The sequence below is a fragment of the Sander lucioperca genome, chromosome 2, assembly GCF_008315115.2.
Source record: "Sander lucioperca isolate FBNREF2018 chromosome 2, SLUC_FBN_1.2, whole genome shotgun sequence".
Lineage (NCBI taxonomy): Eukaryota > Metazoa > Chordata > Actinopteri > Perciformes > Percidae > Sander > Sander lucioperca.
In genome coordinates, this window is record NC_050174.1 from 36,967,397 (window position 1) to 37,081,946 (window position 114,550).

The window sequence follows — 114,550 nt, forward strand, 5'->3', positions numbered from 1 at the left end:
CTCCACAATATAGAAATCACACAATCAGAAATACATAAACTGTCAGGTTAGTGGAAACACAAATATTGAGCAATTGCATTGCATATTGGCCTCTCAAAAACCATCCCTACGCCTCCGTCGTGAGAGGTGGAAGCAGGTAAAGCTGACCAACAGGGCTAGAGATAGAGCACATTTAAGTCCCGCCCCCAACGGAGGAGAAAACAACTCGCCGCTCTCCATTGACTTGTATTGCGTGAAGGTGCCTCCTTGTCAATTCCATCTGCTAACAAACAACAGAAAAATGCCTAAAAGCTGTTGTGTGGTGATATGCACTACCAACATGGTAGGTAACACATTACTCAAGTTTTAATAAGCTGCCAAACCGGAAAAAAAACAAGCTTTTATGAAGACAAAAGTGGATACAGATGTGAGGAATCAGCAGGAAGAATGGGAAGACTGTGGGTTCCTAGTCTTGCTTTGCCAGACCCTCCTCCAAAGAGCGCTGAAGGAGAATCTGGCTACTCCACACCATAGACTGTATATAAGAATGGACCAACAGATCCCGTTGCTCTGGACGGAGACCAGTGAAGGATATTAGAAGCACTTTTCCGGTGATGGCTGAGCGTTACTGCGCAGCTGCAAACTGAGAGAGACGACGTAAATGTGCCGTGAGCAACGTGTCTGAAAGTTGTAAGTCTTCTGGTAGCTGTGCCAAGAGAAATCTCAATCATTCCCATTCTTGCAGAGACAGAGAGCGTAGGTATATGTAAGGAGATAACATGGGCACAGGCTAATTATTGATCACTAAAATGATAGTTAACATTAGGAATTACACTTAAACAGCTAATGTGAGACGAAACTGCCTGCGCGCTTCTCCTGTACTATACGGTAATTCCTCTACTATGCGACAGTAAGTCGCGTGGTTATGACACAAACGTTAGCCTATTTTTACAAAAACGTCTGCTACGGAGCCATAACGTGAGGTACAAGGTAATGGAGTCTTTTATACATTGTCGTGTTTCTTTAGAAATAAACAATGGACAAATAAAGTCTTTAAACGCTTCAGATGTAAAGTTATTCGCTGTCAAAGTGGAATGGTCAATGGAATGCTAACGGGAGGTGATGGCTTATTAGCATCAAAATGGCGCCATAGGAGGTTTGCGGTCCGAGGAGAAGCTTACCCCCTTGCTCCACACAGCATTTGGGGATTGGAGGAAAACGTGCTCTGATTTAATGGCATTTCTTTAAACCAATCAGAATCGTCATGGGCGGTGCTAAACTCCACACAGAGCCGCTGCAAAATAGTCGTGCGAGAGAAAACTCAGATTGGACAGATAGTCTAGCTAGCTGTTTCAATTTACCATGAAGAGATCTGAGGAGCAGCTAACCATAGTCCTCAGAAATCCACCGAATTTAAAATTCCAACACAAAGAAAACAGAAGGTGGTGAAAAACAGCTCTGCGCTGGCTGTTCCATTGCTTTCCTATGGGGAAGCAGTGGAGACAACTTGGAGAAAGCGCTACCGTTGGTGGGGCGCACCGCCTGAAATTGCCACTTAGTGCAGCGCTCAAAGTTCAAATTATTTAAACTTTAACCTCGTGGCCGCTGACCTTTCAAGGCAAAACCAAACCTCGAAGCAATGATGACGTTACGTTACCTTCCCCCTACCTCACGGTTTTACCGCAGATCATATGTAGGCAGCTTAAGCTAACGTTATGCCCAACGTTACATGTGCAGCAAGTTTCCAACATCCAATTGCAGTTTTAGGCCATATCTGTAAGTTAAGCTAGCAATAGTATTTTGTTCACAGTATGCAACTTGTGTTATAACGTTAGGGGAATTATGGATAAATCAGAAAGCTATATGTTTGCATGTGCCTTAGCTTGCTAACACATAGCTAACATTAGCTTACTAACAGCTAACTTGCCCTCTCTGGTAGACATGGGTTGCTAAAATAATCCTTTGACATGCTTAAATTTAATGTAAATCAAATGTTAGCTAGCTACAGGCACTTTGTCAGCCTTTCAGCCCTTGGTTGTATATTGATTTCCCCTCTGGTGGGTGTGGCTTTCAGAGTTTGACGCTATGGATTCTGTCTCTAGGTGACCTGTGAAGTGGATGCAAATGATTAGAGAAACATTAAATATTGAGCTGTTCAGTTGAAAAATGGCTAAATACTGAGCGAATGTCTCAGAAGATTTAAATCCTGGGCTCTTGGCTTCCGACAAATGTTGCTTTTAGCTCGTTTTGCAGGATCAGATGTATCCACGACAGCCTGGAGCAGTGGCTCCCAGCAGAGCAGCAGGCCCTGACGTTTGGTCAGTCACAAGCAGCACAAATCTGGCATAGTTTTTCCGGGGAGCAATGATTATCTTGGCTCGGTAACCACATGTCATGTCTGAACTTGATTTGTCTCGACAGCCAAGTGTTTTCACAGCAAGAATTAGTTTAGTTGAAGATGTAGGGTGGCAGCATCACGCATGATTGTTGCCATCATTATCATTTTCATAATCATCAGCATCATCATCATGATTGCCAAACACTAATGGCCTCATACTTCCATGAATATTTTAGTGGCATCATAATAGCAGATTTTGTTCAAGCCAATGAACATCAACAACAAAAGCCTTCAGTTAAGTCCTCACACAAAACTGTGATTCTGTTCAAAGCAACACATTTAGCCTTAAGAGCCTCCACAATGTCCCTTTACAGCTAAACACATTGAAAATGACTAAATTAATGGATCTTTTAATGTTCGTTATGGAGCAATTACATTTGCAGTTCTCTGAATTATCTGCAGGGTCATGCTGAAACACAGCGCATAAAGCAGTTGAGACACATGCTGGGTTTAAGCCTTTAAACATCTCACAGCCCCTTTCGAGTCCCCAAACAAACACGTAGCCACATATTAACGGAGTGAATGATTAAAAAAACTGAATAAGCACTTTTGACAATAAATAACTGCATCATAATCCTTTTTTTATTGCATTTCTCGGGGCCTGATTAGCCAGTACCATGCTGTGTGGAAAGTACATGGCATGTTCTCTAGGAATAGCTCTGACTGGGGCAAGCCTATAACCGTCACACCCATACCTCTTCATCTACAGGTAGATAAGGTTAATTCACCGTCTAATGGGCTGGGGAGCTGATGAACCATTTGATGTTAAAGGGTAATTGACTATGTCTGAGTAGTGCTGTGTGTGAGGGGAGATCAGGAGACTTTAGATGTGTGTGTCAACATACTGTCAGAAAAGATTACGGACATCATTAAACTATTCCCCCTGTGACCTTAGAGCGATCCCACCAACCTCTGCACCGACTCATCGGGACCGGAAAAAGCCATTTGTGGTCAAATTGCCTGCGTTCCTATACGCAGTCATGTTGGAGGAAGCCAAACACAAAGGTATTTTGCTTCCTCTAACTCTAACTGTATTATGAACACAGCATAAAGCTGCGTCATAGACTGTAAAATAGTGGACGTAGCAGCAGTGACGTCACCCGTTGGTTTGTGGATTGCCGTTTTGAAGCCTCGAGTTTGGCAATTTGGACGTCGCCATCTTGATTTTTTGTCAGTGTTGTTTATGGTTGCAATTGCGCTAAGCTAAATGCTAAAGAGGGAAAGTTGCCGATTTTCAACCCTTCTGAAGCGAGTCATCCAGCGGAGATTTACCGGCAGGTAAACGCGGACCTCCAGGTACTGTTGGGTACGGTTCATTCAGAAAATCTGCAAACTTTCCCATAAGTTACCAGCTAACGCTAGCAGTAGCTAGCTAGCTAGGTTGGCAACACGCTAAACAAGACATTTTTAGGCGACCAAAATGTTACAATTAACTTGGATTAAGTGAAAACACACAGCGAGAGGGTCAAAGTTGAAAAAGAAAACACAGACAACACCTCAAATAAAGTTCACAGCTGTTTTAAATGTACACAGTGCCATGGTTAGCATTGCTAAGCCTCTGTCCTGATTGACACGTTATTATGGATCCTACGCAACTTCTAGGCAAGTCCCGCCCTACAAAGCAGCCCGATTGGTTGAGGTTAGGCATATACCTCGAGTAGTTAAGGTTAAGATAGCCTAAAGTTACTTCATAACCTGAATAAATTGGGTTCCGTTACCTTGCGTAAGCATGGACGCCTGGCCAACAGTAGCGTGTGAATGCTATTGAAGGGCAGGTCTTGCCTAGAAGTTGCGTGGGTTCCATAATAACGCCTGATTGACAGGTTGGTATGTAGCCTCGCCTCCGAAAGCATCCCCTGCTTTATCGTCTATTTTAAAATAAATGGGACCATGATTTACAAAATGAACATCATGCTGTATTGAAGAAGACTTGAAATCAGCGACTGAGACCATAAACTCATTATGAAAATGTTTACCGAGGTAATAAATCAAGTGAGAAGTAGGGTCATTTTCTAATAGACTTCTTTTGGCAACAAGTGGAGTCGTCCCCTGCTGGAAATGAGATAGAATACAGGTTTAAGGCACTTCTGTATTGGCTTTACTTTTCAGGCATGGAAGCTTCATCCATTATTTTTACAGTCTATGAGCTGTGTACTGTATGATTGTGTTACATCTTGTCCCACCTGTCACCTGAAAACCGCTCTTAGAGTCATAAGACAGGGTCCTCTTCCTTGTGTGGTCACAGGTGGTCCGCCACACCTGTCCTTTGTGACGACACTGACCCCAACCTGTGTGTCTTTGTGTGCCACTTTGCTGCTGGCACTGTGACATTAAGCAGACAGCAGATTTACATTACTCCTCAGGGCAGCGAGGACACCAGGAGAGGGGTTGTTATGGAAACGGACCCCTGCATGGCTGTCAGAATTGTTTAATTATTCAGGACCACCATCACCAAGCATCAGCGGGAAATCAAATGGAACTTCTGAACCGATCGAGTGATGATATTAAAAAATTATACAATGCTGCAAGTAAAGGGAATCCAGATACATTTACCTTGAATATACTAAACCGTTGGGCTTCAAAGCTCCTGGGTGGACCCGGTTAATAAGTATTTGCTGCTCTGCACACACAGTTAATTTCTATGCAAATATGCACATGCTCACACCAGTAATTCACTAATCTAAGGCAGACAGGACGCTATTCCTTCTAATTTCCGTGGTCTTGTCAGTTTTTCTTTGCTTCAGGTGTATGTTGCTTTGAATGTAAATTTAGTTAAGACCAGAACCTGGCTTGTTGACATTTGTTTTAATTTTTTTTCAAGCTCTAGAAATGTATAATTTCAAAGAAAACATGTTTTTAAAATGCAGTTACTACAAACCAAAGAAGTCAAAGAAAGCAGGCCAAACCTGGTTAAAGCTAGCTGGTGAGATAGCCACGGCTAGCCTCGGCTAAAGCTAAATTTTCTTACTACCCCCCCGCCCCCCCAAGGGGTTTCTTGCAATTGAAATACAGTATATCAATGAAGATGGACTAACATGTTGGTAATTTAACTTGTTATCCCCAATAAATAAATAGCCAGCCATACCGAATTTAAAAAAAAAAGCCAAAATAACGTTAGTCCTGCTAAAAGTAGCCTAGCTTAGCAGAGTAGCATTAGTTGCCACAGATTCTCAGCCTTTAACTCTAGTTAAGCTACTTTTATATCACATAAGCCTATTTAAATGTAATAATAATAGTTATTAAGTCATAATTCATTGTAAATTAAGTTATTGTAATGGTTTTTAGGTAATTACTTTAAAAAGTTCATGAGAAGCTAAAGTGATGGTGTTTTCCCATCATATTGAAGGCAGTTTTTAGGACTTATATGGTCTATGTTATCTTGTTAGTCCAAGTGATTCTTAGCTGTAAAATAATAAATCAGTCTAAATCATAAAGGCATTGCACCTAATCCACGTGTTAGCAAGTTTACACAGTAAACCATAAAACCCTTATTATTCTTAACTGCTGCCTTTTCCACATTTAACCTTTAGCAGAAGGGTTAGAAAGGGCAGAAAAAATCCAAGAAATACACAAAATCCAGCAACTATGTGTCACAGTGTAGAGTGCGTGTTGCTAACAATATAGCCTACAGTATATCACTAAAGGCTACCGCCCACACGAGTCTCTACAGTATCATATTTTTAGCCTTGGCATTTCTCTAATTGTATTTACACAGTTCAACAGCCTGAGTATTACATAATTAAAACTCAGCTGTAAAGAACACTCAGCCCATCCATGCGACATAAACACATAATCACCAAAGGATTTATTTTTCAAAAAGACACAAATATCACCCCACATGGAGCTTTTGAACTATGCTGTCACAATGGCAGATCTGATGGAAATATTCAGTACCAATCTCACTGATTGTTCCTGTATCAGTGAGAAACAATGACATCGATGGCAGCGTGTTTTTTTGTCCTTACGGCAGATGCCTGGGTATCAAGAAAGAGCGGCTGTTCTCATGTGCATCATTTTGCCTGCAAACTGTGTCACACCAATCAGTCCTCCCTCATTTTTAGAATGGTGTGAAGTGTGTGGGAGCACTCGGTCTTCATGGTCAGGGACCATTTTATGGACAAGTAAATTCACTCATCTGAGCCATATGGTGGGCTGCGGTCTGTTAGGACTGCACCATATTTCTTTAGACAGTGACAGCTTTCATGTATTTTTTCTTGTCAAGGATCGTCACACACCAGCAGACACAGAACCGATCCATCTCACTAGGATATCTACAGCAGTAGTTGCCATGTGTTTGTCTGGTTTTATGAGGCCGGTACCTGAATCTATAAACTTTTATCCACCCATTTACCTTGCATATTAACTGACTGCTGACAAGTTGCCTCTTGTGAATGGTGAATTCTTACAATTCTTACTTGTTCCTCATCCATAATTTAGTAAAAGCAACTGCTGCATTCCATCGTGCCATGCATTTTTACTGTACTGTCTAATAGTTCTACATGTTTGACAGAAGTTTACTGTTATCTCCAGAAGCCCGATTAAACCCCCTCTGTGTTGGCAGCTGGTGTGGTAAAATAAACAGTAATGGTTGTTTTCAGGTTACAGTTTGATGGTTATTTTGTTAAGTGTCCTAAAAGCTACCCTCGCTAAAAAAGAAGACAATTTTGATATTATTCCATAAGTTACATACTACACTTATTTATTAAGTCTTACAGTTTTTACTTTGATACAATTTACTGTACTGACTACCAGAGGTGTCAAGTAACGAAGTACAAATACTTTGTTACCTTACTTAAGTAGAAATTTTGGGTATCTATACTTTACTGGAGTAATTATTTTACAGCAGATTTTTTACTTCTACTCCTTATATTTTCACGCAATTATCTGTACTTTCTACACCTTACATTTTAAAAATAGCCTCGTTACTCCTATTTCAGTTCGGCTTGTTTTCATTCCGGCTTGTCAACGTTAAAAAAAAACAACTATCCACATAAATCGCGCCATCCAGATAGAGTGAATTTGATCGTGGTTGGATGAGTATGAGTATAAACATATACCATTCCGACACCCTATTGGTTTGTACGCGATCCATCGCACCTGCACCTGACACAAATCACGTCACACTCCAGCAAGGAAATAGCAGACGTATGTAGCCTAGTACTAGTACGAAGATGTCCGTGGCAGAGACTCAAGAGAACTTGAGCGAAACGTCCCGACCAAGCACGAGCGAGGAGGTTGGCAGCCAGGAAGACCAGCCAACCCTTCTACATCCCTGGCCGTACCTGGAAGAATTTTTAGAAATGGTTGGATGCAAAAACAACTCCTTTTGAATGGGCTGCAAGCTCTGCGCACCCAAGTACACAAGCTAATTGTTTCCAAAACTCGCCGTCTAATATGAAAAAGCATATTGATATTATTTTTTTCCCCTTACATTACTTTTACTTTTATACTTTAAGTAGATTTGAAACCAGTACTTTTATACTTTTACTTGAGTAAAAAGCTTGAGTTGATACTTCAACTTCTACAGAAGTCTTTTTAAACCCTAGTATCTATACTTCTACCTGAGTAATGAATGTGAATACTTTTGACACCTCTGCTGACTAGTACATTTCAGCATCTCAGATATGAAAATGTGGATTTGTGCTCAACTGAATTTTAGAAGAATTCCTTAAGAATGCTAGGCTGCCTCCAAGTGGTAAAGTTGTGTAACTGATGCAAAAAAAAGCAATCACTTCGAATATAAAGAATATAATTTCTCAGACCTAAACTCAGGAGAGGCCATTCTCTTCTCACTACGGCTATAAGCAAAAGATAAAATATGTTTTTATTAAAAAGCATAAATGTTTATTTAATTGGCAATTTTGTAACAAATGCTGAGTTTCCACATTAAAAGAATCGGCATTAAATCTTTTCAGATGACTTATCAATTGACAAAAAAACAAAAACACAGTAAATACACACACTATTGACAACCTGTTTGACATTTCCATTACATATACAATTTGAGTTATAACATTAAACACCATATTTACAAAGCTCGCTACTATCAGTTGCAGTAGCATCAGTTGAACAAAAGGCAAAGGGGGTGAAATGTTTTACCTCTCGTTCTTTTTAACAGGAAAGTGGTTAAAAGGCAACAAGGTAATAAAAATAAACAAGGACGCACACACACACACACACATTTGTTTCACTATCTTTGTGGGGACCCGTCATTGACATAATGCATTCCCTAGCCCCTTACCCTAACCTTAACCATCACAACTAAATGCCTAACCCTAACCCTCACCCTAATCATAACCTAATTCTAACCCTAAAACCAAGTCTTAACCCTCAAACAGACCTTTAACCTTGTGGGGTCCAGCATTTTGGGCCCCACAAGGCTGTGCAGACCCCACAAGTATACTGTATTCCCCGGTTTTTGGACCCCACGAATATAGTAAAAGCACACACACACACACACACACACACACACACACACACACACACACACACACACACACACACACACACACACAGAGTTATTGCTCAGTGGGGGTGCCCTGCTCACATCCAAACACCACTTCAAACTCTCAACACAAAGCCTTTTACCTTACAGCTGGTATATGATCTGTATGCATTTTGCGGCTCACTACTGTTCAACCAGGATACCAACTCTAAAAAGAAGGCACCCTGTGCTCTATCTGAATACGGTTTTGGCAATAATGTGAAAAGATCCTGAATGAGGCAGATGAAAGGTAAAACATTCAATTCTGTTTGAGGAAACAACAAAAAAAAGAAAAGTGATACATACTGTAGGTATATTTGTGCTGCACATGTGGCCAGCACTTGATATGCCATCACCGTGAAGAGATAAATACGAATACGAGATAAAAAAAAGATCCAGTAATCCACGTAGGAATCCGTAAAAAAAGGTGCTTAAAGTTGTACAGCTGCACGATGATCAGAGGAGGTTTTCCAGTTAAAGATTCAGTTGTTACAGACATCAACTAAAAAAGCTAAACGATGTGTGAAGATTGGTAGAAAGAGTTATGGCCTACAAAGTAATACTTTATCTATTAAACAGATTTTTTTTTTTTTTTATGTACAAAGGCAAGATTAACGTCACTGCAAACTACCCTTTGTCTATACAACCATTTAAATATGAATATGGCTTGTTATGACTTTGTTTTACAATATAGGTGTTTTGCATCTTAATGGCACACTGGCTCTGTTTACTACATGTTCATTTTTGGCTTAATAGTGCTTTTTCATTCTCAGATTTATTTTCATTATTTCCCTTTGACCTGAGCTCATCTAATCCATCTTGTTTCATTCTCTGTTCTAATCGAACATGGTCTCATTTCAGGGACAATGCAATGTATTTTCATAATTTCCTTCCAGCTTGTGTGTATCTAATGCATTGAGACTCAATTCATTTGATTTTAATGAACTACATAATAAATAATAAGATGGGTAGGTAGATGTTAAAAGTTGCTTTGGGTTGGTTTGTCTTCTGTTCCAAGATAAACAAAAAGATAAACTGAGTTATTGTAAAGCTCCATTTGATCACTTTGGCTGATAAGGCAAGTTGTGTCTTTAAAAGGAAAGTGCATTGACTCAATGGCCCCAAGGCATACTTCCACTTACACGCGCGCACACACATGCACAACAATCACAAAAATCCTCACCCCCTTCATAATAAAATACCTTCTCTCTACTTGAAATTGGTAAACATCTTTGCCATTGTTAATAAATTAAAGGTTCAGCAGTTCACATTCATCAGCTGGTTGCGTGTGTTTGTGTATCTGTGTGCAAGAGTGTTCTGGGTAGTTAAGTTGTTACGTTCACATTGGTCATTGTAGTCCCGTGGCTATTTTGAGTAGCTCCAGGTCTTTGCGCGTGTGAGGTGCAGGTGGCGTACAGCCGTAGGCCTCCAAACCCAGAGGCAAGTACCGCTCCTGCAGCCCCAGGAACTCATCCCCCTGTCCGGCTTGTAGCGAGACCCATGGAGGGGGTGAAGAACCACCCTGGAACCCCCAAAGTGCCAGACTCTCTGCGGTGAGAGGTAGCAATAAGAGTGTATGAGAAAGACAGACTTTGCCCCAAAATACAGCAACTAGACAGACGAAGTAAAGGGAGAAAAAAAAAATGTTAAGCACATCACTGACCTTTACTGTGCAGAGCAGCAGGTTTGGCCAAACCAAAAGAGACCAGATGTGATGCTACACCCACCAAGCCTTCTGGTTGACCTCGTGTTGCCATGAGCACTATAGAACTGTTGGAGAAACAAAACACGTCTGTAAATTAAGCAAGAATGTGCACAACTCTCCTAAACTGGGCTGCTGTATATTTTTACTAAATAGGACATATTTGTCTCAGATTTTGATACCACTGTATGTCCTTGTCAGAATCTGTTTTATTGGCTTATATACTTACATACACAAGGAATTTGACTTTGGTAGGTGTTAACTCTCTATACATTCAACAAATAGACATGTAGTAGTAAACATTCAGTAGACAAATAGTACATACTGTACAATAGAGACAACAATATACATATAGGCACATATCAACATAACATACAAAAATACAAATAAGACATAATATCAAGACAAGTGCACATGGAGTGGGATGTAAAGTGCAAAAAGTAATAGTGCAAAGTAGTGTGCAAGAAAAGCAAACGTGCTGTGAGCACTGTTAGCGTATTTTCCCTAGCTTCACCTCTTTGGTATTCCAGTTTTTAGGTACTGCTCCATCTTGGCGTCCATCTTGGTAAAAGAGGTTTTCTTTGTGACCTTCCCGGAGCAGGCGTCTACTGACACCAGGAAATACCCAGGCTGAGAGAAAACCATGGTCACCTCATTCACCTGGCAGGTGACGGGGAAGAGAAAAAAAATAAGTTAAATAAACCCTGATTCACACATTCGAGACATAGTACAGGTAATGTGTTTGGATTTGTTTTTGTACTTGAAGCCTGGCATGCTCACAGTGATAAAGGAGCTGTTATCTCCTCGCTGCTGCTCTTTGCTGCTGAGAGACTTGACTTGTGTCTGGAGGTAGGAGGTCCATGGCTCACTGGAAAACACAAGCTGACACAGAGACACATTGGTCAGCAATGGTGGCTTGTGTTTTTAAGCGGATGAGCGGACGTCATCTTAAAACGTAGCTCACATACTTGTTTGGCGCCACAGTCTTTGCAGGGTTGTGTATTGAGGGCCGGCATAGGCACCACCGCTGAGGGTGTCTTGGAGTACTTGGGGTAGGCCTTGACCGTACAGTTACAGGTCTGTTTGGAGGACGTGGTGGCTATGACTTTCACTCTTTCGCAGCCTTTTGCTGAACAGTAGCTGTGGCCGTCACGCCGCTGCCGGGCCCGAAGGTAGAACCACAACAAGCTGGGTGTGATCGGAGGAGAAGAGGAGAAATAGCCAGAGTTTAATAAACTGCAGGAAATCAGGGAGCCTCAGAGAGACAAAAAAAGGGATGAAAGAAGTGAGAAGTTTCCGACTGCTCAGTGTGAGAAGGTTAATGCAATTCAGGATTAAAAACCAAGTCAATCTCTTAAAGTTTAACCCACTTCTTTTTTTAACATACTGCTAGAGAGTAGGGGTGGGAATCACCAGAGGCCTCACAATACGATATTATCGCGATGCCATATTATTGCGATTTTAAACATTTTGCGATATTCTGCAATTTATTACCTTTTTTTTTCCTACTTGAAATAATGTCCCCAAAGGACAACTTCCTCAACATCTGTTGTACCTAAAAAGATACATTTCTGGGGCGCCTGGAGCACCCCATGTACCAAGGCTCAGTCCTTACCGCAGCAGCCCGGGGTTCGGTTCCGACCTGCGGCCCTTTGCTGCATGTCTTACCCCTCTCTCTCCCCCATTTCCTGTCTACAGCTGTCCTATCAATTAAAGGCCAAAACACATAGAAAATAATCTTAAAAAAAAAACAAAAAAACTTTCATTTAATTATTTCTTTGATTATTCTAGTAACAAAAAGTTAATGTGCAATGTATATAATAAAAGATCTTGGCGTCCATGTATCATTACATTGTTGCTACGGAAAATATCGCGTTGCTATGCTGTATCGAGCACCAATCCCCCCCCCAGAGAGAGGATTGGGTTTTGTTTGTTCTCACCCAACAGGTCGGTCAAAGAAGTACTTCCGCTCCATCGGCCTCTTCTCCAGCTCTGCGATGGATGGCACAGTACCGTAGTCTGTGAGGTCATCAAAGGTGTTGCTTTGCCTATCATTGATGTCGGCCATAATCTGAAATGTGGTGTCTGATGGGTAACAGAGTCCCACCAGCACCCAGTCATCTCTGAGTGGAAGAAAGAGAAAGAGAGAGACGTCGCATCACAGGGCTTCCCCCAAGACCAACTACAAGTAGTAAAAAGATGTTACGACACTGGTTTGTTAGTAAGGTTCTCCAGTTCAGAATAGTTCTAGCAATGCAGTACACCAAACTGCTGAAAAGTCCAATTTAATGCAGTGATGGTCTTGCCGTTCCCTGAGAGAAAAACACATTCTCATTTTCCTCTCAAAACATCAAGATATTACAGAAATCCCATGACTTGCAGTAAGTGAGCACGCACGCACGCACGCACACACACACACACACACACACACACACACACCTTTTTAAACACACCATTCTGTTATTATGTCTATACTTCTGTATTTGTAAATTTGTACAGCACTTTGGTCAGCTTAAGCTGTGTTTAAATGGGCTCTCGAAATAAACTTCACTTACTTACATACACACAAACCCACTGCTGACTGTTGGTACTCACTTGTCAAAGTTGATGAGAGAGAGGACAACCTCTCGGGGTGCAAGTCCACTCCAGTGCAGAGTGTAGCTCTTGCTCATCATCAGGATGGGCTGGTACTGCTGAGACAGCGCCGCCTGGCTGTTAATCCCCCTCAGTACCAGAGGAGCATTAGGGTATTCATCTCTGCTGATGGATAAACTGAGGCTGGGGGCTCCCTGGGTCTGGATGTACACCTGAAGGAGAAGAGGGTGTGGTGGATTGCAGGTGTCAGGAGGAGTTTTACCTTAGAAGGACTGAATTCCCTGACATGCTCCATGAGACAGCAGTTCATCGGGTAATCAGCGCCTTTCTCCGCCCACTATACCGTAAATTGCGCTGTAGCAAAGTGTTAAGTACTTGTGCTATGATACGGCTGAGTGCAGACTGCGACATTCCCACTGCTGATGCTATGACTGTTTGAAATGATCCTGATGCCAATATTTGTAATGTAGCGAGGAGTATAACAACTGCTGGAATGGAATGTGAACGCTGAGTCGGAGATTCAATGTCATCTTTGGTTTCTTCCAGTAACTGTAATACTGCATGGCTGCTTAATCTGTAACGCTTAATGATTTTGTGTTCACTCAATTGAAAAAGTGTGATCCTTGTGGCAAAAATCTTTTCAGCTCGTCTCCTTGGCCTATGTCTTCGTCTTGCTCGGATTACTGCTGCCATTTCACCTGGAGGCATATGCGAGGAAACCTGCATCCTGGTTTACACCTGCTTTTAAGAGGCGGAGAATTTTCACTGCAAAATAGAGGCACTCTGTCACGGGCGGTTTTTGTACATACCGCAGAATACATAATTAGGCGCACTTTTTGCTTCACCTCCCATCTCTTTATGGGAAACTCCCACTTTGACACGGAAAAGCGCAATTTGCCATTTTCAGTTCCCCTGACAGGCAGTCTGCGCTTTTACCTCAGTGCGGCCTGTTTGTACATACCTCGCCATGCTTTTACGCGCACATTGCGAAACAAATACGCCTGAAGTGGGCACAAACACGTTGGTACATCTGGCTCTCTGTGTGTGTCCGTGAAGAGTGAAAGCTATATTTTCAATGTTCTTCCCTTCTATGAGAAGTTAACATGTTTATTTCCTATTTTAACGGTTTCTGGTATATTTACATGTTCACCAACTGTTACCCTGTAGTAAGAGTCAGACACACACACACACACACACACACACACACACACACACACACACACACACACACACACACACACACACACACACACACACTTCTATCAAGAGGATGTGGTGGAGTGCAGGGGTCAGGAGGAGTTTTACATTAGAAGGACAGAGCGACAAGAATGAGGTGTTGTCCGCCGACATGCCGTACCTGAGAGTAGCGGCCGCTGCAGATCACTCCATTCCACTGGGACACGTTCACACAGCCAGGATGTTGGATCAGGTAATTGTCCGCTCTGCCGACGTAGGTGTCTGTGTAGCCGGTTACCGACCCGTCCACATCGTGGAAGAGGGAGTTTTTGTCACCATCCAGGTCGTTCTCTTCGAACCACTGCCCGGGGCGGCCAAAGAACGCACGCAGACCCACCTGAGGATGTTATTAGCAAGAGTGTTGGGAATGGCACCATATACAGTACATTTTAGCACTATGTATCAATTCAGGGTATTACTGCTTTGCCTAAGAGCCACCCTTGGTAAATGTTTGTTAGGGAGAGCTCTTTTCAATGCAGCTGCCATTTACTGGAACTGAAAATGTTTACTTTGCTTATGTTTGTGGTTTAAAGCTATAGTGCGTAGTTTATGTCGCACCCATAATGACAACAACACTGTCGGCGCGTCCACATGATACAATCCTTCTGTGATCGCACAAACGCCCCCACCCCTCCTCCACGCAGTTGCTAGTAGCCAAAGACGACACGGAGGATTAAAAAAACATGATGGACTCTTCAGAAGAGGTCATTATCTTCACTCGAGCTTCTGCGCGGGAAAGTCACCGGACGCCACAATCTTCTGAACATAGCCATACTGAGAAATACAGAGAGAGTTGGGTGGAGCTGATAGTCTTAATTAGCTTTGTAGCAACTCATTTGGCAATGGCTTGAATGTAACGGACGTTCACTAATATCAAAAAGTTACGCACTAAAACTTTAAGACAATAATGAGCCTTGATGAGCTGTTTTACTCCTTAATTTCTTTAAATCACATATAAGTAAAAGCAGTGCACCGTACTATACCACCACAAGAGGGCACCAGTGATTTACAATGATTTCTCCACAGGCCTGTCTCAGAAGGGGCTCCCCTTTTCTTCTCCTTTTTTCTGTCTAACCGATGCTTCACATAACTGCCCACACTGTGACTCTGAGTTGAGTTGTGACCTAATCAATACGAGGGGATAGTTATAGGGATGAAGCACAAATAAGAGCAAACTGCCAAAGGGGAAACAGTCCCTGTGTACCAAGAGGATGAACACAAAGTGAGGTTTAAAAGGTAAAAACTAAGATGAATAAAAAAAAGCTGCCAGTCCAACAACACAACCAGACCAGAAAAAAACACATCACAAAGTTGCAATGCAATGCTTGAAAAGAAGACATCAAGAGTCATGCTGCTGCATTCACATGGATTCATGCAGACATGATAACATAATATATAATAACACCTTTTGGACAGCACTGGGAAACCAAACACGCATGACGACATATTGCTACGGCAATGCCGTATTGTAAAAAAAAAAAAAAATAGGAATAAAATGTATTAAATACAATTATTTTGTGTCTATTTTTTCATGTAATCATTCTAGTAATGCATGCAGCTTCTTGTAATTTCTCGGTAGGATTTCAAGCTCTGGTCATATAATTCCGGGTGTTTACCGGCTCCTCGTCCAGATCGGTTATGTTTTCTTTGTGTGAGGGAGCTACGTAACATGTAAATTCCGTTGCAGCGGACATCAAAAGTAAAAATGTTTTTAAATTTGAACGGCAATGGCGCCTACCGTTACCATTGCCGGTATTCTCTGCCGGCCTCATTTCATTTCGACCATCTTGCTCTTGTCCACTACAATGATATCCGGTTTGCCGTCTGGCAGAATCCATGTGAATGCAGCAGTATTTACCCTGAAATGTAACATAACCCCAAGTCATATGGCTAGACAAGACACGCTGGGAGGGAAACTTACACCTGTAGTGTCAGTCATTTGGCTGTTATGAGCTACAGTGTTTCCCCTATATTAATTCTGCAGCAGAGCACCACTGACCCACGCTAACTTCCCCCAGGGCCCACCCCCCGCCCCCAAAAGCAGCCAACCTATGGAAAACACTGAGCTATTATAAGCATATTAAAAGCAGATCACAATTAAAACATGAAACAATATACCATAATACTGTAAATAGAATGTGACTAAGCGTAGGGTTGAACTGCTTCCTACGGACATCTCTGTGTTGTCCCTCAGTCTCAGCGGGTCATGTATCCCTCAGTAACTGTAGCGTGCCTCGTTGTCAAAAATAGATGTTAACTCACAGTGGATTGGAAGTTGAGCTGCGACAGGTTGTTTCGTGGGGTGAGCTGCCAGGTGTTCTTCAGGTTGAATCCCACTGCGCTGGTATAACGCTCTGGTGTGGGGACGAAGCCACGAAATGTACTCTGTGTAAGCCGCACCGGACCGTCATAGATCTGGAAACCTCGGATTGGGAACGTCCTACAGAGAGGGAGCAGGGGAACAATCCATGATAAGACAAGTCGATACAGACAATAAAGCAGCAATACATAAAATGGGAGAAAATACAGATTGAGTAAAGAGACCATCATTCAAATGGATGACCACAGGGTTTAGTCACGGACTGGCTAAAACACAAAACTTAAAAAAAAAGGAGTTTCAGAGGAACATGGTATTATAAAACGTAAACACATTTCAGCCAGGCTATGAGCTCACTAGGGTGCAAGACATCAACTGCCTAAGACATGACATGCTCCATAATTCTTGGTCATATGGGCCTATACAGGCAATTTCATTATTTCAATGGTTCTCCCAAAAATGACTTCAACTCTGTTAACATTAGTAATGTGGTAAATGATTTTTAACATCAATCATAAAAGAAAAACATAAGAAAAACTAACCATACAATCTTAGTAAAGAGAATTATAGTTGAAAATTCTAATTTTTTTTCCCAGCAACAATAATTGTATATACATATGGAATAAGCTAAGCTGGTTAAGGTAAAAAGACTGATAATCTTGGATAATAATTATAGAGAAGAATTTTTCCCTCAGAAGAACTTTCCCTCAGACGAGGACCTAAGTCTTACGTTATTGCTATTAATGAAACCGTACTGAACTTTAATTAAAGGATCTCAAATTATCCATCAATTTTAGTGGAACTGTCTATTCTCTCTTGGCAAGAAAATAAAAAGCGTGTCAGCAGCTTTGGCAGTAACCACGATGACGACAGACAAACTGACTGCGCCAGATGTCACAGTGCGGTCAGGAAGCCTGTAAAATGGCTGTAAAGTTGTACACAGTGGTGATAGTGGTCACAAACTGACATAAACCCTAGCATTTAAAAGTAAAAAGGCAGCTATTTATCGGTCTCTAGTTTATGGTATGGTCCTTTTGTATAACAATCTCTGTAATGAGAGAGAGAAAGACAGAGAGAACTGGAAGGAGTCCCTGAGGGGACATAAAGTTCAAAACTCTGGTCTCATTAGGGATTGTCCACTTAGTCAGACATTGCATAGCAGCATGGAGAGGCTCTATGAACGTCCTCATAATGGAAGTCCTATCTAAGACATTGTCAAGGAGGCACAGGTAGTGCAACACAACACATTTGTCTGGTACAAACAATAGAAACAAAAGGAAGTGAGCCGTGACATCCAGCTGACATTCATAGGAGCCAAAAAAAGCCTGCAACTATCGCCTTAATCTTAAGAAATCAAATGCTACATGAGTAATCCCTTTCTACGAAACCACGCAAGTGTTGCCACCACAGTTATTCATAAACTGCTTAAAATATCTACTAGAGGGAAGTCAGTCAAAACAGAACTTCCTTTCACAAGTCCACCTACTGCTTACAGCAGCTGCAGTGGCCTCAGCTGTCGATCCGTCCAACTACCTGATTGCCTCGCTGGCTCGCTCTTCCTTGTTTGTTTTTCCCAACATATTTTTCTTCGCCAACTCCTCACAACACCATCCCCTGCAATTCCTGAGAGAACTCAGTTTGATTTGGATTTTCCCTCAATTTCCTCACATGTATCTTTCCTTCCCTCTCCTTTCAACAGCTTATTCCTCCCTCTGTTTTCTCCTCCTCACCTGTTTCTAGGCAGAGTCCTCATCTTTGCATCAGTCCCTCCTACACCCCAGTATTTGTTCTGTCCTCCGTTGGTCCCTCGGTTTCGGCTTTCACCCACAAACAGAGACTGTGTCACCTCCTGGCTGGAGCCTTCATCTTTCGGGTAGCTGCCGTCACTGGAGAGCAAGAAGGAGATACGGGCGAATATAGATTTATATCACATATGCAAACATTTGACAAACTTAACAAAGACATATACTGCAGGACAAATGTTTGTAAAAGTGTGTACTTTTGTATTTAGGTTTGAAAGAAGAGGAAAAAAAAAACATATTAATCAGGAAAGAGACGCTTGTGACACAAGACATTTAAAGTGTCAGTATCTAGCAATCAATCACGTTTTTTTGGCAAGTTCATCTGGCAGGGAGATATGAAAAGCAAATATGGAATAAATATGAATAAAATCATGACACTGCTTGGACCAGAGTTAGTACGCACCTGGCAAAGGACAATCCCACTCCGTTGTCTGCAAATCTGTTCAGATTAAGGAAATATTTTAGTGTATTGTCCGTTATTGAAATACCATAAGCCTGTCCACCGAAAAAGCACTGAGATTTACAGTTTAGGTTTTTGTGATGACACAATCTTTTCATTTTTCATCAGAAACATCCCAGTGCTCAGGTCTCTTGAAGACATTACATGAATCACATCGCAGCCTATGAGTCGTCTCACCCAGAGTCCTGGATGATGATGTCACCTCCCCGTATCCACGCTCCCAAGTCGTTGTTCTTGAAGGAGATCAGAGTGCCAATGACTGCCGCCACCCGTGGACGGCTAGGGTCAGCATTCTGGTGTGGTCGGAATCTGATAAACACACACACAAACGCGTTTCTATTAAAGTGCTCATATGCTCATTTTCAGGTTCATAATTGTATTTCGAGGTTGTACGAGAATAGGTTTACATGGTTTAATTTTCAAAAAACACCATATGTTTGTCGTTCTGCAGATTGCTGCAGCTCCTCTTTTCACCCTGTGTGTTGAGCTCTCGGTTTTAGCTACAGAGTCAAAAAGCATAATATGAGTACTTTAATAACCTTGTGACGTTCCAATAACTACATTCATTACCTCTGTAGTTTTCACCATTAGCCTTAGCACAATGTCAAACCTCATATTTTCCCCTACTTTTTCTGCACATGTGGTCCTCATGAAGGCGAACGCACAACACACACAAGATAGATGTAACCAATTTGACTACTGGAGGGGTGTGAGTGACCTGATAATCATAACGTCATCCTACTATAAATCTGTGCAAACATAATTTATTTTATTTTAACTGGACTAAAAGTCTAAAGCCCCACTGTTGAACTCTTGAGACTGAAGGCTTCAATGCATTTTGCCTCCCACAATGCACACCACGGGTGGTATTGCAGAGGACATGGTGTCATTAAAGGTCACATGCTTTTCCGTGTTTTCTGTCATATGTACAATGTTATAATGTTGGATTGTTATGTTAAACGTGGCCAAAACAAATATAATTGAGGTAAACATATTTTAGACGAATCCCTGTGAGCTAAAACGTTCAGATTTCCAACTATTCTGAACACTCCGGTTTCAACAGTTTTTTCTACTCTTGGCTAAGTCTTACGCAACTCTAAGCCGGCCTTCTATGATTGGTCGTCTGCTCCAAGTAGACATGGCTGGAGTGGGGTTTTTTTTCTAAGTCACTGCGGTTTTAACATTGCCCCATGTAACTACATGCTAACGGCAGTAAACAATGTCACCTTGGCTGCCTGTGTCGTTAAATTCTCCCCAATTTCGGATCACATTACTCCTGAAACATTTTCTGTTAGTAGTATTTGGTTTAAAAGCCTTTATTTGCGCATTCGCATTTCGCATTACTGCTAAAACATGTCTGATTGGGTAGTGTTTGGTTCGTTCCACTATAATCTAACGTTAGCATACTGCTAACTATTAAGTAGCTAGCAACATGCTAACGCGACATAGCTGTAATCTCAGCCAATGCTGGTAATTTCTCCATAAATTCCGGTCACTTTACTGCTGGGACACGTCCGGTTGTGTAATATTTGGTTAAGAAGCCTTTATTGGTGATTTTTCACAGTACAAAGTCCTGCTACATACTCCGTTGCAGTAGCTCCAGCTACAACTAGTGAACACCATAGACTGTATATAAGAATGGACCAACAGATCCCGTTGCTCTGGACGGAGACCAGTGAAGGATATTAGAAGCACTTTTCCGGTGAGCGCTGAGCGTTACTGCGCAGCCTCCAACTGAGAGAGACGACGTAAATGTGACGTGGGAAACCTGTCTGAAAGTTGTAAGTCTTCTGGTAGCTGTGCCAAGAGAAATCTCAATCATTCCCAATCTTGCAGAGACGGAGAGCGTAGGTATATGTAAGGAGATAACATAGGCACAGGCTAATTATTGCTAACTAAAATGATAGTTAACATTAGTAATTACACTTAAACAGCTAATGTAAGTCCAAACTGCCTGCGAGCTTCTCCTGTACTATACGGTAATTCCTCTACTATGAGACAGTAAGTCGCGTGGTTATGACACAATCGTTAGCATATTTTTACAAAAACGTCTGCTACGGAGCCATAACGTGAGGTACAAGGTAATGGAGCCCTTTATACATTGTCGTGTTTCTTTAGAAATAAACAATGGACAAATAAAGTCTTTAAACGCTTCAGATGTAAAGTTATTCGCTGTCAAAGTGGCGCCAAAATGAATGGCAGTCAATGGAATGCTAACAGGGGGTGATCGCTTTGTAGCATTAAAATGGCGCCATAGGAGGTTCGCGGTCCGAGGAGAGGCTTACCCCCTTGGTGAACACGGAGCGGAGGCTCCGTAGATTCCAGGAAGCGCGCTGGCCAATCAGAGCAGACTGGTCTATTTCGGGAGGAGGGATTAAAGAGACAGGCACTCCTACAGAGCGTCTCATACAGAGGGTGAATACAGGTGCAGCAGCCATGGGCAGTATGAGAAAAATAGTGTTTTTTAATATTAAAGCATGTAAACATGTTCTAGTACAAACACAAAATGAAAGTATAATCCTGAAAATGCTATATAATAGTTGCCCTTTAAATACAAAAAGGTTTATCCCCCATCTTCCCATTAGATTACAAAATATCTTGTGTGCAAACTGAAAAGGAGATTTGTAGTCTTCAAAAATGGACAGGGTTCATCGTCTTTTTTCAGGCCAAATGGTGGCACTCAATTCCGATCAGAGCTCTCCTTCAACATCAGTATTTATGCTCTGGATATCATGGATATCCAGAGATAGTATGGAAATATGGCTGCTATTTTTTCTTTTTTTAAAACTTTGTCATGGACCAAAGTGTTAATAAAGGGGAAATATTAACCTTAATGTGGTGAGAGATGAAAAGGTCAGAGGATTACATAAATCAGAAGGAAGTTTGGGATCTCTCTCTCTCTCTCTCTCTCTGGTTAAAATCCTCCCCCTCATACCTCTGCACACATTTATACACTGACACACACACACACACACACACACACACACACACACACACACACACACACACACACACACACACAGCGTGGCCAGCAGTCTCAGTAGACACCTAAGATTTTTTCCGTCTAGTTGAGGGCTGTATTTGGGTAGGGAGAGTGGAAACTATCTGTGAAGCCTTGCTTTCTCTGTCAACACAAACCTGACATTTGAATAACATCCAGTAACAGAGTGTAAAGCCATCTACAGTATCTATCCCAGTCAATGGTCATATCCTAGAAGATATACTGTACTGTACAGCAGGGGGCTATAAATAACTTAATTCTCAAACAGTTATTGGCAGTGGCATGCAACAAACACATTAGTAAACCACACATACCAAAATATTAACATAGTGCAACTGTGCACCGTGATGCACTTATTTGTAAGTCGCTTTGGATAAAAGCGTCAGCTAAATGACATGTAATGTAATAATGCATATGATTAACCACTATAAACACCCCAACAGAGCAGTTATATACGTTGTGCAAAAATATGTATAGTATAGAGTACAGTATAGTGTACATCCATAGTGTCAGTTGTAAGACACTAACCTTTTGCATACACTCATAACTAACGACTCAAGATGTCCACAAAAATAATAAAAAGGGTTAGGGGGTTGGGGTTATATTTCTTTACACATTATAAATGTCAGACCGTGTACTTGCTCAAAATGTAAAATGCAATTGCACACACGTGTGCACACACATACACACCTGGCACTGTTGTCCAGACACAGGTATTCCCGGGGGTCGGCAGCACTAGCATTGGTGGTCTTCACTCTTTTATCAATGAACAGCCCTGCCTAGGAAGACAAAAAGTATGATTACAGTAAAACGCCAAATGTTCTCTAAAACGACAGAAAGAGATCCAAGATGGACCACAGTTCTATTTCTGTTGCACTGGCATTAACAAGACTACTAGTATATTTTTACAGTGTGGGAACTGAGGCAGTAATGAATGCACTAAATTGAAATCACGGACCAAAATGCAAAAAGTAGAAAGTTGGTAAAGAGAATTCCTGTGAATAATGTATGTGTATAAAAAGGCGATGTATATTTACATAGTCCATAACATATGGATTAGTTTTGTATGTTTAGAAAATGAATTGTAAAATAAAGTATAGGAAAAATGTCACATCTCTGTATGTATATGGAAACCTGTGGTCCGAGTTGGTCCTGTGGAATAAGCGACGTATAGTCTAAACCTCGGGGCTCCTTCCTCTATAAGAGAGGCTGCTCTGGTCAGACTGAACAAAGGACTTACAGTTCACCTGCCCGACTTCTGTCATTACACAACAGAGCACTATTGGAGAGCCTACTCGTGTGTGCGTGTGTGTGTCCATGTCTCGTTTTGGCAAGAACCAAGTGAATAAGCAAAGAATTATGTGCAATGCTTTTTTAACAAGTTATAAATACTGTATTTCTCTTGTCTCTATAAAACACAGCAGCAGACAGAGGGGTTTGGCACCTGGTATATTGGCCTGCATATGGGAGAGAAAGCACACACTGACTTGAAGCTACACCAATAATAAAAAAAAAAGATAAGCTCCAGTGATGATACCTTAAAGTTGGAGTGTACGCGGTTGTTGTAAAAAATCCCCAGAGGAGTGAGCTCTGCTCGGGTCTCTGGTACCAGCCCATGAGAGTCTCCGGTGGAAGAGCTGTGGAACACAAACCATATGCCAGCATCCTGGAACAGGAAGGAAGAGAGATGAGGTGATAAATCACGTTTGTGGTACGGCTAGGCAACAGCAGGAATTTAATTATCTGGGCTCATACACACATCATCCGTAGGTGGAGCGCTGGAGTAACATACAAAACCAATACGCAGAACGGGCAGGAGGTTATAATTACACGTGAGGCCAAGCCCCACAGAAAGAATAAACCAGGTGTAGGAGTTTATAAGAGCTCAATTGTTCATTATAAGTTCATGGTTCAATAGATATAGACAACCTTAATATCACAAGCATACCCCCTACAATTTTTAGTACACAGCCCTCCTCAGTACACCTTCACGCTGAGAAACGGGATCGTGTTCTACTTCTACCTCGTCTCACTATGTTATAGCACCCCTCTATCAGACACTAAAGCCAGTTAAATCCCATTTTATTGATGGATCAATTTGTTATGAGCATGACAATCTTCCATTTTCACTGTGCAAAGTTCAGGAACACCAAAGCCACGGCAGCTTTACATTAATATACTACATATCATACATCAATAAGGTTGATCCTTATTTTATATCCTTGTTGATCACAATTCGCACATCCAAGAATTCATCTATGCAGGTGCGTTGGAAAATATCACAGACTTGAAAAAAGGAAGTTCCCGCACTCCACTCTTGCTCACTATTTATTGAAGAAGCTAACGTTTCTTACCCTCTGGACCTTCGTCAAAGAGTCTTAACCGAAATGTTAGCTTCCTCAAATGGTGATGTTGTAGCAAGAGCAGAGTCTATTAATCACTTCTGAGAAGATGAAGCTTTTTTCCTTACATAACTCTGATGTTATTACCTGTGAACCAGCAGCTGCATTGCTGATGAGATTGTTGTTGGGGTTGGCAATCCAGAATGTTGAAACTGCCCTGAAAAAAAACACACACACACACACACACACACACACACACACACACACACACACAGAGAGAGAGAGAGAGATATTAAAAAAGGCAGTACCTTGGCATAACAGAGACTATGACTAATAAGCAGAAGACAGAGATCAAAGAATCATGTGATCTTTCAAAATTCCCTCAATAATCCACCTCTCCAACATAAACCCTGGAAAGGGACAGCTCAGCCACCCCCCCACCGGATACAGTGCTTGTTGCTTCTCTCACAGAGACACTTTCCTTGTTGTTGCTGCGACATAAAAACATCCCGTGGAGAGGAGAGGTTGTTATTGCATGGATAAAACCACACTGCTGATATCGCTCACACTAATACTAACTACAGTATCTTTTTCACATGGACCCTCTGTCTCCTCTCAGGGTTTGTCTGCACTATCACCAGGTTTCCCACACAGACACTTGACTGAGAGTCAAAGACTTTACTGTCAGTGTGGGAGGCACAAATCCTTTGTGTTGATTCGACCCCACTGGTCGGTGGTCTCAAAGATAAGGTAGTTGCTACTTTACAGTCAAGATGTTGGCTTATTTACAGCTCTCAGGCCTTGGAAAGTGCCTCTGCAGTGTCTCAACTATTATCTGTCATTGCAATTAGCCTCAGTCTTTTGCTTTACAAGAACCCAGGGTCTCTGTGTTGCAGCTGCAACACTAAGAAATAGACTTTCTCCTTAGTGCAATACATGAATCTCCAGGAGTACATGATGATGGTTCAGAAAGTCTGCACTACAACAACATAACTTGTGACACATAAAAACTACTCTAAAATGTAAGTGTAATGTATTCATGTTTCTGAGATGACCATTTTAAATCAGTTATGGATCTGTGGCGGACGTTAAAAACTGTCAAGACTACAAAATTTACTCTGATGGGTGTGTGAACGTATATACAGCATATATACTGGTAAATAATTGATTGTTACACCCACAATATAACTGTAGAATGCTGTAAAGTAAGAACGCACAAGTTGCTAGCAGTGGTTGCTCCTTATGACGGTGCAGAAACTCATGCTGTCTTTTATCAGTTTGCTCTGCACTCGTATCTCCAACCAGAGATACACAATGTCAGGATCCTAATCTCTTACTTGCACTCTGTGCTGGGTGAGGGAGTGTAGCCCTTGTAGATTTTGTCCTTGATGCTGGTGCAGAGGGTCTCGTTGCGGTCAGTGGGCAGCAGAGTCCCAGGTCGAGTCAGCAGGCCAAGGTTGTGGTAGAAGGTGTTGCGCTGCTCGATCCCATCCTCAAGGAAGAAACAGTGACCCAGGGTGTCATAGCCTATAGTGTTCTTCACCTGGGTCAAAGAAAGAAGGCCGCTAGATATTAAAAAATGCAATATGCGATAACATTGTTGAATATCGCGATAACAATATTACTTGCGATAAATAAACAGATATTAAACTATACTCAGTTCTGCCTTTCTGCTACTTTCAGTATTCTGCTAAAATACAACAAATTGCTTGTTGAATAAAAAAAAAAAATATTTTTATTGACCAAATTGAACATTGAATTGGACATGAGCCGCTTTCCGACCGGAAAATTGATGCCGAATTGACAATTTGCTTCAAAGTTTTCGGAGTTGAGAAGCTCCATGAAGTGAGGCGACAGCCAGCAGGCGCCTGCCCCGGCCGCTAACTCGTCGCTTGGACAGTCACGCTCGGAGACCCCGCTGTGAGTTGGAGGTCTCTCAGACCGCTCTCGTAAATAAGAGGCTTTTATTTTGCCGTTGACGGTTCGTTTGTTTAAATATCACAACACATGTCCATCATAAGATTAACGGGAACCTGTGGTTAACTGTCTTTTCGGAGTTAAACTCCACAAGCGTGTCCTGCGGGCTTGACAAAACTCGCAGGCCGGCTGTCACTCACACACAGTCACACACGCACTTGGCCAGTGCAAATGCAAATGGAAAAAAACGGTTTTGGGGGAGAGTAGTTAGTTATAGGAAAAGTCCACTTCTAAGCAGATCTACTAAGTTCCTGTAACTACTTGGTCGGAAAACGGCTATAAAAGGCACCAATAAAAAAAAGAATGACAGTTTTCTTTAGATTATTTTTTGGGCATTTTCAGCCTTTATTTTGATAGGACAGCTGAAGACATGAAAGGGCAGAGAGAGGGGGAATGACATGCAGCAAAGGGCCACAGGTCGGAGTCGAACCCTGGCCCGCTGTGTTGAGAAGTAAACCTCTATATATGGGCACCCACTCTACCAACTGAGCTATCCAGGCGCCCGACAGTTACATTTTAAAGTGCAGTTTTCTACTGATACTCTCTTTCAACTAACGTCTTTCGCGATATGTCGCAGCCTTTCGCAATGTGTTTATTGCGTAAGTTGATATCGCGATAACGATTTAAAAAAAAAAATATTGCACAGCCCTTATAAAGAGACCATTTATTTTATTTTAGTTGTTGACAGGATAGAAAAATGAATACAGTACTATATCCCATTAATGGCAATTTTCCCTTTCCAAGGAAGAGGTAGTTTGCCCCTAATGGAAATATGCTGAAAAGTCCTGGTAAATGAGAGGGCTAAGACATTTGTTAGTCTATCTTGGAATCATCAGCAACCCACAGGAAGAAAAAAAGAGTACGTTCCAACTGCTAGATGTGCCTGCCTCCGTAAAACTTAAAATTCCTGAAATAATTTCCTACTCTGTCCATTTTGTTCCATTAAACCCATCTGAAGCTATGTAGAGAATAACGGTGTCAAGAGAGCTGTTGAAGAAGATACACAACAAGAGTGAGAATATTCACATGGTCATTGTGCCAGAAGGGAAACAGGGAAAACAGCAAACAATGTCAAACTTTGTAAATTCCATTTCCTCGCTGCAGATCGGAAGAATGCTTTTTAATCCAATGGCCTCAAGGACAAAAATTAACCCATCACGTCAGTTTGACGTCAGGAAGGGAGCATAACTCTCACAAACATACACAGACTTTGGGATTTTGCAGTTGACAGACATACCAGTGTGAACGTGTCATATGGTTTCATTTATCCAGCAAGTATATAAGAATATTAACATTGGTCCAAAGAAAGGGACAAATTGTAAACTAGTATATCTCTTCCAAAGAGTCTTCTAGACAGATCACTCTTAAATGTAGAAAGGTATGGGACAGGAGGGTTTGAAGAGAGCGATTTAAGGAAAGCAAGGAGAGGGAGAGGAAGAAAAAGAAAGGAGGAAACAAGTCATTACAGTAATCCAGCGATGGAGGCTGTAATTGATGAGCATTCAACTGCTAACATCACATAGTACTAATTACTATCAGCCGTCTTCAAATCCTCCAAATAAAGATGATTTCATTGTCTACAGCTGTCTTTTATTTGTCCCCGCATACATTTTAGAATTACTCATCATCTCTCACACACACACACACACACACACACACACACACACACACACACACACACACACTTTACTAACCAGCAAGCCGTTGGTGGTGTGGATGGTGAGGCAGCGTGAGAAGGAGTGGTGTATGGAAAGTCCGTCCACATAGGTGGGCTCCTGATAGCCTCCCCTCTGGTCCACATCCCCGCACATGTGGAAGTGGAGGGGGTAGCGCCCTTTCTCACGCTGCTGGCCCATGTTCTTCAGCTCCACGTGGGACAGATGCACGGATGAGAAGTTACGAAGGATCTGCCGAAAGAAAGGCCAGAGTGGAGGTTCAGACGCAAAAGAAAGGGTGATTTTAAAATCGATCAAGCAAGAACAATGAGCTAAACCGCTTGAGTAAATCACACTGGCCTTGTGGGGGGGCAACACAAGGTTCACATTATGTTACAAAAGCGGGCTAACTGTCAAACCACTCTGGTCCAATTAAAGGTTTAGGTCTACAGTATGATTCTCTGCGTTTGTCTATGATCCCACTGGGATGTGAACTTTTGCTCTGTTGGAATCATTCTCCAGTGAGTCAAACTGTACCAAAACCACTGACGCTCCTCTTGATGAGTAAGAGATGCGAGTAATAGAAGCACAAATTAAAAGCTGGACACAAACGGACTGGGGAGAAAATAAAGTTGAATGATTAATATCAACAAATAATGCAGTACAAATATGCTGTACAATGCTCCGTCAGAGGTATTTATGTGGGTATGGCATAATCCACAGTCTGGTTCCTGTTAAGGGGGTATTGGCCAATCCTTCCAGCTAACTGACACACACACACACACACACACACACACACACACACACACACACACACACACACACACACACACACACACACACACACACACACACACAATTATTGAGTAGCATGTTTCTACAGTATATATGCTGCACATGAGGCCTCAAGACAAATGCTTGCTGTATATACATCCAGACAAAGACATGCACATGCCTCAGTTCTTGCATGCATATATGTCCAGATGAGAATTGCGTGAAAAATTGATTGAGAAAATATGCAATGGTGAGTGCATTGTGTGTGATGGCTCTGATGCTGTGGTCTCTTAGTTTGGGGGGTGGGGAGGTCAATCATTTTAGAGGCAGGTTGTGTAATATAAGTTAATGTGTTTTTGTTGGAGACAGCTAATGTGGTAAAAAAAATGGAAGGAAAAGTGTTTATTTTGTTTAGCCTAAGGGGGGTCAGTTACATAGAGCTTAAGGAATGTTATTGTGTATTTGCCACTAACATTGAATGAAATTGGACTATCATTATACAAATTACAGTGAACTCATTGCCTATATAGAGACCCATGTAGGTCAGGGAAGAGAATGCTGCTCCAGTATTGGCCATGTTTGACCCTAATCTGTTTTGGGTCTTCAGTTTTCAGATTTATAGACTGTATCTTTTATATAAAATAAAAGCTTGACATGTAGAGGCAGAGAGGGGGGAAAACAGAGAGAACGGGAGTGAGAGAAGTGGTAGTGCTTCACGCAAACTGAACTAGGGGCATGAATAACCCCTCTCATTTAGGACGGCATATAAATATAGAATGTATGAACCCTTTAGCTCTGCAGTATGGAAACTGTCACGCAGATTACTGCAGCCACAGAATATAAAGTCATGCTGAGACATGCAGACACATACATCAGCAAATACAGACAGGAAGCACAGGTTAAACAAGGGACTGTGCTGTAAATTACACACACATAAGACACACCTTGATGTGGCCTCCATAGGTGTCGTGGTTGTAGAACTGGCACATGTTGTCCCCGTAGCACGAGCTTTCCATTTCCCCGTAGATGAAAATGTTTCTGGAGAGCAGAGCCACTTCAGCACGCATGTCGACGCCATCTATGATCTCTCCAACGTGGTTATACTGAGGTTTCCCTGGGCAGAACAGACAGGTAGATTCTTGGTCATATGCTACAACTAGGTGACCATTTTCAAAGAAAAATCTGGTGCAAAAGTGGACAAAACCTGGAAACGGTGCAAGTCATTACTTTGTATGATTACACATGTCAATCACTGCATTCCAAAAGTCAAAAAGAATAACATAACACGGCTTCAAATTCTTGTGGAACCTTTCTCAGGTGGCACAAGTCATACTTAAGACCTTTTCACTAAAATACCAGCTTAATATCCTGCCTGTCCATAGCCTGTACATACCTGTAGTATTAGACACACATATAGACACATTATATATCATTCATACCTTGCATATGTTATTTATTCATACTGTAGCACATGTTACTTAATCACTGCTTAGCACTTCTGGTTAGACACTAACTACATTTCGTTGCTCTGTACTTGTGACATGTGCAATGACAATAAAGTTGAATCTAATATAAAATGTTAAAAACAAATAGGAAGTGGCATTTTATTTCCGGAAATGGTGGGCTTCCAACTGTCAAACCACAGGAAGTATGCCTAGCAGCACTCACTCAAAGATAAACATCTACCCATGCCCCAAAACCAACCAACCAAAATAATAGACATGTTAAAGTAAAACGGTAATCAAATCCATATGAGACACAAAATAATCAGCTCTTTCACGGTGCGGAAAGCACCCATGCCTACAGGGTGCAGCTGCCAATGATAATGCAAAGCTCCAGCTGCAATTCCTCACGGCAGCAACACAAAAACTAAGCACGCACACACGCACACAAACACTAATACACCCTTCTCTCCAGGGAAGGGAGTTGGCGTTTGTTGACAAGAGTGGAATGAGATCAGGAAACATGTCCAGACAGATTGTTAGAGAGAAACAATTAGAGGGGATGAAGAAGGTAGGAGGATGTGAAGCAGAGGCAATGTATCTAAATCTATAAAACCACTGTGGTTATAATAAGACAAGGTTACTATAAAAACACAAGCTGACAATCTCTTTTGAGCCTCCTCCAATAACCTTAGGTCTCCATGTCAGCTGAACAGGAAATTAGATCTCTCTAGACCTCAGGATTAGTAGCACATCTGCCAGTCATATTTGTTGACTATAATGACAAATTTGTGTACGATCTTCTCATAAGCTTTCAAATATGAAATGTCTGTACTTCCCATATATCACTTCCTTTTTATTTTTGTCCGACGAAACCTTTTACTATATCGATCAAAATAGCTGCAGTACAAAGCTGAAGTCAGACTACAAGCCAGGAGTTGACCCTCAAAAGGTCAAACACTGACAGGCAGTTTTAGTTACACACACACACACACACACACACACACACACACACACACACACACACACCCTCACCTTGTATCCTGACCTGCCTGCTGGTGCAGTGAGAGCAGGGCAACAAGGTAAACTCTTCAGCCTGGTGCATGGAGTAGTCTGTGCTGGCAACTACAATCTGATCCCCGGGTTGCCAGGTTGGCTGCACTTTGTCCTGCAGGTTCAGCACCACCTGGTCCACAGCATCCACCTGGAAGCCTGAGATGGGGAAACCTATGAGGGAGAGAGGGGGTAGGAGGGGGGCACTTCATTTAAAAGAAACATGACGGACAAGAAACTGAAAATGATGTATGATGATGTATTATGCCTAGCCATAAAGTATCTTATGAAGGCTCTCTTTAAGATAAAAAATAATATATTGTTACGTGTTTCCATTAAAACTGGAGCAAAATAATATAACACTAAGATTAGTCCATTTATTCTTAATACCCATTATTAGGAAGGAAAGACATGAGGATAACAATGAACATTTGTTTTTCTACAGTACACCAACATTTACACTGAATAGCAATTTAGATCCTGGCTTCTGAATAGCTCAACCCCTGAGATATTGTGAAGCAAAGAAAAGAAATTAATTGTTTGTGTTCAGCAGTTATTAATATTGTCCCGCTGTGGGCGATATCAACCAACATTATTGTGTAAAGAGAGTTAGATAACCCCAGGAAACCATAATTTGATACTTTATGGTCCACAGTAAAGTTGAGTCACTGTCAAAATGTATTTTAAAAAGGTGTGGACATGCACGGGCGCAATAAATAAAGCCAGAGGGTGTGCTAGCGCCTCACCCAAAACACACATTTACAACTGCCTGAAGACCTGCTAATGGTCATGGTCACAAAACAACTGTTCCCAGTCAGGCACAAGAATGTCTTTCATGTTCAGATGATTGATCTGTAAAGCAGTTGGCATGTGGTAAACCTCATTCGTCAACCTGTCACCTTCCTCTAAACCCTTTACTATTTTAAAGCTAGAGAAACCTGTCAATTTCACCTGAACAGCTTCCATGCTACTAAAGCTTGTCATTGTGAATAATTACGGACAAATAGCATTGAACTTAGATGACCTATGGGTGCCCGGGTAGCTCAGTTGGTAGAACACACGCCCATATGTAGAGCTTAATTCATCGATGGAGAGGGCCAGGGTTCCCCCTCTCTCTCCCCTTTCTGTCCTAGTGATTAAAAGGCGGAAATGCCCAAAAATAATCCTTAAAAAAACAACTTAGACGACCTAGACAAAATGACAGACGGCATCAACTGAGCACTAAAATAAATGGCTGATCGCTATATCATTTCTAGTCGCTGTCAACACTGAACCACGTATGTTTAAATGGGTTTGGAAATGGTCAAGATAAGCGGTTTCCTACCATTCTTCCACTCGCTGTAGGCGGTGACCGAGAAGGCCACTCCGTCCACGGTGGTGAAGTTCCGTCTTGCCAGAGCTCTCCCTCCGGTGTCGTGGTTTTCATGTTCCCTAACGTCCTCAGAGCATGACGCGTTACCACCGCCAACAACCGAGACCAAAGCCCACGCCTGTCTGGAGAGACCAGAGGGACAAAAAGAAAAGTGAGCGAAAGACAGAAAAATGGGTTACACTTTACTTGAAGGTATCTACATAAGAGGGACACGACACTGTCATGAACGTGTCATAAACATTATAAACAAGTCATAAACGTTTATGACATAACGCTGCTTTTAGTTAAGTGTCATTTGGTTTTTGTCATGACAAGTTATGGTTGGGGTTAGGTTTGAATGGGCGCTGCTTAAAAACCTTAAAAAGCCAGGTTTGGTTAAATAAAGGGTTAGAGTTAGAAAAAAGTCAGTTGGTTAGCCTGGAGCTATTCCCTAATAAAACAAAACAAATTGTTTGCTGGCTAGCTAAAAGCTACATAGATTAGTTTCACACATCTGTATCAAAAGAACAACAACTGATCAGGTTCTGGGACTTAGTTTTCCGTAGATTCTCTTTCGATAACAAATTAATGACCTAGAACTTTAGCAGAACGTTTCTGCAAACTCACTGCCAACACTCATTATTGGCAATATAATGTCCCTTATTGTGGATTTTTTATTTTATCATCCTGTTTATGATGTATGTGTATGTTGTGTGTGATGTCTTTATCTATCTATCTATCTATCTATCTATCTATCTATCTATCTATCTATCTATCTATCTATCTACTTGTTTCATCTTAAACCTGGCTCACACTAATGCTCCAACGCAATCGCAAATAACAGTGTTTTAATCCTTTTACAGACTCGCTGAGAAGTTAATGGTAATTCATATAGCCTATTTAATCACAGTCTTTCAGTTTAATGTCAAATGCTATTATTGAGAATATAACGTTGCACCAAACATGACCCATTATTTGTGACAGATGACCATAACCAGGATGTTAAGCCACTGAAATGTGATGGTATCTGCAGTAGCTAGAGGCAGCATCAGACTCAAGCGTGATTTATGCTTCTGCGTAAAAATCTACGCCGTGGCTACGTACGTAGGTATGTGGAGACATGAACCTACGCTGGACCCTACACCGTAGCCTGACGTGCACCTCTGGAAAAATGTAACTACATGTCGCGGCGACGCACGTCACTCGGCCGTGGCTTGGTAGCATTGCATTTCCCCCAACTCATTTCCTGGTTCTCCTTCTCCATAAACAACATGAAAACTTTAACTTCTTAAAAGTTAACTTCTCCTGCTCCAGATTTCCCACCGTGGTCAGAAAGAACAGGGGAGACACTTTGTTTCTCTCACTATGACTCTAGAGTCGCTACTCGCTCCGAAGCTAATCGCAGTCACTCTCTCACTTTCTCCCTCGCTCTATCACCCACTCCCCACACACACACGCACATGGCGGCTCGATGCACACACCAACGCACAAGTATAAACTTCAGGCCACCTACGTAGGCTACGGTGAAAGCTCTGCGTGGAGCCTCCGCAGAACCATAAATCAAGCCTCAGTGGACCAGTCTCAACAGGACAATAAAATCAGGTTTATTTAATATCTTACAGATGTGACAGCTAGTCAGATAAAAAGGGTGTGACCTAAAGTGCATAATGACGTTTCTCTGTATGTGTCTGTGTGTCAGGCGTCAGGGTGAAGATGTGTCGATCACACACACAAAATCCTCTTCCACTGAGACTACAGAGACTACAGATGATGACAGACGCTAGACTTGTGCGGGGTATCTGAAAAAGAGATTACACTTTTCACTAGTGTAATGCCCTGAAGAATGCCTGTGATGAGCCTGCAGCAGGCTGCAGGATAGCAGGAGGTAACTCAATATCAGAGTGAATGTCAAGTAATAATAAAAAGACAATGAGAGGTAGAGAACTAAAGGAAGGATATCAGGAAAGTCAAGGGATTATCGCATTGAGGACAGAGGATTTCAGGAAGGGTGTTTGTACGGCTCAGAGGAATAATGGGCGTACCTGCCACATCCCAAACTTCATTCCAATCCAACTTTTTACTTTTGCTCCAAATCCTCCCATCTCGCTTCATTGCACACTATCTTATAAAACAGGAATGTCAAGAAATTTATTTTTGAAAAATTCGATTACAATGATTATAAGAAAGAGAGGCCAAAATCATTTAAGCGGAGGAGCTTGAGGGTGTGGATGGCTAAAGGGATTGGGCGTGCTTTCGAGGGCTTATATGACCTAAAACAATGAAGTGTAGTTCCGAATCTTAATTCTTAAAACATTACTTTTTCTTTCTGAATACAAACAGCAGTTGTGATGCCGTAAACTCCAACACACCTTTGTTTTAATATCTCTCTCTGTTCATAATAATTGCTTCCACTAGCATAATCACAATCTAAACATCTCTTCTTGTAGATGAAAGAGCCCCTACGCAGTCTCACTGCACACCCCACTGATACACAAACAGGATCCATCTGGGAGGGATCTACTGTCATTACAGCCCCAGTGTGTGGCTGTCTGTGCTCATAAAGAGTGGATGTTTCATTGTTTCCTTTTGCTACATCCTTGATTATTCCCCGAGGGGATCAATGAAGTATTCGGATTTGATGTTTACCAGCATTTTTAACAACCTCGCTGTTTATCCGGAAATAGCAATTGTGTGGAGGCAAGAGGTGAATTCACTACAGACTAGGGCTGCACGATATGACCTAAAATCAAAATCACGATTAATTGCACATTTTACCTCGACAACGATAGATGAACGATAATTTTAGTTCGTTGGCAAGGTTTGTACTGTAAATAGGCTCAAATATTGAAGCTGAGATATTTTTTTGCTTATTTTTGTTATTTTAAAATAACTGAAGGAAACACACAAAGTGGGAACTATTATGGATATTTATTGAAAATGTATCAAATTGAAGTGAAAGCACACATTGCTTGAAATGAAAACGTCTTGTGAAAAAAAAGTCACATTTTAGTTTTATAAAAATTACGTCGTTAACAGCTTCAGAATTTCGATGTTGATACATTTTTGATTAATCGTCCAGCCCTACTACAGGCCACCAGCATGAACGTGTGTGAATGCTCTCCTGAGACAAAGATTAAAGACAGAGGGGTCAACAGGCACGAGGCAGGAACCAACGCATTCATGTATCAGGAGGAAGGGTGGTTGATGCACCTAAAGGCGCTGACACACCAAGCCGATAATCGGCCGTTGGACAGTCTGGCGAGGTCGGTGACTCGAGTCTGTTCGGTGTGTTCCGTGCCGTCGCCCATCCGAGGGGCTGTCGGCCTTCATTTTGGCCGATTTGACATGTATAATCGGGGGGGGGCGGGCACTGCCGGCAGTCGGACTCAAATGTCGGACCCATCGGATTGGTAGAGTGCTAACCCGGAAACGGGGAGCGGAATGAGCGTGACTAGAGTCTCTCAAAATCTGACGAAAATCTTTTAAACTGACCTTTGTCGATCTGAAATGAAGACAGATTCAGCAACTGCATGGCCTATTTCTCGCTTTCAGAAACACGTTTCGGTGAACTATTTTAGTAAAATATGAGATCGTATTCTTAGTAGTCTAAGTCTCGTAGTCTTTGAATTTCTGGAGAAAACAAACCCACGTGATGCGTTCGTCCAATCAGCTGTCGGTTTTCATTTTTGGGTGACAATACAGATTAGCCCCATCCGCTGTTATGGAGACGTATTACGTCTCGTCGCTTCGGTGTGTTCCGAGCCACTTTTTTGACCAACTCGGGGAGACTGATCAGTCCAACCGCCTTTTCTGCCGAGGGTCGGCCGTCTGGTCAGTGTGTCTGCAGCTTTAGATCAACACACGGCATACATTCAAAAGGTATTTGGGTATTGTGCTAGTTTGTTATTGTGTATTTTAAATCAAGCATACGTTGGAGACACAGGGGTGAAAGATGTCCATGTAACATGCCGTTGGGCATCCAGGTATGCATGGTTTTACAGCACTGACGCAAAATAACAAAAAACAAGCACAATTGGTTTCCAAGTATGTTCCAGCTACATTCCCTGGTATTGGTCTGCAACACAACAGGTCATAAACTGATCTACACTTCATCATTACGCCCAATCCTATAGGTCAGATGCCTTACCACCCGACTCGTTGAGCCCAAAGTCACTCAGCCTAACATTATGCGACTTTAATAAGACATTAAACTGCATGCTCTCTCGTAAATGTGAGCCACATGTTTCCTCAGAAAGCTAAGGACAACAATCCAATACATGGTGAGAGGATTAGAAGAGCGTGCACACTGTTAACTTATTGGTACACACACACAAGCACATCTGAACATAACGGGGCTCTATCGTCTGATCCATTTAATTGGATTTGTTTGAGGACTTGGCACCCACCCCCAAAGGCGAAATGTGACACTGGAGAATCTGGCATACCACTTGGCTTTTCAGTCAACCAAAGACCAAACCACGCCGAGCTACAAATAACTCGGAGTGAAATGCTGCAGCACTTAAGACTTTCCAATGAAATAAAAACTCTCACATGTGTGCATATTGTGTGTGAGTGGCAGTAACAGAAGATCCAATGTCATGTGAAGTTAAAATCCAATGATCTCACTTAATGAGTTTAAAGAAAGCATTAGGGCACATGGACAGGACGACACTCAAACTTACAGTATCTGTCCTTTTGCACGACGAAAAAAAAACAACAAAAAAACGCCCGAGTCACCACATTTTGCACAATCCTGGAAACTCTCTGACCGTAACCCCATTATCCTGTACGCGCTTCCTTTTCTGGCAGAGCATTATATAGCGGAAACACAGGGGAAACAGGATGATGAATAACTAGGAAGCATTCAAGGCAACTTCTTAGATGAAAAGAAAGAAAAATGAAAAGAGACATTTCCAAGAAGGATGGACCTTGAACAAAATGTCAGTCCAAGTAAGTGAGGGGTCTTACTTCAGTGGTTAAACACAAACACATTAACTGGCTTTATCAGCCCCAGGAGACCAAGAATAAACAAAACCCTCCTAAAGACCGGCCCAGACATTGGGCAACCAACACAAACTCTCCAAGAGCTGGCACATTCTCCAACACAGCTGAGAAACAAACCCACCCACGCATATTTCCTTACAGTTGCAGTTGACAACAGACCCACTCTCCAGGGCGACATCAACAAACAAGCCATGTGTATTGTCATTATTTGATTTGAAAAATAAATCATTTACAAGTCTGTACAACATTTCCCATAGAGCTGGGCGATATGGAGAATATCAAATATCGCAATATTTTTGAGCGGCCGAAATGGGTTTCCTCAGGAGGGTGGCTGGCGTCTCCCTTAGAGATAGGGTGAGAAGCTCAGTCATCCGTGAGGAGCTCGGAGTAGAGCCGCTGCTCCTTCGCGTCGAAAGGAGCCAGTTGAGGTGGTTCGGGCATCTGGTAAGGATGCCCCCTGGGCGCCTCCCTAGGGAGGTGTTCCAGGCACGTCCAGCTGGGAGGAGGCCTCGGGGAAGACCCAGGACTAGGTGGAGGGATTATATCTCCAACCTGGCCTGGGAACGCCTCGGGATCCCCCAGTCGGAGCTGGTTAATGTGGCTCGGGAAAGGGAAGTTTGGGGTCCCCTGCTGGAGCTGCTACCCCCGCGACCCGTTACCGGATAAGCGGAAGAAGATGGATGGATGGCAATATTTTTGACCAAATACATTGATATCAATATCGCGGCGATATTGTAGGGTTGAATATGGATGCTTTCACAAAATATTTACACAATGAGATTTGTAATAAATGACCAACAGTGATGTGGATACAATGATTAAGTGGGTAAAGGCAAATATAGAACAGCTAGAACAGTCTGGTAAGTTCAGAAAATGACATTACTGTAATGCAGCCTTCAAAACCAAGAAGAGACAACACTTCCAAAACTATCCAAAATGTAAGACGATGTCTAGCCTCATATGTCGATTTCTATATAACATCCATATAATGCCCCAGCCCTTATTTTCCATATTCATAAATTTGCATGATTTACCTGTATTGGAGATCATTGACAAAGCTGCTGCCGAGCTTCTCTTCAATGGCCTTCTTGGTTTCGGCCAAAAGGTTTTTGACAGCCGAGTCTCCTACAGCCAGAGTGACAATGCGGCCGGCCGGCAGGGTCCCCAGCAGCTGGGTAAGCCGCCGACTGTCATTACTAGAGTCGTGTGTGTCGTAGCGTTCAGAAAACAGCACAGCAGCTGTGTCCTGGTCCACCACACGCAAGTTGATGCCTCTGCTGAAGTTCCGCTGGAAGGCATGGCCGGCTGTTGCCAGACCGGTGGCCGGGACACTTCGGGTCAGAAGAGTCCAGGAAACTCTCTCGGTGCCATGTAGCTCCAGAGTCCCGCCGGCCGCGACGCCTATGAACTTGCGCCCCATGCCAGGCACTTCAGGGACTGCCTTGTCGTCAGAGCGACCCACAAGGGCAATGGTGGCGCGAGAGCGGTAGCGACATTTAGGCCCACCGATGTGAAGGGCTCCACCATCTTCTATAAGGATGTGGCGTGTTCTCAAGGTTATGTTGTTGGAGCCGTCAGCGTTATCTGCAAAAACCACCTTCCCTGTGAAGAGGCAGAGGAAAAACACAAGTTATTTTGTGCTGTATGTTACGCCGACACATGTGACACACGTGAATCCATCAATGTTACAAGTGAAAATGCTACTTGACATGCGCGTTGATGTGCTTACCTCCTGACTGGATGGTTAGGGTATGGAAGGTAGCGGAAGCATCCAATCGAAACAAATGTCCCCTCCTGACAATGACATCCTTCTCTGGTTGGTGGCCTGGGCTCCAGCTACTCAGGGATGAGTTGTGGTCCGGACAATTCTCTGCACACATGACCAATCAGTGACAAACTTCAGAACCTGATACTTTTCATTAGGACGGATTAGAATTCACGGTTCGGTTCATATCACGGTTTTGGGATCAAGGACCGGTTTTTGGTTTCATTCGACGTTTTTGGTACAGATGAGTACTGTACTGTTTGCCTCTGGCTAAGAATATAAGAAACATAAACACTTCTTCGTTGTGAAATCTTTGATAAAAGATATGTTTTCCAATACGTGCAAAGAAAAAAAAAATAGACTTTAAAGACTGAACACCCACGCAGGTGTTTTCAGTTAAGCTGTCTGACTAGCCCTCCTTCCAGGACTGTGTGGGTGTGTATAGGCTGATTGATTGACATCTTCCTGAGTCTCTCGTTAGCTTTGTTTTTTTTTTTTGCCTTTTAGGGCAGGACAAATGACAGTAGTTTCATTCTTATTGGTAGAAAAGATTTGTGACCTAATAAATTCTCACTGTGCCTTGCGTTTCAGACACAATTTTTAGCCCATAAGTTACGACTTCAAGTCACGACTCACGACTTGGTAGCGTTCCAGGCAAAGTCACGACAAACCCTTCTAGCTGGCGGCTACCTAATGTTGACGTTAGCTAGCGCTAGCTGATACTAGCGATTTCTAGTCGGCGACATATTTTGGGCTTCATTTAATAAACATAACGTATAGTAGTACACAATTGTATGTGTATTGTTTTGATTACAATGTGCGGAATTACTTTACGTTGCCTATTTATTTCTAATTCTCACCGTTAATCACCGGCGTCTGTACAGCATCAACAGGGGTCGCCACTGTTGTTCACGTGTGACGTCAAAAACTGTAACTGGGAGTGCAACGATCTGGTACGAGTTCACAGGTAGTAAGTTACGGGTTTGGCTGCCGCTCCAGGGCACTTTCACCGGTAGAAGGTTGTGAAAACAAGAGTTACGGGTTGCCTGGAACGCAGCATAAGCTCCAGCTCACCTTTAACCTGAGCAGAGGTCTAATCAGCCACAATAACTGAAATGTTCAGAGGCTTTAACATAAAGTGAAGCAGCACTAGACTGTTTTCTAAATCAACTGCAGCATATAACATGTCAGTTCTCAGTTCTGTATTAGTTCTCCACTAAACATTAAAGTATTTTAAATACAATGAAAGGAATATGGCTGGATGTTTTTCTTATCAGAAGGAAGAGTGCCACTGTGTTATTAAAAAATTAAAACACATTTTAACACACAATAAAACAAACAAGTGCAACATGACCCAAACACACTCAGTACACACAGTTTCAAAACAGTAGTGGTGTCAACAATAATCGATTCGGCAATGCATCGCAATGCGGGGCATGCACGATTCAGCATCGATGCGGCAAAGTGCCATAATCGATTATGTCACTAAAACCTGCCACACTAAAATCAAGCACGTTGGCAATACAACTAACTTCACGAACCATGTTGATCGTTGGCATCCTGAGTTGGCTTCAACAACAACAAATCATCACTCATTCAAAGCACTGAAAGCAGTGATTTATGTTTTCTTTTTCAGGTTTGAAAATGCCATATCCAATACCCTGTACCATTCAATTTTATTTAATGGCATTTATGTCAAAGATACAGGAGAGTGAAAATACACACATAGCAGCCAATAAAATCTGTTGTTCAATATCTGACTGCTTGTATTGCCTCATGACTGATGAAAAATTTGCCTTGTTGTGTGCAGTAGAATTTTGATGCATCGCAATGCATGGTAGAATCGAATCGTTACCAGGTGAATCGTAATCGAATCGAATTGTGAGGGCAGTGCCAATGCACACCCCTACAAAACAGCACCATTTTTTTGATTTCATTTTAATTTTTCTCTGCAAGAAAGCACAGAAAAGAAAAAGGGATTTACTGTGCTGCTGAAATGTCTGCGATATTATAGCGCGGCTCAGGTAATGTTACTTTAATCATATTCTGAAACCCCCGCATCCGACCCAAGTGCATATCTTTCGCTATAACCCCGCCCAAATGCTTTGGTTATGTTATGTTATTGTTATGTTATTGTCCTGTCTGAATCTGCGTGGAGAGCATGTTTAAAGAGACTGACAGCTGCACTCTGCACCTCATCCGTGCCAACTGCGGTTTCACCCGATAACTTTATTGGACGTTTTTCTTCCCGCACAATCCTTTTTTGACTGAAATCTATGAGGCTAAAATAAACCAAAAAATACATACATAGGCTACATGCCCCGAACCGTGACTAGCAGACCGAACGATTCAGATTTTTACTTAAACCGCTCGATCCCTAATAACACAGTTGGTAGCAGCAAACATGCGCAGCAAATTGAGAAGCAATGGGTTACATAAAGAGATCTCTGTAATAACCAAAGGCAAACGGACATGCAAGAAGTTCTTGAAGACGTTACATGAAGTCACATAAATGGATATATTTAAAAAAAAAAAATTAAACATAAACGTTTCAATTAGTAATTCGTAATACTGACCGTCTAACACATCTCCACCTGCGAGACTAAGGACGAGGATGAGGGCGAGGAAGAAAGCCCCCATCGACACTCCAAAACAGATAAGTGTGTTCTTTCTTTGCTGGAGGCTCTGGGCACGCTCCCTGCGCTGGTTCTCCTCTGACAGGTTGAAAGCGACTGGTCGCTCTGGCGGGGGGCCGTGAGGTTTCATCGGTGGAGGCGGTGGAGCTTTGGCAGACGGTGGCGAGCGGACTGGAGCCACCCGACCAGGGACATAACCTGGAGACCTCTGGTGGTTTCCGTGGGGCGGAGCCACAAAGACCGGGAAGCGGCTGGGGCCATCACTCGTCGGCATGGTATATGTGTCTGCTACCTGAGAGAAGAAAAATGACAATGTGGATTCTCTGAGGATGTTTTTTTTTTTGGGGGGGGGGGTACTGTCAAAGACTGCAAACTGCAGACTACAAATCTACTTGATTTACTTCTGTCACATTCAATTTTGTATCGACTAAAAAAAACTAAATGTATGATGGCAAACTTGTGAAACATTCATTTCAAACTGAAGTCATTTGATTGTTGTCAGCACAATTATTTCAAAACGCACAGTTTAGAGCATACACTGTAAAGCATACGTAGCAAGTATTAAGGCTAAAACAAAAAGGAGTGCATAAAAAAAGATCAGACAGAAGAGGTCAAGAATGAGGAAGAAGAAGACACTAAAAGAGGTCATAAAATGAGAGTAAAACAGCAGGAGGTGAAGGAAGAAAGAGGGCTGATTCTGGGGAAATCTTTTACTCAAAAACAGTCAACGGAGCAGTCAGAGTGACATTGGCTGCTCTTGTCCACAGCGACGCAGGAGGTTTTGAATAATGGATCGCAACATTCCTAAGAGTACGTTAACACAGCCAAAACAGATGGCACCAATTACAGTAGAGAAGGAGGAGAGTGCGCCAGCTCGGGACTGCGCTCACTTTATTTTACACAACTGGAGGAGGTAGCACAAAGTGATCTGAAGCCATGGACACCACACACACACACACACACACACACACACACACACACACACACAAACACACACACACCACACAGGTGTAAAAGAAATGACACTGCAGAAAAAAGGCTTCAATGACACTTTTCTTTAACATCCTGTACCACAGCCTGCTTCTACAGGTCTTCATAAACAAAAGTCAGCAAGTTCAAGCTTTCACAAGTCAGATTCTGGCCACATGACTTGATGAATGACCCAATTAACTTTAAGAGGTTGTTAAAGTGCAAAACTGCAACAATTGTCCAAAACAGGCTCCTTGAACCAAAGTGACAACTCTGAGACTTTAAATCATTCCAATGTGTGTATCAGTGCCTCACACACACACACACACACACACACACGCGTACAGACTCACACACACACTCCCGTGCCAATCCACAGATACACACACACAACTGATCATTGTCCTGCCAAGCTAATTAGTCATCATTTTAGCCCAGAGCACAACAAACCTCTTCAACTCAATAACAAAGCAATGTACAGTGAAGGGCTGCTTGACAAGGGCTCAGTCATTTACTGTATGTAGGCCACAATATAAGCTAGGCCCAACAGCAGCTGTTTCAGCCACTTCAACCTGAACCATCCCGTTACAGTGTCTCTGGACCAATTATTCGGGAGGACTTTAGCTGATAATTCTCCTGGCATGTCATCAAGAAAGGCATACTGATTACACTTTATTTTAGATGTCCATATTCTCACGGTCTGTGCCCTGCATCAGACGTGTGATGGGATGATCCCAATCATTCTTATGTTTTTGTTCACATTCCTCACCATGAAAATAGCTAACTTGGTCCTGCTACTAACTGACATATTAGAGCATAAAGACTTGTGGACTTACTCACCTTGGGACTATTAAACTTCTTGAAAATACACTAATCACAGCTGCTCTTGGACCTCATTTTTTTCCTATTAACCAGGGACCCACTCATTGCCTCCCTCACTCTCATATTTGCCTGATTTCAGAGCTACTGAACTGAAATATCAAACAGATGTTTGGGGGAAACACTGGAGTCAAAGCAGGACAGACCCTCACACATTCATCAGCTGTAAAATCATCCTGTACTTTGGAAATCGAAATTGGCAGTGTAACAAACGTGTGAGCCACGTGTTTCCTAAACTATAAGCCTAAACAGAGCTCTCACAACTCCTACAGCTTACCTCACGATTACCACACGTACTGTATAGCAATAGTATAGTGAGTGAGTTGGCTCGCATTGATTAATACGGATGTCAAATAAGGCGTGTTAAAGGGTCAGATTTCATTACTTATACTTAATGACTTATGTTGATTTACGGGCTTGTTTTGGTCGAAGTGACTCTTTCCAAACCACCCTTTTTTCACAATAAAGAAACAATAACGTTACTATAGCTATGTTTTGGTAATGTATCACCGACATTTCACCACGAAGGATAACCCTAAAGAATAACATGTAACGTTAACGTTAGGTTAACTTAGAAATGTTAAAAAGATTTTCGTTTTCATTACAGGGGGCTTTTCTCCACTTTGCCAGTAAAGGTAAATTGCGGATGGGACACGTAACGTTACCGTTAGCAACAGCTTCACACTGCATACAACTTTTAAACATTAGCTTGGACACACAACATGCAGTAATTGTCACGTTTTACTGGCTTATTAACCCCCACGAGAAGCCTCTTCACAAGAAAACATCCCTCACCTCAACACGGGGAATCCTCTACCACCCCCAACGGTTGACAGACAGACAGACACAGACACAATGTAAGCGGCTGGGACGGACGGTGTGCTCGTGAGTTAACGTTACCGTTGGTGAGACTGTCCAGCTCCTCTCCCGCTCTGTCCATTCGCTCTCTGCCGAGCCGTTAAAAACGCTGACCCGGTGATGGTGAGACGAATGAATATGTTCTCACCCTTGCAAGTTTGCTTTTCGTGTCCCTTTTTTTTTTTTTTACATACTTTTCCTTCACATGGTGTTTTTTTTCTGCTGGTGGGCTGTCGTCCGCCTGTCGGTCGGTCGGTCTCGGTCAGCCCCCTGCCCCACCGAAAGGAAACCAGGCGCGGCTTCAGAAAGAGGAAGTGGTGATGCGTTCATATTCTGTCGGACAATAAAAAGCAGAAGCTCCGAGACACATGAGATTGATGAAAAAGGTTAGAACTTGTGATGGTAATGATGAAGGTGATGATGATAATGATGTAGTAGTAGTAGTACTAGTAGTAACGTAAGTACCGGGCATTTACCTGGATTTTAAAAATACTATGGTCGTGAGCAGGGTTCAAAATTAGCACAATTTACTAGCCAAATGTGTTCTGTTTTAGGTTGTAGTTGTATTAATAGAAACATTACTATCATTTTTGTATTAGCCTACTAGCCTGGTGGCTAGTGTATTTTATAGCTTGTCCTTTTACGTAAATGATATATGTTGAATTGTATATAAAACCAGCACGACTAAATCCTAAAGGACTTGTGACTTTGGTGCAGGAGTTAGTTTGTAGGCTACTTTGAGAATGGGCACACCACCAGCAATTACTACATTCCTCTGTTGCCAGAAATGAGATGAGGTGCCCTGTGACAACATGCTACAGTATGGAGCAAAAGGTTATGTTACCACATCGTGATTTACAGGCTGACAATCTGACAGTGGGTTGCCTCTACTGGAGTGAGCTCTTCATAGCCAGGGATCTGTGAAATTGCCAGTAAAGTGCAAGAGCACTGTAACAGAAACAGTATATTCCTAAACAAGCACACTGGTAATTCTGCAGCTAGAGCACAAACTAGGTTTTTTTTTTTTTTTTTTTTGTTTATTCATATGATAAAGCAAACATTGAAGTTTTATTATGTGGCCTGTGCATTTGTATTCCCAACCTAAGGTTTCTTAAAGTGGGACAAGGCTTTATGAAAAGAGTGAGGGGTTTCCGAGGAGTCTTTGAATGGGTCACCTAAAGCACTTGAAGGACCCAGAGCCGGGCCACACTGCCGCCTGCTGGTAACAACGAAGACTTTATTTTATTTTTTTCCCCGTGTTGGAGCCAGACAGGAGGACAAACCTTTGATGTTTGGTTTGCTCCTTGTGTAATAATGCTTGTGTAACCTCAACCCTTATGCACAATCAAGTTATAGACATCTTTTTTTTTAGGAAAACTTGGGCTATCAGGTATGTACAAAGCAGGCCAAGGTAATGTATTAATACTGTGAAAGAATAAAAAAACTTTCAGGAGGGGGGCTAACAAAAACATGCGCTGAAACGTATCATTTCAGACAGAGGGTGAATAAAAACTACATATACTATACGTTATGTACCTTACCGTATACGTCAAGGAAGAAATGCACATGCAGAAAAGTTTCACAAAACAATCAGAAAAAGAGATAGACTGTTTATAATTAGTCATAAATTGAAGTGACCTGACTACTCCACATATATTCACTAAAATATAGCCTTACTCTTATTTTAGATTTTTTTTGTCAATTAATGTGATTAAATTGTAGCTATTTTAAGATGTTAAAAAAATCGGACAGGACCAGTTTTATAATTTAAAGATCTTTTTATGTCCATGTCATGACAGGACAGAGATACAAGTTTGGTCAAGGGATCACCCTGTTTTTAAATGGTTTATTATTTTTAGCCTACATCTACATCTGCACTATATAGCCTATCCTCAAAAATTAAATTAGGAGATTAATGGTAATTTACCGTTTGAGAATATAAATGTGTTGAATAATACTCAACTGGTAGCAATGGACACTATTGGTCAACATTGACGTTATTCCTCTGTTCTGTGTGACGAAAGAAAAAGGAAACCCTCTGCCGAAACCCGGGATCGAACCAGGGACCTTTAGATCTTCAGTCTAACGCTCTCCCAACTGAGCTATTTCGGCTTGTCCATATAAGCTTGGGACACTGTCTGTTAAATATATGCGTCAGAACGCAATATTAAAATAAAAATACTATTCTGAATTGGAATATTTTACTTTCAACACTGAGTGTGTAACATTAGTTCTTCAATGCCTCCGCTCGTCCTTTGAGCCTCCGCTCGTCCTTTGTACACCACAGGATGGCGCTAACGTTATGTTAACACCAAAGATGTAACGTGAACGTTGGCCTTGAGGTGGTGACATTTAGCTAAGCAAAAGGCAGCTATTAAAATGAACAAAAGTCCTTTTTTTAATAAGAATCAAATTCAATTGAATTCATACAGACAAAACCACATAGGTTTCACCGTAAGTTACCACTCGAAAACCACAAAGGAAAGTAAGCATCTGCTTGTAAACGCCAGGAAGAAAAATAAGGAGCTGTGATTTGCTTAGGTGATACTGCAAAATTTGGTATCGATCCGATAACAGTGCACACTGGAGATAAACTAAAACTAAAGTATCGATCTCGTTACACTGGTATTGATCAATATCAATACCAACGTTGGTATCGATATTAGGATCGATCCGCCCACCATTATAGGCTACTAAAGATTGACCTCGCCATTTGATTGGCGTTGAGAAAGATTGACTGCTGCGTAGTACATAGCTATATTTTTGTGAAATTATTAACTTAGACATTTTATTTGCTTGTAAAAGATTGACCACGCCACACTACTGGTTATCGAAATATTGAACTTGCGTTGTGATTCACCTAGCTAGGGCGTATGGACCGGTCTCTTAATACATCCATGGTACGGACGAGCGGCTAGGCACAGTTAGCAGCTAGTGTTAGCTAATTCATATATAGCTTTCTTTAACTGTCTATGATATCTATAACTTTAGCCTAACTTCGCTAACTGCTGAGCATAGTGTAGCATTTAGCTAACAATTCCCTCAGGACTCAGGAGTTAATAGAAACCAAAAACTGAGCTAAAAGAGATTGAATATTGGACTTACATTCGCCAGGTCGAGTGAAACACGACTAATGAACAGTAATGTTGTTTTGTGACTGCTGGATGAGCGTAACCAACCGTTTGCTAACACACTCACCATATCGATTTAGTTTATGGTGACGGTCGTGAGTTGTCATATAGTCAACGTGGTCAATGTTCACAACTTATTTCCTGCTGTCCTCAAGTGGCCATAATCTATTATTGCAGGCTCAAATTATCAAATATCACAGCAATTGTATGGTTGAAGATCTTGAGTAAAACTCATGTCTTATATTCTCATGTCAATATTAAGTCTATGGAGTCCCCTGGACCAACGTAAACTGAGCCTGAGGAAATATTTTGGTTACCATTTGCATGGCAATAAATCGTGCATGCAATTAACATCGTCAAGTAAGGGGGCGAAAAAAGCATTCGCTTCCAGTGGCAAGCACTAGGGATGGGCGTATCGATCCTGTGGTATCAATAGATCGATATACTCACGCTACTCATTTGGCATTGATTTCCTTAAAAGAATATCGATATAAACTAAAAAATAATAATTGGGGGTGTATGCATCACTTGCAGCTGTTTTAGATTACTTACTTAAATTACTACGTGCCGGGACACCCCTGTACCTGGCGGCGTATTGAGCTGGCCCATGTCACGTGAAAGGAGACGAGCGAATGAGCGTCAACGTGTGACACAGCCGACAGCGACACAGCCAAGGGCCTGAAAATGTGTATGTTTTTGTTCATATCTAATTTATTTCATTCATATTTATGTTATTTATTTTAATTTTAATTTTATTATGTATTGACCATAATACATTTTGTATAAATGGTCTGTATTTGTCTTGTGATTTGTCTTAAATGTAATAATATTTTTACTGACAAAAATTGACAATAAGAAATTAACGGTATCGGTATCGATATCGATGAAAATGCAAGAAAAAGTATCGGTATCGTATCGAATCCTAAAAGTGTGGTATTGCCCATCCCTAGCAAGCACATTTGCGTTGAGTTCAACTTAGGTCTACATTGACCATGTGATCGCAGCCTCAGCAAATAGCAGAGCAGTGTGTTATTTCAGCATTTATTGATTTATTTCTGTATTCATCCTTGCTTTTATTGACTTATAAATACTTAAGTAATGTTACGTCCTCCATAGCACCTTCCTTGACATAGGTTGTAAATGTGAGATTTCTTTGGCCCGTACGGGGATCGAACTCGAGACCTTGGCATCACGGTCTAACCTAAACAGTTTGCTATTCTCCGATTGTGACAAGTATTGTGACGTAATCAGAACAGTAAATGAAACCTAATAAACAGAAAGTAAAAGTTACTGAGCTGACAGAGAAAGCGACATCTTACTGACGGTAAGGTTTTAATGTTTTTACGTTTAAATGCTTTGTACTTTGTTAGATTTATAGAGGAATGGAATACAATAACCAACAGCAGTCATGATACAGTAGGCTATATGATCATGTAGAGCGTTTAGGCTGACACAGGTTAAAATGTATAGTCGTCCTGTATTCTAAAAAGCCCCGAGTTTTATCTGATTGTTATGTAGGCTACTTTTCTTTTTTCGAGGCTTAACATTTTTTTGTTTGCCATTGCTTTCACTGAGGATGTTTAAAGATGGTCATTCCTACACTTCTATGCTTCTAAAATCATTCGCTTTGTATGCTGATGCTTATGTAAAGCACAAAAAATTCTGAATTGTGCTATATAAATAAATCACCTTGCTTTCTGACACACACAACTACAACTATGGTTATATAAGTTATCATGAAGGCCAGTGGTTCACAAACCATAATGTTAAAGTAAAGCTGAATCTGATTAATAAAGGAATACGAAACCAAATAAGAGTGCACTGAAACTAGCAAGGCCATCAAGATTCAAGTTGGCAACTTCTACTGAGACCATAAAGCAACATGTACAAAATGAACAGACAAGGAAGCAAACACAGGTGACTCAATGAGCAAAAAGGTCACTTAAATCCGATATGAGGAAACAACAAAAGACACAAGTCAAGGCAAGTTGATTTCAGATTAAGATTTAGATTAGTTTATTGTCATTTAAGTATGATAAGACATAAAATACAACATCCGTACCCAGGTCCAGCAGCGTACACAAATAGACCCTCTAAATAATAAATAAAACCTAAAAACCTATAATAATTTATAGCACTTTGCATAGAACATTTGCATAGCACTCTCAACAACAAGGCTAGTCAGGGTGCTTTAAATAAAACAAAGTGGCATTAAGACAAGTTATAAAAATAATTACAGTGTATTTAAAGACACAGAACAAGTCTGAGCCAACCACATGGTTCAATTGCTTTTACTTGCCTCTGTTAAGTAAAAGTTACACCCTGATTGCTCATAACATGCCACATGTCTGTGTTCATTTCTCACAGAAGTGCAGATCTTTGCCAGACTTGAACACCACCCTCCTAAATCAGCATGTCAGTGCAGTTCTCTGGCTGGGAAGTGGTCGACGATGGTGCTTCTTTTCCTGGTGTGGAGCTGCAGCCGTCCCAGAAACCCCAAAACCGGGGCGTCTACACTATGTACCATGGGACTAGCGTTGCCAGCGCACGGATCATCATTGCCAATGGCTTTAAACAGTCATCGGGTGGCATGCTGGGAAGGGGCGTGTATGTCAGTCACGCCAAAAAAGGCGGCTCATTATCCATTAAACAGTAACGTAACAGACCACGTGGTCTTCAAGTTACACGTGCGTGTCGGCCGCGTAAAGCGCATTGACAAGGACAACCATCCTATGCAGTTCACCTGGAGCACGCAAGGCTACGACACTGCCTGGGTGCCCCCCAATTGTGGCCTCAAAGCTGTGCGTAGTGGCCTAGAGGAGGATTGTGTGTTTGATCCTAAAAGAGTGAAGGTGGTGGGCATAGCAAAGGCACCAAACACCAATATACAGAAGGAACTTCAACAGCTTCTATCAAAAACATCTCGCAGACCTGGATCAGGAGGTGATGCTGCTGCAGATGTGTGTTCACTGTGTAAGAGGAAGACCCAGCAGGGGGCTCCACACATCAAACAACAGTGCTGGGAGTGTGGGCAAAACATCTGCATTCTCATGTCCAAGCATTTCTGTCCAGCCAAACCCTGAAAGGGGCGAGGGAAGTAGATATAGATTATAATAATAAGTCTAAATTCAGGGTGTAATCATTTTGGAACAGGACTCTGGACATGTTTTGGGGATCTCTGTAAGTGAAAATCTCATTCATGAATTGAGACCAGTTTATAGTAAACCATAGCTCGTATTTTTACAACAGTTTTGTATTCTCTGATCAGCATGCATTATGATCACAAAAATGACTTTTTCCTGTCTGACAGTGGACATCAGTTTTTTTTATGTGATGTAAATTATAAAATGTGACTGAAATGACAGGAAAGCCAATAAATGTCATTGCTACATTGTCAGACTCATAATGTCTATGTTTGATATGATTCCATATTTAGTGAAGTGAGTCAGAAAAGTGCATTTAGTAGCGATGACTTCAGGCTTCAGATAAAGCCATAGCTTCATAATTTCATACTTTTGCTGTTACAAAATTCAAGGTGGTGAAGAGTAGAAAAGCGGTGAATGAAACATTCAATTTTGCAAGTCTCGAAAAGTGAGAAGTGCAAACAAAAGATGAGAGAATAAGTTCACAGTCAAACTTGTGGTTAAAAACTGAACAGGCAGTACGAAGTGTGACAGTATTCATTTTCCTATTCGCGTGTGACAGGGAGACACACGTGCCTGCCGCAGTCTGAAGTGAGTTTTCCACTTTACACGACACAAACTTATTTAGTTGGATTTCTAGGGCAGAGCAATGTAACAAAATGTAACGGCATTGTTACGATAAACTGAAATAAACCTATATTATCTCTTTTGGAATTTCAGGTGTATTAGCAGATACAGCAGTGAGAATGAATCACATGACAAGTTCAGGTATTAGTTAGAGTCAAGGACATATCAAGATAAATAAGAATAAAAGATAAAAACAAGAATAACAGATAAGATAAAAAAACTACATCTTAAAAGAAGGAAAATGGATGCAGCTTCTCACAGCACTCTCTATCGGGTTTGTTTTGTACAGGGCCTCAATATCAGTTACTTAAGCAGCACCCAATGTTCTTCTCATGACAGTTTTAGTAGTACATATTCCCAGAAGAAGTTACAATTAATCATTTTACCAAAACCATTCCTATTTTAGAGACCCGCGTGGGCAGTAGCTCTTGACACCTTGCCTCCTTAATGCAGCTGCCTAAATTCAGTTCTACGTCAAGGGGAAATAGCTGTATCTTTGAAGATTATCTTCCACGAATTTATATTGACAACCCCTTAACAATAAAAAAAGAGTTGTGGCCCGTACGGGGATCGAACCCGCGACCTTGGCGTTATTAGCACCACGCTCTAACCAACTGAGCTAACCGGCCATGAAAAACGGGGGGCACAGTTATACCTATAAATAGGACAACATGCATCTATTCTCTGTGTGTGCAAAGCGAAAGTCGAAATTGTTCAGGCACACAGATTTAAATCTACGGCAGGCCTACTGAACAGAAAGTGAAAGTTATTGAGATTTAGAGAACGAAAACGACTCCATACTGACGGTAAGGTTTGTTAATTTAAGCCTACTAGTTAATGTTAAATCACAAATTTAAACGAGATTATAGACAATTAGGCTAGATTTAGAGAACTAACCAGTAGGCTACAATACTTACAGTAGAAGTCAGTTAAAGTCCGTCGTTTAACTCACCGTCAAAGGCTGACATATGTTGGAAGTGTCCCAACAACATTCTCACGTAAAAACGTAAATAGCTTAAAAGAATTTGGGTGTTTTTCTGCAAATCTAACTGATATTCTTCCATTCAGGTGGTAGTTTGTCTTGTGTTATTAGGGTATTGAGAGCCTTTTCTTACGCCACATTACTATCTACAATAGCATTAAGCCTTGATGGGTTAACTCTTGTAGCTAAAGACGAAAATGGCATCCTAGGCCCTATTAACATAGGGTCACAGATGTTAGTGATTTCTGTGATTTCTTACGTTGTCGGCTTACCCGTCAGATTCTGACGATCGAGTTTAAAGTAGGCTATAGATGAAAGACAGACAGATATTATATAGACAGACATGTTTCTGCTGTTTCTAATTATATTGGCAAGTTTTGGTAGCCGCTGCTATCAAAATACAGTGTGTGGTGAAGTATAAAAAAAATGTATACCCGCAATATAGCTGATAATCCTAATTGGGACACTAAATATTATGGGTCATGGGTCACCTGTCATGGAAAGTGACTCTCAATCTCTCATGAATTTGTTATAACATGGTGCCATTTTTGCATTTAATCTCACAGAGCTGCTGGTCCTGAACAGCATCCCTTGTAAAACCAAGATGTCGCTGCCTTTCTTTGGCTGGGAGGTGACCTATGATGATGACTCTCCTCGTGTGGAGCTGGAGGCGTCTCAGACGCCTAAAGACAGTGGTGTCTACACCATGTTTCATGGCACCAGCGTTGCCAATGCACGGCTCATCATTGCCAATGGCTTTCAGCAGTCACCAGGTGGCATGCTGGGTAAGGGCGTGTATGTCAGCCGTGATAAGAAAAAGGCGGAGCGTTATCCATTGAAAAATGACCCTTCGAACCGCGTGGTCCTTGAGTTACGGGTGCGTGTGGGCCGTGTCAAGCGCATTGACATTGACAACCATCCTATGCAGTACACTTGGAGCACGCAGGGATACGATACTGCCTGGGTGCCCCCCAATTGTGGCATGAAAGCTGTGCCCAGCGGCCTAGAGGAAGATTGTGTGTTTGATCCCAAAAGAGTGAAGGTAACAAGCATTGCAAAGGCACCAGACACCGTACTGTCAGAGCTTCAGCAGCTTCTAGTTACCAGTCTAAGGAATCCTGGCGATGCAGGAGATGGCGGTGCTGTGGATGTGTGTTCACTGTGTAAGAGAAAGACCCAGCAGGCTTCTCCACACATCAAGCAACCGTGTTGGGGCTGTGGGCAAAACATCTGCACTCTCATGACCAAGCATGTCTGCCGAGCTAGCGTCTGAGAGGGCGTAAGGGCCTGAAAAACGGTGCTGTTGTGAAACAGATGCAACGAAGGATCCACGTCTGTATGGCCTTCTAATGGTGTGGAGGGAAAACTAAAGCTAAAGTTTACTAAAGAGTAAACAAAATTATGAGCTGCAAAGAATAATCGATTAGTTGTCAACTTTAAAATGAATCGCCAACTATTTTATCAAACGATGAATCGGGTTTGAGTCATTTTTTTACGATAAAAAAGTAAAACTCCTCTGATTTCAGTTTCTTAAATGTGAATATTTTCTAGTTTCTTCTCTCCTCTGTGACAGTAAATTGAATATCTTTGAGTTGTGGACAAAACAAGACATTTGAGGACGTCATCTTGGGCTTTGGAAAACACTGATCGACTTTTTTCACCATTTTCTGACATTTTATAGACCAAGCAACTAATCGATTAATCGAGAAAATAATCAAGAGTATTCAACTATAAAAATAATCACAGCTCAGGGTGAAATACATACTATTTTTAATACTTTCTACTTTTGCTTCCTCTGTGTTACTTTCTTTTCCCTTCCACATATCAACAACTGTAATAGGTGTTACTGCTGCACATATCTTAGGGATCTCTGTATAGGATCTGCAAAGTCCATTTGTGTGACTTTAAGTATGGAAACGAGCCGTTGAAGTTCACTATAATGATCTATTTTATATTCCATTCTTGTTATATTGACCGATCAGCATGCATGATCAAGATGAGACAATCTTTTTGTATTGAGCAATACGCCTTCATTTCAGCCTGAATGTGAACATTGGTTACTTTCTGTAAAGTCCATTTTGAAATAATATGTGATAACGCTCACGAGTTTGATTTGCTGAATTGATTTGATTTCCTGAACACAGTATAATGTAGAACCAAAGAACCTGTCAATAAATCTTATGATATCAGAGCCATAATGTCCAGTTGGATATGATTTCTTGTTTACAGAAAAGACCCAGAAAAGCTGAAAGAGACCACTTTAGCCTGTGCATAACCCTCGCTATGCTGCATGATTTCATAGTGATGCATTTGCAAAAATTCAGGATGAAGAAGAGGCAAGCAGTGAATGAAACTCCAGCAGTCTTTGATCTCCATTCATTTTGGGCATGTTGCAAAAGGACCTGCAAAAAAGATGACAGAATATCTTCACTATTAAAGTTGTGGTGAAAGTAAACAACCGATATACGATGCATAGGCATTTCAAACTAATAGATTCCACAAAGAATATTAGAATATTAGTGCCAACATGCATACTCACAATATGGTTGAGGAGCTGTCATCAACTAATCAGAAGGTTGGTGGTTCAATCCCTGGTGTCTTTGGACAAGATATTGAACTCTAAATTGCTCGTTGGTGTGAATGTTTATTACTCCTGCTGGCACCTTGCATGGTATAGCCTCTGTCACCAGTGTATGACTGTGTATGTGAATTTTGGCTTATGTTGTAAAGCGGTTTCTTAGCAACCACTCAAAGCGCTATATGAATGAAGTCCATTAACATGCTATAGGAGTGCAATGATACATCTGTGGAGAACTCTTTTAACCATTCATTGTCATTTAAAATAATCTGGAGTTTTACAGAATTATCCAGTTCCACTGTTCTGTCAAACAATATGTTTGAGTGCTGATTGAGTCCCTTGTGAGTATCAATAATCTTGATTATGTGATTATTGGGAATCAGAAGGCCAGTCATCAATATCTTTTCATAATCAGAGCTTCTAAAGGTAAAATGTTTAGTAACCGACCTGACTGTGAGTTGAACCTGAGTTCACTGTAAGGATACCTTCAGGTACAGTAAGTCATTTTCATAGCTGAGGTTTCTACTCTGCACACTGTCATAACCTGTGTGGTGCCCTGCACGCTACCTCTACCTCCCACAAATATTCAGCCTGAGGACGGCGTAATCTACCTCAGCTGTCTCTGTTTTTCTTGGCTCTACTTGCGTCCCCTGCATCAACCCACCAGAGTTTAGCCCGGGAGGAAGATGCCTTTAAAATATGAATAATGTACTCCTTGCACGAAAAGTGAGAGGGTTATGTTTCCTTGGAAGGAAAGGATTAGACAGAGGTAGACATAAGTAGAAAGGCAAAGCAGTTTGTGGTGGAAAGTGAGGGTGTGGAGGTCGAGGAGGCAGATGAGCGGAGATGTTCAACTCTCACGACAGGATTTCAACTCCCTAAAATAAGTTTTGATTTAACCATAACAGAAACTTTAATCCTAAAATGAATCAAAGATGTTTTAGTGAAACAATCATCCACCCATCAACCATTTTCATGTGACGACCAGATGAAAACTGTGTTTCCAGTTCCTGCTTTTGTCACATCATCATTTACTCTGCACATAATTTAAGCTTTTTTTAATTATTTCAATAACATAATGATACGTGGTTAGGTGTAGAACTAAAGAACATACATATACACAAAAACAACAACAGCATGAACGTGAAAAATGCAAAATTAATCACCTTCAGTATCATTAACAAAAATGAAATGGCAGCTCATACACAACCATCCATCCTTGCATTCATGCATCCATGCATCCATCCATCCATCCACCCATCCATCCATCCATCCATGCATCCATCATCCAACCGTCCATCCATGCATCCATCCATCCATGCATCTGTTCATTCATCCATCCATCCATCCGTTCATTCATCCATCCATCCATCCATCCATCCATCCATGCATCCGTTCATTCATCCATCCATCCATCCACCCATCCATCCATCCATCCATGCATCCATCATCCAACCGTCCATCCATGCATCCATCCATCCATGCATCTGTTCATTCATCCATCCATCCATCCGTTCATTCATCCATCCATCCATCCATCCATCCGTTCATCCAGCCATCCATCCATCCATCCATCCATGCATCCATCCATCCATGCATCCGTTCATCCAGCCATCCATCCATCCATCCATCCATCCATGCATCCGTTCATTCATCCATCCATCCATCCATCCATCCATGCATCCGTTCATCCAGCCATCCATCCATCCATCCATCCATGCATCCATCCATCCATGCATCCGTTCATTCATCCATCCATCCATCCATCCATCCATCCATCCATCCATCCATCCATGCATCCAACCATGCATCCATGCATCCATGCATCCGTCCATCCATCCATCCATCTATCCGTTCATCCAGCCATCCATCCATCCATCCATCCATCCGTTCATCCAGCCATCCATCCATCCATCCATCCATCCATCCATCCATCCATGCATCCATCCATCCATGCATCCGTTCATCCAGCCATCCATCCATCCATCCATCCATCCATCCATCCATCCATCCATGCATCCATCCATCCATCCATCCAGCCATGCATCCGTTCATTCATCCATCCATCCATCCATCCATGCATCCGTTCATCCAGCCATCCATCCATCCATCCATGCATCCATCCATCCATGCATCCGTTCATTCATCCATCCATCCATCCATCCATGCATCCGTCCATCCATCCATCCATCTATCCGTTCATCCAGCCATCCATCCATCCATCCATCCATCCATCCGTTCATCCAGCCATCCATCCATCCATCCATCCATCCATCCATCCATGCATCCATCCATCCATGCATCCGTTCATTCATCCATCCATCCATCCATCCATGCATCCGTTCATCCAGCCATCCATCCATCCATCCATCCATCCATGCATCCGTTCATTCATCTATCCATCCATCCATCCATGCATCCGTTCATCCAGCCATCCATCCATCCATCCATCCATCCATGCATCCATCCATCCATGCATCCGTTCATTCATCCATCCATCCATCCATCCATGCATCCAACCATGCATCCATGCATCCGTCCATCTATCCATCCATCCATACATACGCATTTTCATTATTTCGGTAGACATTCCAGTATACATTTAAGTCTTATTCAAAATATTGAATACAGAATATTTTGTTAATTTGCCCTCATTTTTCAAATAATTTACAAATAATTTACAAAGAAATCATAGCAAAGGAGGGTTTCTAGTTTTAATTATGAATATGTTATCATATTTATAAAACCTACAGCCAGGACTATATAGAAGCTACGTTTCCCCCCCCCCAAGAAAATTTCTGGTATTTTTAGACTCAAATTCAAGAATAAGTAAATAAAAAGAGGATTCAGTGTCTCTCCACGAGAATTTCAGTCCTGGCAGTATCAAAAAGACATCATGCATTAAATAATGAATTAGATTTATAAAATGTTTTGTTTCTCGGTCTCTGTGTGAGGTACATTAAGGAACTTGGACTCCTGACCTCACCATTCATGACGCCTCACAACATGTGGAGAGAATATAAATGACACGTCAGACACAAGGAAGACAAAGCAACAAAGATATTAGACATAAAAGCAAGGCAAAGAAACACAAAAGAAAACCACTCGGTGATCACAGAGCCATGATGACACTGCTGCACAGCTGACATTAATTGACACTAATTACTCGTTGACAGCAGACACACAACACACACACTTTCAGAACAGCAAAGTCCTTTATACGTTCCAGACAGAACTTCATTATGTAACTTCATTATGTAATTTAAAATAAGAACATGTATTTTATTTTTGTGGTGCATATTAACTGGGAGCTGTGTAGTGTTTTCATCAAAACACTACTTTGTCATTTCTGCAGTGGTGGAAGAAGTATTAAAATCATGTGTTTTGTGTGCAAAACTTAATTTGTAAAGTAATTAGTAACTAAAACTTTCAGATTAATGTAGAGGAGTAAAAAGTACAATATTTCTCTCTGAAATGTAGTGTAGAGTAAAAGTAGAAAGTGGCACGAAAAGAAACGACTCAAGTAAAGTACAAGTACCTCAAATTTGTACTTAAGTACAGTACTTGAGTAAATGTACTTAGTAACATTCCACCACTGCATTTCTGGGCTTCAGAACAAAATCTGCTGCAACAGTTAGATCATCTAATAGAATACTGAGTGCACCCTTATGGCGTCCTCACAAAACCTTTAATTTCCAGCAGATCAACACCCTGACCCTGAGAACCGAACATTACCTGCTGCAGGCCTCGGGCTGCAGGCAGTGCAGACGGGAGAGGCACATCTCAAAATAACTCCCTAAATGATGCTAGGCTATTAACAATCTCTATGCAAATATGTAAGCTGTTTGTTTCCCAGTTGTCATGGCAGTCTGTAATAAACTTGCAGACAAACCAAGTATTCATTTGATATTACTCAACACACCGAATAGCTTCTTCTCATCAGCTTCTTTTCATCATGTTGGTTTCAGATGGTGGAAAGCAAGTTAAATCAACCACTACAGATGGCTTTATAGGGCTACTATTATTCTAAATTTTTCTTACTGTCGTTAAATCCCATGAAAATCAACAATGTGTTAGTCAGCTGTTGTAGAAGAGGCCATAGCATTCGCTCTCTCTTGGGACGTTTGACCAATCAGTGTCACGAGTCAGCGCATCGAGCCCTCTTGTCCATCACTCAGACAGCTGAAGAGGACCGAACACTGCAGCTGTTAACAGACTTTCCCCCTGGTTTCAGACTTCTTGAAGTGATGTGTGTAGCCCAGAACAACCACATTCAACTTTACGTTGCACTTGTCGCTCATCTGGCAGCTCAGTAAATATTCCTGGATCTTAAAGTCAGACATCTCTGGTTCAGTTCTTATCGGACACCCTTTTACTGTACTGCATACCAATGTACTGCATACTACATACTCAATCAGTACTGTATACTATGTACTAAATTAATGATAAAGTATGCCATTACCAGCTCAGTAGTTGGAATCGATGACAATTAATTTACTGGATAAGCATCGGAACATCCGTCGCCCCGGATGTCCCTCACCTTGCAAAACATCGTTGGTTTCGGGGAAACATCCACAAACTTCAAGTTAGCAAGCTATTTGCTGAAAATGGCAAGTTTTGAAGAAAATTTGGATTGTGTAACAAGGCAGGGCTGCTTGGTTCTTTTGGGGAATGATTTTAAAGATTTCCAAAAATATGTTAATGGCATTTACTAACTAACTAGGATGTATTGGGACTGATTGGCGGTGATTTGCTAAGGAAAAAGTACACACAGCAATACACTGGTTAGAGCAAATTACGTTTAACCATGTATCCAGCTAATTTAAATAGCTCACGTTACTGTATTGTGTGAACAGTTATCTTCATTTAATATTTTATGTGTCCAGACCTTACTTCGCAGCGCTGTGGAGATAGGTCTGGCAAGCGACACTACCAGCTCAGCAATACATCCCGTCACAGGATAGGTTTACTAAAGCCTGAATATAGGGCCAAGGAGGAAATGTAGAAGTTCTGTTTTCTCTCAGACCATTTGAATTACAATATGATCAATGACTATCATGGAATTTTCGCCCAACAAGGCCAAAGATAAACTGCTTCCCCCAGCTTTCATTTAAATTCCTAAATAAGAATAAATGGTTAAACCATCAGGAATGGTGCCAAAACCACAACGCAGGTTGAGCAAACTATAATTCTTCTTCGGACCCTTCCTTTGAAACAAAGGCTTAATGATGAGGCTTGAATTCCTTCAGCAGGGTGTCAGCTGCTGTGATCATTGATGCTGTGATTATTCAGCTGTAATAACTGTGATGTTCAAGCGCCAACGTGCCTCTGCCTATTGTATCCTGCAGCTGAGGTGCCGAGCCTTTCCCTCTTAGCAGGTATGAACCAACACATCGGTATTCTGTTACCATGGCAGTGCAAACAACTAACAGCACCTACTGCAGCATCACACAACACCAAGAGCAGTAAGAAACCTGACAAATGTGCTGGCAGCAGCGGAGTGAAATGTTTCCAGGACAGGGATGGATGGGGGAAGTGATGATACTGCATTAAACTGGGATGAAGCTTTAAAGCATCTTTATTAAACTGCCTAGAATGTTATGCAACAACACTTTCCCCAAATCAAGTCTTTGTCTTTGACTCTGATATTTGTCATCTCAGGAAGGCATCTGAATCATCTTCAACTGAAGTCATCACTATGTCTCCGTGTTGCGACAGGGAATTCGGTCACGTCCGCTCTGACACTGATTTTTATGGCTGCTTTTATGGATCAATACAGAAAATTCACATCTTATTACAAAACTTCTTTAGAAACTTCCTGCAGGAGCCTGGGACATTTATCTAGTGTACACTTACTGATGACCATCATATGCACAGAAGCAAAAAGTGTGTTTACATGCATTTAAGTTTATTTTTTACATTTATGCATGTGCACGACAAAGACTTGAGATGGGTAATGTTTCCTGTCCCTCTCTACACTGACTGTTAAATAAAGGCAAAGAAATTGTCCCAAAATAAAGTGTTAAAATGACTCCATCCAAAGTCAGACTGAAACTGAAACTAACACAACGGATCATCTAAAAGTCTAAATAACTCCTTTTCAACTGTGGAACATTTGATTATTTGTAAAATGCGCTGTGGGGAAGCAGTGTCTTTTCTCACTATTACAGTTATTAACATTTCAAGAAATCAGAATTCTGCCGCGCTGTATTTACAGTTGGATTTAAAAAGATCACTACAGTTCATGGAAACATTTTACTCACATAACCTGGTTTCTCTGAGTAGTTACAGAACATACAAATAGTTCAATTTCCTTTATGTCTCTCAGGTCCTCTACTGTGCATGAATTTTGTACATTTTTCTTTGTGACTATGTAATTCTACTCTACGCTGCCATTTTGGCAATTTGTAAAAGAGATCATCTCCAAAGCTTAGTGTTGTGCATGAACGCGCTAAAAGTTCAGTGAACATGCTCATGTTTTTGGTTAACGGTGAACTGAACGGCACCCTGCATCCCGGTTGTTTTTGGTTGAACGGGTGTTTCGGTTTAACAAGCGCGCTAACTGGTGACTTTCAGCCAAAATCGTCGTTATTGCTCGGAGCAGCTCCTTTAACAAAAAACGCAACGGGACTGTGAAATACACAGTTCATATAGTTCAAAATTCACAATTGTGAACTAAAAGTGAAAAAAGTGAATTTTAATCTGTGCGAACTGAACTTTGAGCTAGCTCTCGTCAAGTGCGGACCTGCACAACACTGCAAGAAACTTCCTGGTTAAATAAAGACTAAATAAAGTGTTTAAAAAAGGTTTGTAGACTTAATACTGAAAGACGCCTTGTCCAAACCTCACTTACGCTACAACCATAGACTGTATATATTAGTATTTCATATTATACAGTCTATGGCTACAATGCAACTGTCAAAGAGAAATACTAGTGTATTTCCAGTTCCAGCGAACCACAACAACAAAGGCAATTGCCTATTTATTGCCATTGGCTATAGGCAATGGATTGCGTGTGTGCAAAATCTGCTGTTTACTTGATGATTGTGGGGACAAAAGATACAATTATAATCACCATGACAACCTTTTAGAGTAGTGAAATCCTGTGTCTTAGTATTGTAGAGCACTGTGAATCTGAGAAGATGTGATACTCATGGATTTGTAAATCTAGACATCTGGACTGTTTTTCAACTTTTCACTTGCACCTGAAGCAACTCAACAAACACAGACACAAAGGTCTATTTTTGGTATGAACGCCTGCTAATGATGGTAAAACTGTCACAGCAGTATCTCTGTAGCTGTATATGGTTTCACGTAGCATGTAGTGTGAACAAAAGAGTGACCTGTCACTGCTGTGAAAACAACAATATGCTCTATCTGTCAGTCCACCACTTTGGTCCAGACTGAAAGATATCAACAACTATTGGATGGATTGCTGTGGAATTTGCTACAGATGTTCGTGTTCCCCTCGGTGTCATGGTTGTGGTTGTGGTTTTATTTTGTCAATTCATTCCCTGTGTGTTACTGTTTCCCTGTTATTTGTTCATTATTTGTTCTGTGTTTTGTTTTCCTAGTGCGTTTTCCATCCTTGTGTGTGTTTTCATGCTTCAGTTTCCTGTTTTATTTTGTAATGTCTGTTTCTCCTGTGTCAAGTCTTGTTTTACGTCCTGCCTTGTATTTTCCCATCTTTGTGATTGTCTGCCCCGCCCTGATGTGTCTCACCTGTTCCTGAGCCCCCTGTCCCTTGTTACCAGTGGCAGGCCGTGTATTTTACACCTGGGCCTTCAGTACTATCCTACAGCAATTAAACCGCCTTTGAATAACCTCACCATGACACTAGGACATATCATGTGGAACAAAGGGGTTGAAAGCAAGGCTCAACACCTAGAGAGTTTCAATACACTATTGCAGAGACATGAATAGCCATCAGACTCCTGAACTCAAAATAACCCCTGTTAATAATCCACTGCAGTGGACCTCATGTGGACTTATTTATAAACGTGCAGTAACAGTATCTATTTTTCTTATTTTTGTCCGCTTATCTGGGGTCGGATCGCGGGGGCAGCAGCTCCAGCAGGGGACCCCAAACTTCCCTTTCCCGAGCCACATTAACCAGGCCAGGTTGGTGATATAATGCCTCCACCTAGTCCTGGGTCTACCAGGCCTCCTCCCAGCTAGACGTGCCTGGAACACCTCCCTAGGGATGCCCAAACCACCTCAGCATACCCCCAAGGTATTTGAACTCCTTCACTTGGGGTAACAACTGTGTGCAATAACTGTTTTTTTTAATATGCTGCATTCAATATGTGCAATAATAATATGAATGCTGCGTTCAAACTCCTTTTTTTATTTTTTGTAATGTTACAATGTTAAATGTTAAACTAACACTCTGTAGCATTTGTATTTATTTATATTATTTTTTAAACTTTTTGTTTTTAGTTAAAGCAGTATTTATGAGCCAGTGGAACGAAATCTCCTTCATATGTGTACTCTGTATGTACAGTTTAATGACACTACTCGGTGACTGAAGCTATCACTTTTAAGCAGTATGACAGGGTGCTGCATCACATAGGCCTGTAGTCCAAATGAACGTAATTACCAAAGAAAAAAAAAAAACCCACGACAACTGGTCACGTTAACTAATACGACGAACACAAAGCAATCAAAAACACAAATTACACAATTAAGAATCAACAGGCTTCCCCACAAATTCCAGCAAAGCTGCTGGGGCCCAACACACCACGGAGCCACCACGCACACACAAGGGCACAACGGCCACTGACACTGCTCAAACCTTCAACACCAGCAGCAACAATCTAAAGCAAGCAGTAGTAGCCAGTAAAATAATTTTACTAAAATGCATAAAAATCCATTAAACTTACCAAAGCTGCTCATCGTCTGAAGAAAAAGTACATCCTCCTTTCATTATATCTAAAAATCTAAACAAAGTTGAAATAGTGTTACTGCTGCAGTTATGTGATGCTAGCTAGTTGTACTTCAGTTGGCTAACTAGTCCGAAAAATGTGCCCAACAGGGCAAACTCGAAATTTGATTGGATAAAGAATATGACAATCGACAACATCGTCCCTATTTGCTTAAACAGCAGAGGGATTTTCCTCAAAATTCTGAAGGCCTCAGAGTAGATTTTTCCGAGGGAGAGAGTAGCAATGGAATTACGGTAATAGACTTGAGGGACTTTGAAAAATGCATATAAAATTAATAAACAAATATATAGGCCATATTTATATATATATATATATATATATATATATATATATATATATATATATATATATTAGGGCTGTCAATCGATTAAAAAAATGTATCTAATTAATTACATACTCTGTAATTAATTAATCTAAATTAATCGCATACATAATTAACGGTGCCTGAACCGATACTTTTTAAGAAAGTAAAAAAAGAAAAGAAAAAAAAAGGGTACTAAACAACAGTTGGTGACATTAAAGAACAGCTTGTTTATTGCTAAGGCCATATGGTCAAAATTAAATGATTTAATAATAATGTATAACAATAACAATAACTTATTTCACTAGTAAATTGCTGTTGAACGACAAAAACAACCACCAGGTGGGAAAAGGACATTTACAATAACTTCAAATGCACCACGAGACTGTAGTTTACCAGTTTCATTGAATGCACCGTCTGTGTTGTTTTTCCAACGGCTAAAAAAACAGTCAAACTTTACACCGTTTAGCGTTAACTGTCAACATTTTAACTGTTTTTAATCCAGCTACTAGCTAGCGGTAGGCTAACGTTAGCTGCTGTCGAGTATAGTGTTAACTAGCGTCCCGTGCAGCGGTGTTTGTGTTGCCGTCTGTTTCAGAGCATCAGAGAGAAGAGCGCAGACATATCAGTGGCACCAGATTTCGGTAGCCAGGGTTGGCAGGAAGAAGATTTTTACAAGTAAATGTTCCAATCAATGATCCAGGCAGCACATTCTCGTCTCCCTCCTTCATTTTACAGTTCTATGGTGGCTAGAACGGCTGGAATGGATTAATCTGCGTTATTTTTTGTAACGTGTTCTTTTTTCTCAGATTAATTAATCGAAATTAACACGTTATTTTGACAGCCCTAATATATATATATATGTATAATTATAAAAATAACTGTCTGATTCTGACAATCTCTTGGCCAGCAGAGAAGGCCTTGCAGGGCCACGCCTCAACCACACCTCTAATCACTGACCAGCCTTTATATTCCAACCCACTCAGTGCTGTTTGTCTCTGCATTCTCGACCCACACTAGCTTCCCCTTTGATACCTCGACTCTTACCTACCTCATCCCTTCATTCATAATGCTCATTAAGTGTGAACTTCAACCAAGAAGGTAACGTCTTGTTCTTTTTTTAATGATGCTCAATCACTGACTTTGGGTGTGGACAAACATGAGCCTCAATAAAAAATAGGCTCAGGAACAAAGGCCACACTCAAGTGTAGTATGTTTTCCCTTTGGCCAGGGCCTGAACCTCTGACACTCCCTCAGTGAATCACACTCACATCCACTCTGAATAAACTCACTGGGGCTGAACTGAAGGGGATTCAAAGAGTTGCGATGCATGAGAATCAGGATTTAATGAAGTCGGAGCGCAGTTCATCTAGCTCCATTTGTTGTTAATTTTGGTGCAGCATGTACGTCATTGAGACGATCCAACATCCAGTGTAGTCTGTTATTCTTTTCTCCTCTCTGTGGTCACCACTGTCACGCTGCTGTGTCTCATAGCAGCAGAGGGAAAACCAAAATTAATTTAACAGATACTGTTATTTTCTTCGGGAGCCTGAACCCTGCAGTTCAATATGTTTCTGCGCCTTGGTTAACTAAAGACATTTTCGCACCTGCCTTGTTTAGTGCGGTTGAATTGAACCTAGTCTATATCCATGACGTATCACTTCCTGTCCTTCTTTTCGGCTGGATATCCGCCACCTTCCGCTTTCTTTGTTTTGGAATTTCAGACTCCGGTCGATGTATGAAGACTATGGTTAACTGCTTCTCAGAACTCTGCAGGGTAAATCCAGACAGCTAGCTAGACTATCTGTCCAATCTGAGTTTTCTATTGCACGACGAAAACAACTTTTGAACGTAGACATGTTCCACCAAAACAAGTTCTTTCCCGAGGCTATTTTGCAGAGGCACCGTGGCTCTGTGTGGAGCTTAGCGCCGTCCAAGATGATTGTGATCGGTTTAAAGATTTAAAGCGCTGTGAAAGACTAAATTGAACCCTGAAGCGTTCAGCCCCTTGGTTCGGTTTGTTTGGGCAGATGTAAACACAGCAATCACACTCGGGTGCAGACTAAAACAACCGGAACTAGACCAATGGTCAAACAAACTCTGATACGCTTCAGTGTGGATTGTTTGTGGTGAGAACGTGATCCGGCCTCGATCCGACCCAACTGTGTACAGTGTACTCCGCAAGTTTGAGCTAAACAGCTCCTGAAGTTTCCTGCATGTTTTGTAGCATTGCTTGGATTTTTCTTTGTGTAAAACGAAGCTGAACCAAGAGGAAACTGCTCCAAGTTTACAAACTCATTGACTGATTTGGACGACAGCAAGCAAACTACAGGTGTGAAATCGCCCTTAGGGTTAGTTAAAGTCCTCCTCCAGACACGTGTTAGGGTGCTTTTACACCGACCTCGTTCGGTCCGGACTTTTGGACCTCACAGTATGATCCAAACCAAAATAACGGGATTGAAACCTTCCCTGGACCAAACCTGGACCCTGAACCTAGTCCGACCAAAAGATGTGGTCTCGATCAGGTTCAAATTGAACCATGGTCGGATCATTCTGGTCGTTTTCAACATGAACAGTTTTTGGATGGTTAGGACTTTCGGACCAATTACAGGAAGTTCTGGCAGGCAATTGTCATGTTATAAGAGCAGGGAATAGCTCAGTGCGTAGCGTGTAGGTAGTGTGTGGTTGAGCAAGAGAGAGAGAGAGAGAGAGTGACAGTGGATGCACTCAGAGCAGACAGCTGTTAGTGATCGGAGCAGAGACGAAATTAGCATTGAAGTTATTAGTGGGTAGTAAATGTAAAGTCTAGGTTACAGTTTGTCTTCTTTCATTGTGATGAAATGTGTTTCAGACGTTCATGTTCCCCTCAGGATGAACTGTAATAACTTTGGTAATCCTTTCATCTAGTCAAAATGCAAGTCAAAATCAAATCACTGCAAACCAATAGCAAACTATTAAACTGAGGAGGAACAGAAATGAAAACAGTGAAAGTTCTGAAAGTGAACGTGAAAGTTCAGCATGCTGCAGAGAGTCTGTGTGTGTTGACTTATTGTGTGTGATGCAGTTGTGTTTATGTGTTGCCATCCAGCATATGTGTGTAGGTGGTATTTGTGTGAGTGAATATAAAGTTTATTGAACCGGTGTGTCACGACTTACTGTTGCACGCAGTGCTACATGACTGTACATCCCACACTGCAATAATGATATACATTGTATTTCATGCGGTGGTGTGTGCGTGCAGAGAGAAAAGCAAGCGGACGATTAAGGCAACTGCAAAACATTCCAGAAGTTTCAGTGAGAGTTTTTGTGGTCAAAGCCTGAGGAGAGACAAAGAAAAACAAAACTAAAGTCTACACGCAAGGAGAGGAGAGGAGAGGAGAGAGATGGAGAGGAGAGGAGAGGAGAGGAGAGGAGAGAGATGGAGAGGAGAGGAGAGAGATGGAGAAGAGAGGAGAGAGATGGAGAGGAGAGGAGAGGAGAGGAGAGGAGAGGAGAGGAGAGGAGAGGAGAGGAGAGGAGAGGAGGAGAGGTTTTGGTCTTTGTGTACAATAAGATAACTACACAACAGTTTTTACCTTCTTATATTTTGACATTTTCTGACACTTTGTTTTTACATTTTTAACACTAAATCACATCACCTGTTGGCATAAGTGAAGATGTTCAACATGTAATTTGGAGGTTGTGGAGTGAATTTTTTTCCTTTTTCTTTCATGCTCTTCTCCAGGTTTCTTTAGTAAATTTGCCTGTTTTTGCTGCTGTTAGTTTGCACACAGTTAAATCTATAATCAACACTTTGACTTTTTATCTTTCTTCTGCATGTTCATCATGGACTCTTAACTCATTTGTTCAATGTTCTTGCACTGCAGTACTGCAGCTTCAGCCAGATTTCATTTCATTTTATTGTAAGTGAAATGATGACGTGCAATGATCCACTCAGAGGCCGAAATCCTCGACTCGAGTCTGCCATGCAGCTGCAGCAGGGATTTCCTTGCAGCTGTGAAATTGGATGCAGACAGAAGAGTTTGCGTGCATCTAAAAATTATTTTTTAACTCACAATAACAAAAAATTCCAAAGGTGGGCGGGGTTTACCTGGCCACAGGCAAGCTGACAACACCTACTCTGCACATATTTAAAGAGTCTGTGTGCTGAATTTAGAACTAGATTGGTGATGAAGACTTTCAGAGCACGAAAGAGAGAACACGAAAAAAAAAGAAAAAGAAAGTGATGCAGAGTGCGAGACAAATTTAAAAGCCTGGGAAAGACACGCAGAGGCAGCTTGTGATAAAGACACTCTGATAACAATCTGGAGAAAAACGGAAAACTCTTAAGAAGATCATCAAACATCGACCATGCCTTCCTCCTCCTGCAGACTGCTCCCTGTGGCCCTGAGGCCTTTGGAAGCAACCAGCCCCTTCATCTCCTCCTCTTGTTCCTGTTCTTCCTCCTCCTTGCATCCCTCTCCTCCCCGGGGTCGTCGCCCCCGCCGGGTCCTGTACCCGCACTCTTGGAGCAGGAGGCCCCCGCTGAGGGAGGCGCCAGACCAGGCCCGTCGCTGGCTGCTGCTCTTTTCTGCCCTCGTCTTCCTGCAGATCTACACTGAGGAGACTCATACCATCACAGGTTGGTTTGCAAACTTTGATACATTGCTTATTTTGTTATTTTAGAGCTATAGTGCGCAAATATATTTTATAGCAATGAAATGTTTGTTACAGTCAAGCCATTGCCACATGATTTGATACAAAGCTAATCAGCTCCACAAAAGTGATTGGCTTTACGTCAGCGTTCAGCTTTGGAGACAAAGAGGACATTACAAGATTATTACCTCTTCTGAAGAGTCCGTACAGCAACTGTGTGAAGGAGGGGTGGGAGTGGTGCGTGATCACCGAAGGCTTGTGTCATGTGGATGACAGTGTTGCTGTCATTACTTAGAATTCCTCATGGGGGCGACAGAAACTACGCACTATTGCTTTAAGTTTTAACCGTTACAGCAACAAAGAAGCGGTCTGACTCCCTAATTTTGTCTTTTAACTTCCTATCTACACATCTGGGAATGTTGACATCTGCCGACTAATTGTAGTCATAGATATTAACTGTTGTATCTGTTCTTTTTCCATCCAAAGTTCAGTTTGAAGAAACACTTTTTTGTGAACTTTCAGAACTCCAGTGGCAGTGTCCAGACACGGCAGCGTCTCAGCCCCAGGAGGGTGAGGGGAGCCTGGGCACAGTGCAGGGATGGACGGGGGAGGAGCCCTGGAGGGTCCAGGTGGTGGGTGGAGCTTCAGAGACTCAGCTGGAGTGTGTGGTGGCATGATGGAGGAGCAAAGCATTTTCACTCACGCCATCTAGTTTCCCCAAAGAAATTGAGGGAGGGAAACAAAACAGAAGAGGTTGCAGACTGAGGCGATCGCCCAGTTTTCGTAAAAACTATTTTCATTCGTATTAGTTTGACTGGGGACAGGCAGTTCCAGTTACGACATGCGGTTGTACAAATATGTTTGTGTTGGAGGTGACCTCTGACCTTTGACTGTCTGTCTGTGCAGCTGGGTGCTTGTAATGATGCTGATTTAGGACACAAGGCAATGCTGATATCTGAGTGAAGTTTCTCCCCGGAGGAGACTGTTTAGCTGATGCGCTGACGACGATGTGCTCTCTCTTTGTAAAGGACTTAATATTAAATGTATAAGCCACAAAAAGAAACCTTTCTCAGGATGTAAATGATATAGGCTCATGTATTCCTTGTAAATTGTAAAAATTCCATTAAATAAGTAATTTAGTGTGTTTCTGTGTGTTTGAGTGTGTGTGTGTGCAGCAGTAGGGGATAGTACATTTGCAAGTACTGTCCTTAAATGTACACTATGTAATTTTCTGCCGCTAGGGGTCTCTCAACCAAAACAATAACATTACACTCAGCTTCTCCCAGTTAGGATTCCTTCAGTGTTCATAGTTCAGGAGGTTTTCTATCAGGAACAAAATTATCCGCAGAGGTCTCCTCCTCTCCTTTACAAACGGACCCGCTAATTAAAACCGGCAAAACACTGAAAAGCAGTTTCATGTTAAAAATCAGAGTTTCTGTGGCCGGTTAGCTCGGTTGGTAGAGCAGGCACACATATATTTAGGTATATTCCTCGATGCAGAAGGTCCATGGTCCGAATCTGACTTGTGACGGTTTCCTGCATGTCTTCCCCCTCTCTCTCCCCTTTCATGTCTGAGCTGTCCTATCATTAAAGGCGGAAATGCCCATAAAAATAATCTTAAAAAAAAATCAGTGTTTCTCCGCCGCTGTTCTGCTCGTCAGCGAAGGATTTGTGAAATGACCTATTGCTAACGTTTGCTCAGCTTGTTTCTCTGATAACTTATGATCCAGACGTCCTATGACTAAAATCCTTCATCCGTTTAAAATATAGAGCTCAAAACCACCAAGATCTAAAAAGGGTGTCACAAAAATGTGGCTTAAAACTGGATACTGGATCAATTTATGACAGCTTCTGGCAGCCAGCCATAACGCTGAAGCATGCACAAAGGGGATATGACGCCATCGACAGGCGACCAAATGTAATGGACCGTTACCCTTAATAAAATGACAGATTTCTCTGCGTTTGAACATTGTTGGAAACATTTGGGATAATTTAAGTACACAACTCTACTAAATATACAATAGGTCTAGCCATTTTTAGACAATTTAATGTGGAAAAGTTAAATTTAATTTTTACCTTTAAACCTTTAAATACAATTTTGAGGTACTCGTATTTGAGTATTTCCATCCTACTTTATACATCTACGCTCCTACACTTCAGAGGGAAATATTGTGATAAGTTTTTAGAAACTTAGTACGTTTTGCAGATAATACTTATTTACTTTTACTCATTTTTTTAATGCAGGACTTTTACTTGTAATGGAGTTTTCTTTTCACTGTGGTATTACTTCTTTTATTTAGATGAAGGATGTGACTACTTCTTCCACCACTGGTGTGCAGTACAAACTCTTTATAATCAGACAATGAACTAGTTCAACCTGCTGTCCGCTCCCAAACCCGATAGCACTGTCTCTGAGTGTGTGTGTGTGTGTGTGTGCGTGTGCGTGTGCGTGTGCGTGTGCGTGTGCGTGTGTGTGTGTGTGTGTGTGTGTGTGTGTGTGTGTGTGTGTGTGTGGAGGCGTGTTTACTTTGAACATAGCGGTCTTTGAACTGAGCCAGTGACTCAGTGAGAGACGAGGCAATCCCTTGTTCAGCCCAGGCAGGCTTGAAAAAACAAACACTCACTATGTGAGACTGTCAAATATACTGGCTGGTATCACTGTGTTAGAAAGTAAATGTGTCTGGATACGCCTCGGTATGTGAACCTGTGTGCAACACTGGGAAGATAATGTGTTCATGCTTTAATATACTGTGTATGTTTAGTCATATAACAGGTGGAAGAATAAAATAAAGTCAATAACCAACTTTATTTGCTGACTGCAACTCAGACACCTATAGCGACTTACTAAGGGTCATATAAAACGTATGTATTTACAATATAATATAGGATAGTTTTTAAATGAATCATCGGATCATGTATCATATTTTTTTTAAATATACTTTTTTAATAAATACAATATATCATAATAGAAATAGAAAATAATTCATAATATGAGTATGAATGTAAGATGATATATTCTAAAGAAATTCAGGAATGTTAGGTTATCAAAATTAAATCTTATTTTAAAACACTCAGATATTAAGTGGAGTTAAAACCTGAAGTATCAGAAGAAAAATAGGATGTGTTCACTCAAAGACATTTTTTGGATGATCATTATATCAATTTCTTTTCTTCTTTTTTTTACCCAGGAAAGCCTCATTAAGATGAAAGATCTCTTTTTTAAGATCATCCAAATTTAGCAAAACCAACAACAAGTTAGAGGCCAGCAACATGAAACAGGAAACTCAAAATATAATTATCACAAGATGGGAATTAAACAAAATGTGACTGTGAAATCACACATAAAAAGTTGGATCAACAGAAAAGTCAGATAGAAGTGAGATTCATACAATCGTCCTCCAGGCAAAATGATGTCAATGTGGATTTGTAATATTTGTGTCTGTGGTGTATCTGAGCTCACCGTGTGGTTCATTAGATTGAACACAAATATCACGTCACTGCAGACGAAGACAGTGTGATGATGAGCATGAAGAGCCCTAGCTGCTGAAGACTCTAAAAGACTCTAAGAGGAAACTTTTGTAGCTAAATGTGGCTGTCCCATTCTGCCCACGTGTACCAGCATGCATTGTGCATGAGATTGTCAACAGGATCCTTCACAGCAGAATGGCTGTGGGAGTGATTACCTGGCTGTAGTGGAGGAATGCATGAGTGAAAATAAATGTTGACAGTTTTGAGCTTGTTTAATCACTGCATTTACTGTGAACTTATAGCTGTCTATAATATGTATATGTTCTTCAACAATGCAAACCCCATTTAGCAACAGAAACCTCTAGAAATCTTCATTAAACATGTTTTTATATTAACAATTAATCAAATGCCAAAGGCCTTCAGTGTCTGTATGAGATGCACCAGGCTTTCAACTAACTCCACTGCATGGCTGTATAATAAGAACTGGATACAGCATTGGAGGCAGAGCCCTGTTCCTATGAGAGTTGCTCAGTAGCGCATGAAGCCAAAAACTTCAACTGCCGGGTATAAAATTACCCGAATGATCGGTGCTGCTTCCGCACTATGCGGCCCATGGAGCAGGCGCACTGGACACTTCTGTTGGCCGAGCTGGCTACTTCCGGTTTAGGGCTCCACTAACTTGAATGGGAATTAAATGATTTACTCGTGTGGCTCTTCTAGTCTTTCCAATTGTTATCGGACCATATGGATCAAATTCTCAAAGTGAACGAGTCATTTTGCGGGGGTTGTGGTACTCCAAAAAAATCAGTGGTGTAGTCTACGTGATACGTAGGTATACGCCATATACCCACTAGGAAAGCTCAAGGATTTCCGTATACCCACTTTACAAAAGCGGGAGGATAAATAACGACAATTGTTTTGTGACAGAACTTTCACACTTTTATTCATAAATTCACCCCGTCTGTGTTGCGAGTCACCAAGGAACAACAACACAGTTGCTTGGCGGTCATTCTCTGCGCAAATTTGAAAGTAATTCATGTGAAACACTAAAGGAATTACATAACGAAGGCAAATTTAAACTTCACTCTTTCAGTGTTTTTGTAAGCCAGCCCGTGAAGCTACTGCCGCTTTGATTGACACGGCAGCAAACGTCAACTTTACAGAAACTACAGAAAATGAGCCAGATGAGGCTGAACGTTACAAAAAATGTATGGGGTTGTCGCTCTGGGACACGGGCGAGTATGAAGCTGAGAGGGAAAAATTACAGTATACTCACTACAAAAAACTGGACTACACCACTGCAAAAAATGTATCCACTGATTTACAGACATGTCTATGGTAAGTCTATGAGAACAAGTTTTTTTGGGCCCCATGGCATCACGCAACGGACACGGAAGTTGTAATTCCACCATTTGGCCGCTGTGTCGAATGACTATGAAACCTGGCGCACTTCCTGGGGACCTGCTCCAATGTAAACCCATCCTCGGCAATATTTAACACTTGGAGCAACTGCTCGACCGCGGCACTGTGAAATGACATAGTATGAATAAATAAACGTAGTTTAAAGTAAAAATGGTCCACATCTCCCATAACTCTGCATAGTCTGCGTAGGGAGGGATGGTTCAAAGAAACACGGAACTGCTGTTTGTATCCCGTGTGAAACGAAAAGTCCACTTTTTTTTACTACCTACTTACAGTTTTTTTTAAGCACTATTTTGAAAGCAGGGACCGGTTTTCTACACACAATTAGCACAACCACACACCCAATTAGCAGAACACCTCAGACCCTTTGCAAAATGTAACACTCTTGCAAAAAATATACACTAATTTATAAAAAACATATTTTGTTACAATATGAAACACACACGTTTCATATAACTTAATTCTGTTTGAACCAGTTAAACACTGCTGTTGCTAACCTAAAACACTTGTAGCAATTCTACTTCTCAGTGATTAGAGTACTGTAAATTAAGTACACAGAGAAAGTGCAATTATACAATAAGTTCACCAAACACCACACAAGACCAATGCTGCAGACTGAGGAAAATATAATTTATTTCCCTCCATATACCCAAATCAGTCAACATGTCAACGTGGAGAATCACAACAAAACATGTCCCAGTTTTCATACAACTACTACAGTAGTATGTATAACACTGTTAGCTCAGCAAACAACAGACAAACATAAAATACTGTATCCAGTACAGGTTATAATTACAGAAAAAAAAACATTATCTCTTCGCCTAGCTGGATCTGGCCAGAGAATTTCATCAACATCACAGGCGATATCCTCATTGGCAAGACAACGTTGGAAGGACCGTCTTGAATGTCAAATCCATCCTTGCACAGCTGCAAGTCAACCTGTTCACAGGCGTCCTCCATGGCCTGAATGAGGGATACCTCTTCCTCTACCTCCTTCTCCTCCTCTGTGGATTCCCCCTTTCACCCTCCCTCTTCTTCTGACTCCTTTCATTTTGGTTGAAGTCCGGTGAACCTACCTCCTGTCCTTAAAGGACAATTCCGGCGCAAAACGAACCTAGGGGTTATTAACTGTTGTGTAGCTACTCTGTCGCTCTCTGGGACATGTTTTTCATGCTAATCGAATGAGTTTGGAGCTTTAACGGGGCTACCGCGGACCGCTGGTTAGCTTACAATGCTAGTATGTAGGGCATGGGGACACTCAAATTAAATCGCTATTTAATACCACTAAAAAGGCTCGAAACATCACCACACTTTAACGTTAGCATAATTAGGGTCCCTAAATGTGAACCGAAGCATTGACAACGTTGTAAGTGTACAGATTGTTTATTAAAAAGATTATAAAGACAGTCGCGTTCATGTTTACTTGCAGGAGCCATCTTGAAAACCAGTCATGACTAGTTGAACGCTGTGCAACGTGGAATCTCCATAGACAGTATGGGAATTTAATTTGAGTGTCCCCATGCCCTACATACTAGCATTGTAAGCTAACCAGCGGTCCGCGGTAGCCCCGTTAAAGCTCCAAACTCATTGATTAGCATGAAAACATGTCCCAGAGAGCGACAGAGTAGCTACACAACAGTTAATAACCCCTAGGTTCGTTTTGCGCCGGAATTGTCCTTTAAACCTGATTGGTGTGTCTACAATTAAACAATCATGTGTTAACGCACCTGATGGCTGTGTTTCACAGATGGGCTCACAGGTGTGGTCATTTGACAGTCAGTGCTTTGGAATTGCAAGGAAGTGACATCATGATATACTTCTGTGTCTAATGTATACAAGTGTGTTTAGTGTTTTGCAAATCACTGTGTACTGTTTTGTAAAAAGTGTGAGGCTGACATTGTGCTTATAGTGGTGCACATCTGGGCCAATGACTTGCTCCTCGAGTGTAAGGTATTGATAATTGTGTAATACTTTTGATTTCAGTGTGTAAGCAATCGGCAAAAAATGTAATTAACGTTGTAGATAATGTCAGATTGTAAATGTATGTCAGATACGTAACAAACGTTATTTTAACCCAAACCTTTTTCAATCTTTTGTCAAACCTGAACAAGTCGTTTTGTTGCCTAAACATAAACATACCCTGCACGTTGAAAAAGGATGCCAAAGGGCTCCTGACCAATGCGTCCGTACGTGACGAGTTGGAAGGGAGAATTTGTTGCCCTTAGGATAAATAAAGTTCTATCTTATCTCATTTTAACTTGGTTTGTTTGTAGGATTGTGATGCAGACAAACATAAGTCCTATTTAATCCGACACCTTTGAGAGTTTATTTGTAGATCTTGTGATCATCATCTGTGACATCATCTGATGTCATCATGAGAGCTGATAATCCTCACTGTAAACGACCAGCGTGGGGTGATGACCTTTAGAGAAGAGAGCCACATATGGACAAACACACAGACACACAGACACACAGACACGTTTGAGGGTTAAGTTGCGTCAGAGTGACTCCAGAGGTGACTAAAGATTGGGAAGAAAAATAAAGAGAAGAAGACGTAACGTCACCTTAGAGCAGGATGACAGTTTAATGAGCACAAATGTGTGTGTGTGTGTTTGTGTGTGTGTGTATGTGTATGTGTGTGTGTGTGTGTGTGTTTGTGTGTGCGTGTGCGCGTGAGCATGTGTTGAAAGAAAAGAATTGACAGAACAATTAGGACAGATACTCAGCAGGTGTGTACAGCTGTGAGTAAGTGTGGTTCCCACGGACAAGCTCAATGACAATTTCAGAGCATTGTTTTAGAGCAAACTCTTCAAATGTTGCAAAATATTGAATTCAACTTTGATGCTTGTTATGTTCGGTTACAACTCTTTTGAGACAACAAGAAAAGCTAATTTTATTTTATATGTCATAATTCTTTCGGAATACACAACACTTTATAATAACTATCATTAAAGGTATGATATGCAGTGCTTTCCTTAAAAAAAACAATGTACTGTATGAACTAATGTACAAAAGTAATCCCTCTCAACCATCACTGATGACCCACTAGAAGTGTGGGGTGGTGTCTGTATCTGCAGAGACTCTCCTTGCCCTCTGTCTGAATTTTCTCTTTTATTTTTTATTTTAGTCAGTCGGGACGTTTGTGGGCGTCAACAAATAGCCTGAGTGTGTAACCCACTGAAGTTTAAAAAATGGTATTCAGGACAGCTCTACTATAAGTACTATTATTAGTTCATGTAAATCCCAGCAGAGCTCTGCACAAATCCAACCTGAGGAGGTCTAATTAACAACATAACTGACCTGTGAGGGCCTTTAATCTATAACAATGCATCATATTTCATAAATAGATCGTATGTTTTGTAAAGTCAAAGTAACTATAGTAGTTAAATAATTGTAGTGGAGTAGAAAGTACTGTACATTAAGTGCATGTACTTCAAAATTGTACTGAAGTACAGTACTTGAGTAAATGTAAATCTTTAAAAATGTTCCATGCCACTGCTCTCATGATTTATTTCCACAGCGTCTCCACAAACACTGGAGCCTCAGAGGCATGAAAGTCACCTTACCTGTTACCTGAATTTGGCGCTCGTTCTATCTTCCACAACTTGACCTACTTTTGGCACATTTAACCCCTTCCACCTCTTCCGCTGCCTCCTGTGTCTGCAATGACAAAGATATATTGATTTTGCTCAATGTGTGTTCATGTTCATCAGATGTTGTGTAGACTATCTCAGTTTTTGAAACTCCCATGCACTAACATGAGCAGAGCCACACGTGTTAATGTGGCCATAAATGTTTGACATGTTGGAATGCCTGTCGAAGAGGCACGGTTAAGCTGTGGTTAAAGTTAGAGAAAGATCTAGCTGGCACTGTTTACACTACTGCTGGACTCCTGAAAGTTGCTCACAATAGTTGTCTTTCCATCAACGTATTTTTATGCGCATTTTGAAGTATCGCATTAGAAAATGTTGATGGAAACGGTAAAAATCAAAAAAACTTCCTCATATTCGCAAAAACGTTTTTAAGCTCACTTGAGGTGGTTTTTGCCTTTTTCAAAAAAGAGTTAATGCGCAAAATGGGAGATGGCCAAATTGTACAATGCTACCTCTCTCCATTTAGCCAAAGATTTTGCAAGCTGGTTTGCAATGTACAACCAGAGCCGGTCTACGGAGAGCCATTTCACTCCCTATTTAGCCCCATTGTACCAAATTTGGTTGCAGTTCCACCAGAGTTCCACTGGAGGTGATCGAGGCGAGTGAAGGACTGATTACGACCAGAGATCCCACTTGATGGCATCCAAAGCGGAACCAGAATGTCAGTCAATGTCAAGTGAATATTTCGGCGTGGTCTTTAAAACAATACACGTGTATTGACAGGGAGAGTCTTACCTGTCAGCTGTGATGTCGATGCCTCAAGAGAAAAAAGGAAGTGACTCAGAGCTTGCCGTAAAGCAGTATCTCTGGCCGTATATGTGTATGACGTCATTGACATTTTGAAAGGCTTTTTAGAACAAAAATCTAACACCCAACAGTGTGTATTTTCTTTGCCTCCCCTTTCGAATGCAACATTCAAATTACTAGACAAAAAATGATATCCTGAGAAAAGTGGATTTTGAGGGGTATAGCTTCATAGACCACCATTCATTCTGCACTCGCCTGTGAGCGCCCCCTATATGGAACCAGAGTGAAACTGCAACCAGTTCAGAAGCCGGAAGTATCGAGAGAGTGGAACTTCTTCCTTTATTAGAAATTCTTTGGTACAACCATGCGTAATTTCCTCGCCACTGTCGCAATAGCCACTGCTAATGCTTGCTCTTGGGGGAACTATTGGAATTGTTGGGGCTTTATAGAGTGTGGTCTAGACCTACTCTATCTGTAAAGTGTCTCGAGATAACTCTTGTTATGATTTGATACTATAAATAAAATTGAATTGAATTGAATTGAATTAAATTACGCTTTGCGTATAGCTTATTCACTCTTGATGGAAACACTTCTAATTCCCATTTCCTTTTTTTTTCTTTTATGTAACATTTTAAAAGTTTGATTAAAATTCGCTTGACAATTAGAAGGAAACATGACTACTGAACATCAGATCTGCACAGATTATTGACATGAAGGCCTGCATTTGAAAAGCCTGGAAAGTCAATAAACTGCATCAGCGCAGATTGTCATTGTGATAGTTTACACAACTCACAGTCGGTGTTGCAGTTCATCACAAAGGTGTTGGATGGGGTTGAGGTCAAGTTCTTCCACACCAAACTGGGAAAAACCACTTCTTTATGAAGCTGGTTTTGTGCAAGGGGACATTGTCATGTTGAAACAGGAAAGAGACAAGCTGTTCGTAAGAAGTTGGAAGAAGACTATTGTCTAAAACAGAGATCTTCAACAGGGGGTCCGGGACCCCTAGGGGGTCCTCAGAGTCACTGCAGGGGGGCCTCCAAATTATTGTTCATTTTTGAAAGTTTTTTCAAAAATTAAAATGTCTTAACATGAATCCAACATATTATTAGCAAATATAAATCCCCACTGATAATAGGCCATCTGGCCTTGGTTGGTAGTCACTAAGATAGCCATCCACAGATACAATTAATAAGGATTCACTGTGCCACATGTATGTATAAAAAAAGGTATGTATATGATGACCTGTATATGCTTTATATCATTTGTCATAATCTGTATATGACTTCTGGAATAAAGTGAAGTTCAAAACAAAAAAAAAAGGTATATGTAAAGACTTTTGGCCGTCCTACACGTTTTTGACGGCCAGTTAAATATGCAACTTAATTTTATACATATGTAGTAGGGGGTCCTTGCTCCATCTCACTCTCAGTTAAGGGGTCCTTGGTTTAAAAAACGTTGAAGACCCCTGGTCTAAAACATAATTTCCTTCATTATATTTAATTCATTGGAACGAAAAGGCCTGAACCAGGAAGAAGTGTCTCATGTAGACACATGTCCAGATACGGTGTTCTTTTACCTAAAATTGTGCAGCTACAGAGGTTTGCAGTAAGTACTGTATAGAAGCTAAAAATTGCAAAAACACTCTTTTTTGATATAGAAAGTTAAACTATGAACCACTGTAAGACACTAACGCAAGACAAAAACATCAAGTCAAACAACTACAAGCAGTTCATCTGTGAGCATCACTTTCCTCTTTTTAACCAACAGAAACTTGAACCTCAGCAGGTTATTTGCGGCCTGATTGAAGATAATCCAACAGCTTAACCCTGCTTTTGTTGCATGTCCACCTCCTTTCCACAGAAAACTGCCAGCTGTCAATCAGCGCTAGCTGGTTTCCTCCATCCACCTGAGCCAACAACAACAGCAGTTAGCTCCTTTCTGGACTGATTGGGTTATATTTCAGCTTTGAATGAACAATGGTTGGCTGGAAGCCTCATTTGGCTCCAGTTTATGGAACCTTTCTGAAAGTGAATGTTGTTGTCTCTCCAAAAGTGATTTGTGGTTAAACGTCTTTCACACAGGAAACAAAAGTGCTACTAAACATTTCTAGTCTTATAAGATCAATTCTCTTGTTTTTTGGGGTGTTGGTTTTTGAATAAGGCCTCTTTAACTCTGAGGCTGAAGACTTGAAGCATCATAGCTGTCAACAATGCTACTGAACAACTTTAATACCTGCTACCATTGCACCAGCTATATTTATTGATCGACAGTTTTCTATTTAATGACTGGTATCTTTTAATCTGATTGTAGATCACTATTGACTGTTTGTAATGTATGCAGCATCATTGTGCCCAAAAATGAATTCCCACATGGATACAATAAAGTGTATCGTATCGTAGCTTAACAGGCTGCAAAGCCACATGATGTTTACAGTCACAAGCAGTTTTATACATATTGTAATTGTCAGTATTCCAGTAAGTAAAAAAGTTTTTCCTCTTTGTGTTTTGTTTCCTGGTTTCAATGTGTCTTTCCCCAAAACACTCTGACCTGTTCCACAGACTATCACACACATAAAATATATAAAGCAGATCTGCGTTAAAAATCTGTGTTTCTGCTGCTAAAGTTTGTTCAGCTTGTTTCTCTGATAACTTAAGATCCAGATGTCCGATTACCAAATTCCTTCGTCCCTGTTAAAATATAGGTTAAAAAAAACACTAAGATCTACAGTATAAGTGTATCATAAAAATGTGGCTTAAATCTGGATAAAAAGTCAATTTATGACATTATTGAAAACATTTAGGATAATGTAAGTCCACAACTCAAAAACATAGAGAACATAGGTCTAGCTTTTATTGGACATTTTAATGTGGAAATGCATATATCTTTCTCGATATTTGAAATTTAGAGCCTAAGGTTTCAAAAAATGCAAGTCACTCTTCCCTTTTTTTAGGGCCTCACATCCTGAGTAATGTGTTTATGAAAGAAGCACCTACATCAACATTTGAAAGTGTGTTTTATTTTCACGACAGGAATCTTTCTGTCAGAGCCGATGTTCAATCGGTCAAACTACCTTGAACTCAGCGGCCTCTGGGATTTTCCGTCTGTCGGTTTGAGTCTGGGGGTTTACAGGAAGAAAGAGAAAACAAACCAGTGACACAGCAGCATGACTTAAAATCTCCTATGTGTATTTTCCTATGTGGGGAAAGCCGTGGACATCGGGCCTGGTGCTGCTGACGTGGAGCGTCAGTCAGGAGTTACTCAGAGACAGGAAGTGGTCTGTTTATGTTGCTGAGGCCGGGGTGAGTTGTGAAAAGCAGCACGCTTCTGGACGGTCCAGCAGGCTCTCTATGAAAACACTTCAGCTCTCCTCAAACCAAACACAGCTGGGATTGGTCAGGAGGTCGCCCTGCCTCCCCCAAACAAGATGGAAAATTACAAAAAAAGAAACAGAGAAAACTTTTTGCTCTGGAGCCAATGAGAAGGCGAGATGCCAGATTTAACATGTTAATGGACAGAAGTGTGCTTTGGACTCTTCTTCGATACATGCTTTTTTTTCTGCAACCTTGCACATAAATGTGATGGCTGTGTCATTATATGCTTTTCATTGTTTCATTAAAAGCCCAAATGGCAACTTAAATTCAATTTAATTTTATGGAAGTTTTATTTTTTTATCAAAGTCCCAATGAAAGGCTAATTATAGTCTACATAGCAGGTCTACAAGTGTTATTGTATTTAGTAAATGCAAGACAAATATTACGTATGTATGTATGTATGTATGTATGCATGTATGTATGTATGTCAATTTATATATATGTATATGTGCGTATGTACGTGTATGTATGAATGTCGATATACTGTATATCTGTATATGGATTGTACATTCAAAACACCAAATTGTATATAATATGTATATATACAAGTATATAATAATGTATACAATAATAATAACAATTAATTACTGAGCTATGGAAAAAGGGGTAGGATTAAATAAGTGTATACTTCTTCCTACTCCTTTTCCGACATGTCTATGTTGGTTAATGTTTCTTATTGTTTATTGAATGTTTTGCTTATTTAAGTTATTTGTAAATTTTTTGATGTTTTGTTTGGTTTATTTTTGATATGTCTGAAATACATTTCTTCATTCATTCATTCATTCATTCATTACAAAAGAGGACTGTATAGCTTTCTACATCATATCTATACATGAAGTTGGAACAACATCATACAGAATATAAACAGTATATAATGCAACGATTTTGATCATTTATTTAAGAAAGTTTATGTAGAATTAGTGATTAGTGAGTAATAAGAATGAATTCCTTTCATTGCTATGTGATTTGTGTTTTAGCATGAATAAAATCCAAATGAAGTACACAAAGAGAGACGAAACTTTCAGTGAAAGTCAATAGTTGTGTTAAGTTTATTTATACCGTCCAAAAGCATTTTTGTCAGATGTTTTTACAATCTGTACTCTCTGTCCTCCCATCAGTTCAGAAAAGGTCAACAAACAACAACAAAATACATTCATTGCAAATAAAACAAAAGAATGAAGACAGCCATTATGAATGTCAGGAACAAATCATCCAGAAAAAAAAACAAATGACCTGGTTTTGGGAGGGTTGTCTGTGTGGGCAGAGCAGCAGAAAATGTGTGTGTGTGTGGGGGGGGGGGAGGGGTCGTGTGGTCATGTAACCCCCCATGTCCTCCCTCTGCAGACATTGCCCTGTTCTGCACGTAGGCCCCTTCACATGGCAACAAGCCAACGCCGAGCTGGCACTGCCAATCAAAAAGTGTCTTTGATCAGTGACACACATCCACATGGTCGCCATAACGACCTGAGGGCCGAGTGGTCAGTAAACCGCCCATGAGTTCTTGGTGGTCTGTAGGGTCAGAAGCAGTTACAGTAAAAAGGAAAAAAAACCTCAGGAGAGAAAGTAAATGCATTAAACAAACCGCGTGCTCAGCATTAAAACCATGACTCAGCTCACTCAGTTGGAAGTCTTTTCATCTTTTACAGTAAAAGTGGAAAAGAGCTGACAGAGATGCATCAGAGTGTGAACTGTCTGGAAGTTTTGAATACCAGATGGCAGACGGAGGATTAAGGTCACTTCGCTGTCTGTTAATGGAACACGTGCACTTAAGGAAGATTGAGCTTTTACAGACTTGTACAGACAGATTACGTTTTACTATGAAAAGGAGTCTCAGTTCAGTTTACTGCCAGAGTGGGAAAAAGTTTTCAGACCAGAGAACCTGAGCTGGAGACTAAAATGATTTCTACAGTTTCTTTTTCTCTTTTTTATTTTATTGTGAGACAGTACAAGGAACCACAAGTGATACAAGACATAAATAGACAGTCACATAAAAAAATAAAAAATAAAAGAGTAAAGTAAAATAAAACTAGCAGTTGCAGTGCAAAATTAAATATTTCATGTGCTTATTCAGTCACTTTTCAAATTCAAATTCCTACCCCTATACATATTATTCTAGACCATTCTTCTTTTAGGTATAATTCTAACGGGGACCATTCCCTTACAAAAACATCAAGTGTATTTCTTAATACATGTGATAGTCTTTCCAATGGCAAGATGGACATACATTTTTCATACCACATTATAATATTAGGAGGATCTTCGTCTACAGTTTCAGAACCCTGTAATGTACACTTTTCTACACTTTTCTTCAATAACAGCTAGTGGGAGTAACGTAAGCAGAATCAAAATCTGAACACAAGTGGTCAGCTGGAGACGCATGATAGACACAAGTGTGAACTGCAATGTCTCTCGGCTGTCTACTTGTGTTGGGATCACCCAAAATGCATTTTAAAACTAGGTGTAAACAGGGCAAATAAGAAAGCCGGGAAAAAAGAGTATGCAAACAGGACACATCGATCCAAAATGAAGTTGAAAAATACACTTTAAAGCAACACCAAAGCACTTTTCCTCTTCGGTCCCCCTACAGGTTGGAAGCAGAATTGTCCATTACCGTTCTCATTCGAACTACAGATCCGCTACCCGATCTGGCAAACTTGCATAGTGTGGTTATAGCCGATAGAGGTCCGCAAAGCGAATGCAGAAGTGCCTTTCACCCTGCTACGAGTTGATGAACCACTGAAACAATTTTGGAAACATTATTTTAAGGTACATAATAATCTTTAGTGTTGCTTTAAAGGATCCATTATAATATTCATGCAGTTGTGTGTGTGTGTGTGTGTGTGTGAGATGTCATGCTGATGGTATCCTCGTCCTGCAGCAGTTTCAAATGCTTATGATTCTTTCCGCACAGTGCTCACAGTGAAACAAAAGGAACAGAAATATGTATCTGGTATTTAAAGCATGCAGGAGGTATCGTGGGGGCTAAACATGACAGAAAACATGACATCCCTGTTGTAAAGGGCTGTCTGACAGCAAGGTAAAGCGGGGAAAATATTCTAACTATAGCGTCCACTTCAACTGATATTGAGTTTTTTTATATTTCTATAAATATTACTAAACGTAGTTGCTGTCCCGTCCACAGCAGGACATTGCTTAGCTTCTGTGTCAGTACTCCTGTCGGCTTCTCCAAACTGGGAGCGTGCTGAAAGCCATCTACTGTAGCTAATACACTGACTATGGAAAGGTACCTCATACAACCACACTTCAACAAATCCAAACTATCCCTTTAATATAAGTGCTGCTCAGGCTGCACGAACCCTGCTGGCTAAACCGAGCAGGAGAAAATATTTTATGAAAGAGGAAATACCAGCAGCAGCTTGTGATTCATTTTATCACCCTTTTTCTTCCTCATTTATCATATCATTCTTGTGAAAAACCAACAGCTCTTTTCTTTAGTAGGAGCAGAGCATTGTGTCATGTCATGTAAAAGCACTATGATATCAGATAAAGAGAAACTATTAATGTGTCAAACTGTACTGAGTCAGAAGTGTTTTCAGTGAATTAGCAAACGGGACTCTCAGCAGTGACTATGGTCATATCAGAAATGATTCAAAATGAATCCTGTTTATTCTGGTCATCTCTGTACCTCGTCGACCATGTGTCACAATACAGTGAAAAATGAAATGAAAAAGACCACTTTTACAACTCCACACATCTGGCCGATTCCTTGTGTGACGTTAGCGTGATCGTTTGACTGTCGGCACTGGAAAGCTGTTGGACACAGCTCCGCCGATTTTGAAGCCAGAAAGGGGGTTTCGGACACTGTCAGATGATCTGACAAGTACTATGTTTGAAACAAACTGAGGCCTTTATTATCCCAACATTAATGCTCTCGTGGATGAATGTAAGAAAACCCCTGCAGCCAAGGATCACTACGGGGAAAACTAGGAGCTTAAAGAGGCTCAATATTTAATTTTACGTCAATGTAAAAAAATATTGATTAATGCAGGTTTCACTGTTAATTTGTTTCCCTTTATGCTGAATATTGTATACGGAGAGAATGACAAAAAAACCTTGTAACTTGTGTGGTTTGAGAAATGACAGGAATAGTAACTGAGAATTATATTAATTATCTAACACAGGGCTGTTGTATTGGATTTCATTGGGAGTATGATATAAGGTTGACCTAAATAAATAAGGTTTCTTTTCCTTGCAGGGCATGATAGGTTCAGATGTGTTGTAACATAATCTGGCAGTTATGTGAATAGGTGAAACTCAACAGGCATGCTGGTGCACAGTCTGCAGAGATTCTGGGGAACTACAGGTTGAGATAATCTCTTTGATTATCTGAGTTTCCTCATTTTCTTTAGAAATTAGAAAACATGTTTAGAGAAAAACTGTAAGGAACTGAATAATGAGGAAGGTTTAATTGTTTGCAGTGAATGTGGGAATTTCGACTTCTAGGTTAATTAAGTTCACGACTGTACATGAGGACAACGTTTTGGTTGAAAAATTATATTTAAAGCTTTAGTGTGTAACTTTTTGATGTTAATGAACGTCCATTACATTCAAGCCATTGCCAAATGAGTTGCTACAAAGCTTATTAAGACTATCAGCTCCACACAACTCTCTCTGTATTTCTCAGTATGGCTATGTTCAGAAGATTGTGTCGGGTGCGCGGTCACGGAAGGCTTGTATCATGTGGACGCGCCGACAGTTTTGTTGTCATTACTTAGAATTCCTCATGGGGGAGACAGAAACTACACACTATAGCCTCAATTAGTTGTATTCCTGCTAAGTTCATTAAGTCTCTCCTCTCTTCATTTCCAGTGTTTTTTCGTGCATTTCTTCCTCTTTAGTTATAATATCTTTTCATATTTTATCCAAATTTTACCATATTTGATGACATTACCATACATGACCTGAGAAAGTAACATGTATCATTCATTTTTGTATTTTTCATAACGCTTTCCTTTAACTGGAAGCCAATAATTTGACATAAACAGGCTTAAGCCTTGAATTTGTGTTGGTTCTCAGTGATTCTGCAACATTTTCAGTCAATGACTACTCTTTTTTTTTTTTTTTTGTAGCAACTCATTTGGCAATGGCTTGAATGTAACGGACATTCAATAATATCAAAAAGTTACGCACTAAAGCTTTAAGCCACTTCTTTAGCAAACGTTTTTTTGTGTGGCATTTTAGGCCTTTATTTTTGACAGGACAACTTCGACATGATAGGGGTGAGAGAGGGAGAATGACATGCATCAAAGCCCCAAGGGTTGGAACCAAACCCGCGGTTTCGACAAGAGAGTACAGGAAATGCAAAGTTGCTGCTAACTCATTGCTGGGTTTTAGAACATTCCTGCAGCACTCTATTATCAGTATAAACAACTACTCTGTGTCAAACTCAGCTTGTGCATGAACAGATAGTGTCTTCTGCTTTGATTGTGGAGTTTTACAACTGTGACATCCTGTGATTTCATCATTCAGAGTGACCCCACAGATCAGGGTGACAAAAATGTCATGTTAGAAAATCACCAAAAATCCCATTAGCGTAACTCTTAGGCAATAAAAATATATTTTTAGATTCAATTCAAAGCCTGAACAAACCGGTAGGAATCGGACCAGATTAGAATGCCAATTTTGGTTCCTCATTTTGGTTCCACTTAATGTGTTGACTGAAATATTTTCCCTCTGTCGCTCCGAAACGGACATAAAAATATCACACTTCCTCTGTAGTCTACCTTTAGCTAGCTACCGTAAATGTAGGCTACTTTTAAAATGCCATATTTTCCCTCTGGGCTCACCAAAACGGACGTAAAAGCATATTAACCATTCACTGCACGTGGTCGCTAGTAAACATATTACATCTTTGATGTCATTTTTCAGTTTTCCAAGAATCGGTTTAGGAATCGGAATTGTTTTAAAAGTACCGGTTCGGTACCCAACCCTAACCCAGACTCTGATTTCACTCTCTGGCATGGAATCTGTGGTGTAAGAAGTATTCAGACCCTTTACTTGAGTAAAAGTACACATTATTCTCACCGGTGTGAATAAGAGAAAATGAGGAAAGGAATGTGACACCTATTAATGAAACTTGTCCCACTTTTACTTCTTACTAAGACTTACTTAGAAGCTCTTACAATAACCGGAGGGATGAGCTGAGCTTCAGGTGTGTCTCATCCTTTGTTGGTTCCTCTTCTGGTTTCACATTTCAACACTTGACTAACGTTAAATTGCTGATCTGCTGCCAACCAGCTGGGCAACGTCAGAAAATCCTTTCATCAACTTGTACAGCTGTATCCTGATTCAACCCTTGTGTTGTCTTCCTGTCGACTATCATACATTTGACGTTTTTGTCCTTTTTTTTCTCAAGTTTTTGTCACTTTTTCCGATCTTTCATGATTCTGTCTGCACTTTTTTTGTTTGTGGCGTTTGTGTTGTTGTTTTTCCCATGTTTTTTGAAGCTTTTTCAGCGTTTTTGTCACTTTTTCCAACGTTCTTTTATCAATTTTTTTCTTCAAATGCTATAAAATGAATCACCCTAATTCAATAAAAAATAGTGAACTAATCATTTATTTTACTTGTGAAGAGTGTTGTATGGAACCATCCATGTTATTTATTTTTTGACCCGAGAACAACAGGAGGGTTAAGTAAATGAATGTCATGTGGTGAGTTCTTCTTAAAAAAGGAAGTGGTGGAAGAAGTATTCAGATCCTTTACTTAAGTAAAAGTACTAATACCACACTGTGAAAATACTCTGTTACAAGAAAATGTTACTTAAGTAAAAATACGTAAGTATCATCCGGAAGATGTACCTTAAGTATTAATAGTAAAAGTACTCAATGCAGAAAAATCCTCCCATTTTAGAAACTGGAAACGATCCAAACAGTTAGTGATCATTTCAGCAGTTATATTGTTGGGTAGTTTAATTTATAATAAAACATAGTATTTTATAAATGACATGTGTTTTGTGTGCAAAAATCTTGACTTGTAAAGTAACTAGTAACTAAAGCTGTCAGATGAATGGAGTGGAGTAAAAAGTACAATATTTCTCTCTGAAATGTAACGGAGTAGAAGTAGAAAGTGGCATGAAAAGAAAAGACTCAGGTAAAATACAAGTACCTCAAATGTGTACTTGAGTGAATCTGTCAGTCAAGCTGTGGGAGGGAAGATTCAACATGAAATTCCCACATTACACTGTTCAAAGTGCATTTTTAAATTATTTTTTTTCATCATCTATACCACACACCCAATATCCAGGTCATGCAGGTCAACATGAAACAGAACAGTTATTCAGCGGTTATTCATGCTTTGATTCTTCTTGTTCACATTTCACTCCATGCTCAGTGATGAATCTGAACTCTGTACCCAGTAAAAACACCCTGCAGATCATTTGAGGGAAGTTTCAAGCTGAGTAACGTACACGTTGTTCTTTGTTTACAGTCAACTGAAACCTCACGGCTCCTCTGAGTGACTTCTAAATATCATGTGAATATCATGTCAAGCTGATATTGGTACAACCATGTATGCTACACCGTAAAACAACATGTTTAAAGGCTCAGAAATAAATATTGTACTTCCTACACTACATTTGTCTGACAGCTTTAGTTACTTCTCTGATGACAGTTTTCCATCCCCTTCCTGTCCAGTGTAAACAATGTATCTCCAGATGTGTTGATGTTGAATGTCTGAAGGGTGAAGTGTTCCTTTATGGGTTGAGAAAATTCTCCTACTTCCTAAGCTAAATAAAGTCTTTAAAAGCCTCATGGATCAGCTGGACAATGCATCCTCACAAAGCTGAAAACAGGGCTGTTTTTCTGACAACGTGAAAAGTTTTCAAACTTTTTAGAGATACATGGTTCTCACAGGACAGCGACGCTACAAACATATGATGATCTTATAGAATATGATGCATTGCTGTAGATTCAACTACCCAACAGCATATAAAGTAATTAAAATGTGCACAAACTTAAACGTCTACAGCAATAAAATGCAACATACACATTAATGCAGCAGAAATATTAACCCAGAAACATCAGATATGATAAGAAAACACTGGCAGGGAACATTTTACTGCACAATACATATATTATTACTTTAAGTAGGCCTACCTTGCATTTTTTGAATGCAGGACTTTTACCTGTAGGTGAATATTTTCAGTCTAGTGTTAGTAGGCTACTATTACTGAAGTAAAGGATCAAAATACTTCTTCCAGCAATGATGATACATGATATGCTTGGCCTACTTATTTTATATATATAAGATTTAAATCACTTCCTTTATTTGATGTGTTCACACAGTGATTATTTTACCAAACCCTGATGATTCAGCTCCGGATAAAGCCGCCACAAATTATGCAAATATTTCAGTTCTTTTCCTATTTTGAGCAATAGCCTAAGGTGCGTTGGCTCCCGACAGGGAGTGGCCAGCTGTGTATGGGCGTATCTAAAAAAAAAAACCACAACCTGAACTTGAAGATATTTAAGTGCGAGTTCTGCGCTGTGTCAGTCATATCCGACTTTCTGAGAGCTCAGAGACAGAAACACAAGAGAAAACATAACAAAACTCTGAGAAAAATGTACTCACGATCCAGCAGCATGACTGTGACAGTCCAGCGGGAGAGCTTCGGCTTCTCCGGGATGGCAACCCGCAGCACAGAGCCGGAGGTCTTCACCTTCGAGCGGGTACCGACTCAGGCCACCGCCGTGCGCTCCTACGTGCCAATCCGGCCGAAGAAGCGCTGCACCCGGGTCATGTACCCTGCTAAAGTCCGCATGCACCTTCCACCACCGGAGAAGAACCAGGCCAAGCGCTGGCTGATCATCCTGTGTCTGGTGGTGTTGTGGCAGATCTACACCGAGGAGCCCTGCGCCGAGACGCCGCTGGGCAGTGCAGACAGCTCGGTCAACGACTACCAGAGTTTCTCCTTCCAGTCCGCGGAGGAGCAGGCGCTAACAGACCTCAGTACCACTCCGGCCGACTGTGACGACAACCGCTCAGTCACTGAACAGATCATCCCGAACCCTAGCCCCACGCCCGGCCCGGAGACAGAGAGCAGCCGGTTCGAGCAGAGCGCCGAGAAGAGCTACGTAGTGGCCCTGCTGGTCTACCACAGACTGGGCAGCGACAACTAAAGCCTCCCTGGACTCATTTAGGCTACCTATAACCCGCCAGAGTGTGTGTGCTTCTGGGATAGAAAATGAACCTAGCTGGAGTTGATCCTCAGCAGCTGCTGAAGACAGCGGTACGCCCTGGGCGGTGCAGCCGGGCAGATAGCTCCATGAGCCGGCTTCTCCCCGGCTAGCAGTCCTCCTTTTCTGAGAGTGGAGGAGGACACAGTCTGGAATGACAGACACTTGAAATAAAGAAAGAAGTAACTGTGAACACTTACAAAAAACTGAAACTTGAACTAAAGAACACTTGAACGTATTTATGTGTGTGATTACACACATACTGGAACTGTACTCTATTTGGATGTTTTACCAGTTTAAATAAGTCTTTGAATAAGTCTTTGAAAACTGTCAATACTGTTGGCTAACGAGCTGAAAGAGACACTACTCTGTCTGTTGTCTAAATGTCTTATTTAGTTATTTATTCTATTTGCTATTTATTAATTAATAATTTAAATAAAAAAAAGATCTAAAGAAGTTCCTGTTTCCTGCCTTTTCACTGAAGTGCACTGAATGCGTTGACTGTGTGTATGGATGTATGTATGTATGGGTATTTTCATTAATATAGACATCGTAATATTGGATGTTTCTGCAGAGTGCACTAGACCAGGGGTCTTCAATGTTTTTTAAACCAAGGACCCCTTAACTGAGAGTGAAATGGAGCAAGGACCCCCCTACTACATATATGTATAAAATTAAGCTGCATATTTAACTAGGCCTACAAAAACGTGTAGGGCCTAAAGTCTCTACATATACCTTTTTTTTAACTTCACTTTATTCCAGAAGTCATACAGATTATGACAAATGATATAAAGCATATACAGGTCATCATATACATACCTTTTTTGCACAGAATACTAAGCTATCAAAATAATAATTGTTGGCATGATTTTATAAATCATCTCTTAATGTTAAACATACATGTGGCTCAGTGAATCCTTATTAACTGTATCTGTGGATGGCTATCTTAGTGACTACCAACCAAGGCCAGATGGCCTATTATCAGTGGGGATTTATATTTGCTAATATTATGTTGAATTCATGTTAAGACATTTTAATTTTTGAAAAAACTTTCAAAAATGAACAATAATTTGGAGGCCCCCCTGCAGTGCCTCTGAGGACCCCCTAAGGGTCCCGGACCCCCTGTTGAAGATCTCTGCACTAGATCATAATCAAGACATCTGCATTATTTGCAAGATGTTATTCTATCCTCACAATTTGGGGGGAAAAACACTAAACGTACAGCTGCAAATTGCATTTTAAAAGCAGTTTTCTTCGTTTTTTACCAAATTATACAACACTTTGTACATCCATATTTTTATATAAGCCAACACTTTTCCACATTCTGTAAGACTAAATGGTTTTCTGCTATTTGAAATATTAAACTAGTCCTTACAATTCATGCAGATACATATTTCTTATTGTAGGTGGCTTATAACTGAGCTTTGCAAACACTCAGCAGAAAATCTTTTTGATGGCAAACCAGATGCAGAAACACTGAGCAAACAATGATTCAGAAAACATGAGCTGATAACTGGGATCAACACAGAAAGAGATGAAAAATAACTCAAATTCTAAACAAACATACCCTTAAAAAAGAGAAGACTGCCTTTATTTTCCCATCAAATAAACTTCCAGGTTCTAACATCGGGTGTAAAGAGGAATGGAGTATGTTAGAGGAGCACATTAGAATAATTGGAGTACTGTAACTGCATCTAAAACGATGCTTAAACACAGATATTGTAGATGGGGAAGGATGGATATGGGTTTCAGCATCAGTCCGGAGAGATTTCTGCAGACTTAATTTCATTTATTCCACTTTTCATCTTGTAATATCTAAATATGATAGATGCTGAGTCATAAACCTGCCATCGGGAGCTGCTGCAGCTTCAGGTTACATCACAACTTCATCCACTAATGACTAACAGCTCAAGTGTCTCTGCAGACTATGTTAGTCTTTTTTTTTTGTTTGTGGCATTTTTAGACCTTTATTAGATAGGACAGCTTTAGACATGAAAGGGGAGAGAGAGGGGGAACGACATGCAGCAAAAGGCCGCAGGTCGGAATCAAACTAACTGCTCTGCAATGCAACTGCTCTGTTATTCTAATGATGAATGCATAGTAACTCATATCACCTGCATATACAGACGGATATTATTCATCATCACTCGTTGATGCGTTACCTCAGAAAAAGGTGCTGTGTCACCATGTGGCTGACTGAGGTCAACTGTCGCCCCAGGGTCTTCTGGGGAGGACCTGTTGATGTTGATATTGGAGGTTACCATGTAAGCATCATCAAGCATCGCACACGTACACTTGTAAAGGGACTGTGATAGGTATGACAGTTATGGGGTGGAGGACTCTGTGGGAAGCTAAACATCCTGGGGATGTGAGAACTGGAAGCTTTTTTGTTGTTGATATTCGTCATCAGAATGTTTTAAGGTGAGTGTTCATGTGCTCAGTCCTATGCAGCCAGCACTGGGATCTAATTCGACAAATAGTATAATACCTTTAATATCAGTGTGGCCCTAATCTTATATAGAATTCAAAAGGCCAAAATATGAATGATGCTTCAAACTATTTGGTGCAGCTCTATTACATACTGTATGTATAAAAAGAGAAAAATCACACAAGTAAAAAAAAGAAAGTCTGAGACATAAAATAGTTCAGCAGTTTACATATAGAGATACAATACAACATTTATCAAATATAGCCTAAATAAATAAAATATTAATATTTAATAGATACATAGATTTTAGATAGAAATTACTCTGTTACAGCAGCAAGGGACATACACACATACTTACTCATACACATACAGAAAATGAAATGATATACTAAAAAATAATAAATAAGATACAAAAATAAGAATAAATAAAATAGATGACCAAAGATAAAAAAATGCCAGAACTACTGAAAAAAAAATATACTTAGAGGAATGAAAAGAATGTTCATGTATATACAGGTGTAGAATACACATACATATGTATGAGAGTTGTAAATTGTATTCTACGCATGCTCTACCAGTTGAGCTACCCAGGCACCCAACTGCTCTGTTATTCTAATGATTAATGCATAGTAACTAATTTCACCTGCATATACAGATGGATATTATTCATCATCACTCGTTGATGTGTTACCTCACAGAAAAAGATGCTGTGTTACCATGATGTCATGTTGCTGACAGATGTCAACCGTCGCCCCGGGGTCTTCTGGGGAGGACCTGTTGATGTTGATATTGGAGGTTACCATGTAAGCATCAACAAGCACCGCACACGTACACTTGTACAGGTACTCTGATAGATATGACAGGTATGGGGTGGAGGACTCTGTGGGAAGCTAAACGTCTTGGGGATGTGAGAACTGGAAGCTTTTTTGTTGTTGATATATGTCATCAGAATGTTTTAATGTGAGTGTTCATGTGCTCAGTCCTACGCAGCCAGCACTGGGATCTAATTCGACAAATAGTATAATACCTTTAATATCAGTGTGGCCCTAATCTTTATCTGCCACTGTGCAGAAATGCTGGCTTTAAACAGAATGAATAGACACGCAGAAAAAGAAAAGCTGCGCAGAATTCCAATGTTGATTTAGAGTTCAAAAGGCCACAATATGAATGAAGCTTCGATGCTTCAAACTATTCGGTGCAGCCCTAATACATTATGTATAAAAAAAGAAAGTCTGAGACAAAAAATAGTGCAGCAGTTTAAATATAGAGATACAATACATTTATCAAATATAGCCTAAATAACTAAAATATTAATATTTAGTAAATAGATAGATGGACTTTATTAATCCCAAACTGGGAAATTACTCTGTTACAGCAGCATGTTACAAGGACATAAACACATAGTTATACACATACAGAAAATGAAATAATATACTAAAAAACATCCTCTTTGTTTCTCAGCAAAATGTTTTTCTTCAAATTCCTCCTACAGATGAAAAAGTGCAGGTCAGTAGTTTGTGTATTATTAACCCTCCTGTTGTCCTCGGGTCAAATATATATATATATATAGAGAGAGAGAGAGCGAGAGAGAGAGAGAGAGAGAGTATAGAAATGTTTCTTTCAACCAAATTGCCCAAAAATAACATGGATGGTTCCATACAATGTTCTTCACAAGTAAAACTAAAGATCAGTTTCAGTTTCTTTCATTACATTTTGGGAGTTTTATTTAATATTATAGCATATTTCTGCTTTTTAAACTAAAAAAAATGAGGTATGATTTCATAAAAATTAGGTTTATTGACCATGAAGTCCAAGAATAAGTGTGAAACTAGTGTTTACAATTTGGTGTTAGTGGTGTATATACTGCTGGAAAAAAAAGTGTCAAAAAACGACAATCAGTGACAAAAAGTGACAATCAGACAAAAAAAGCAACAAAAAAGGAACAGAAATATCAAAAAAGCAACAAAATGACAAAAAAAGCAATAAAAACATTGGAAAAACAACAACTGAAACTAAACAAAAAGAGACAAAAACGTCTAAAAATGCGAAGAAATGTTGAAACATTATTTATTTTGTTATAGATGCGAGGACAACACAAGGGTAAAAGAGAAAAAAGCAGTTCTGCATTTTAGGTGTAAATCATTCAACAAAAAGGTAGTGAATCACTTCAGAATTAACTTTGATTACAAGTTAAACAACAAATATCACGCATTAAAGTGAAATATATACTGTGTTTGATATCAGAAAAATTAATCTGTGGACATTTAGGCGAATGTAAAAATGAAGTCGTTATGTATGACTCCTAATGTACTCCTTTATCAGAGGTGGAAGAAGTATTCAGATTTTTACTTAAGTAAAAGTACTAATACCACACTGTAAAAATACTCTGTTGCAAGTAAAAGTCCTGCATTATAAATGTTACTTAAGTAAAAGTATGTAAGTATCATCAGGAACATGTACTTAAAGCATAAAAAGTAAAAATACTCGATGCAGAAAAATCCTCATATTTTAGAAACTGGAAACGATCCAAACATTTCTGTCAATCAACTGTTTAATCGTCTTGTTATTTCATCTGTACTTGAAGGTCTATATATTGTTGGGTAGTTTAATTCATAATAAAACATCATATGATATACTACATGTAACTACATGTGTTTTGTTTGCAAAAATCTCAATTTGATGGCCGGGTTGGTTCAGTGGGTAGAGCAGGCGCACGTATACTGAGAGGTTTATGCCTCGACGCAGAGGTAATAATAATAATAATAACTTGGATTTATATAGCGCCTTTCAAGGTACCCAAGGTCGCTTAACAAATGGGGGGAGGGGGGTTAGGGGTCAAAGGACTTAGTGAAAAGAAATGTTTTGAGGTGCTTTTTGAACATGGGCAGGGATGGGGCAGAGCGGACATGAAGTGGTAGACTGTCCAGGGTTCGAATCCGAACTGTGACGATTTCCAGCAGGTCTCTTCCCTCTCTCTCTCTCTCCTTTCTCACCCAGCTGTCCTATCAAAATAAAGGCGGAAAAGCCCAAAAAATAATAAAAAAAACCTAAAAACAATCTCAATTTTTAAGTTACCAAAGCGGTCAGATGAATGTAGCGGATTAAAAATTACAATATTTATCTCTACAATGTAGTGGAGTAGAAGTAGAAAGTGGCATGGAAAGAAAAGACTCAAGTAAAGTACAAGTACCTCAAATATGTACTTTAGTACAGTACTTGAGTAAATATACTTAGCTACATTCCACCACTATCTAAGTGAGCGTGCAGCTCAGTGTTCACATGTTACATAATAAAAAGCTCAGATCAGTCTGAACCTGCTGAGCCACATTGTGTCACCTGGTTTCAGCCACAGCTGCAGTGGAAAATTACCCATAATATTTCCTTCTCCTTTTTGTTCTCTTTCAGTATGTAGCAGTGGTGTGCGATACTGCACAAATCAAAGTAAATACTGGGCCATTATCGCCAATACGATATGATACCGATACTTTTTAATAGTTAAGGTGGATGCATCATCAAATTGCAAATAATGCAATGCAAATACATTCTCATGACCTTTTAAGTGGGATTATTAAAAAGTTAAAACCCAGGACAGAATTGACATATGCTTGTATAAATTTGTTGTGTTACCACTGTATTTTACAACCTTTTTACAAATTATACAGCTTGCCGTTGTTTAATTTTTGGCCTGAAAATCTAGCCACAAAGCGCTCCTCTTCATCTCTGCCATTCTTCTGCTCTGTCTCTGTCCTTTTTGTGTGTGTGTGTTTGTTGCTGGCTGCCGCCGGGCTGCAATTTCTTTTTTTGCAGTGTGGTAATGGAAGACTCATGAATATTCATTAGGGAACTCATCCCTGAATGGCTAGTACTCGTTGCCTGCTCTGGTTGGGTTGGTTAGGTTTAGGAAAGAGGAGTGGGATTGGTTATAGTTAGGGTAAGAATGTCAGGGCGAGCCAATCAGGGATGAGTCTTCCCCTACCAACGTGCAAAAAAGAAATTTGCCGCCGGGCCTGACTGCTTGCAAAGTGTGTCTGCTCTGCGCTGTGACAGGAGCGGCACCTGAAAGCAGCGGCACTTTACACTGACACAGACAGCCAGGTCGCCTCTCTGATGAAACCGCAGCAGTGCATACTGGAGAGAAACTAAAACTAAAGTATCAATCTCAACATTGGTGTCGATACTATCGATATTTGGATCGATCCGCCCGCCACTAGTTTGTAGTTCATTCAGTAATACTGTTCAGCCTGGTATCACCAAAAAAACGTACAAATAACACGCCAGTCATTTCACATGTTATGGCATTGTATTTTTTGCTTTTTGCGTGCCATTTCACGCCACTTAGTCCCGTCTCACTTATACTGTAATGTGCTATAGAGAGCGACGAAGTTCACGTAGGGAGGAGGACGAGTTGGATGAAGGGGTCAAACAGAACCACAGTTTAATTCAATTAACCAATTTTATGGGTCCTGTGAAATTGTACAAAGTATAATTGCAGTAAAATGTTACCCTGTCATCTCCTTAGGCTACATTTACATTGCTACGTTTTGGTTTAAAAACCGAATATCTTTTGCTACGTTTACACCTCACATTCACACAGCTCTGGCTCTTCAGAGCCCCTAAACCGGAGACATTTAAAAAGAATTCTGACTCGTTTTGGTTTGGAATCTCAGGGGTTGGGTTGCAGTCTCACTGGCTGCAAACGGAGACCTTTGGCAACACGTACACTGACGCCAATGTTTCACCGCCTGATTGGGTCTTATCGGTCATGACATCTCGTTCTCTGAGACTAAGCTACTAACATTACCATGGCAACTACCAGCAACGGGCGGAGTATACAGGCTGCCTCCTGTTTACCTCGGCAAGCGCGTGCCCAGTATACGAGAATGTTCATGAGATTTGCCATTTGGGCGTGTTAGTTTAAACAGAGATTAGTTCTTCTACTGGTGCTAAAAACACTTGTGCACGGAGATCGCTTTTGGCTCAAAACTCCACTTGAAAACCAAAACGTAGCAATGTAAATGTAGCCTTAAACTTGTGTGTGATTCATCATGAAGCAGAATGTGGCCGTCAGATCGGCACACAGAAGAAGAGAACCGTCACCTGGTCAGCATTTCTGGATCCAGCCAAGCGAAAGGACACCACAGCTCCTGACATCCCACTGGAAAACCAATGGAGGCACAGAGGACACACAGCTCACCTTCCTATGAGTGCCTAGAAGGACGCCCAGCAGAGAAGTGGCAGTCGGTGTTCAATTCCTCCATGCTTGCCTCGTTGTCACCTCTGAGGTAGTCTATGTCCACCATGTTTCATTTCCAGGATTCTTCAGGTGCCACCAGAAATTCGGCCGGATGTCCCACACTTTCCACTTTCTTTGTGTTGGCACTTTAAACTCTGGTGGATTTATGAGGACTATGGTTAACTGCTCCTCAGATCTCTGCAGGGTAAATCCAGACAGCTAGCTAGACTATCTGTCCAATCTGAGTTTTCTGTTGCACGACTAAAACTTTTGAATGTACACGTTCCACCAAAACAAGTTCCTTCCTGAGGAAGCCTTTGCAGAGTCACCGTGGCTCTGTCGGGCGCTTAGCGCCGCCCAAGACGATTGTGATTGGTTTAAAGAAATGCCAATAAACCAGAGCATGTTATTCTCCCATCCCGGAATGATGTGTGGACTAGCCAGACCCTCCTCCACAGTGCTATGGAGGAAGGTCTGTCAAGGCTCTCATGAAAAAAATGGAGATGAATGCAGAGATGGTCTTGTTTGTCCACGTAGTGCGGATTGTAGCCATAGGTCGTAGCTGATAGACTTTTTCACCTTTTCCTCTGTGTTTCCTCTGATTTTTACATTTAAAAAAACCTTGACCAGCCAGGCTAGCAGAGTCAGCAGGAGACTAGTGAGTTGATTTTCCTATGCTGATGAGGGACTGGTAATCAGGAGATGGCACAGAGAGATGGTCGTCCTTGTTTGAGCTCATCTTCTTCACCTTTTCTTCTGTGTTTACTCTGATGTTTTTGAAAACTTGACCGGCGGCCAGCTGGCTAGCTAGCCCAGGTTAGCAGAGTCGGCAGGAGACTGGCAAGTTGATTTCCCGATCCTGATGAGGGACTCATAGCCACATGCCATCACCATCCAACGTCAACCACATAAAGCACAACTAATATTTGTAAACGAATTGATATCAGATAATCAAATTGATCTATTCTGTCTTACTGAAACCTGGCTGGGCCATGAAGATTATGTCAGTCTAAATGAAGCCACTCCTCCCACTCATATTAATACTCAAATTCCTAGAGGCTCAGGCCGAGGAGGGGGAGTTGCAGCCATATTTTACTCAAACCTGTTAATTAATCCTAAACCTAAACTAAATTATAACTCTTTTGAAAATCTCGTTCTTAATCTTCAGCATCCAACATGGAAAACAGTACAGCCTATTATATTTGTTGTTGTCTACCGAGCACCAGGTCCATATTCTGAGTTTTTATCGGAATTCTCAGAGTTTTTATCATGTGTAGTCCTAAAATCAGACAAAGTACTTATTGTAGGTGATTTTAATATCCATGTGGACGTTGACAGCAATAGCCTTAGTACTGCTTTCAACTCACTACTAGACTCAATTGGTTTCAGTCAGAGTGTGCACGAGGCCATGCACTGTTTTAACCACACCCTTGACCTTGTGCTGGCATATGGCATCAAAATTGAAGACGTAATAGTATTTCCGCAAAATCCTTTATTATCAGACCACTTCTTAATAACTTTCGAATTCTTACTACCCGATTATACGAAATTAGATAAAAGCTTCTACACTAGAAGCCTATCTGACAGTGCTATAGCTAAATTCAAGGAAGATATTCCAACAGCACTAAACTCATTACCGTGCCGTAATATAACAGAGGATCTTTATGTAAACTTTAGTCCCTCTCAAATTGATAATTTCGTAGACGGTGCTACGGCCTGCCTACGGACTACTTTAGACTCTGTTGCTCCCCTTAAAAAGAAGACGATGAAGCAAAGGAAACTAGCACCTTGGTATAACTCCCACACTCGTAAATTAAAGCAAATCTCGCGCAAACTTGAAAGTAAATGGCGTTCCACCAAACTGGAAGAATCTCGTTTAGACTGGCAAGACTAAGACCTATAGGAAGACCCTAAGAAAGGCCAGATCAGACTACTATTCATCACTAATAGAAGAAAATAAGAACAACCCAAGGTTTCTTTTCAGCACTGTAGCCAGGCTGACAGATAGCCACAGCTCTATTGAGCCATCTATTCCTATAGCTCTGAGTAGTGATGACTTCATGAGTTTCTTTAACGATAAAATTATAACAATTAGAGATACTATTCATCACCTCTTGCCCCCAACCTCTAATGGGTCACCTTTAACTGACAGACTGCTAGAAAGAACGACTAGACCTGACATATACTTAGATTGCTTTTATCCTATAAACCCTCAACAATTAATGCTAAAGGTCTCTTCAGCAAAGCCATCTACCTGTCTCTTGGACCCCATCCCAACGAGCCTACTTAAAGTGCCCATATTATGAAAAAATCACTTTTTCTGGGATTTGGGGTGTTCTTTTGTGTCTCTGGTGCTTCCACACACATACAAACTTTGAAAAAAATCCATCCATGCTGTTTTGAGTGAGATACAGTTTCTGAATGTGTCCTGCCTTCAGTCTCTGGGTGAGCTGTTCAAAATCGGCACGGCTTGTGACGTCACAAGCCGAAACGAGCTGGCTGACCGCAACCATTAGCTCGTAGCGTTAGCATGCTAACGCTAATGCTAATGATAGCATGCTACCTCGTTCTCAATAACAAAGCACTGCTACAACACACACAAGTTCACCATAATCTACAAAAGAAGTACTTACATGTGCACCCTCATTTAGAAGTCTCCCAGCTAATCCTGCCTTGTAACTGACCGAAGTTGTAGAAACAGCCTTTCTTTTACTGTCTATGGAGCTAGCTAGCTGACATGATCTACATCTGAGCTACTGAGCATGTGCGAGTGCAATCAAAGATAGTACAGAAGAAGAAGAAGAAAAGAGGTCTCACTCTGTAGCTAAAACAGAGACCAGGTGAAAAGACGATATGCAGCAGTGAGAGAGAGCGGTGCAGTACAACAAAAATATGGTGTTTTTTGAAAATTAAACCATGTAAACCTATTCTGGTACAACCTTAAAATACAATTATGAACCTGAAAATGAGCATAATATGGCTGCTTTAAAGAAGCGTTACCCGTGGTTAACACTTCATTGCTAGATATGATAAATATGTCTTTATTGACAGGTTATGTACCGCAGTCATTTAAAGTAGCTGTGATAAAACCTATTTTGAAAAAAACCCACCCTCGATCCTGAGGTCTTAGCCAACTATAGACCTATATCTAACCTTCCCTTTCTCTCCAAGATCCTTGAGAAAGTAGTCGCTAATCAGTTATGTGATTTTCTACATAGCAATAGCTTATTTGAGGACTTTCAGTCAGGATTTAGAAAGCATCATAGCACAGAGACGGCACTGGTGAAAATCACTAACGACCTTCTAACTGCATCAGACAAAGGACTTGTCTCCGTACTTGTCTTATTAGATCTTAGTGCTGCATTCGATACTATTGACCATACCATCCTCTTACAGAGACTGGAACATTTAGTTGGCATTAAAGGAATCGCACTAAACTGGTTTAAGTCCTACTTCTCTGATCGATCGCAATTTGTTAATGTTAACAATAAACCCTCCAATTACGCTAAAATTAACCATGGCGTTCCTCAAGGCTCAGTGCTTGGACCAATTCTATTCTCCTTATATATGCTTCCTCTAGGCAATATTATTAGGAAACACTCAATTAACTTTCACTGTTATGCGGATGACACCCAATTATATCTGTCAATCAAGCCAGACGAAACCAGCCAGCTAGCTAAACTTCAAGCTTGCATTAAAGATATAAAATCATGGATGGCCTACAATTTCCTGATGTTAAACTCAAACAAAACCGAAGTTATTGTGCTGGGCCCGAAACCTACGAACTCATAGCCGAAGATATAATTACTCTGGATGGCATTGCCCTGGCCTCCAGTACTACTGTCAGAAATCTAGGAGTTATTTTTGATCAGGATCTATCCTTTAACGCCCATCTAAAACAAACCTCTAGAACAGCCTTTTTTCACCTTCGTAACATTGCTAAAATTAGGAACATCCTGTCTCAAAACGATGCAGAAAAACTAGTCCATGCATTCGTTACTTCCAGGCTGGACTACTGTAATTCCTTATTATCAGGATGCTCAAATAAGTCCCTTAGGACTCTCCAGCTGATCCAGAATGCTGCAGCGCGTGTTCTGACAAGAACTAAGAAAAGAGATCATATTTCTCCTGTATTAGCTTCTCTCCATTGGCTTCCTGTAAAATCCAGGATTGAATTTAAAATCCTTCTTCTGACCTATAAAGCTCTAAATGGTCAAGCTCCTTCATATCTTGAGGACCTCTTAGTACCTTATTGTCCCACTAGAGCCCTACGCTCCCAGAATGCAGAGTTACTTGTGGTTCCTAGAGTCTCTAAAAGTAGAATGGGAGGCAGAGCCTTCAGCTATCAGGCTCCTCTCCTGTGGAACCAGCTCCCAATCTGGGTTCGGGGGGCAGACACCGTCGCTACATTTAAGACTAAACTGAAAACTCTCCTCTTTGATAAAGCTTATAGTTAGGGAGTGAGGAGTTGCAGTGAACGCCTAGACCGGCAGGGCAGGGTGTATAGCTGCAGACACAGCACCCCTGCTTTTCTCTGCTTCTCTTTACAGTCATCAGATTTACCTATCATATAATCAATAATATAGTGCCTCTCCTAGTTATGCTGTTATAATTCTAGACTGCCGAGGAAGTTCCTTCTTATGACACGCTCTTTTCTTTTGTTTCCTTTTATGCACATCCTGTCTCAGAAGTGCTTGTTACTAACCTAGCTCTGGGGAGTTTACTCCCCGGAGTCCTTATGTTTCTTCTTCGCCCAGAACATCGCCTCGGATTAGGGCGACACCAAGACCTGGGTCTTGGGTGCAGCTGTGGCTATGGACCTGCTACACCCTGCTACGCTCTGCGATTCCCTGCAATGTCCGGCTACGTCCTGCTGCGTCCACCGCGTCCACCCATGCTCTGCTGTGCCACGCTACATCCTGTACCGTCATAACCCCAACCGTCAGACACCGCCCACCAAGAGTCTGGGTCTGCCGAGGTTTCTTCCTAAAAGGGAGTTTTTCCTCGCCACTGTCGCAATAGCCACTGCTAATGCTTGCTCTTGGGGGAACTATTGGAATGTGGGGCTTTTAGAGTGGTCTAGACCTACTCTATCGTAAAGGTCTCGAGATAACTCTGTTATGATTGATATATAAAATTGAATTGAATTGAATTGAATTGAATTAAAATAGTAAAATAGCTACAGTAGACTTTAAAAATATCTAAATGCTTTATGTCCTCTACCTGTAAAACATTAAGATGTTTCACCAAAATATTGAAATCAGTTTTCAATCAGCTCTTGAGTTTAATGCTGTTTGTTTGTGTTGGACAACAGCCTAAGGATTGTGGGTACATTCAGCCAAGGTCAGACAGACAGAGTTTAATCACCAAACTATTATTTACAGAGTTCTTATCTAAACCCCCAACCACACTGATAACATGCTGACTTATTACACAGTCTGATATCAAGATCTGTTATTCTCTGTTCACTGAAGCTTTAGTCTCGCATTGCCAGACCTTCCTCCACAGCGCTGTGGAGGAGGGTCTGGCTAGTCCACACAGGATTCCGGGATGGAAGAAAAACGTGCTCTGGTTTATTGGCATTTCTTTAAACCAATCACAATCGCCTTGGGCGTTGCTATGCGCCCCACGGAGCAACGGTGCCTCTGGAAAATAGCCTCGGGAAGGAACTTGTTTTGGTGGAACATGTATCAAGTTGCAAAAGTTGTTTTAGTCGTGCAACAGAAAACTCAGATTAGACAGATAGTCTAGCTAGCTGTCTGGATTTACCCTGCAGAGATCTGAGGAGCAGTTAACCATAGTCCTCATAAATCCACCAGTTTAAAGTGCCAACACAAAGAAAGCGGAAGGTGACGGACATCCGACCAAAAATTAGGGACAGCCGATGGAATTTCCGGCAGTAACTGAACAATCCCGGAAATGGAAAGTCGGCTATATAGACTTAAGCTTTAGCTCTGTGAGAGCAGTTACAGTAATGACATCCACGTGAAGCTGGATGATGATGGTTCAACATGCATATGTAGCTTACAGGGGGTGGTCCTTGATCTAATTTGTGTCAGTTCAGGAGTCCTTGACGTGAAAAAGTTTGGGAACCACTGAATCACACAACAGGTTTGATAAGTCTGTTGAAATCAACAATTACCCAAACATATTTGAATTGAAAAACTGATTTAAATAATCCAGCATTATTTGCAAAATGATATAAATTATGAGCCATATGAAACAAATAGGTAAGAAGTTGGTTTAAACATTGCAACAGCCAGCTGTGTGTTGTATTATTGTGACCTGTTGTTATCATGCTTCTTCATGTTATTTCATTGACATGTGGACTGTCTGACTAACTGTCTGAGGTTTAACCCACAGTGTGATAACACACTCAACTTCACAACATTTATACCTCAACACACACACACACACACACACACACACACACACACACACACACACACACACACACACTCCTGCCTACAGCACACATTATAAATGTGTACGGTATGTCATAAACATTAGAAACAGCTGCAGTGACGGTGACTTTAAATGTGTTTGTATTATAAGAAGTGTGTGAGTGCAACATTAAAACAAGAGGTGACCTCCAACCACCTGAAATCGGAAGTTGTGGTCGTCGTCCACCACCCACCCACACACACAGGTACGCATGCACGCATGCAAACACACACACACACACACACACACACACACACACACACACACACACACACCAGAAACTCATCACTCAGCTCCCTGGTGGCGTGACGACTCTATACACAACAAACAGTTACTCCAAATACACACTTCATTCATATTATCTCACTGGTAAACACTCGCACGCACACACACTTTTTCCTTGCCCCCCCCCCCCCTGCTCATGGGGGAATGTTGGGTCTCTGTAAATCAGGGGCGGAGCCAGATGCTGTAAACATTCAGAGCTCAGCCCAAACCAAGGCATGCTTCCAAAGGGAGATCGTATTTTTTTCCCCCATTTACAGCAGCTACAGTCATGTGAACAAATTAGGACACCCATGCTAAAGTTGACTAAAAAGAGGAATAAAAACATCATCTTTAGGAAATTGATCTTAATGCCTTAATTAAAAAAATGAGGAAAAATCCAATCTTAAGGACACCAATTTTCTTTGTGAATGAATAATGTATCGTAAATAAATAAATGTTCTTCCTTAAAATACAGGGGGCACAAGTAAGTACACCCCTATGTTAAATTCCCATAGAGGCATGCAGATTTTTATTTTTAAAGGGCAGTTATTTCATAGATCCAGGATACTATGCATCCTGATAAAGTTCCCTTGGCCTTTGGAATTAAAGTAGCCCCACATCATCACATACCCTTCACCATACCTCGAGATTGGCATGGTTTTATTTCAATTAGCCTAATAGCTGGTTTGATTTGCATTGAGAGATGATTTTATGGAAAGTACCCCATGCCGATGGGGCTGTACTTACTTATGCCCCCTGTATTTTAAGGAAGAACATTTATTTATTTACGATACATTATTCATTCACAAAGAAAATTGGAGTCCTTAAAGATTGGATTTTTCATCATTGTTTTAATTAATCATCAATTAATGATTTTTTTATTCCTCTTTTTAGTCAACTTTAGCATGGGTGTCCTAATTTGTTCACATGACTGTATATGCACTATTTTTAGCTAATTGATAATATAATGCCTAAAAATCTGTACATCATTTAGGAAAAACATGATAGTAAAACATCATGTAAAGCCTACATCCTATTTTATATCTAATGGTTCTCTAACTGTCTTCATCATTCTGAAACCAGATTTCATTGCATTACAAGGTATGATAGGAATGTGGCGTAAACAGCATTACTAATCTTGAAACCTATTTTTATTACACAATGCTGGAGTAGAGTTCACAAAATGAATGTTTAGCTGACATATCTGTTACATTTGAATCCATTCAATATCATCTTAATCTGGGCTGCTCTAATTGCAAATCCCCAGGATCCCCAAAAATGCCATGTAAATTTGGTCTTTATACAAAAATACTCTGATTTGAACATTAGCATAGTAGTAGCAGTAGTAGTAGTAGTAGTAGTAGTAGTAGTAGTAGCATAGAACAGCTGAAGGTATTATTAACTGGTCTTTACACGGACAACAAGGACAACAAGGCGGAAGGAACCTTTTAGGTCCTTGAAAAGTAATTCCTGGGACTTCAAGGGGAAACCCAGTCACATATGGCAGAAAGAAGTCATGTGGACCAAAGTGTTGGACTGACAGACAAACAGATACTCCCTTCAATAGAGCTGTACTTGAGCCACACGTGACAAAACACGTCTTATATTTTCATACAAATAACATATTAGAAACATATTTTGAGTGCATGCTTTTGTATGACAACCCAAAAAGTGTGTTTCTCTTTTTCCCTATTTGTTGCTGCAGCAACCCTTTTTTACTTTACTGGATCACAGCAGTTTCTTGCTATTTTAGCCACTTTGCTGACTGTAATCCACGTAAACATGGCTGGAGTCCTAAACTGTTCATCTGTTGCAGGCAAAATAAAGAGTTACAGGCTTAAAGAGTGATCCTGTCAGAGTGAAGAAGGGGAAAAAGGATAGAATCAAGAGGAGAAATGATCAGAAGCAAAGAGGACAACAAGGAGGTTTTCCTCTCCACACACCTCCTTTTCTTTCCCTACATACCAACACAGTGAGTCATCTCTGGCAGGAAGCATCCAGTTGAAACCAGAGAGGAGAGAAGGGGGGGGGGGACGCTGGAGGAGACAAATGAGGAAGACAGGAAGAAAGAAAGGAAGTGTATCTGATGGGAGATTCCCAGTTGCATCAGACAGGAAGTAGAAAGAAACCATGTCAGCATTACACAAGAAACATCAACCCTCTCGTTTGAACCTGAAAAATATCTTCACTAGAGCATAAAATGCATCATCAACACAGCTTTAATGCCTCATTAGGAAAACATGGCAGTTCTTTAGAAAGTCCTTAATCCTACTTTGTGTTGCTAAAGGCTTTTACAACATCAGCAGCATGAAAAATAGTTCCTCTGTGCGATAGAAGTTTCAAGTTCTTGGAAAGTTCTGGAGGTCAAAAAGGAGTCAGAAATATGACAAATAGCTTCCATAAAAACCTCAATAGGGGCCAAAGATAACAGAATTTATATGGAGAACTTCACAGAGATTAATTAAACAAGCAAGCGTGTAAACAAGAGGAGTTTAATAATTTATGGTTATAGAGTGAAGGCTAAATAAAGGAAGGTAAGTATGAAATATAAATTGTTGCACATCTCACTGTAAAAGATGTGAAGAAAAATGAATAAGTAAGAAAATGAAAACTCAATAGATCCATCAATTATTTTGGCAATATTGGCAAATAATCTCAAAAGTAAATACCTTTTTTATCTCCATTAAAAAGTGTGGACTCAAACAAAGCTTTACATTTCAATGTGACCCTTCGTAGCAAAGTGCTTATCAGAAAGTTTGGGTGGGTGGATTACTGTGGGTTTAGTCAGCTGGACCATCTTTTCCAAACCACAACCAAGTGTTTGTGCCTAAACCTGAACAAACCTTACCACAGTAGCAGATCAGGAAACGATCATATGAATCATTTTTGTAATAGTCATACTGTATGTAAGATGGGGGCATCACTTAAGTAAACAATATGTGTCATTTCTGAAAGGAAATGACAACTTATTTCGTTGAATATATGATTTGCCCTTCGGTGTTCTTCAGGGAAGCTGTCTCGGTCATCTCCTTTTCTTCATTGTTTACCCTATCTTTGGGTAATACCATCAGGAAAATTTCTCGTGTAACAGGATCACTATCTGGCTGTTTAGCTATTGTACTGTATGACATACATGACAGCAGCATTGCAGACATACCTGGAAAGTCACAGAGTGATTAACCACATTGTGGAGGCTAACATGCTATTTAAAGCTCAGGTTTTTAATAGCAGTTTCCGTCTGGCTTGAGGCCAAACTGCGACTTCAGATGCCAGTTCCAACCTAGAATTCTTTAGTCTAATTTTAAATTGCACATGTGTTTCCATTGCTTTGGAGCAGGGTTATTGTAGTAAACTAAAACGAAAACAAAAATAAGCCGTGAAAAATAAGTTTAGTAAACTGAAAGTATATTAAACTAAAACCTTCAAGGAAAACTAAAACTAAACTAAAAGTGTACTGCCTGGTTAAAAAACAATTAACAATAAAATAAAAATGAACGTAAATCATTTCAGTTTTAGTTTTTTAATTATAATATATTACTACCAAAAAAAGGAGACGGCATGCATTTCCGTCAACTCTCGTGACATTAAACCACAGAAACTGAACGGACTTGACATGTGATGGCACTGTGCTGTAATTTGCTTACATCAGACACTAAAGTAGCACAAAGATTAACCATTAAACATCATGGCCATTCCTATACAGTTCCCCAACCATGTATTTTGTATTGCATGTAGCTACATACTTCTGGGACATTACACCCCATGGCCTTAACAAAACAAACTAAAACTACTTTAAAACTAAAACTAAACCTTTCTGTAAAACTGAAAGTAAACTAAAACCAGCAATCACACTCTGAAAACGAACAAAAACTAAAATAATAATAATAATAATAATAATAATAATAATAAAACCTTGGTTTGGAGTGTGAAATGAAGAGTTTTGTTGTTTGCAGTTGCGTCTTAACTGCCCCGTTATGTCTGTGACCAACTCTCATTAAATCTGTAAAAAATTGCCTTGTGATGAATGCCCAATAAAGCATCTTTCTATCTTTCATTTGTTTAACTCCGGGGTAAAAACTTTACTAAATGTGTGGTGTTATTGTTTGACAATGACTCTAAAAGAAATTTTGGGGTATAGTCACATAGAACTGCATAAAGCAATGTACAGTAAAATGAAACTGTGCGGTTTTGTATAATGCGTACATACTTAAGTTAAGCCATGAGAACATGTTCATACTGATGCTGATATTTCTGATTCTTCTGTTACACAATTTTTTAAGTGTGATGAGTACTATGAACACCTTCTAAAGAGTTATGGGTAAATCTCAGGGGCTCGATTTTCCTCAGAGATACAGAAATCCAGGATTAGAAAAGTATTTGAAATATTTGTGTGCTGGGTGGGAAACAACCAGAGGCCCGGCTGGGTGGCGCTGCATTCAGGTGCAGAGTCATACATCCGACACCAGCAAAGGTTTCTTAATGCTACTAATCTGAGCTCTTTCCCACACCTCCTACTCACCTAACATAACCATTAGAGAGCACATAAACTCTGTGCCCTGTTTACACAAAAGACGCCTCCATCATTCATCTGACATGATTATCAATCATGCATGCCGCACATACCGGATGAGAAACAGAAGCTTAAACGCTGTGCGACCATGACAGCCGCATTTCTGAGATATCAAAAGAAGGTGCGGTGTGATGCCAATGTGACACACCTGAACACATCACCTACAGATTTCCTAGGATTACAGCAGCTTTTTCTCACCACAATTGAAACACCCAGTTCAGGTATTGAGGTGTGGCTTTAATTTTGATACTGCAGTCACACGTGGTCATTAAATATCACACATGGTTATAAAATATCACACGTGAAAGCGTTAAAATTTGCCATGCTTGCAACCAGGAAAAAGGATCAGGGGTCAGTTGATCCAACACATCTATGTATTGATATAGAGCTGCAAAGATGAATTGATTGATCAATCAGTTGTCAACTATTAAATTAATCGCCAGCTATTTTGATAATCAGTTTGAGTCATTTCTTTTGAAAAAAAAGTAAGAATTCTCTGATTCCAGTTTCTTAAATGTGAATATTTTCTAGTTTTTTTCATTCCTCTGTGACAGTAAACTGAATATTTTTGAGCTGTAGACAAAACAAGACATTTGACATTTATAGACCAAACAACTGGTCAAATAATCAAGAAAACAATCAACAGATTAATCAAATGAAAATGACTCGTTAGTTGCAGCCCTGTATCTATGTGTTTTTGCTTTGGAGGATTATAGTGCTCAGAACTCGGAAGCCGGAGCTGGGAATGACGTCACACTCAAGTTGAATGCGTTACATTTACAAGTCGGATTTTTCATTGTGGGGTTAGCTCTAACCACGTTAGCCATTGTTAGCAATACCAGTTAATAACAATGCATTATGCTTTTTTTGTGCATACAAACAGCGTAACAACATGTCCACAGATAGAAGTTGGACAGGACTGTGTGTACGAGACACAAATAAGACAGAATTGCTAATAACTGTATGTTACTACAGCTTTCACTACTGTAGATGCACGGGCAGCCATGTTGGATTTTGAACTCGGGGTACTGCGAGGTTGTCCGAGTTCCAAGCTCAGGGGGGAGTTCAGGGAGCGTGTTTCTGAGTACAAATGGAACGCACTATAAGTCCCTTTGAATTGAATGACCCCGCGATCTTTTTTCTACCATCATCCTCGGAACAAACTCAACAACAAGTTCAAATCATATATCCCTTCACCACCAACGAGTTTGATGGCCGGGTTGAGGGCCGGTTCGGAGCGGGTGCCTAATCTTGAACCAGTTTTTTTGCGTTTCGGGAGCAAAAGAATTGGCACTCAGGAAGACAGGAAACAGCTGATCAGTCCTGTGAGTTAAATGTTCGCTACATCAGAACTTGTTCGGCAAATGTGTATTCCATTTAGAACATCAACTTTTATTTCCACAAAGGCAAAACCCACCACAGGCGAGCACAAAACCTTTTTTGAGGGAGTTTTATCACATGTTGCTGTTTCCTTCCAGCTTTTGATATGCGATACTTTGTGCATAAAAATAGGTGAATAGAAACACGGCTACAGTCTTGACGGCTATCTCCCTACAACTTCTGAACAGCAGCAGAATGTCACATGTCTTATAGAAGAAACTAAAAATAGGAATAATCCAGTAAGACAGTTTGACTTCCTTAGTTTAGGGTTACAAAGGGTTAAACTGTAGCACGCTTACTCAATCTCTTCATACCGACACACCCTGGAGATACTGTGGAGGAATTCCGTTGAATCTACTGTGATGAAACACAGTTTTGAAACAAAGATGAGCGTAAAAGTAAATTTTCTTTTTTCTACTTAATATCCATTTACCGGAGGTGGAAAGAGGAGCCTCCAAAAATATTCTACTCAAGTGAAAGTACTTTGATGAACGTTGACTTAAGTAGGCTATACAAGTATAATTACCAATATAAAAATCTACTCAAGTAAAAGTAAAAACTTGCTCATTTCAAATTTACTAAGAGTAAAAGTTACCTAGTTGCTTTTTAACAGCAGGGGGAAATATTGTACTTTTTTATATTTATACTTAATATCTTTTACACTTATTTAATAAAATCACAGTCTTTGCGATTTTTTAAGTGCACAAAGCCAAAAAATTCAAAAAAGTGACAAAAAAAACTTTAAAAAAAAGTAAATTAAAACTTAAAAAGCATCAAAAACTCAGTAACAGATGTAATTTAAAATGTAAAGTACAATACTTCAAACATAACTTAAAGGTCCAGTATGTAACGTGTTAAGTTGTTCATTATCAAAAATCTGTGTTGCCCATTCACAAACTTGTCCTTTTTCATGAATATTTACCACCACCATCAATTCCAAGTATTCCTTTTGGCTTGAAATTTTACATTTGCATTCACATGAACTGGGGTAGACGCTCCATATTCATGCGCCATATTGAAATACATTAGCCGATAAGGGACATACAGGACATACTGCTCCACCTTTTGCGTTTTCGCTGTCACATGATAAAGTCACAGGTGCTGATAATGCTGCTAATGGGTATCATAGCTTCCCGGCCCCCGGCAAGTTTGAAGAAGGAAACATGGAGGACCACACGTATTCAAAATCCAAATTTCAGGAACAGGAGTCTTCTTCTTCGCCCAGAAAAAGAAAAAGGATATTGAAAAGAGCAAGAGACCGGCGTCATCATAAAAAAAAGAGTGAACATCGGAGCTGCCTTCCAAAGATGGAAAGACCTGATGAAGGAAAAGGGGATCGAAAGAGACGCCGAATGGCTACCGTAGCTGTAATACGTACTTTGAACTGCGTGGCGCGAGAGAGTTGATTGCGATATATGAGCTCAACGCTAGATGGGAGAAATTCCTACACATTGGACCTTTAAAGTACCTATTTGTAACTTTCAGTTTGTGTTGATTCTAGCGGCCGCTTTGGACAAAAGTGGTAGTGTTTTTACCACACCTGCTGTGGTAAAGATATTTTCTTTACGGTGCTGTATATTGCCCACTGTAGATTACTGAGTTAGTGTTACCAGGAGGCCATGTAGTCGTGATGAATGTTTTGCTCGGACAGAAAATCATTCATTTACAATAAGAGAATAAGTTACAGATGCATCGTTGCATTTCAAGTGTTGCATATGGTAACTTAGCCTGGATGTATCGTGAGCTAAATGGGTATCACTGTCACTGTGTCACGAGCCAAAGCATTAAGAATTTGTTGTAGCAAGCAACGTAGTAATAACTTATATAGCACATTTTATGAAACCCACGGACGCTTTACACAAGTACAAGGGGACAAGGGAAAAGAAAATAGTAGGCCAACACAAACACGGACTAAAAGGAATAAAACGTCAGTGCTAAATGGAAGGGGGGCATAATTTAATCCAGGCTACTGACGTACAACCACATTGTGCAAACTAAAGGTATTTTATGAATGGAATAGACATATTACATACCTGAGGGCCTATACGGGTACGTTTTTTAATCATTGCGTTTTCCCCCGCTGTCTTTCACTTTCCCTTTCAGCTTTTAGTTCTTCGTTTAATTTCCTTCTTTCCTGTGATGGTCCTGCCCCAGTATCAGCCATAACTACAGCAGATAACTTCTAAAATAACATTTAAATACAATGCCTATATAGAGACATATCCTGCTACCTTTTACCTGCATACTCACTAACACAGGCTTTTTTCCGGTGTTCAGCCGAAATCTGTGACCCATCAGAATGTGTTACTGTAGCGCCATCTACCTGCCGCAAATCATTCTGTGACTGTGGGAAAAATGGGACCCGGGCAGAGGCTATGGCGTTCTTTTCACTGTTAGTCTCGTTTTCTGTTACAGGTCATTGTGATCATCAGATGGAACATTACACAGTTTCAGAAGTGTGTCTGTAATTTTACTTTTACTTTTGTAAAAGTAAAATTACAGATTTTAAAAACAACTTTAAAAAGTAAATGTACACAACAAAAACTATTCAATTACATTAACGTGAGTAATTGTAATTAGTTACTTTCCACCTCTGCCCAAAACCGAGGAATGCAGTTATGATTTAAAAAGAAGAAAAAGAATGTTTTAAAATCCACAAAATATCTTGTCAGTTTACATTTTTTATTGGTGCCATAACAAAGGCAGGTATATTTAAAAACACTTCCCTGATTGTTCGTTTAAGCTTTATATGATTTCATTTTTTTTCACCATTGTGATCTCCTTAAATGTCAGATGTTATCTGCAGTAAAACATGTTGCTTTGCTTTAACTGCTCTGCATAAACAGAATGAAGATTTACACTTCCTGGCAAACAAGCTTCCGTCACATTAAAACACATCCTCCTCTTCGCGCTTTAGAGGAACAGCAGGAATGTTGGCTGAGAGTCAAGAAGATGTTGAGACACGCGGAGCAAAGTAAACTCTCCCCTTCAGCAATCAGACGGAGGCTTTGAAACTCATGAACCATGAAACTGGAGGGGATTTCACCCGTCAGCTTTGAAGCAAGAGAGCGTGTGATGGGTGGAAAACTACAGAAGAGACATTTACTTATCACGGTTAATTCATTTAGTTCAAATTAAAAGTCACATGTCTACATTCGAAACTGGTTTCTCCTTTTCAGTGGTGTAATGCAACTAAGTACATTTACTCAAGTACTGTACTAGTACAAATGTTGAGGTACTTTAAGTTGAGTCGTTTCTTTTCATGACACTTTCTGCTTAATTTCGTAATGAATAAAAAAGAAATATTGTACTTTTCAAAAAACATGGGAAAAACAACAACACAAACGCCACAAAC

The 114,550-nt window shown here is 40.6% G+C and overlaps 2 protein-coding genes, 1 long non-coding RNA gene, 2 other non-coding genes and 1 pseudogene across 6 annotated transcripts; 3 read left to right on the forward strand and 3 right to left on the reverse strand.

Annotated features, from left to right (window-relative positions):
* Nucleotides 1-8,997: 8,997 nt before the first annotated feature.
* On the reverse strand, nt 8,998-44,988 carry cemip2 (cell migration inducing hyaluronidase 2). 2 transcript variants are annotated; one of them, XM_031305970.2, is made up of 24 exons: nt 44,722-44,988; nt 41,914-42,265; nt 39,302-39,442; nt 38,607-39,174; nt 32,542-32,711; nt 31,200-31,391; nt 29,667-29,836; nt 27,988-28,200; nt 25,654-25,859; nt 24,464-24,533; nt 23,512-23,640; nt 22,665-22,753; nt 19,151-19,282; nt 18,917-18,952; nt 18,442-18,597; nt 16,657-16,834; nt 14,516-14,731; nt 13,159-13,370; nt 12,504-12,686; nt 11,532-11,751; nt 11,344-11,445; nt 11,078-11,223; nt 10,525-10,631; nt 8,998-10,409 (listed from the first exon to the last, which is right to left on the reverse strand). In XM_031305970.2, exons 2-24 carry the CDS (start codon nt 42,245-42,247, stop codon nt 10,210-10,212), a joined length of 4,170 nt encoding a protein of 1,389 aa, XP_031161830.1. In that variant the 5' UTR covers nt 42,248-42,265; nt 44,722-44,988; the 3' UTR covers nt 8,998-10,209. The 2 variants fall into 2 exon arrangements, with proteins under 2 accessions (XP_031161830.1, XP_031161832.1); XM_031305972.2 differs by lacking the exon at nt 44,722-44,988 and adding an exon at nt 44,617-44,635.
* Nucleotides 22,070-40,889, forward strand: LOC118494151. The gene is made up of 3 exons (XR_004896234.1): nt 22,070-22,080; nt 30,191-30,195; nt 40,715-40,889. It is a non-coding gene; the product is annotated as an uncharacterized LOC118494151 (long non-coding RNA).
* A 1,730-nt stretch (nt 44,989-46,718) lies between the features above and the next one.
* Nucleotides 46,719-46,791, reverse strand: trnaf-gaa. The gene has a single exon. It is a non-coding gene; the product is annotated as a tRNA-Phe (tRNA).
* A 2,260-nt stretch (nt 46,792-49,051) lies between these two features.
* LOC116054116 lies at nt 49,052-54,753 on the forward strand (annotated as a pseudogene).
* On the reverse strand, nt 52,136-52,209 carry trnai-aau. Its single transcript has one exon. It is a non-coding gene; the product is annotated as a tRNA-Ile (tRNA).
* Nucleotides 54,754-90,173: 35,420 nt separating the features above from the next.
* Nucleotides 90,174-91,329, forward strand: ier3 (immediate early response 3). Its single transcript, XM_035996841.1, has one exon. It carries the CDS (start codon nt 90,262-90,264, stop codon nt 90,817-90,819), a length of 558 nt encoding a protein of 185 aa, XP_035852734.1. The 5' UTR covers nt 90,174-90,261; the 3' UTR covers nt 90,820-91,329.
* The last annotated feature ends 23,221 nt before the right edge of the window (nt 91,330-114,550 follow it).

Coding starts and splice junctions, on each gene's coding strand:
- ier3 (XM_035996841.1), top strand. CDS start 90,262: ATGTACTCACGATCCAGCAGCATGACTGTGACAGTCCAGCGGGAGAGC.
- cemip2 (XM_031305970.2), bottom strand. CDS start 42,247: ATGCCGACGAGTGATGGCCCCAGCCGCTTCCCGGTCTTTGTGGCTCCG. Junction 32,712..38,606: donor GTCAATGATCTCCAATACAG/GTAAATCATGCA, acceptor TGGTCTCTCCAG/ACAGGCGTGGGCTTTGGTCT. Junction 18,598..18,916: donor GTGGGATTGTCCTTTGCCAG/GTGCGTACTAAC, acceptor CTTGCTCTCCAG/TGACGGCAGCTACCCGAAAG.